The sequence below is a fragment of the Chelonia mydas genome, chromosome 15, assembly GCF_015237465.2.
Source record: "Chelonia mydas isolate rCheMyd1 chromosome 15, rCheMyd1.pri.v2, whole genome shotgun sequence".
NCBI classification, from domain to species: domain Eukaryota; kingdom Metazoa; phylum Chordata; order Testudines; family Cheloniidae; genus Chelonia; species Chelonia mydas.
Window position 1 is genome coordinate 29,653,306 of NC_057856.1, and position 132,119 is coordinate 29,785,424.

Consider the following 132,119-nt stretch of genomic DNA (forward strand, 5'->3'; position numbering starts at 1 on the left):
ACTCTCGGGGGAAATGTTACAGAATCAATGCTCAGCTGCAGCTTCTTCTGCACTGTAGCAATAGTTAAACTCAGCAGGATGGATGCGTGCAGCCGGGAGAGTGAAGTTTGCAGCATCGCTGTCACCTACACACATACACCCCTGATGGACGAGCTGCCTCAGGCTTGGACGAGCAGCCAGATATTCAGGTTCTTCTCCAATCTCTTTGGAGCTGCCAGGGGCTGAGACTCTCGGTGCTGCTTGGATTCAGTGCGGCTGGAGATGGCCTGAAGAGAAACACCTCTCTGGGGGCGTTTCAATAATTCCGAGATGGTTGCAGTCACAGATGAAAGCAGGAAGTTCCCAGGGCACGGAAGTCAATGATAAATAAAAACATAGTAACAGAACTTTTTCATACGCCTAAAATGTTCTGATGCAGTGTAAATCTCGGGGGGCTATTACAGGAGTGGGTGGGTGAGGTTCTGTGGTCTGCAGAGAGAAGGAGGTCAGACCGTATGATCACGATGGTTCTTTCTGGCCTTAAAATCTGTGAGTCTGCAGAAGTTCAGGTCAGTTCTTATTTCATCCAGACTGGTTCACCCATTTCTAACACGGGCATGACATGCACATGCTCGATCTCACACACACACACACACAAAACACTGACTTCCCCTAATCGCCATGCGCATGCTCACACACACACGCCATCTGTGAGCTGCTACGATATGCAAATAACGCAACGGACTTGTGTGAAAAACCTGACTCATGCATCTCATTTGGCTGGCATAATATTTACTAGAAAACAACCGTGCAGCACTTGCTGCTGATTAAATTGGTGAAATCTGGGCTTTTCAGCTGTGTTTAGCCTGAAGTATCTTTGAATTTGCAGCCTGGATTGTCTTGGTAGCACCGCCCATATGCACAGAGCAGGAGTGAGGGGTTCGGAAAGATCCAAAGGTGCAAATGGCCCACACAGAATTTTTCCCTGGTTCTGTCTGATGTTTCGAAATGCGTGATTCCTCTGAAGGACAAAATAAAAGAGAAGAGACAATCTCTACCTGTCCAGCTTGGAGGCTTCTTGTTCCAACAAGTGCTGGTGACCTGGTCTGTGCTATTTTCAGCAGAGAACAAACGTGGACTCAAGTCATAGAATCATAGAATCATAGAATATCAGGGTTGGAAGGGACCTCAGGGGTCATCTAGTCCAACCCCCTGCTCAGAGCAGGACCAATCGTCAACTAAATCATCCCAGCCAGGGCTTTGTCAAGCCTGACCTTAAAAATATCTAAGGAAGGAGATTCCACCACCTCCCTAGGTAACGCATTCCAGTGTTTCACCGCCCTCCTAGTGAAAAAGTTTTTCCTAATATCCAACCTAAACCTCCCCCACTGCAACTTGAGACCATTACTCCTCATTCTGTCATCTGCTACCACTGAGAACAGTCTAGATCCATCCTCTTTGGAACCCCCTTTCAGGTAGTTGAAAGCAGCTATCAAATCCCCCCTCATTCTTCTCTTCCGCAGACTAAACAATCCCAGTTCCCTCAGCCTCTCCTCATAAGTCATGTGTTCCAGTCCCCTAATCATTTTTGTTGCCCTCCGCTGGACTCTTTCCAATTTTTCCACATCCTTCTTCTAGCGTGGGGCCCAAAACTGGACACAGTACTCCAGATGAGGCCTCACCAGTGTCGAATAGAGGGGAACGATCACGTCCCTCGATCTGCTGGCCATGCCCCTACGTATACATCCCAAAATGCCATTGGCCTTCTTGGCAACAAGGGCACGCTGTTGACTCATATCCAGCTTCTCGTCCACTGTAACCCCTAGGTCCTTTTCTGCAGAACTGCTGCCGAGCCATTCGGTCGCTAGTCTGTAGCGGTGCATGGGATTCTTCCGTCCTAAGTGCAGGACTCTGGCACATCTTGTATTGCATTGAATTGCTAAGGGGAGGAAGGGTGGGCTGGCAGTTAAGAATGCAGGACTGGCTGCCAGGAGACATGGGCTTTTGTTTTCTGGGCTCGGCCACTGACTTGCTGTGTGACTACAGGCAAGTCACTAAACCCCTCTGTCCCTTGGGTCTGCCTCTTCTGTTGGTGGCTTTCCCCACTCCCTCATACTCACTGTGCACATCCGCTGAATGCCAAATTCCACTCCTTGACCACGAACAACCACTTCCTGGGGAGCTCACTGCCAGCGTGTGACTTCCATGACCATTGACGTCAGGCCAGAATGGGTCCCCTTGTGCCAGACAAAGGCCTTTCTTATAAAGCCCTGTACTGCTGGAAAGGGAAAACTGGGATTATTTATGCTGGGCTTCAACCGTACCCAGAGATAATATGCCTCTCTAATGTACGCCTGTAATGTGGGCTGCCTTTGCCCCAGGACTTGACTGAAACAGAAATTTGTTTCAGCTGAATAACTCTTCAGAATCTATAAATAAACGGGGGGAAACATACAGAGCAGAGTCCTGCCCTCTTGAATGACTGAAGGGAATTGACCCCCAATTCTGTCCTTAGCCTGGCTGTTGGTCTCACAGCCTCCAAAGTCCTCCTCTCCTGTGTGGAGGGACAGCCAGACGTCGCTGCGCTATGGCAGCGAATAGCACACTGGGGAACGCGCCAGTCAACAGCAGGGACGGGAAAGCCACTGCGTGTAAAACGCAGCATGGACCGCCATGCTGAACTCGAAATCCTGGCCCCATTGCCACCAGCTGGAGATTAACAAGAGTGGAGAAGCTCTTTGCCTTTGACACAGGCCGGTATGTAGGCTTTTACCAACATCCCTCCGTCAGCGCCCCCAGGCCTTGCTCTAGGCTCCACTTGCCAGGGCTCTCGGCGTCTGGGCCTCAGCCAGGACCAGGAGCAGAGTGACTGAAATGTCCCAAAGAGGAGCTGTTCTCATGCACCTCTGCCCCTTCCGAAGCCGGGGTGGGAACCCTCACGGGAACGCCAGGAGCTCAGGTCGTCTGGGACGGCCTGTGCCTCCTGCCCGCCCAAACAAAGGCTTCTGCAGTCTCACTACCGCAGGGTCACCATGGGTGTGCCGTCTTCCTGCTGCTGCATGATTGCCACAGCAGCACTTAGCCGGAAACCTGGGGAAAGGCACAGGGGGGAGGGGCAAAGGGGAGCCCCACAGCTACCTTGTCACGCAGCTGCAAAGTGCCACGAGCATCCACCAATAACTACAGAGCTGCCGGTGCTGTTACAGAAGATTCACAGCGCCCAGAGGCCCCCGTCAGCCTCGGATCCGGAACGGCTTGGGGCTTGTCTTCCTGAGATAATGCAGTTGTGTCAGCGATCAGTGTAGACAGGGAGTATCAGGGTTAACACTGTGTCAGCTGACCGAGGGTAAGCCCTCTTGGCATCCTGGGCCATGCCCGGCTCATCGGGTTAAGTTCAGCATGACTTGTCCCTGTCTACACGGGCTGCAAAGTCATGTTTGACAGCTTGTTACTTAGCACGACTCCTCCAAGTCGTGTTCTAACACAACCCAATTTTCTAGTGAACACGCAGCCTGTGAGGTAGAAGCAGACCCCGCCGCAAGGGCTTACCATCCACTCCATGTATCAGTACTAACTTGGACCCAGTGCTGGTGGCGAATATGGGAGGAAATACTTTTCTTTCAGTGATTGTAGCTGATACCTGGGGGTCAGGAGGTCCAGGTTCTGCCACCGACTCACTCTGTGGCCATAAATGAGTTACCTCCCTGCACCATGCCTCAGTTTCCCCCATGGGGTAACAGTACTGGCCTCCAACACAGGGTGTGATGGGCTTGGCTAACTAATCTGCAGCATGCTCTGAGATGAAGGGCAGAGGAGGAGCAGTATCTCTGCAGGGCCCTCAAGCTGGGGACTTCTGAGGCTTTCAAGAGAAGAATGGACCAAGCCTGACTGCTTGTTCCAATTACTTAGATCTGCAATGACCCCGGAGGGGTTACTCAGGGTTTCCTGTGGGGCAGGCAAGAGCTGGTAAGAACTTAGCAACAGCAGCTTGTCTCTGGGTCAGTGTCTCTGCGATGCAGCAGCAGCAGCCGCAGAAGGGTCCCTGCTTCTCCTCCTCTCTTCACGCTCGGTCGCTATGGTCATCTTGTTTCCTCGCCTAGCTCTCTGTTTGCTTTCGCAGCAGATGTTGGTGTCTCTCCTCTAATGAGCATTTTAACACTGGAATCTCTCTCGCCCCCTCAACTGGCAAGCAAAAAGCTTGACATATACCATCAGCATCAAAGTCACATGCCAAAAACCCCCGACCCCCTTTGCCTTCTGTCAGCCGGCTGCTGCTGCTGGAGATCTGCTCCTCGTGGGTCTGGTAGTATTGGTGTTCTCTGGGGAGATGGGTGTTCTTGGAGTACTCAGGTTGCGCTGATTGGACGGACGTGAAGGCATTTGACTTTTGGGTGCAGTGTCCCCTGGAACATGCTTATTTTCACCTTGTGCCCGTTCTCCAGACAACTCTGAGGACTCAGGAGATCTGACACCAGACAGGAGCGCTCCCTCCACTACCAGGAGATTGTTTTAACCCATGAAGATGAAGGCCTCTCGGTTGTATCTTCACCTAAGCCCACCTCCAAAGACCATCCATCTCCAGCATGTGGCTGGAAGCATTTCTCCTGCAGAAGCTGCCTTTGCAAGGGACTGGAAAGCTCTTTGCATGGAGATGTTTTACGCAGCTGATGGGTTGGAGAAGGAGTTCCATTCTAGGCGCAACAGGTCAGTGACAGAACCCTCCCGCTCATGGGTGAGCACTCGCACTCCAAAGGGACCTCTCGCACGAGTCCCTGCTTGTAGCTCAGACAGGTTCCCCGGTCCAGCCCAGCACAGAGCTGCAGCATCACAGTGAACATGGCTTCCCCCCCTTCAGATGAAAGGTCCCACAGGGGGCAAGGGGACAGCTGAGAAAGGCAGCCTTCGCATGCATATAAAAAGACATAAGTCAGGGCAGAGAAAGGGCCTCAAGATCTGGCCTGTTAATAATAAGGAGAAGGGAGACTGGATGGCTCAACGGGCTGGGAATAGGATACACAGCCTTCCATTTTTGGGTCAACAGGGTCAGTCAAGCCTGGACCATCCCAGGGGTCTTTGGTGTCTATGTGATGAGATGCTGGGCCTCAGCCCCAGTGCCCAGGGGGCCCAAGCGCCCACCACAGTCAGCCCTTAGATTGGCAGAGAGGCCAAGGCCTGGATGGGCCACGGAAACTGGATTCCCCTGTCCCTGCTCCAGTGGGGTCCCTACGCGTCAGGACAGAGCTCTGCAGGGAAGCTTGCCCAGCAGCCATCCCTGTCACTACTGTGCAGAGCATAACGAGAGGGCGTCACACTCCAGGGCTATTCAAAGGGCACCCGCTGACAAGCACTACACACAGGAAGATGACAGATTTGCAATGGGACAGTGAGAGACTCCAGGCCCGATCCTGTGAGGAGCTGAGCACCCGCAACGCCCATTGACTTCAAACCTAGCCACCTGGGGCCTTCCAGCCTATCCTGGTTTCCCCCGGGCTGGAAATGTCACAAGAGGAGCCATTCTCATGGTAGGTCACTAAAGCAAAGAGAGAAACTTTTTTCAGACCATTGATTGAACTTTCCCAGCCCTCTAGGATGGGCTGAGGGCATGGCAAGGTCTTACGTTCTCAGAACACTTTGCCCTTCACTATGGCACACACAGGTGTGTGCAAAACGGCTCTGTTTTCTGGGAAACCCCACACGAAATGAGAGAGATCTCAAAAGGCTTTCCCCAGGGCCAGGGGTGCAACAAGGCAGGAGGGGGGCCAGGCACCCTCCTTGGCCCCTGCCCAGAAGATGGAGGAGCAGCCGGGGCAAATTTAAGTGAGTGCCATTGCAACCTGTCTCCCGGGGTCACAAGGCCACTCAAATACAGGGCAGCTGGGCAGGTAACCTGGGCCCCTCCTTAGCAAACTTCTGGTTGCATCCCTGCCTGGAGCTAGTGAAGCCTGCACTCCAGGAAATACCATAGCAAATCACACATGGCTGTTACAAATCAATCACTAATGCTACTCCTGCAGTTATCTCGAGGCCTCAGCTGAGATCAGATCCCCGGGTGCTGGGCACTGCATAGACACATAGTGAGCGACAGTCCCTGCATCCTTCCATAGAAGAACCAACAAGCTAACTAGACAAGACAGATAAGGTGGGGAAAGAAGGATTACTATCGCTGGGGGGAACTGAGACCCAAAGAGATGCAGTGACTCACCCAAGGACTCTGTGGCAGAGCTGGAATTGACCCGGATCTGTAGCCTCGTCTGGTGTTTTAGCCAAAGACTATCAGTCCAACATCTCTTGGGCCCCACCAGTGAGGTGCTGAGCCCTCCGCTCCCATTGACTTCTATGGGAGCATAAAGTGCTCAGCACCTGGCAGGAGAAACCCAGCCTTAGATCCCACAGCAGTGTAACGGGGTATTTACCAGCTTCACACGCAGCGCCTGTGAGGTTGACTTAGTGCCTGGAGGCACTTTGAGGCCCTCCAGCACGCAGAGCTGTAGCAGCACAAGGCATTATCAATAATAAATCGTCAGAGAAGAAGGTCTCTCTCCATTTCTTTAATGAAAGGATCAGTTTCTCACTGTGCCTGGCCTGCAGGAATCAGCAGCCCAGCCGGTAGCTCCTCATCTGTGACTACCGAAGACAATATTAATTAAAGGGAAGGAGATGGCTGATTGTGACGTGAAGGCACATTCTCTCCCAGCGGGTCCTTCAAGCTTTGTTTGGTGTCTATATTGCCAGTATGTGAGGATTTTGTACAGGGCAAGAAGCAGTGATCCCAAATATCGATGGTGGGACAAATCAATGCTATCTCCTTTTTCCATGCCTATGCGCTCATTGATTTTTGTTGTTGTTGTTACCTCTCTGTTTATGTAATGTCTGAACTTTGCACAACTGAACCATTTAATGTGCAGAAAAGAGCCCTGTTGCCATGAAAACGGACCTCCAAATGACAGCATGAATGCTGAGATATCCCTGTTTTATTGGACCGTACTGAATGTATTTTAACCTTGATAAGTCAATAACTTTTCATACAAAAGGAGCCAAAGCAGATAGGCTTTCAGAGGCTTGAATGCATTTAAACTGGAGAGTAATGGCCTGGTTTTAATCCCCTGGAAATCTCTCTCATTCCAGGGCCAGTCATTTTCAGAGCCGACTGACATTTTGGTCAAAGAATTACAGCACACATTTGTCACAATGAGCGATGAAAATGCTCAGCAGTTTGGATTTCCTGTGCCAGTCAAAAATAATTATATTAAATTAAAGGGATGTTGTCATCTTACATATTGCTGACGAGATTTTGCTCTCAGTTAAATCTAGAGTAACTCCCCTTCCCCAGTGGAATCAAGATCAGAATCTGACCACATGTGTTTAAAACCTTTGGGCTAGATTCCCAACTGGCATAAGGGGGGTTACGCCAGCTGGGGATCTGGCCCATACATTATTTGTGCTAAAGCTGAAGGACTTTTAACAATCTTTGTCTTTCACCATTGATGGAAGCTTCTTGCTTGTTTTTGCAATTTACTTAGCTTGAACATTGAAATTAAACTGGTCAGTTTAATTTAACATTTATAGTCAATTTCACTTTGTGGGTCTCATTCATTCGCAGGATAATGTGTGTGGGTTCCCAACATTGCTGGGAAATATTTATGTAAAAAAATAGTTCATTCATTTTTCTTTTTTAATCATGGGAACATTTCTATCTTGTAAAAACATTTGTATTGCATATCTACATTTTAGGCTGAAACTGCTTGACAGACTAATACAGAGTTAAAATGTTCACCTGATTCAAAAGAGACTTCTTCCCCAGCAAACACACTGCAACGCTTCCAAGCGCTAATGAGTGACTCCAGGTAGTTAAGACATTTCTGTGGAAAAATGAGGTTTCCTTTTTTTGTACTGAATATAAAAAGCTCTTTCTATCTGACTTATTAATAGCCTTGATTAAATTATCTTTGAACAATCTATTTCCTATTCACAAACGTATAATAGTTTTTTTCTAATCTCTAGCCTAGACTACAACATAGAAAGGAGATAAACAAGCAATTGCAGATTTATAAAGTTGCACAAGAACCTAGTGAATATGCTAGCAAAAAGAAAGAAAGAAAGAAATGAAACAAATGAATAGTATGAATAGCCCTGCTCAAAGATAATGTATTCAGTATAATGTATTTTCATAGGGAGGATAATATGTGTTATAATTACACAGAGAAATCACTCTCCTGAAAGCATATCTAGCTATTATTTTATTATAATTTCTCAACCTTAACGTTCCCTGGATGGGAACTAGTAAGAGGGAATCTCCAGGGGTTTGGAGATTTGGTTCCTTATAAAAATATGCCCAAAATTTCAGTACCTAAACTATCCTAACTCCCTGAAGTCTGCAAAGATGAATAGGGCTTCATTGAGAAAAAGGAGCTAGAAAGACTGAGAGGACAAGCCAAGGTATTTTGAAACTTCTGCTTCCTGTTCTGACCTATAACAGAAAACTCAGAGTTCCCGTGAAAACAAAAAATAATGGAAAAACTGAGAAAGTCACCTGAACTATTTAGCATCTCCATCAAAGTGCTGCATGAGTTTGGGTAACTGTCTGGGAGTGGGAAGACCTTACTGTATCTGGGTTTGTCTGTACCTGCTTAGAATGCCTTGAACTTATAAGGGATGTGCTAAATCCTCTGTCACTTATTGAAATCAATGACAGCTTGTCCACTGACTTCAGTGAGCCTTAGGATCAGGGCCTAAATCAAGACTGGATGTTTTTCTAAACGATACACTCTAGTTAGGCTGGATGCAGGAATTACTGGCAGAAATTCTTTCACACATGTTATGCATGATGATAAGAGTCCCTTTTGGTCTTAGGGTCTATTCAGTCTATGAAAACGCTGGCCACTTGAGGTGATTGTGCAGCTTCTCCGTGAAAATGTTGCTGGCAAACATCATGGAGCAATGAGTTGGCCCATCGTGAAATGATTAGCCCCATCAAGGCAGACAGCTGTCATTCATTTACTCAAGGCTCTTTGTGCCAGGTCTTTCTTGCTTCTAATATCTGGATTGTCTGTAAGATGAGAGCAGAAGATTTACAGCCTTAGTTCAGACCTTATGTGTTTTACCAGCAAGATGTCAGTAGCATGAAGTTGCATGGGAAAAAGTGTCAAGGGGAGACCCATGCAGATGAGACTATAACATCCTTCTGGGAAAATGGTTGGCTTTGGGGATTGGGAATTGGTTCTAGGGCCTTTTATCTCTATGTAATCAGTCTTACTTCACTGTGAAGAACTCTTTGAAACAATAATTACAGAGAAGAATTATAAAGCATCTAACTGGTCATGCTGTGATGGGGAAAACCAGCATGACATCTGTACAGGAAAATCACGCCTCTCCAATCTACTAGAGTTCTTTGGAATGTTAGCGAACTAGTGGATAATGGAGAGTTAATAGATATAATTTATGCAGACTGTCAAAAGCCTGTGAAGAAGTCCCTCACAAGAGTCTATTAAGGAAACTACGTCTCACCCCCTGACTATGTATTGTCATGGATTAGAAACTGGCTAAAGCACAGAAAACAGAGAGTAGGAATAACTGGACAATGGGAGACTAAAGCTGATGGATGCTGGTTGGATGTGCTGCAGCCATCCCTGTGTTCCAGTTACAAAACCATCTGCTAGAATAGTATAGCAGCTGGCTTGCAACCCCATTGAGCCTAAAGGATGTCCGGAATGGGACCCCCAAGATTCCTGGAGGAGCCCCACAAGTGATGCCTCAGCATCCCCCAAACGCCTTGCCCAGGAGCACCCCTCCCATAAATCCCCTTCCAGGTGATCCCCAGCGGGTCCCCCCTCAAGATCCCATGTGCCTTAGTGTCTCTCCCAGGAGCGTACCAGCAGGGCCGTCCCACGGGACGCCCTGCCCAGCAGCCCCCGTCCCAGAGTGCTGTCAATACAATGGGCCCGGCCCGAAGGCAGGGGTCGCAGCCCCCCTGCGGACTACGACTCCCAGATTGCCCCGCGGCCCCCAGGCAGAGCCCGGGAGGGGGCTAACGGCGCGGTGCATGCCGGGGCCTGTAGTCCTGAAGGGGGGCGGCCCGCGGCCTGGCTGCCTTTGAATTTTGCCGCGAAAAGAACGCGTGGCAGCAGCCCCGCCCCCGCAGGACGCTACAGGGCGTCACCCTGGTAACGGGCCGGGGAGGGGGCGGGGCTCAGCCGCGTGCGGGTGCCGGGCCCCGGCTCCGTCGCTCAGTGTCGCCGGAGCCGCGCGCCGGGCAGGAGGGGGAGCCGCGAGCGGGGCCGCCGGGCCGGGGAGGGGGCGCAGCCGGGCCCGGAGCCGCCGCTGCAGCCCGTGCGTGCGGGGCCCGCCCCGGTGCATGCAGGAGCCGCCGCCGCCGCCGGAGCAGGCTGGGCGAGCGGGGCCGGAGCTGGTGCATCCCCCCGCCGCCGCCGCCGCCCTCCTCCCCGCAGCCCGGGCAGGAGGCGCCGCAGCCGGGGCGTCCCCGGGGCGAGCCGGGGCTGCTTCCTCCTCGGCGCCCGAGCGGGGCTGGAGCTGCCGCGACCCCTCCGGAGCGGGGCCGCGGGCCGGCGGCGCGTCCTCTCCGGCCTCGGCCGCCCGGCGATGAAGGGCTGACGGGGCGCGGAGGCGCCGGAGCTGCCGCTGCCCCCTGGCCGGCCGGTTTGCAGCGAGCGGAGCAGGCTGCGCAGAGGCGGGAGCCGCGCCGGATCCTCGGGCTCTCCCGGGCGGCACACAAAGAAACCCCCTCCCTGCAGAGAGCGCGGGGACCCCCCAGGACCAGCCGCCCCGCTGCTGCGGGGCCCCCAGGATGTAACCCGCCTCGCCCGCCCGTCGCCCTTCGTCTCTGCTCTGGAGGCTGCACGCGAGGGGGGGACCCCGCGACACGACGCCCCTGCACCCGCCGGAGCCACTCGCCCCCGGCTCCCCCCTGCTCCAGCGCAGCCCGCGGTCCGCTGCCCCCGGAATAGCGACCTCCGCCCCGCCGCTGCCCCGGGATGGGCCTTTCGTACCCGGCGTGACGCCCACAGCCCGCCCGGGCCCCGGGCCAGGATTTGCCCTTTCCCCGGGCAGGATTTGGTCGCTGTTGTCCGGGATTTACCCCCCGCCCCCGCCGCCGGTTCATGGCCGCGGGGCTCGCTCCGGCCTGCAGCGTCCTGGAGAGGCGGCGCCCGGCGCAGCGCGGATGGTGAGTCGCGGGCTGGGCGGCGGGGGAAGGCGGCTCCCGCCGGGGTGTCTGCTCGCCGGCCGGGCCGGGATCCGCGCCCCTGCCCCGGTCTCCTCCGCCCGGCTTCTCGCTCCTCTCGCCGACCCCGGCTGCCCTGCCCCGGGCGCCAGGCGGAGCCGGGCTGGGCTGGCTCGGCGTCGGGGGCAGCCGTGTGGCCGCGGTCGGGCCGGCCGGCGCGGAGCTGGCCCCGGCTCCCCGGGGTGTGGGGCCGGCGGGCGGGGAAGGGGGGCCAGCCCCTCCGGGGCAAGGGAGCCCCCGACCCCGCTGCCGGCCGCTGCTCGGGACCGGACGTCGGACAAGTGGGACCCCTGGCTGTGCCGAGCCCGGCCCGGGGGGGCACGCACGACTCCTCTCCATCGCGTGTAGCCTCGGGGCGCCAGCAGCCAGGGTGACCCGATGTCCCGATTTTATAGGGACAGTCCCTATATTGGGAGCTTTTTCTTATATAGGCTCCTATTTCCTCCCCATTCTCTGTTCTGATTTTTCACGCTTGCTGTCTGGTCACCCTGCCACCACCCAAAGCCCCCCAACGCCGCCACCTGCCCCAGCGCTGCTCCGGCTGCTTCCTCCCTGCGGGGTCCTCCCCCGGGGCCCAGGCCATGGCCCGGTCAGCGAGTGCTAACTTGGCGAATAACTCCCCCTGCTCCCGAGTTGAGGCACTGCTGGGCTCTTCGCACCCTGTGCTCCCAGGGCCATGCAGCTGGCACCTGCCACGGCTTCTTCTCACCCAGCTGTGAACTGCCCCAGGGTGTCACCCAGCCCAGGAGCCCTGGCTGTGTGCAGTGCCTGGAAACCCAACTAGGTGTTGACTCTGGGGTGGGGGGGTGAGAGAGAGAGATAGATTCTCCTAAATACCTGCCACTGGCTCAAAGCATGGGACCGGCTTGGATCTGTGGTGGAAGACTCTCCCCGCCCAAGGGGCACATGTGAACCCAGCAATGTCCTCTTCCTGCTACATTCTTTTGTGTGCTTGAGCCGAGCAGCTCTGACTCTGTTAACACAGGCTGGGCCCCTCCTGTTGGGACCTGGGGGATGACCTTCTGGTATTTTTAGCTCTGAAAGGGGCTTCTCAGCTTAATGAGGAGCAGTTGAAAGGTTATGTCCAGTGCTAATAAACCCCAATGACATATTAGGCGACACAAACTGGGACAGCTCAGGCAGACCTGGCAGATTTACCTGCTTAGATTGTTTCAAGGAGAGCTCTGGCGTATTCAGGATTGCTTTCTTTCTCAACAAGCAGCGATTATGTATTTCTTTCCTCTTAATTTAATCTGTCAATTCAGTGATGAAACCAGAATGTTGGGTTTTTTTCTCCTTTTTCTTTTGGCTGAACTACTGGATATGTATTTGATGCAAACAACTCTCTCCTTAAAGGACCGTGTCTCTTTAAGTTTTCCACATGAGACAGAGATGGATAGTTTATTTCCATGTATATTTTATATATATTTCTAGTTTCATCACTGACCCTGATGGTGTGGAACTGGATTCTTACAGGAAAAATAACCCACCTGTTCTTGCTGCTGTTTTTCTGCCTAACATCTGGATCCCTTGGTAGTTGTGGAAACACTTAGGTTGTTGCAAACAGAATTCATGAGAAGGGAAGAAACGTGAAATATTTAATGCCAGCCCCTGTGTTTATCTGAATATCACGAGTAACAAAGAAGGAGAACAAAACACCTGAGAAATCTTCTTCTTTAGAAGCTGTTCTCTCACACTTCTAGCTCTCTCCACTTGGGTATCGACAGACCTGTCTTCAAACCCAACAAATTTCCTGAAATGCATTCAAACTAGCTCTTGGGTAGAGAGAGAATCCCCCATAATATCTCCTATAACTTCAGTGCAGGGAAATTTGAACTGCCAGAAGCAAAGCAGAACAGCCTGCAAGAGTTAAATGGATAACACTGCTGGGCATTTTGTGGCTTCCCGCTGTTTAAGCTGAGGTCAGTTCCTTTCACATGACCAAGGATGATCAGAATATCTTTCCTATCTGGCTGAGCAGAGAACAGAAAGTTAGAGGTGTTCCTAGTGCCAGGTACAAAGAACCTGTAAGAGCATCTAAATCTGGCTTTGAGGAGAGCTGCCAAATAAAGACAATTAAAATGCTAAATATACGATGTTTGAATATTGAGCAGTCCAAGTCAAAGGTCCGATGTCTGATGGCACTTGCTTATCGGGGAATGTTTAGGATGTCCAAAGCAAAATACCCAGGGTTTGCTTCATCACTGTAAATTTAGTTCCAGGGAAGAACAGGAGTGTAATTTTAAAATGGTATCTTGTGTTTGTACTGTGCCAGATGCTTGTAGGGGAGATGATCTGACTGGATCAAATACTCAGGACATTACTGGCTCTTGATGCTTCAAGATGCCGACAGTATTTCGTCTCTTACAGCACTGTGCATGCCTCGTTCCCTTTGTGTGGCTTCTCTGACACTTAACCTGTGTGCCAGTTACCTCTCGTTGCTTGGTTGTCACGACGGCATATTCCTAAGGGTAGAGCACACTCAGCTATAACATGCTTTTGCTCAAGGTGGTGGCAGTGAATGTTTAAAATTCCAAGGTTTGGTTTTGTTCTCTTTCAGCTCGGTAAAAGTGTCCCCGGTTACTGCAGTGGGACGAATGTTGAGCTTAGAGGAAGGATCTAGTGTTCATGGCTTTCCTTGGCTCTAGTGTAGACTTTTTAACTATAGGGCTTGTGTTTTCATTTATTAATAAAGATGTGTGTGTGCTCGCTCTGATTCTGACCAAATTAATCTTGTCACATTTTGAATGAAACCCAGTGAAAGGCATATGTTAGGAAATGTATTTGTAAGTCACATGTCTTAGGCACCTCTCAGGTTCCCATTCTGAGCTTGCACTACTTCAGGTAGTCGTGTAGTGCATTCCTTAGTAAATGGCATGCATAAGTGATACACACAACAAAATTGCAAGTGACTGGTTTAATAGAGGGGTGTATCTTTCTGTCCGCGCAGTGTCAACTCATAATATACATCTGACGTTTTTAAGTGAACTTCTTAAAAGTACATTGCTTGCTAGAGGAAAATGTAACCTGCCAATAGCTTTCACATAACAGGTATGACTGCAAGGGAGAGAAGAGGAACTTGTAATGTTCCTAATAGACATGGCCAATTACTGGAGGAAAACAGGAAATGCAGCAGAAGTGTAACCCATTTATGCACAAGAGGACTTGTCAGATGTACTCGTTAAGGGGAAAGATTGGCTGGGGCATTTGAGTTTGATAAACAGCTTTCCAGTGTGTGGGTTCCCTCACTTAGCTTCTCAATTTAAGAAACTGCAAACATATAAAATAGAACTGATGTGTTAGGGAACATTTGAATCTAGTCTGGGAAATCATTTGCTGACTCTTTTTGGAAGATTCTTAGGTGCTTGGGGTGTGTGTGTGTGTGTCTGAATTAGGTAAGGGTGCTTTGATCCAATTAGCAGGAAAAGCCTTTCTTTTGTCTTTCTGAGTCCCTACTGGTTAAAAGGGGAGGAAGCCAATCTTGGTCTTTAGGAACTTGGCATTCCTTCCTGTTCTTGCATACAGCTTCCTTGCCAGTTTAACAGTTGAGTAAATACCAGTGCAAGTTCTTTTCGCCGTTCAAGCTGCAAGATATGTTCAGTAGAAATAAGACCAATCATTAAACATTTAAACATCTACGTCTCTGAATATTTATCCCAAGGCCAGAGTAAAGAAACCTATGGAATGATGTGATTGGTCAGTTATTCTGAATAGAAACTAGAGTGGTTTTTAATGGCTCACTTTCTTAGCTAGGCGCTGATTTCTTTCCCCCTATCGACCTGCGGAGAACAAAAGGTCCCTGTTAGGAAGCCGTGGAACCCAATTTGTAGCTGCGCTGTGTACTTCGCTTTCTGTGATGTTCTTCAGATATGCTAAAAGAAAAGGAGGACTTGTGGCACCTTAGAGACTAACAATTATTGAGCATAAGCTTTCGTGAGCTACCATCGAATGCATCTGATATGCTGTGGTTCTTTAGAGCTTTCGGAGGGAATCTCTGATTTGGGTGCTCTCTCGTCATGGCTTTCTATGGGTGGGTAAATATCACAATTTGCCATCCGTTCTGAGACTGGGGGTAGGAGTGAGCTATCCCAGGTGTTTGAGGGTGATCCCGAACACTAGGTCTTTGCATCACCCAGTCCTATGCCCAGGGGTGCTGGAACAGTTTATGTCGTGGGGGTGCTTAGAGCCACTGAACCAAACTGTAAACCCTGGATATGATGGAAACCACTTTGAGCCAGGGGCTGCGGCAGCCCCCCCCAGTTCCCGCACCTCTGTCTGTGCCTCATTAATTAAGAACTTCTGCGTACCCATGATGCTGCTCTTTTGGTATCATTGAGTAAACGTAGCGCGTAGCCCTTGTGGAAGGTGCCGGCGCCTGCGGTTCCCCAGTGATCTTCAGCACAGGTGTGGCGTGGTCAGCAGCAGTGCCAGCTTCTCCCTGCATAGCCAGTCAACTTCAAGCCTGACCTGGAGGGGGTGTCCCTCGCGGCCAGCACGGGGAGGTTACTGCTTGCCTTCTCTGCTGGAGAGATGATGTCCCCTGGGCACTGACTGAGACCCAAATGCTTCTCTCACAAGCCACCGAACAGCCTGCCGGCAGCCGCGGTACCTGATCTGAGATGGCCCGGACCCTGTGGCTGATGGGTGCACAGTGACCGTCTCTGCAGTCACCCTGTACTCTTCTGTTTCAAGCAGGGCCAATGTGGGGCGCTTTCTTCACGGGCCTAATGCTCTGGGCCTTTCTGTTGCAGAAGGGGCTGGACTTTGGCAGTCGGCTTGTCTTGGTGCAGCAAGCTGTGGCTGAACTCCTTTGTCAGCGGTGGGTGCAGTGCCAGGCCACCTCACCCTCGCACACCCTGACGCTCGCACGCCCTCTGCTAGTGAGTCCTAGCCAGAGGCACGGCAAACTTGGGTGATCTGACGGTCTGGATAAATGTCCAGTAGGGACCAGCACACGCTTCCCCCAATTCATTCTTTTCCCCCACCTGCTCAAACAGGTGTCTCGAGGGGCGGTTTGAGAGGGTCCCTAGAGCAAGGCGCACTGTCTGAGTCACAGATCCCCGGGAGCACCTCGGACGCAGAGGCAGGTGTATCTCACGCAGCTGTCAGTAAAACGCTGGCCTCTTCGAAAATCCTGTAACTAAACTCCGTGGCCAGATCTCCAAGATAATTCATCATAATACCCGGCTCTTACACCGCACCCTGTGGGAGCTGTGACTGAGCTGGAGCTGTAGGTTGGTGGGGGCGTGGGGGATTCTATTTTTATAGCGCCCAGTCTGAGGGAAAATGCAAGTCCCTGCATATTCCATTTCCTTGTTTCCCCAGTAATGTCAGATATTGCGGTTTGTTTGGCCATTGCTTCCGTTAGTGGGTTTTCCCCTCCCTCATCTTAGTTAGAATTGGGTTTCTAAAAGCTTTGCCGGGCGGGCGAGAGTTGTTTACGGAGTACCAGTCTCGCCAGCACTTTACGGTGAGTAGAATGCATGTGCACTAGTAAAATACACATGCATTGCAAGCACGAGAGATGTGTATCTACAGGGTTGATCTGCAGCTGGGCTGGGATCGGGCTGGCCTTTTTGCTTGTGCCACCCAACTGCCTGGTGGTGGGTATTTGGATTTGCATCCGCAGAAACACGTCTTTCCGAGCAGAGACCATGCTCCCAAAGAGGGAGCCCGTCCTCCTGCAAGTGATTGTGGAAATTGATGTACTTCTGCAGCGCGCATGCATGAGAAAATAAGACATTTCTCCTTTCTCTTCTGCCTGCACATTCCTCAAAACCCTAATATTCATGAAAGGTAATTCAATCAAACCGTGATTCCTATCAGCTAATGCAGCAAAGCTGGCACAGGGTGAGAATGGAAGCCAGGAACACAAAAGCCCTGTTTTATTACCTCCTGCTTGCCTCAGAATTGCTTTTCTCCCTTGAGTGAGCTGGCTAAAGCTGGCTTTATTATGTTAACCTATTTGCGTGTCAAGAGCTATTGTGCCTCTTTTTATCTGTGTTTGTATTTGCTCGGTGCAGGGAAGAAAAGGAGGAGGCGAAAATGGCTGGCTGGTCAGTGCTTTGCACTCTGGGGGCACTGATTGGTTGCTAAGTGATTTGCATCCCCGGTAATCACTTTTATCTCAGAAGGATGTCGTGGATAATTATAAGCCTACTGACATCTTTTGAAATCTGCCTAATGGGTGTTTTAATTTACATGGGGAGAAGGGGCTATTTGCGTTGCTCTGACTACAGGTTGCGTGGGTATATAGTTAAAAAAATTATTTTCCGTGTAAAGTGGAAACGGCTCCCTGGGAATTTAGGACTGGCAAAGCCCCACCCTGCAGAGGAACAGAATGAGCCCAAAAGCTGTGGCCCTCTGGGCACATTGTGACTTACATTTATAGTGAACCTCTGCCTGGAGTGAAAGCGTGGTTGATTCTGTTTCCCACTCAGGGTTGTCTAGTACTGTATGTCCCAGTAACAGCTGACTGGCTTGGCGTGGCCTTGAATCCCCTATCCGATGATCATCACTTTCCATGGATTTTTTCCACTAGGGCTGGGGGAGTGCTTCTCCTTTCAAAAAAAAGAAAAGGAGGACTTGTGGCACCTTAGAGACTAACCAATTTATTTGAGCATGAGCTTTCGTGAGCTACAGCTCGCTTCGTCGGATGCATGTTCACAAATTGAAGCTTTGTGTGTTAGGACCACTCCACTCCATGAACTTCTCTTAATAAATATACAGAGGCAGCAGGGCTTGTAGCAGCGCCATTCTGAGAGATCGCTCGTCCTGAGCTGTGTGGATGCTACACTCCTTTTCTAAACCCCGCCCCGGTATAGCTGCATTGGTGGGAAAGCGAGCATAGATTGTTAGCCTGCGGAGCTGCTCCCTGTGCAGCGAGAACTGACTGAAGATCTGCCACGTGAGGTTAGAACTTGGGTTTGGCTGGCCGGCGCTAAAACATGGAATGCAGCAAACCCATCGACATGAGGCAAACTCACATGGCTAATTGGTCACACATACAGCCTGGCTCCAGCCACCACTGGGTTAGCCAGATACTTCCTTGGAACTCAGACTAATGGATGAGCCGTTGCCTTGTGTAATATCTGCGGGGTGTTGGTTTAGGTAATACGTTCCTTGCATCTTACTCTTCCACCTAGGCTCTCGCTCTCCCATGGCTGCAAGTGTTTGTGGTGATAATGCGTAGCTGCATTTTAGGGGTTCCCAGAGGGAAGCTGGAGACTTTGGAAGCTGAGTTGGAGACACTAGGGGCTTTTGGTACCCGGTGAGGTGCCTTGGGATTGTGGGATGAAAACACTTTGTGAGTGTAGCTCTAAAACAAGCAGGCTGTGAAATAGTTAACAATGTTGACATTTACTTTCTCATTTTTAGGTTTCAGAGTCCATCTCCAACGAGATAAATGGGGCAGTTTGCAGCTCTCGGTTGTTGTTCCAGGCTGTCTGTAGGTTGGGGCAGAGATAGCTGCATCTCTTTACAGTTGGGCCACATTTAAGGGGCTTTCTTTACTGCCCTAAAGGCTGGAACCATCTTTTGGAGGGGGGGGGGGCGGCGGTATCTGCTTCCGTCATGCAGAATACATGGGCCCTGGATAGCGACCTGAGATTTGCATGGCATGGCCTGCAGGCCATATACACATCAGTGTTCTGCAATTCAGCCTTGGCCACCTTCTCCCTTAATATGGACGTATGGCCTGTAGAGAGTACAGGTCCCAGCATGCACAGGGAGCTGGCCACTTGGCATTGAACTCCAGTCCTTCATATTACAGACTAGGTGAGTGCAGTCAGGTTACTTTATGAAGATCATGCGTGGACCCAGCGTTCTGGGCCAGTTGTTAATGCAGTCTTCATTTGGAGAAAGTCTGGACACATCCCCTACTCAGCACATTGGAGAGTGGAGGTCTTCACAGCCCACGTCTGCGCACGACAACCCTGCCATCCAGAAAGGCTGTCTGTCTGCCCGGCCAGGCTTTCATCCTGAGTGCTTGGGTAGAAACGCAGGAATTCTGAAACCCAGAGATTCAGGAAAGCAGCCACGTGCTGCCCTTGGCAAAGGCTCTCCTGCCGATGCTGTTTGCAGTGAGAGCCTTGTTGCATTCTTAGGAGCCCCACGCATTCCTGATGGTGGTCACATGTCGGGTGCCCTTTGGGCTCTGTGTATGTGTGGGGGCGATGCCACAATTCCATGAACTGCATCAACTAAGCCCAACCCAACATCTCAATAAACATGGGAGCTTTAGCCCTAACTTGACCACGGAGAACCATCCCCCGCGGCCTGTTGTTTATGAGCTGACCCTGTGGCCCTGCAGGGCTGACGTGGGTTCATGAAGGATGGCCTACAAAGACCGTTGTAATACCACTGGCTTGGCCAGCAGGGTCGGGGGGAGGAGGGAGTAGTGAACTTTCCTGAGGGTAATTCTTGAATTTGGCATTTGAAGAATGTGGCTGGCACAGAGACCCGTGACCCAGTGCCTAGCCTGCTTCTGCCAACTCTATCTTGACACATAGAGAGGTGGAAACAAAAATCCATGGAAAAATGTGATGCACCTGTTTAATTTGGGTCCCTCAGAGCTAAGCAAGGGTAGATTGAGTTGAGGGGAGTAAGAAGCCAGCAGCGTCCCTGTAGGACAAATTGGGGGACCGTGCACCAGCTCTCTCTCCCTGGTCACGCTTCTAAATTGTTGTGCAAGATGAGCAGGATATTAGTAATGTGGATTTCTTTCCGTCCCAGCCCCCCTTCCCACGTAGCCGTTTTCAGGGTCTGGGTGGGGTGGGGTTTTTGGTGTGTGTTTTTTGCTAGTGAGCAGCATCTATTTATGGCTCACTGTAAACAAACTCCCAATGAAAGAAAGTTAATGACCTGAAACTGACAAGAGCCTGCTGGGAATTTTTATAGCCCCTGGGATTCCTTTTGCTAAAGAGAGAGTCGATCAGCATTTGTAACCCAAAATGGCAAGCCGCACACGCCCAAACCCCTCAGAACAAGCCGCTCCCGAGCAGGAGCTGCGAAGGCACGAGGGCTTAGCGAAGAGCAGCCGCAGCAGGTGAAGCAGCAAAAAGGGGGATTTTAACCGGTTATTGATGGTCTGAATTGAGCTCTTGGCCCACTGATAGATGGAGTGTGGGTGCATGCATGCGTTTCCATGGGGTCCCCCCCACTCCTGGAATCAAGGAATCTTCTATGCTTTTACCATCTGCCTGTTGTAGGTCATTTTTGTCATGCTTCAGGCTAGAACTAAAGCTGGCTTATCATCAGTGGTAACCAAACACTAATAAAGCCTTAATACTCTGCAGTGAAGAGATTTAGCTGTCAGAGATAAATATTCATATTGCTTTCTAATTCAGCTTCCGCTCCGCAACAAGGGAGCGGTGGGGAGGAAAGATGCAAATACTGCTGGGTGTTTTTTAATGTTGGTGATGCTGCTAGCCACTGTAGGTCACCGCTTCTATAGGGCGAGGTCCTGCCTGGGTGTTTGGCCGTCAGTTTTAGACTGCACTGTTGCTAATTGCATGATGTAAATATTCCCGTTAGTGCTATTGAATTACAAGACTGTTCGCATGATGCAGATTGTTCCGTGTGTGTGCCCCTGTACTGTTGTTGATACAGCCGGAAGCAGGGCCACTGAGTTGGGTAATGTTTACTGACCTAGTCTCTTGCTCTGATATCCCCTCACGACCCCCATACACACTGCCTGGATATACGTGCTTGGTTTGATTTCCTGGGTAGAGCTGGCAGTTAAAGCTGACAAATTGAAAGAGGCTTTAAGTGATTCAGGTTAATTATTAGTAGTCAGGGGAATATCAGTTTTTACAGGGATGCCCTTGGCTAGTTTGAAGCATCAAAGCTTCGGTTTTTTCCTCAAGAGGTCTACAAAGCCTGATATAGACCAGGACAGTTTTCCCTTTTAAGAAGACGCTGGCTAAGTTTTAGATCCAGTGCATTGCTCTGCAGTTCAGAAGTGCAGCATTGTATTCGTGCCCGAGAATCCGAAAACAAATATAAACAAAGCGAACTGAAATAGAGCTGCCTATTCCTCTGTCCAAGGTGAGTGAAATAAAATTAAGGAATGGCACGTCAGAAATCCTTCTGGCTTGTAGGGCCATCGTCCAAGTGCTGTGGGGTCAGTTCCAAAAATGAGTTGCCAACAACTTGAGGTTCAGGACCTTCCTGTGAGTCACCCGGAGAACATTCATGCTTTCGCCGTCGCATTTTCCTAGCTTTTTAAAAAATGTTTCTCTTGGGAAACCCACAGAGAAGGGAAACTGATCGTAGAGGGGCAGTCGCAGGTTTGACTTGACGCAAGGTACTGTCAGATGCCCAAAGTAGACTCAGATAAAGGGGCATTATTTTCTGCAGTCTTCGTGATCTTGGGGTTACTTGTAACAATAGAAGTGGGGGAGGGAATTAGAGAAGTGGGGTTTTTTTTATTTTTTTTTTTTAACAATCCTGAATTGTTAAGACCAGGTCAAGGAATCATTTAAGTTGCTGACTTCCATGTAATATGGCATTTGAGTCTGTTTATGTATATTCTTCATTGGCTACCTTTTCTGTCTTTTGTTCTTGATGGTTCACTGCCTCCAGGGCTCTGCAGCCCCATTCTGGCTTCCGAAGTACTGAATCGGAGCGTGCGTGTAATAGAAATACTCCATTAATATCTGTTGTAGTTTTACAATCTTGGAGGGCTTATCTTTTCTTGTGTAATTCCCATTAATGTCAATGGGAATTAAACAGACCAGAATAGATGCATAATATCTAGACAGTCGGCAATGAGTTTCTGAGAGAATAAATCACTGGGGATAGAATGAATAAAGTATACTGGAAAAACACCCTAACCACCTCCCTGTATGTAGATCTGCAGCAATCCAGTAATAGCGTCTGGTCCCAGCCCTGGAAAGACATGTCTATATGTTAATGCTGTCTAATGAGCTGGGTATAAAAGCAACTGCTGAAGTTAATAAAGGAAAATGCTTGTTGAAAAAGTGACAGATCCCCAGCAGAACGCTGCTCTGGGGTCAGGATGTTTTCTTTCTGCCCCTGTTGAGGAGCTATTCTGCACCATAGTTTTGAAAAGGGGCTAAAACTCTGGTTTGGGGTGAATATGGGACTTTCCATATTGATCCTAGGTCTTTTCGAGTGCCCCGTGTATGGTGGTGTACAAACCCAGTCCTTATGGATCTCAGCACGGCTCTTGGGCTGCTACGTCCCAAGGGGAGCCCCGGGGAGAGAAGGTTCTCATGGATTTTGTGTCAGCAGCTTTGTGGCTGTAGCTCTGTCAAAGCAAACAGCTCTGTGGCGGGGGGGGGGCTCCAACCTTCCTGGGCACTCTGGAAAAGAGTGACAGGGTCAGTCAGGTTTTTCTGGATAACAGCACAGCCAAGGTCCGTTGCCTCCGACCCCTGCGGCCTGGCACTCCAAGCACTGGCTGGGTCATAGCGGCAGGGGTCACTCCTGTTGGACAGCCTTTTGCCCCGTGTGGCATTCAGAGAGCAGGGACTGAACCGGTAGCAATGTAACCCTTAGCGCAGCCTCTTCCCTGTGGATGCCCTACAGCAAAGGGGCCCTGCTCTGGGCTGGAAAGAGAAGAGTGCCAAGGACGGCCTAAACGCTGGGTAAGAAGAGAGCCGGCGATCTGGCATCGTGGCTGGGACCCTGTGTGCACTGGGCACTTGGTAACGTCAGTCACCCCAGCTCAGGCCTGCCCTGCCCCGTGGCAAGGGTTCTTCCCGTGTCCCTCCCTGCACCTTGGTTGTACACACGCAGGCTGAAGCCCCGTTGTTACCTAAAGGGCGGGTACAATGTGCCATGACGATGCAAGCTTTCCCGTACCCCAGTGCCTTAGCTCTGAGCTGTAGACTTCCCTCCGCCTACCCCGAAGGTGAGAGGTAGGTCAGTGTTGGCGCTCCCCACGGCTGTGTCTACACTGCCGCTTTCAGAGCGAGAACTTTAGTCGTTCGGGGTGTGAAAAAACACACCCCTGAGCAACACAAGTTTTAGTGCTGAAAAGCGCCAGTATGGACAGCGCTTCATCGCCAGGAGCTTCCAGCAATAAAGCGACCACCCCTCATTTGGGGTGGGTTTTTTTTTTTTAATTGCTGGGAGAGCTCGCCCTGGCGATAAAGCGTGACCTCACTGCCCACGTCACAGGGGTGTAGACAAACCCTAATTGAGCCTGCGCATTGCAATGGGCCCTGGGTCAGAGCTATAAGAGTTCCTGGTGGACAGGAGTTTTCAGCTAAGCTGGCGTGCCCCTCCTGCCTGGCAGCTGCCGTGTAGCAATGAAGGATGCTGCCGGCTGAACGCAAACAGGCAAAAGGCTCCTGCTCCCATTGCTGGTCACCTGGGCCCGTCTGCCCCTGCTTCCTCCGGGGCACAGCCAAGGCTGGAGACCTGCCGCCCCGAGGCCTGTGCCCCTCCCAGCCATGGACTCTGTCTTTCTCAGCGTCTGCCAGGAACACAGATGGACGCAGTAGGTTTTCAACAGCCCTAATGCTGGGGGATATGAAGGATTAAGGTTGGTGACCATTTTTTAACTCAATAAAGGGAGAGACAAGCTGGAGTCTGCAGGCCAGAGATATAATTAGTTCGCAGCAGTGCCACCTTTCTTGATTTAGCTTCAGAGAGCAGAACAGGACAAGGACGTTATACCCAATTAGCAATAACATACAGTCGGAGCTTGAATAGGTGAGATAACAAGCTATTTTTACGACTTTTCTTTACAGACTTTACAAAACAAGGGGGTATCAAGTCTTTATTTCTTTTCCCCGGGGAACAATTATTGGTGATCTAGGAATTTCCAAAGCCAAATGATACATTTGTTAACAAAAACAATAAAAAGCCTAATGGTTAAAATACAGCCGTTGGCAGCCTGGGGATGGAGCGGCGGGTGGCTCCTGCTAACACAGGCCTTCCAGTTCCCGTAACAGGTGTCGCTCAGGGCTGCTCTCCACACTGGCTTTTCCCCACAGGACATGTGAGCTCTGACCTGCTTGTTGGCTGGCTGCATACGGCCCTGTGTAGCTGGAGGTACTCTGCCATAGGAAGAGCCCTGGTTTCCTATTAGAATTGTCTGCCCCAGGGTTGTTCTCCAAAGGCCCAGTGCGTTAGGCTGTCGGCTGAACACCTGCAGGGAATAACTCGTAACCTCAGACAGTGCAGCGCTAGGCTCCAGCTGGGGTATTAGCTGGCAATAGGAAAATTGTTACTTTCTTCTTTGATCTTGAGTTCTGGCTCCCGCAGGAAGTGTTGGGAGTCCCACTGCTCAGTGTTAAGGTTGAAAACTCTGATGGGCCCTTGGGAAAGAATACAGGTGAACGACACCGGAGTGTCTCTTGGTAACTAGATGCGCTTACTAGGTGGAGAGAAGCCATCCCAACTCGGCAGTGTACAGCCACCATGGCAAGTAAGGTCAAACAGGTGTTCTTCAGATGGGGTCTTGCTAAGGCTAAGTAATAATGGTCCAGCATTTGTGGGAAAGGTGCCCCGGGACGTTTGAGATACTGGAACTTGATCAGAGGTTCCCTACTACCCCCAGAGCTCGGGATTGGTGGAACGGGCCAAATGCACTGCGACAGCTGGGCTTAGTAAGCTGGTAAGCAACTCATGAAAAAATGGAGATGTTAAGTGAGCCTTTGTCTTGATGGCCACCAGGGGAAGGATAGCAATTGAGGCTGTGGCTGGAAGGGAGATGGGACTCTCAGAGCATGTATTCATTACCCAGTGACTAAAATAACTCCATGGGGCACCGTAACAGAGCAGTGGGTTAAGAAACTGGTATGGCATGTGCAAAAAGTACACAAGATGGTAGTGGGAAACCTGTGAAGGGCCTAGTCCTGGAGATGTGTGTAGCGTGTCCCAGTGAGCTCCCCACAGGTAAGTCACCAAATCACTTCAAGTGTTGCCTCACTAATAAAAATGTTACTCCAATCGGCTGAGTAGTAAATCTCTGTCCAACAGGTGAGTCACGTGAAGCTGGGCTGGAGGGTAGGCTGTAGGAAAGGGCTCTAGGTCGAAAAGCCATGGCCAATGCGCCTGATGACGCATGTGCATGATCCTCTCCGTTCGTTCTATTGCGTTTTCCTGTTGGCTTCCATAACCAGAACAACGCTGTCCCCGCTGGCCTTTGGTGCCACCACAGAGCAGCGGATGCTCAGGGAGTGACTCGCCCTGTGCAGAGCTAGTGATGGTCAAGGATTTGAGCGGTGCTCCAGCAATGCAGGTCTTTGGAAACAACCACCTGGCTTTCCCAGCGCGGACCGGGGCAGATCCTGTCTGCGGGTTGTTCCGTTTCAGCTGATGCTGAGTAGATGCTCCCGGTGAGGCTGCTGCGTATGAAGAGGTAGGAGGGGAGGGAAGGTAGGTGCTCTGTGCTCTCAACTGCAGCAGACAGCCAGCCCTGTTCCTGAGCTTCTGCCTTTGCCTCAAGTTCCTGGTCAGCGACTTCTGTTGGGGTTCATCCGGGCCTTGACGCTGGCTCTGCTTGTTCCCTTAGCTGCGCCTTCATGCTTCCTGTTGCCACTGCTGCCCTTCCATGCAGCGTGACTTCCTTGCTTGCCCAATTGCACAGGGTCCTCAATGCACAGGTGGGGAGATCTCGAGGGGGAGGGGCATCTCTGCTGTCTTTCCAATCCACCCTTACATCCCTGCATGGACTTGCATACATCTGACTCCATGGCTCATGCCTATTCAGTCCCTCCCATCTTGGCGGGCTCTGTTCTGTCCCTATGCCTTGCACAGCAGGAATCTCTCACTCGTCTTCCTCTGGACTGCAGAGTCGCACATTGTAAGCCCTCCCCTTGGCATATGCTTGGCTTTCTGAAGCCCTTGTGCAATGCATGCTCTGAAGAGACCTTGAAGACTTATGGCCCGCACAGGTCCAGCAGCTGCACTGGGGTGTCTCTCAATAGAATAGCGATGCCACCTAGCTCTTCTGCAGGGCTTTTCATCAGCAGAGCTCACAGCACTTTACAAAGGAGATAAGCGTCATTATCCCTGTTTTACAGATGAGGAAATTGAGGCACAGAGAAGGGAGGTGACTTGCACAAGGCCAGTGGCCAAGCTGGGAATAGAACCTAGGCCTTGAAGACCAAGTCCAGTGCTTTATCCACTAGGAAACGCTGCCTCCCTATATTTGATTGTTTTAAATTATGGCCAGACTCTTGATACCGTACTGTGCTCTCCTGCTACTCAGTACCTTAAATAACATAGTGAACATCTGGTTTCAGTTGGGGCGGGGGGGTGATCACTGTCTTCTCCCAGGCAGCTGTGTTAGACTGGGCAAGGATGGATGTGTGTAGGGAATTATAAGAGCTAGTAGGAGTGTAGCTAATGCAGATCCTCTTTTAGCTCCAGGGGAGCAGGCCAGGTCCTGGTCCACGGAACCAAAGGCCCAGTGGCTGTTTCCACGTGCTGGCTCGGTGCTCTAGCTGGCAACCATGGCCTGTTTGTTACAGAATGAGTTTTCCCCTCTCCAAAATGGTTATTCCTTTTTCAAAGCCATGCCTCGGGCTTTTGGGTGTAAAATGGGATCTTCTCCCCCTCCGGGCTGTATTGGTAACCGGGACTCGGTCTCCCTCTGGATGTGGATGGAATCTGCCTTTGCTTTTTCATCTTCGCTTGTCAGCAGCGCAGGAACAGGACAATCTAATGTCAGATAACTGACAAATCAAGTCATGCAAAGTGGGAGTTTAATTGCAAACAGTTCTTATGGATTGTGCTCACATCTGTGCTGCCATATGCAAAAAAACAAAACAAAATCACCCCTGATCTTTTCTCACCCTAACAAATCCACTTGGAAAGAAACACAGTTGGAGGCTTCAAATCAGGAGCTAGTGAGATCTCTTTTTACGTATTTTTACCTGTCTTTGCAAACCAAATCTCAGCTCTGGGCTGCAGATGCTCAGGGAGCAGGGGGTACGGAGCGGGCTCTGGCTCCATGGCCATGTCTGGCATTCAGTGCAGCTCCGTGCATCGTTTGGGCTGATAGTGAAACGATTTGGTGGAAGGCAGCTTGTTGAGGCTTCATCTCCTGGTGTGTGTGTGTGTGTGTTTGTAGCAGTGCTATTAATGTTACATTAAAAACCGATTCTAGTTAGTCGTGTGGGCAATAAGTTTTATGAGATTGGCGGCCAATAAAACGAGGGATGTGTGTGTGTGCAGTGAATATTTCTTATCTGCTAGGATAAGGATTTATGTCCCATTAACTGGCAAATTGCCCTGTGTCCTCGGCCGGAGGGTTCCCCGGTTCTGCTCTCTGCTGAATGTACTGCCTTGAGTTGCTCTAGGGACATGAGGGGTTTTTGACTCCTAAGCAAGCCCCCTTCCCCATTTGCATCCGAATCTAGGGAGCGGCTTTTGAGGCCTCATCTCTGACTGCCTGGCATGGAGAGCAGGATTCTGGAGTGCCTAGAGGCGTTAACGGTGCTGCTCTGATTCCAAGGCGCGGCTCCTATCTGTCTCCTCCCTAGGCCGAGGAGTTCGAGTGGGGTTGGTTGTGTTGGCAGAAGGAAAGCTCCAGGCTTCTGTGAGAGCAGCAGCATGTTGCTGGTACAGGGAAATCCGAACCCCGTACAGAGCTGGGCTCGGAGGGAGGTCTGTGTCTGCCCACTCTCTTTTCTTTGCGTCCTGGAGAGGCAGCTCCATTGCGTGTGAAGGGAGGCCCCCAGGGCCAGCGCTCTGTCCCAGGGATGGCAGGACATGGCTTTACATTCTATGGTATGCCAGCACCAGGAGCAAAATGCCATGGTGCCCTCATCCTTTCCGAAGGGCACAAGGTTGGGTTCCACCAGTAGCCCCTGTGACTTAATTGTAAGACCTGCTGCTTTTCTCCCTGACTCTTCCCTCTCTGGCTCTCTTGGGTTGCAGTCTGCCTCTGAGAAGCAGCTTCCGCATCCAGGCATGAGGCCCAGCTCATGTTGGGGCTGGCACTGGGAGCTCCCCTGCCCTTGTTCTCTGGGGCACTGAGCAGTGCTCTGTTAGTCACTCACCCAGGAGGCAGCTCCTGACCAGCAGCTGCAGGAGGTGCCCTTTGACTAAGGGGAGCAGTGCAGATGGATTTTGGTGCCCTCTCATTGCTGGGTATCAGGACACCGGTGGCCCTCGTGTTTGAAAATAGCCCTTGCCCTGTGGTGCCTTTCGAGTGCTGCTTGAAACTGAAATGTGACCTTTCCCAGCCAGGCGTCCCAGGCTGGGTGTGAGCACTGGGACTGCGTGTGGCATGGGCCGAGCTGCCCGGTACCATTCGGGGCCCAAGTTACCTTTCTTGAGCTTGCCATAAGGAGCACTTCTAGGGGCATGGCTTCCACTCGTGGCACCCGTGGGCCCACGCTTCGTGCCTGCTGCGACTGTATGGGGCCGTGGTGACCGTGAAAGCCCTCTGTGCTGGGGGCACGCAGGGCATTGTGAGGAGCTGGTGCCGCGCAGGGGGTGGGTGGCCATTGCTGTGCTCTTTGGGCAGCGGGGGGCCCCGTTCAGCAGCGTGGTGCCCGGTAGCTGAGTGTGGGTTGAACAGGCGGCTGAGTTCCAGGGCTGTTCGCGTCCGTCCTGGGCTGTCACAGACATGGCATCCGTCACGGGAGCGCAGGAGCCTGGGGGTCGTTGGAACCAGCCAGGCTGTTTGTTTTGGTTGGCTGGCACGTGGCCGTTACTAATCTAAGCCGCTTTTTCCTTTTAAGGGAAAGGCAAATTGGTGTTCTGTAGCTTCTGTGAGACGCTGCTACTCTGTGACCTACAGTCTTGTCCCCTGCACGGTATCGGCTAGATAACCAGATGTCTGCCATCTCATAGCGCTGTGTTCCCACTTGATATTGCTGATCGATGGCAATTGATTTGCCTCCTGTGTAACCCTGAAGCAGTCAGGACGGCTGAGGGCTTTTTCCGGGCACCGAGAGAGCTCGAGCTTTTCTCTCCTTTCGTTTTTCTTCTAAGGCCTGGTTTCTGGGTCCTCAGGCCTCTGTGCTTCTGCCTCTGCTTAGACTCTACCCCCAAATGCAGGCTTCACCCGCAACATTTGGGACTGTCCTAAAAACTGCGGCTTTCACAGGTTACCCACAATACAAACTGCCTAGTAAAACCTCGGTGCTGAAAGCTTGGGTTTGAGGTAATTCAGCTGTGCTTTTAATAACTGACACCAATCCACCGGCTGGTGATGGGACACTAGATAGTCAGGGCTCCGAGTTACTCCAGAGAATTCTTGCCCAGGTGGCTGGCTGGTGGATCTTGCCCACATGCGCAGGGTCTAACTGATGGCCACATTTGGGTCTGGAAGGAATTTTCCCCCATGTCAGATTGGCAGAGACCCTGTGGGGGAGGGAGTTTGCCTTCCTCTGCAGCATAGGGCACGGGTCGCTGGCAGGTTTGAACTAGTACAAATGGTGGATTCTCTGTAACTTGAAGTCTTTAAACCATGATTTGAGGATGTCAGTAGCTCAGCCAGAGGTCCGGGGTCTGTTACAGGAGTGGATGGGTGAGGTTCAGCGCGCTGCGATGTGCCGGAGCTCAGACCAGATGATCGCGATGGTCCCTTCTGGCCTTGCAGTCTGAGTCTGTGTTCGTGTGGGGTATTTTCTTGTTGCTTTTCACTCCTCTTGCTTAACAAAATCGGAGGGGATCGTCTGGACGTCTCCCCACAGTGTGCCAGCAGGGCGTTGTGTGGGTTTCCAGTTCAGCGCAGCGGGAGGGCTAAATCCACACAGGCCCTGCTCCCCTTGAAATCCAGAGTGGCCCATTTCTATTCCTGTCAGGCCTGGTCCAGTTTGGGGCCAGTATTGTGCTGCTGGGGCTCTTGAAAGGAACTCCGAAATGCAGCTCCTTGGGCGTGACCAGGAATGGGCTGGGCTGGGGTAGAGGCGTTGAGCCTGAAGCTGGTGTTAGCTCGGAGAAGCGAAGGGGGGCTGATCCCTTGGAATGTTCCTGCTCGTCTGTTGCAGAAGAAACGAGCTGTTCACCCCCTAGCCCCGGACGACTGGCACTAATTGTTGCCCTGTGGGCAGAGGAGGCACTGAGTGACTGAGCCATGGGGGCCGTTCCCTGCACCCCCAAGGCTGAGCGTGTTGGCAGGGCTCCTGCTGCCAATGAGGAATGGGGGATGGTGGAGGCCAGCGTAGTCGGTTCCCCTCAGCCGGGGCAGCGTGGCTCCCTTCGCTGCGTTCTTCACCCGTCGCCCTTGCGCTCGGGGGAGAAGGAAGCTGCTGAGTCGACGGCCGGCCGTGTCCTTCTGTGCCTGCAGTGACCGTAGCTGTGCAAGCTGCGGGTACCCGAACGCGGCACCCCTCCTGCACGCCTCACGGGCAGCGCTGCCCCGGCAAGCACAAACCCCTGCTGCTAGCCATCGCTCTAAACCCACCCGAGCGGAGTTCAGTTGTTCGTTGGGGTCTGTAGCTTGGGCGGGGGGTAGCCATCTGTGGGAATGGGAACGATCGCTCCCTTGTCTGTCCCGTCCAGCAGGATCCGGTCAGGGCACGCCGTCCTAGAGCAGCACTCCCAAGGGTTGGGGGGCCACCCAGCGCCTGGCCCGAAGAGCTCTGGGAGAGCTCCCTAGCACACGGTGTGGGATGCTGCTGATCTGTTGTTCAGAGGAGCATGTGTGTCGGGGGTGTTCTGAAGTATGGGCTCTTGGCAAAGAGCTTCCACAGGTGTCACTACCCGGTGGGGGCACTAGCGTAGATCAGCGGCCGTCATGCCAATCATGGCACCCAGAGCACAGTGATGCGGTGGCTGGAATACCAGCGCTGGTCTCCACGTAGCACTCCGGCTGGAGCTGCCAGCAGTGGGTAACCCTTCGGCAGGAAAACACCCTCAGAGGACGAGGACCAGGCCGCTGAGCGGCGTTGCCTCGCTCCCCGCCCTCCCTGTCTAGGTCTTGTGCTGTGCCCATCTCCATGGTGTCTGGGCTGACGCTAAGCTCGCTTGTCTGCTCATGCAGAGTCCGCCAGGGAAGGCCCTCAAGCTCGCTTCCTGCCTGTCCTGAGCGTGGTGGCTGAGGCATTCGGGATGGAATATGCACCCGCAGCTGTAGCTCTCGTGCGGCCAAGGGCTCCAGTCACAAAGGGGCAGGGGGTGGGGGAGAGCACCTGTTCCTGAACCCAGAGGTGCTGGCCTGAATCGACACCCGCACCTTTTTCCCTTCTCTGCACGTCCATCATTGCAGGAAACAAAAATCCCGTGTTCCTCTCCCAGCCACAAGTGGGGGGACCCTGCTGAGGGCTTCACCCAGACCATCCTGCAGAACCCTGTCTCCATCCTTGGAGCTCTGCCTGCTGGGTCACAAGGGGCTGCTCTGCCGGAAAGGAGACCGGTGGGTGGGGCTGTGGGTTAGTGGAGCTGACTCCCCAGCGAAGGAAAACGGCAGCACAGCCGTGCTATTAACGCACCACAATGATCATCAGCTCGCATTGTAATCATTAAGACTATTAGAAGGAAATGTTCGCTTGAAGCTAATGTCAGACTTTGTGTTCTGCTTTGCAAACGCTCACAATTAATGCCAATCAGATTCAGGAATAAGCCAACTTGAAATCATGTCTGTTTCATCTCATTTGTCAGCTGTTGCCATTCTGTGTTGTACATTTTCATACAATTGCTATAAACATAAAAGGGAAACTCCACATTCTTCAGAGGGCTCTTGTATTGTTCTGTGTTCGTTTTAATTACTTTGCATTCAGAGGCTCATCTGGCCTCACCAAATAGCAAGAGAAAGTAGGTCTTTGTAAAACAAATATATAAATCTTGATAGATACCTTATTTTCACATTCAGCAGTTATGTTGGATTATGTACAGCTAAATAAGAAAAGCCTGTTAATTTTCCTTTTGCAAGGAGCTTTTTGTCTCTCTGCTTAGAACTTGGGCTGTTTTCTGCGTGTGTGTTTCCTCTTGAAGGAAATCTCAAAGGGGAGAGAGCGCAGGGTGGGGAAAACTGGAATTTGACCGGATGGTGGTATAATCCCCGGTACAAAAGTACACATCAATTATAAGAATTCCTACTGTAATCTTAGAAATCTATCTTTTCTGCTGAACCAGCTCATTAAAGAATACCATTCATTTCCATCTCCCCGGGTGAGAAGGGTTTAAATCTCTTGAGCTTTGTGCTACAAAATAGACTTAGGGTGATGGACTCTTTTTAAATATTAAAAGAGAGAGTTTATTTTTTTTATTTTTTTTGCAGACTTGCAGCACAGACGAAGCATAACCTAATTAGGCGAGGATGGTGGGGACGGGAGCCGCTGCAGCTTTAGGAGATCACCGCCTTGAATAGCTTCCCCATCTGTCGACTGGTAAATGTATCGCTTTCCTCAATGCACGTCTTTGATTACATGCCGGGGCCCTGCCACCTCCCCTCGTGCTGTGAAAAGAGCCATCTCCCAGAGAGAATGAGGTTTCCTCGGGCCATCCTGGCAAGCCCAAGAGGAGTGAGCCGATGTGAGATAGGCCTTTTGTGTTTGTTCATTGGTCCCAGGGCAAAGGGGAAGGGGGGTGGGTGGGAAAAGGGACATGGGGGAGTCGTGCTGCCCCTAAACTTACAGAGCGGGGTGAAAAATGGGCTTTCCGTTCGCCGAGAGCTCTATTGTATCCAGCAGCGTGGTAAGAAGAGGGCAAAGGATGGGCGCCGACCTAGGGCTGTGGCGAACTCTCCTGTGGAACCGAAAAGACTAGAGAGTTTAGAGCAAAGAGGTGACGTGGAGGCAAGGGTCTGATGTCAGCCGCGGGCTCTGTGTAGGCTGGAGGAGGGTGCTCCCCAGCACAGGCTAGTTCTGATGAAGACGGTGCCAGCCGCTTACAGACGGAAGCGTGTAGGGCAAGGCAAGAGCAGTGAGTGCTCCGCCCGGAAAGAGTAACCTAAGCGTGCTGTCTGCGTTGCTACCGCGGTGTCGTGCTTCTGTGCAGGTGTGCTGGCCGGCTGGGGCGCTTGCCAGGCTGGAGCGCGGGGGTGAATTTGTGGTCTCCGTTAACAAGGTCGGACGTGTGTAGGTTGTGCTGTGTGTGTGCGTATGTGTGTGGCCGCAAAGGCTCTATGCAAACATGTTAATTTGTTTTCTTTCTTCCCTTGCCTTTCAGGATAATTGGTTGCATTTGAAGTCTTTGTGAAAGCCTTTGATTATAGTAATTTCAGCAGTGTGATCTACCCTGGATTCCTTCCTTAGATTCTTTCACCGTTCAAGCCCTTGGGCCTGTAATTACATGAGCCAGTGCAGCTCTGCCTTGGTTTGCAGCGTAGCTGGGAAAGAGCTGGGCTAGTTGCCCTCTGGCTGCTGCCGCCCTGGGTCTGCGCAGGTGAGCGGCGTGTTCCTGGTGTGACGCTTCAGGAGCTCGTGAGATGTGTGGCGTGAGCAGCTCTTGGGCCAAATGCAGGGAGTGTAGATGTAGCAAAGCCAGTCCCGTCTAGGCCTCCCTGTAGAGACCCAGTGGATTAGCAGAGCAGCAGTTTGGCCATCTCTGCGTTCCAGGAGCTTGTCTGAGCTCTGCCGAGCCCCCGTCGCTCTTGGAGCCACCTTTGATGGTGGGAGCAGAGGGGCTAAGGGTATTCGTGCTACTGAAATGCAACTCAGCACGAAGTCCTGCGAGTCCTGTGAAGAAGAGCCATGCAGGCTGAAATGCATGCAGGACAGCTGGGACTGGGGATTACTGCACACACCGTGGAAAGGGAGGTAGTGCGCGCTGTGTGTGTGTGTAACTGGGTTAGCGTCTCGCTCAGGGTGGGGGCATTCAGGACTGGAAGCCTGGCTGGAGCAGTTAGCATTTCCTATGGCTGTCTGAACAGCCAGGTTTTGTGTCTCCTGATGGGTGTGGCCTGAACCTGAGCGGCCAGTGCAGGCTGGCACTTGGAATCCCCAGTGCTGTGACCCTTCCCTGCTGCTTGGCAAAATGCCTCTGTGTTGGCCGGCTCCCCGCCCTGAGCCTTCGTTCCTGTGTGGCAGTGTCAGGGTCCCAGTGCAGCGGGGAAAACCCACCTCCCCCGGGAGAGGAGGAGCAGCAGCAGTGCAGGGTCAGGCAGGTCCTTGGGGAAGCGGTTGAGATTTCAGGCTGCCTGGCTGGCCCTCGAGAAGCGAAGCCCCCAGGGGCGCAGTGCCACCTTGAAAACTCTTCCCCTTGATCTCCTATAAGCGTGCGGCAGCCAGAGCTGCGCGCAGGATTGAAGCACAGCGTAATTGTGTCCGACAAGCGTGATTTCTTTTCAAAGTGATGGCGGTGCAGCTTTTTGAAAGGCGGCATTCCTCCCGCGCGCCCTGATCCTACGCAACTTAGCGAGTGTAAAAGCAAGGGGAAATCTGTCGATTTTAAACACTGCCCGCCCCGCATGGTCGGAGCCTGCGCCGTCGGGAGCCTCTGTTACCGACGCGCGCTGGCCCTGTGCGTCCGTTGGCTCCTTCCTGTTCCTGCCCCAAAATGAAACCACCCAAGTCGGCGCTTGACCTTTTGCTAGCGTGTCTGCTGCCTTGGCTGGGGTCTGACATTTTGTTCCTGGTCCCACCTAATGACCTTCTGCTCGGAGATGTGTGCGCACGCGCCACTTCCAATTACAGACACCCCAGTCAGCCTCTTTCAGCTGCTTTTCACCTAGCTCCGTCTCGCGGCGAGCTGCGCCCTCCTCCTCCTCCTCCCTCGAGGATGACTTTGTAAATCGAAGCAGACAGCATCCCGGCAGTGTTTGTGTCTCTTTATGAGCTGGCAAGAGATAAGCCCTCCTAATCTAGCCCCCGGCAGCACGTGGCTGCTCTCGGTGTCACCTTGGGCCTCATGTTAATTTTAAGTGGAGAGCCACTAACGAACTGCCCCCAGACCTGTCCACGCCAGGCAGCCGCTTCCGAATCGGGCACTGAAGAGGCAGCGAGGCTGGCCAGGAGTTGGTGCTGCAATGACTTGTCCTGCCGGGGGAGGGTTACGTGGCAGCTCCGTTGCACGTTAGCTCTTCCCTCCTGGTGATCGCTGGGCAAGGAGAGCCGCATCTGGGGGCTGTGGTGCCGGGAGCTGGATTGAAGCAGGCACCCGACTCCTGAGGCCTCCTGCTCACGTTGGGAATGGAAGTCACACAATCCTTGGATTTATGTCAAGATCGGTTGGGGGTAAGGGGAAGCAAACCCCTGAAGTGTAGGGGCCTGCATGAAATGGTTTGCTCAGGGTTTTATGCTGTGCCCATCCCCGTATCTGAGCCCCGATAGCTATTCTAAGGTAGGCATGGCTGTACTGGGTCAGACCAGGGCCCACCTACTCCAGTATCTGGTCTCTGACAGTGGCCAGTGCAGGCTAATAGTGTCATGGGCTGAGCTCCCCCATTTAAAATGTCAAGATTCTCTGGAGCCACCAGTTCCAATCAAGGCAGGTGTGACTTGTCCTTTCCTGCTTCCAACCACTCTGTCATGCCGCTTTGCCTTTGGGCTCAGACCTTCTCACATTAAACACAATTCGCCGACTCCGCTTTACTCCAGCTCCACCCCAACAATGGCAGAAAGTCCCATCTACACCGCATGCCCTTTAAAGAGCCCTTATCCCTGTTTGGTGAGTGAATGTTGGCCCCAGCGTCCTTTCTCCTCTGTCTCCTGTGTGCTGATTGGCTGTTGCTTTTCTCCCCAGAGGTGGCTGCATTTCACTGGTGCTGTTTGTGACGCACTTTGTGGATCCTTCAGCCTGGGTTGTCCTATATAAATGCAAGATGGTGATTGTTAGATACATTCAGCTCGTGTTAAACAAGACGCCTCTCTCAACAAACGTTTCCCTGATCAATAGGCTGCGGAGGGGCTTAATTTATAATTCCTCTTGTAATTTTTCCTTCAGATGTCTGACTCTCTCTTGTGAGAAGTCAGCGTGTCATTGCACAGTTATAGCAACGGGCTCTATTCCATTAGAATGGCAGCACGTTTCTCTCTGCTAGGTATTTATAGAGGGTCATTCAACAGAGCGTCTAGGGTGTGTGCCCCATACCCAGTTGCTAATTCAGGTCTGTGAATCTGCCTTGATTGTTTTCCCGGTGATCTTGCTTTATATCAGTTTGGGTGTTTGAGGCTGGGGATGGGAGTGATATTCCAGGAATCTGAGGTTACTGTAGGAGCAAAAATCTTCTACCTGCCTACCTGAAATCAACATCTCATGTTCAGAATATCTCCTCTTGTAATTTCCAGGCTGGGGGAGAGGGGCTGCCAAGGGGAGTAGAGCTGTGCCCTTCCCCCATGAGTGACGTGGGACTAAAGAAATATGGGCATGCTATTTCCTGCCCATTCTACTGGACATCGGTGGTGCATTTTTGCCTGTAATGAAGTAGTAATTGTAGCTCATCAGTACAGCGAGGCCTGGAGGCATTGTTATTGGATTCAGTGCAGTGCGCTGATTTCTCAAGTCTCAGAAGTAATGTTGCCTCTATTTTTCATGTTGCACTTTTCTCTGATAAATGCCTGGCCATTCCACCTGGGGGTTGCATCTGCATACCCTGCTCCGGCTGCCAAAGTGAAGGCGGTGACCCCGTTCCATGAGCTTACAGCAAATCCGCCAAAGGAATGGAAATGGCCCCGTAAAATGGCTCTGAAGTAAAGGACGACGTGTAGTCACTTTTAAAAAGGGGTTTTACCAACTCCAGGAATTGCTAGATCTGTGTTCTTGCAGTGGCTTTAAAACAAAAAAGTATCTTCCTTGAGCATTTTGCAATAAAAAGAAACCAAAATGTGGCTCTTGGATTTAAAGATTCCACTGCAGTGCTGTAAACGCACCGTACGTGAGTGCGTGGCTTTTTTGTTTAGCTAATACCCCTTTCCAAAGCAACATAAACCGAAAAGCCACTCTAATTCCAGGAGAAAAGTCAACCTAGGGAGTTATATACCAGTCTAACTATAGCGATAGGATTCACACCTCCGCTTACACCCATATAACTTGCCGGTGTGACAAGCCCTGAGGGAAGTACAAAAATCCAAGTGTTTCAGTGATGAAAAGTTTGGCTCCAAACCCCAGTGCCCAGCATGGGCCTGCGGTGACTCAAATCGGACTCAACAGCCGGTTTTCTGTGGAGCCCCGAGAGCACTGCGCTCCTGTGCCTCATCGTACAATGCAGAACTGGGGTCTTCGATGGACAAGATCCTCCTCCTAGTCAAAGGTGTCGCTAGTAACCGAGCTAAGGAATTTTCTTCCAGATTTTCTTTTAGTCTCTCTCTTGACCCGGTTATTCAGCTCTGGTTCTTTTGCCGTCCAAGTCGGCAGCCATTACGAAGGCATCCGAGGCATGTTGGTTTCGAGGATCATTATTAACCTGTTAGAGCGCTCTTCCTGCTCACAGCTAAAATAGATCTTTAATCTCTGCCCAAAATAGCTCATTTGATGGGAGGCCTCCTTAAAGCTGACACACAAATTTCACCAGGCTGCCCCAGCCCCCACCTCGGTGCCTGCAAATGCTCAGTAGCACTTGGGTTGTTTTTTTAATTCTGTTATGTACACATCAGATACCTTATTTCTTCCATCAGATCATTTGTAACAGTCACTAGGCAATTTACTCCCATTCTCTGATTCAATTTACTCTTTGTGCTGTCACAGCCATTTTTCTATGCAGGGTGAATTTTTAAAGTCCTCGTCCCTTCTTTTGTGGCCTCATTGAGAAGCAAAAGAGTTTGGGTTTGTTTTTAAAACAGGCACTTTTCGAAGCAGAGTTGGAAGGGAAAACATTTGGTCGGAGGCAGAGGATCAGGACAGAATCAGTGGCGTGGTGATTGCTGAGCAGTGCCTTAAAGGGATGCTCTTGGGAGATTTAAAAAAGAAATGGCTCAAATCCTGGAAGATTTTCTGTGGAAATTCCCGCGGGTGTCAGTTTGTTTTAGCAAAGCCCTTATCATTTGTGGGTGAGTGGGAAACCCGAGCCTGGTACTAACAGCCCTGCAGCTTTCTTGGAATTGAAAGAATATCTAACATTGACTCCATCCCTTTTTTGTTGCCGATGCTGCTTGTTTTACTTCCTTTGTCCCTCTCAGGTTGGACAGCGAAATTAGACTGGTGAGTTTCACTTCCTAGACTTCACTCCCCCTCTTGATCCTCTTGCCTTTATTTGTAGCTGATGATGAGTGGGGAATGGTGAAGAAATAGCAAACCTGGGCTTTGATGGCTTCCCTGCCAGGTGGTTTGGTTCTGATGGGGATGTGCAAAGTTCAGCAGCCTCTTAACTATCTGCTGACAGATGTTAGAAGAACTTCAAAACCTGGCCCCCAAACGAGGCGAGTAGGGTCTGTGCAGCCAGCACGACTAGGCACTGGCTCAGCACTTCAGCTTTTGCTGTAAACTGTGGCTTGTTTTGTGTCTGGTGTTGGCCCAAGCCAGGGGGTGCCGTATGGCAGGCTGCGTTTCAGAACAAGGTTGTTAAATGGCGTTTGAGTGTAAGACCCCCAGAGGCAGGAAATAGGTAATAACCAGGCTTTGAAGATCACAGGGGCTGAAGCTGTCGCATTGGCCTTTTCAGCTGGTGTATTGTGGTGCTAAAGCTAGTCTGGCTTTTCTCTCGCGGGGCTGTCCGGGAGGCTGTTGTTCTTAGGTGGGGAGTGCTGGTGAGAGCTAACAAGCTGATACGGCGCATGTATTCCCACCACTCCTCTCCCCAGCTGCCAAGCTCCGTGCACTGCAGATTGCCAAAGGCCTTTCTGTGGGCTGAGTACAGGCAACAGGCATTCCTGGGGCTAGGCCCTTTGGGGTCGTGTTCTGGGAATTCCAGTCGGACTCGCAGTATTCTCCACATTCTGGGGCGCAGGCTCCGGTGCCGACACTGAGTGCTTGCAGCTCCGACACCACCCGACTTGGCACGATGCAGCGTAGCGGGCTCTCTTCTGGAACAGGCCTGGGCCAAAATAGCAGTTTGGGCTTGAGGTGCTTTGAGAGGGGCATGGGGAGCTCGCTGGGTGCGACAGGCCCGGGTCGGGGTCCATTGGCAGAAGCACGGGCCAAGCCTGAGGTGCCACGACAGGTGTGTGGGGAGCCATGGTCAGGACAACTGGCCCAGGGTCGGGGGAAAGTGGGGGGCGTGAGCGCCCACCTTGGTCACTAGCGGTTCTCTTTGTGCCCCTTTCTGTGAGCTGTTCTCCTAATCTGTCGTTCTTCAAGGGCCCATGCTCCTGGAAGGCTGTACGCATGTGACACGGCTGCATCATCCCGGGCGAGGTACCAGCCCAGGGTGACATCTCCTTGGGTTAGCTCCTCCTCTTCCACGCACGGGGCAGACGACCTGCAGGTGCTGGCATCCTGGGTGGTATCCCGTCTGCCTGGGCATGGGTCTGGGGAATGAGGCTGTGCTGAGAAACCTGCAAGGCCCAGCACTGGGGGAGGCGGGCGGGAGAGTGTAGCTTTTGCAATTACCCTGGACTCTTCTGCCTTTTAAGTCGAGTTGACATATGAATAGTTTCAAAGTCAGCCCAAGGCCGTGTTAAGGAGGTCATGGTGGAGCCGAACTTCCACTTTATTGCTATCTTAATTAAAAGAACCATTCCAGAAGGACAAAGGATAAGCCACCAAGCTGTGCTCATTGCTTTGCTGCTCTTTTAATTGAAGAATCGGTCCAGCAGGGACCTGCTTTGGGGTTTTGTCAGGTTTTTTTTAGACGGGTGTTTTGCATAAAATAACATCCCCCAGCTCCCTGGGTTTTAGAGCTGTGAAACTCCTGGCTTGTGTGGCAACCTTGGGTAGTTTGTCTTATTGCCATGGTGTTAAAAGGCAACGGAGAGAGGAGTGGGGAGATGGCAGCCAAATGTTACCTCGCTATATAAAGGCCCGCTGGGAACGCCATAAAAGGGAGTGGGTTTGATGCCCACTGGGGGCCTGCCTTGCAGGAGGTGACGTTCCCCCTGCGAGAGGGAGAAGGACCCAGCGCTTATAGGACGCCCATACGTACACTTCTTCCTGAGCACCAAGGCAGAGCTTGGTGACCACCGGTTCCTTCTACTGCAGCCAAACCTCGGCCAGCTGGGTGAATGAACACAGTGTTAGCTCCCTGTCCCCACCTGCAGCAGGGAGGAGGGAAGAGCCCCAGGCTGGCTGTCCCCGGAGATGACGTGAGTGCTGACCCATGGGAGAACTAGTGATGGAAGTATCAGGCTTCCATGCCAAGCATTGCTTTGGATTCGGTCTCTGCTAGGAAACGGGCCCGTCGCCCTGCACCGTGGTAGCAGCAGAGACTAGTGCAGATGGGCCCTTGCGTCTTGCTGTCTCTACTACAGCTCCCCACGCTGCTCTCACTGGCTTCTCCGTTCCTGGGGTTGCCTCGCCAAGGCCTTCCAGCCGGAGTGGGGACTGCCGGCACGATGGCCGCAGGGACCGCGCCCCGCAGAACAGAGGTGCCATTGCGGCCCGGGCGGGGCGTGGGGTTAGGCAGCACCATCTTGGTGCGGTGGTTGCGCCCTGCTGGCATTGCCTTGGCACAGCTGCGCACACACATAGCTGCCGAGATTGTGGGACCAGGGCCTTAGGTACGAACAGGTGTGCAGTAAAGGGCTGTCCTGTGTTCGCCTCTCCCCCCAGGAGTCACCGGTGTCTCTTCATAGACTAGTTTCCAGTTGGCTGGGGGCAGGGCTGTTTGCTCCCCCATCTTCCCCGCGGTATTTGGGATTGAACACTGTCTGCCCGCTGAGCAATTCCCCTCTCCCTCTCCAAATTGGCAGTATGCGGGGCAGGTCAGTCACCCGCTCTATGGGGCGGATGTTTTTTTCCTCTGGCCAGTGGGTCTGCAGTGTTGGTGGGTGGGGCAGTGGGGAGGATCAGCTGGTTCCCTTCTAAGGATCAACGCTTTGGTTTCCATCCAAACCTCCCCAGCTGTAATAAAAGAAGGAGCAGTACGGGCCAGGGATTGAGCTGGGTTCCTTCAGGAGAGGCAGCCCAAGTTGGTCTTATTTTTAGCTGGCATGAACCTGGGAAAATGACTGTCCTTGCAATGCACTTGCTGCCTTTTCCTGGGGACCTTTAACCAGGTTATCCGGGCCGCTGGGCCTCCAGTTGACTAGTTGAGCCTGCTTCTGTTATGCAAATCGTCCTTTAAAGACCAAGCAAGAGAGGAGCTGGGGCAGAATCTGGCAGTATGCAAATCCACCTAGCCATTACCAGGCGCTTTCATTTCTTATTCCTGTCTCTGTCATGGTGCGGGGGACGGGGAGGGGGGGCTGGGGGGCTGGGAGCTGGGTGAAGGGCAGAAGAACTCCTCACCAGCTGGCCCAAAAATGTAAAGAAACCAGCTAAATAATAAGCAGGAAAATAATCACTTTTAGCATCATTCTCCATTACGACCTCCAGTTTTAATCAGAGGCGTCTGTGTTGCTTTAAGAGCTATGGGTTTTAAAGATCACAAGAGGGGTTAGAGAAAATTACCCTTGACTCTTACATGCTAATGTAATCTCTAACCAGATCTTCAGTACTGCAGCTAAAATTGCTTTTTAGATTAACATTTAATTATTAACAGGGCTCTCTGGAAGGCCTGGGGCTTGTGTGTGCGAGAGGGGGGAGAGCAGGGAGCTGGCGGCGAATGTATTAGACAGGCCTGATGGAGACATTTGCAAGCCGAGAGGGGAAGGTCGCCGCGTGGCCGATGGTAACGCGCCGTGCTTTATTGCAGCCCTCGGCAAGGTGTCGTCAAACTTTCTTTTTGATTTTATCTTATATTTCCCATAATTTACCGAGGGGTGACCTTTCCCATGTTAACTCATTCCGGGACCAAACTGTCAGCTTTGCTAATTGACTAGCCTGCCCTTCTTTCGCTCCCCTCCCTCCCCTTCCCTGCCGAGGTTGAGCATAAATTACCTGGTAACTTCCAGCACAGAATATTTTTGAGAGAGGCTGCTCAGGAAGCCAGGCTTTCTTCACCGCCATCCCCGGCACTGCCAGCGTGTCTGTCCGTAGAGCGGGGCTGCTCTGAGTTAGAGACAAGAGAGGGGTCTGCGTGCAGGCCTGGGAGCCTGGACACGCAGTGACTCTTGAAGAGGGCTTTCAGTCACTCGCTCAACCGCTCTGTGACTCGGTTTTCCCTTCTGTAGAATGGCGATAACGCGTTTCTGGGCTTTACTGCGATACAAAGTGACCCCCATTGTGCTAGGTGTCACACAAAAGCAATTTGCCCATGCCGCCTAGGGAGGGGATTTGGAGGCGGTTAGAAGGAGCTCTGTTCTGACATAGTGTATCTGGGGAATGCCACCTTTCAGTTCCTCTCAAAGTTGTTCTTCTACCTGATAGAACTGAGCTCTCTGGGCCCTAACCCCTGGCGTCCCCTCTCTGATCCATTGTCTGGAGCAAGGCTACCTCCGTAATATCCTTGCCTTTCAGCAGTGCCTTTCATTGCCCCAGGGCTGCTTGGGGCAAGGTGGAGCGTTGCTCTGGAGCCTACCGTCCCCGGCTGCAGGCCGCCCTGTGCGCGCGCAGAGTGGATGCAGACTGCAGGGTCTGGGCTCAGATGTCATGCCCCACGGTCCCCTGCTGGCTTCTGGGCCACCGGGATGAGATCCGGCCACCGGACTCTGCCGCTGCTTTGGTACAGAGGCAGGCACCGCAACGCCGGCGGGGCGCGCTCAGCTTGGGGAGCGGGTGGTGGGCAGGAAGTGCTGGCGTGGCGACGGAGGCGGCTGTACGTGCCAGAACGTTGGTTTTCCCCGCTGGGCTCATTACGGGGACGACAAATGGAGTTTGGCCGGCTCAGCCTTCGCTAGGGGAGCGCAGCTCTGCCAGCCAGCCAGCCGCAATTGCTGCCCTGACGCTTGGCCGCAGGAGGAGCCTCTGCAAGCCAAAAGCGCGGCTCTGGCCTCCCCCCGCTGCCTTTCTCCTGCTGGGGGCGCCCCATCCACCGGCTGGCAGAGGTGGCCAGAGACAAGCTGTGGGTCTCTCCCACCTTCCCCCTTCTCGGATCATGTAACAGTGCGGTAAGGGTCATGCTGGCCCCTCTCCGTGGGACTGGGCTAGGCAGCCGCCTCCCGCTAAGCACAGAGCGTCTGAGCCTGCTGCTGGGAACATGGCTCTTGGGGCCGAGCTTTGGAGCCAGGCAGGCTCCGCCCTGGCGTACAGCCAGCGGCTTGGCACTGAGGTCCTGCCAGCGGGCAGGCTCCCTGCCTTCCATTGGGCAGGGGAGGGATGGCTGGGAGGAAGGCCAGGGCAAGAGACGGCTGGCTGGGTAGAACGTCACCGCTCTCTGTGGCTGCAACGGCTGGTTTCTGCCGCCGCGGCCTCAGCTACCGGCCTGATTAAAGTGCTCGAAGATGTACGTTAATTATGGAAAAGCAATTAGAGTAACAAACACGGCTTTGAGGAGGTGGCTTGGGCGTGGCACCTTTCCTGATGCTGGCCCACGTGTGAAGGGGGCGGCACCAAACAGGGCAAGGCCATGAGGCAATGCCACTTGACTCTCTCCGTGTTCACGCACTGCTCCTGGCCGCTTCAGCGCCATTGCCACGGTGGGGTAAGCTGGACGGCCCTCAGGCTGCCGTGGGCACTGCCCACTGGAGCTCGAGTGACCGCTGGGACTGGCAAACTGACTGCACGTTTCCCTCCCCTGTTTGAAACCCAGACCTTGGAACTCTGGTTATTCTCTGTATTACCGTCGCCTCGAAAGGTCTCCGTTGAGAGCCAGGCCCCACTGTGCCAGGCACTGCACCCGGAAGAGCCCACAGTCTAACGGCCCCGGCGGAGGTTGGCAAGGGAAACCGAGCCACAGAGAGTGCTGCCCCTGAGCCACCCGTCGAGTGTGCACGTGAACCGGACAGTAAGTAGAAGTGAATCGGAGGGCTCGGATTTCGTTATCCAAGCTGGGACCAACACAGGAAAGAAACCACTAAAACTCCCCCCCGTGGCGAAAAGTAACCTGAGGTACGGCCGTTCTTGCCACTCTGCCAACCACAGTGGCTGCTGCTACTCTAGGGAAGGAGTCGCGCTTGCGTAAAACAGTCTCTGAACTGAACGTGTCTCTTGAATGTTCTGGGCCTGGCTTGAATCAGCCAGAGCCGGCTGGTCGATGGGGGAGGCTTTGGTGCAGCGCCTCGCTGTCGGGATAGTCGAGGCCTGTCTGTATCTTTACTAGCACCCTCCTGCAGTTTCACAGGATGCTGCCAAGAGCTCTCGGGTTTCATTTCCTCACCTTGCTAGGACTCGGTTTCACTTTCGCATTCTTGCAGGTGAGCCCGATACCGTTGTGCTTACGGGTTCATAATAATGCAGGGCCAAGCTTGGGAGTTATTTAAAACAGATATTTTTCCATCCGTTCCTGAAAATATTTCTCTTCCTCTCGGTTTTGTAACCGCTCCTTTGATCTCTCCCAGTTCCAAGAATTCCCTTCTTTTCTGGTTCTTATCCCACCCCATCCCTGTGTTACCGGAACCCCTTCGCTGATCTCGGCCACAATGCCTTCGACTCACCGACACTGTACTAGACCCCTGCCAGCCCCACGCCCCCGTTAGACACTGGTGGTCTGGATGGCGTGCCAGGCGAACTCCAGCTGGGGCTGCCTCTGGGGTGAGGCTGCTCATGTGGCAGGAGGGGGCAGTGCCATCGCTAGGTCCTTTCTGTCCTGCAAAGCTGAGTCATCCGGGTGCTGTTCCACGCCCGTCACTGTGCTGGGCAGCAGCTGGAGTGTTCGCTGAAATCGGGGAGGGGGGTGAGGTTGGGGGAACATGCTTGTTCTCACCTGTAGCCTCCTCCAGAATGGGCCACCTTGGAACGATCTGTGCTTCCCTCCCCTCCCCCCCAGCTTTATTAGCGTCTCAGCAAGGATGGCACAAATGACAAATGGGAGCCGGCCTTGCTGCAAAGATCCCCCATTCTCTTTGGAACAAGAGGCCTGCTTCTAAAATCCCGTTTAGTCATTGTGCTCCCGAGGCGAGCGGCACAAACTCAATTCAGCCTTAGACTTTGAAAGTTCCTATTTTCTCCCCCTTGTCACATTTTCTTTTATCTAAATCCTTGCCTATGAAAGCCTCTATCGACAGCTGCGCTGGCCTTATCTCGCAGAAGGGACCTTCGCTGAGGCTCTTGGAGGAGATAAGAAGGTCTTATCAGCCTCTGATGTCAGAGAAGGTGCCAAAGCGTTCTGTCATTGGAGCTTTAGACATACGGTATTTTTTTATTAAAGTCACAAAGACCTTGGGCTTATAAATAGTCTGATTTAGAGATAGGGCTTCAAAATTAGCAGGCCCTGGAAAAAGTGTGTGGAATGGAGTTAATAAAGGAGGGGAGTGCCCCAGCCAAACATCCAGGGCAGCTTTCCAGAGCAGTCAATATAGAACAGAGACCCTGCTTTTAGCTGAGGACGCTGTGTTTGCCTCTGGCAGGCTGGGCCCAGGAGGAAGATCCAGGCTCTCCTGGGATCGGGAGGAGGACGTTTAAAGACGCAGCTTGCCTTTTGCTTTCTGCTGCACCCGTCCTGAACGGAATCCACCGACAGCTCAGCTCCACTCTCGCCATTTCTTCCTGGTGCGACTCCTGGAGAGTGATGTGGAGAGAAACGTGAATTGTCTCGATTGCTGGGCCAGTTCTGGCGCTGGAGCAGCCTTGCTGCATCGCGGAGATACACTGTGAAATGCCCAGGTCAGGAGGGCGCTGTTGCCTGCTGCCTAGCCAGGAGGGGCCCAGCCTGGGCTGGGAATGAAGGGGCGCTTTAGGAGCTCCTCAGTCACAAGGTGTGTTACAGCTGGGAAGAGCCAGGCTACTGTTAGGGGAATCCAGACTGAGCCGTGCCGTGCTTTCGTCCCCACTCCTTATCCGTTAGTCTCTTCTTCCTTCCTTCCTTCCTTCCTTCCTTCCTCACATGTTCTCCCTCTTTTACTCCAAAGCAGGCTGGTGCTGGGTGGGAAGTGATCCAACCTCATGCTCCAGGGTCTTGGCTAATTGCTGCAGGGGTCAGGAAGGGACACGTGCGCACAGGGAGCCAGGCGGAGGGCCTCTGCTTTCTGCTGAAGTGTCGGGTATTGTCCTCCATCAGCGGCAGGATAGCAGCAGCGATTGATCCCTGTTCCCAAGGGGAATGGCTGTGCCTGTGCTTTAAGCTTTATCCGTGATGGACGAGGATCATTCAAGGCCCTGGCCTAAATGAAGCCCAGCAGGAGTGGTTCGAGTCAAACGGGGGAAAGGGCCCACTTCTTTGGTTCTCCCAGGGCAGCCACCTGCAGTAGCAGGAAGCCAGACGGTCTCCAAGACTGCTTATCCCCCCAGAAACCCTGCAGCTCCCAACATCTGTGAGCCTGCACTGAGTGCCGCATGCTGATTCCTCCCCCCCCACCCCCCGGTCACCCGCACGGGGCCCCTTAGGCCTTGTCTCTACAGGGGATTTGCCCCTGTTACCACCAGCTGCAGCTCCATCCGTGCAAACCCCTCATGTGCACAGGGCTCTTTGCACCTGCTTGGAAGCAGCCCCAGCGCAGATCCCAGCTTGCGGGAGCCGTACTGGTGTGCACGAAGGGCTGAAAGCGGTAGTGTAGACCGGGCCTTCGTCTTGCATTGGTCCTTCTCCACCAGCCTGTCCCCTCCCCAGAATTAGGGGATGGTTGGGCTCCCAGTGCGGAGAGGGTTAAAATCTCCAGGTCCCCCGCCCCTGCCAGCCTCCCCCCGGGTAGGGATGGGGAAGGAGCCCTTTTGTCAGTAATGAAGAGTGACGTGACCTTTCCCAATGCAACTTGTCAGAGTGATTCCCGGCACGGGGGCGGGGATCTGCACTGACAGCACCTGCTAATGCAGCCTCTGCTCTTCATGCCCTTCTTTGCTAGGGGAAACCCCCTTCCTCGGGATGGGTGGGCCTTGTGACTCCAAACAGGATGAGAAGAGCAGCCTTGTGGGCTCTGCTGTGGGAAGGAGGAGGCCCTCCCCCCAGAGAGTGCAGTAGAGGAGAATGGCAGTCCCCTCCCAGGGAACGGTAGGTGCCTCACTCAGCCCAGAGGGGGATGCTGCTCAGACGCTCCGTGGGCTTTCATTCCTGCCCTGCGGAACATCTAGGCAAGAGCAGACACCTGCTATCGGGAGGGCTATGCCTGCCTCTCCGGCTGCAAGGTTAATACAAAAGACCAGGGAAGGTCCCTCTGTGAGGTCTAGGAGCAGCTATGCCAGAACCTCCCTCCGCAGCTGCTCAGAGCTTTCTAAAGCAGCAGCAGGGTAATCCTGCCAGGATTGCTCAGCTTTGAATACTGGGGTGGAGCTGACCGGCGTCTGGCCAGTTTCATGCTACTGCTGGCTAAACCTGTGAGTTCTGGAGCAGACCGTGTGCAGGCTGGAGGACCGGCACTGAAAGGAGTCCCACTGGAAAGTTATCTTGGCAGTGGTAAGGACTAGATCATTTAGTGATAGCTTAAATGAAGGGGTTTGATCCCATCCCTCACCAGGGAAAGGTTCCCCTCTGTCAGTGGCCGGTAGCCAAGTGGCTGTTTCAAGCACTGAGAACACATTTCTGTGCATCCATGCCTCCCAGTTTGCAGCACGCACGAAACCCCTGCAGATCTCCCACTCGCACCCCAGCTCCTCGGAGCGTGTTCAGCAGAGGCCTTCCAGATTCGGGGCAGGTTAGCAAAAGTGCGGAGTGTCATCTTTCTTGTGGCGAAAGAGCCAGAACAGCTTGAACTAAATCGGATCGTGCTGACTGGAATTAGTTCAAATGCAGATGGAGCTAACTAAGCTAGTGGTAAGCATTGGAACAGCCCAGTGTCCAATTCCTGTCAGCTGATGCAAGGGCTTTTCTGAAAAGCATTAACGAAATGCCATCGAGTGGACAGATGCCTATTGTGCGGTGGGGCCATCTCCGCCCTCTCACATACAGGGTGCATTATCTGGGCCTGGCTCCCAGCACAATTATTATGCAGGGCTGTACAAATCTGCAGGACCCGTGTCCTGCTGGGTGAGGCCATGGCAGCCCTTTCAGCCCGCAGGGCACGAGCTGTGGGGGAAGGGAGAAGGTCCAGCCCTCCGACCTTGCTGCACGTTTGAACCAATGGCCAAGCGGTGCACGAGTCTCTATTACCCAGTATTGACGCCCAAGCCGCCAGCCCTCCGCTCCTCTGTGTCCAGGTCATGGCCAGGCCTTACCCCAGTGAGGGTTGCTCCGAGCATAGGTGCTGACTTCTGGGTGCTCTGCACCCACCAGAAGCTCCCCTCCCCGCTCCCCTCCCCACTCCCCCAGCTCACCTCCGCTCCTCCTCTGAGTGGGCCACGTCCCCACTTCTCCCCCTAGCTCCTAGCACTTGCTGCTGTGAAACAGCTGTTTTGTGGCGGCAAGCACTGGGAGGGAATGGGGAGGAGGGTGACCACGGCACGCTCCGGGAAGAGGCAGGGATTTCGGGAAGGAGTCCAATAGGGGCAGGAGGGGGCAGAGTTGGGGCGGGGACTTTGGGGAAGGGGTTGGAATGGGGGTGGGGTGAAGGCGTGGGCTGGCCGACACTTGCTTGTGCTAGTTCCCCCCCCCCCCCCCCCGCCATCCTGGCGCAGCCCCGCTGCCTTCAGAGCCGTTCTCCTGCCGCGTCCTCAGGCAGCTCTCCAGGGTGCAGAGCGCCCACGTTGACGGTGTCGTGTTTGGTCTCCATCCCAGCAGCCTCCAGGGGCCATGCTGCCCTGCTCCGCAGGCCCCTCGCTGGTTGACGCATTGCTGTGGTGATGGCCTTTACCTGGGCGGCGGCCCTGGGGTGTGAGTTCTCGCGGGGCACTGCACTGATGCAGGTCTGGAGAGCAGCAGGGCCAGCTGGTTCCTGGTCGCCATAACCTGCTGTGGGGCTGAGTTCTCCCAGCCGACAGGCTGCACGGGAGAGGCCTGAGGCTGGGTTGAGGCCGGTGCTGTCTGGACCGTGTGTCCAGTCCTAATAAAGCCCAGGCTCTGCCCTAGGCCTGGGCTGAAACTGACCTTTGAAGTCACTGGAGTGCTTCGTTTCTTGGGCTTCCTGTAGGTCACCCGTTGCAATGCAGCCCCTGTCGCTGGTGTGACACATGGGGGTAGAGACACTGTTTGTTTGTTTTCCCTCTGTTAGACTCTGGGCTGGTGAGTAGAGGCGTGGGGTGATGAGGTCTCGTGTGTGCAGTAGCAGAGTTGTCCGGCCTCTGGACAGTTCTGTTCTTCCGGGCTCTAAGAACTGGCCCCTTCCATTCAGTGGGAATCCAGAGAAGCTGCCCGTGGCATAAAGCCCTCGAAACAGAGATTTGGGTGGGAGGAAACGGGAGGAGTTCAGCCCTCAGTGGAAAGGCTCAAATGCCAATCCTGGGATCAGACCTCATGAGGGTTGAGTCCTGAGCTCTATGTGCATTTGCTTGTCCACAGTGTGTGTCCAAGACCAAGAACTGCACGCTCAAGAAAGTGTCTGGGCCTCTGGCTTCACTGCCTGAAGAATCAGCTTAGCAGCTTGGCCTCTAGATTTTGGTCCTGCTTCAGGATGCACTGCGAGGGGCGAGGCCCCCAGGGGGTGGGGGGAGGCGTCTCTCTCCTTGGTAAGCAAATCCCCCGGTCAAACACTGGGACAGCCTGGGGTTCCACGAAGTTCCAGATGTGCCGCTTATAGGGACGCGAAGGCGCCTGATCTCCGCTGCCAGAGTCTTCAGTCCTCCTCCAGCAGGTTCACCCCCCACTCCTGTGCTAGATACCCCAGGCCCGCTGTGAGCCGGGGGGAGGTGGCGGGGCTGGCTCCCCCAGCCGCGTTAGTATGCGCAGGGAACTATAGCAGAAAATCTCATTTGATAATTAGCGTAGCAGCCGGGGCTGCTTTATGTCAAAAGCCGCAGCTTTTTTGCCTTAAAAAAGAGAGCGCGAGAGATAAATCCCTTTCATTTCAGCAGATGCAGTTAACTTGCCCCCTTAAGGCTGATGGGAGCAGTGCTCATTAATACTGCATTAAAGGGGATGGCACTGATTGATGGCCCGTCACAAACTGGGTGAGGCTTTCCCAAGCCAGGGCACCGGAGGGGAGAGGCCTCACCCCAGGGGCCAGGGTACGTTCACCAGGTCGTAGGTTAAACTGCAGCACGGGCAGGGTGTGATCCGCAGGAAGGATGGCCAAGCCACTGGTCTGGGACCCAGGTGACCGGGGTGTGATTCCACACGCTCTGTGAGACCTTGGGCGCGTCACTGAATCTCTCTCTACCGTGGGGTAGTGACAGCTCACAGTGGGGGGGAGAGGTTAGCTCTTTGTGAGGGGCTGTGGTACTGGGGCCCAAACCCGGGATCACAGACGCCCTAGGGGAGAGGGAACAAGGAGATGGAAGGAGACAAGGTGACATTGGGCTGGTGGCCAAGACGTTGTCCTTAGCAGTGAGATCTATTGGCCTGGCTCAGCTCCCGGAGAAGGGGGAGATGCCCCATTCCTTGGGGAGCTCGCCATTCAGCTGACCTGGAGAGTAGACTGCAGGGGTCTGATCTCGATGTGCCTTTCCAGGGAGCTGGTCTGGGGAACGTGGCCAACGCTGCCGGACTGGTGGAGGCCAGTGCAGCTTTGAGAAGCCCTCGGGGAATAATCTGGACTGCGGGTGGGGGTTTCCCTTCGCCGATTTGCCTCCCCGTTAGAAGTGTGAGGTCCTGTGCAAGAGCTGCCACGTCCCAGCAGGAGGCCCCAATGGGACTTCTTTCCAAATAAACAGCGGGAAACTGGTCTGGCCAAGGAGGTGCAGGGCGGCAGCCGGTGCTGCCCGGGGAGGAGAGCTGTCAAGGAGAGGCATGAGCCCCAAGTGCTGCTGGGCTGGGAAGGGTTAAAGGGTGACAAGACAAAGACACTTAAGGACAGAAGGGCTGGTGGAATCATTAGCACTGGGGGATGAGCATCTCAAGCTGGGAGCCTCAGACGTTATTAAATGTGCCCATTAATATGGGGCGAAGCTTAGCTTAGCTGTCTAAAAATTGTCTCTGCTAAGAGCTGTGTGACACTGGGTGACTGGGGCAAAATTGTGATCTGAATTAATCGGTGGCTTTATTTAGTCTGGCATGTGGCTTCTTCGTCTCTCCAGGCCCTGCCACGCTACTGCTCCAGCTGTGCCAGGGCTGCCATCGTTGCAGTACAGTCAGGTTGCTTTGGCCCTTCGAGGTCTAGGGGGGGCATGTCACTGGCTGAGAAGGGAATGGCCGCGCTCGCAGGCAGGTAGCACGCAGCGGAGTTCAGATTGCTGCAGGCCCAGCCTGAAGAGATTTAGGGGGAGACCTTGCAAGTTTCCAGGGGAGAGGCTGCTATTGCATCCTGGCTTGGAAAGTGCCTTAATCATTTGTTATGGTGCCTTTGAGTAGGGCCAAGGGATGCCCCTTCTGAGGTTTGCTCTCAGCCCTTGTGTGAAAAACAATCAGGCCATGTTGGTCACCTGGACTGGGAGCCTGCAGGGAGAATGCTGCTTGCTTGCAGCTAATTACAGAAGTAGCAATTAGCTGCTTCCTGTAGGTCCCAGGGAAGGACAGCAAGTGTCTCATCTCAGCCCCATGTGCTACAGCAAAATAGGTGGTCAGCATTATCAGCACATGGGCCAGGACCCGGTGGAGAGCAGGGCTGCAATTCAGATGTCCCGGCTTTGTCGGCAGCCTTTCCGGGAAAATCCCCGGGTGCTACTCCAGCCAGTACTGGCAGCTCCATGTTGCGTGGTGGTCCCTCTGGACGTGATGCCCTAACAGCGACTCTGCTGCCACTCAGATGAGACCTAAAACCCAGGCTCTGACCCACTCAGTCATTTATGATCATGTGTCAGCTTCACCAGAGGCAGGGTATCAGTCCAGGTGTCCAGCCCAAATCTCCATCATTACATTTTTGCCTCCCTAAATTCCCACCTGCCAGTTTCACTTGGAGACAGGATTCTTCTTCACTTCCTGATTTCAACTGTGTGTAGTGCTGCTGTGAAACAGCTGCTGTGTTCCACGCCAGAGATGGCTGCGTTCCACTGATGGGTGAAATTATTTCTGCTTGTAAAGTGCTTTGGGATGCAAGGGCCAATATGAATGTAAAGCATCGTTATTGCTTAAAAACTTTAGGGCTGCTTCACTTGTCCTTTTTTTACTTACAGTAGCTCCTGCTCATGTTAACATGATCTGGTTGTGACGATCCACTGCTTCCCATATGCCAGTGTCACCCTGAGGTGTGCACATCCCCTTCAGGCCGCCCCCTTGACCCATTCTCCTAAAGGGACAGCGTCCAACAAGAACATTCTGCTCTGTCCAGGTTCTTCTCCTGCCCTCCTCACTGCAGCATCCAGTCGTGCATTAAATGACGTGACCAGCATCGGTCGCGTGCGGTTCGTCCTTTCTCCTTCCCTCTCCCCAAGGAGAAGTGGAGTGGGAGTTGCCCTGTGATTTCATGTTGGATATGCGTTGGGCTCGATGTCTGTATTAGCCAAGCCAGGCAGAAGACATGCCCCTGGCACTTGGAGTAGAAGGTGGAGAGGCTTGTGCTGACGCTTAGATCTGGGGGCATTTGGTTCAGTCTCGGGCCGGCTCTGGAGAAAGCTCTCGCTCCTGCCCAGACAAGCTGTACCCTTGCGGTGGGTGGCTGCCTTCGGCCTGAGGAGCAGAGCTTTCCTTCTCGCTCTTGGCCGGAAGCTTTAGGTACCTTTTATGTGTCCTGAGCCCAAGCTCTTGAGCGCCTCGAAGATCCAAGTCAAAGCCTTGAGCTTCCCATTGTATTCCATGGGGTCAAACTTTGTTACTCGGAGCATGGCAGACGGCTAGCACGGGAAGATGGCTTTCCCCTCTGCTTTTGTTTCCTTTGTGCATCTGACAGCATTTTTTGCTCTTTCTCCTGCGTTGCATTGGGCCTGGCGCCAGCCGGCTCCCCTCTGCCGACTTCTCCCCTCAACCCTGGAGCATCAAGAGCCTGCCGCTGAGACATGGTCCCTGATCAGCAGGGAGTCTCCAAGGACAGCTGTGCTCGGGTCGCCTTTGCAAAGGTGCAAGCGCAGGGTACGTGGGGGAGGAAGGGAGCCAGCTCCCCCACCCCCACCGGCTCCCTTGGGTGAATTGTGGGGGAAGGACAAGGAGAGAATTACAATAGGTGACGCCAGGCCAGCAGAGGTGTGGGGATTAGCGCAGCGCCGTGGGGGAGAGAGGGCCCTTTGTGTGGGGGAGGAGTGATATGCTTTTGCTAATCAACCAGATGGTGGCTTCTTTGCGGCAGCCCTGAAGGCTCAGTGGAGACCCGGCTAGGTGGGGTTTGCAGTTAGGGTTAGCTGTCAGTCAGCGTGGGCCAGACCCAGGTAAGTTGGATACCTACACTAAACCAGGCAGGGTCAATGCCTTCCTCTTCCCACTGGCTCGGTGCGTCCGTCCCTGCAGGGGCAGTCGGTTCACTCTGCCCATCTCTGCAGCAAACCCCACGCTCCCCCAGCCGAGTCACCACCTGCCCTGTATTGCTCAGCGTCTGACGGGCTCCTGCAGGCCGGGAATGCGCGTGGCACTTGGGCTGGGCCTGTGGTGCGGGCGCTCACTCTGGAGGCACTGTGAACATTTCAAGGATGGGGAGATGGGCAGGTCTCCAGGAGGGAGGGGTGCTGAGCGTGGCCTGCCATGATCTCGGGCTAGGGTCCTTGCACAGTGAGCGTTGCAGCTCAGACACCTCTGCCTGCACAGAGGTTTTCTGCTGGATGGCTAGGGCTGTTCTAATCTGCTTAAAGCTCTCCCTTTGGTACCCGTCTGTTCTACCTTCCCAAGGCTCATAGTCCTCCCCTTAACCTCTGCTCACCTACATGCACGCACAACACTTAACGGTGGCGGTTTATCACGCTGCCCTGGGACAGCTCTCCCTTCTGGCTCCCACTGAAGAGGCTCAGCCTGTTGCCATTGTCAGGCGCTTTCCTTTACCAACAAAGCAGGATCCTTCCTGGGGGGAACACCCCGGTGCTGTGGTTTACTGGGATGCCCAGGGCAGTTAGCCGGGAGCTATTGCCACAGCTCCTGCTTTGATCGATTGTCCTCCCGGCTTTTACCAAACTTCAGAGAGTGGTGGTGGAGTTCGTGCGCGCGTGAGCGAGCGATCTGAAACCTTGCTCCTAGCAGGGCTGTGTAATGAACCCCCAGTCCCGGCGGAGAAATGCGAACTAGCGAACAGTCAAGTGCATTCAGTCTCTGAATAAGAAGCACTTCATTCTCTTTTCAAACTGTATAATTTCTGCCTGATTGTAATGGCATATTTTAAAATTACCAGAAATCAAAGCCAGAAAATGGATACTGCTGCTTTTACTGTGAGCTGCATTAACAAGGGATACGTAATGTATGAAATAAAAACACTCCCTTTTTTTTTTTAAGACAGTAATAGGAGAAAATTGGTTTTGAAACTGAATAAAAGTCCCTTTCAGAGGAAATCATTTCTTTTAGGGTACCTTTGCTGAAAGGAAAATAGTGAATAATGAAAGGTGGTTACATGATTGTCTTTCATTTAAAGAGCGGCTAGGACAGATGGAATCTCAGCAAAATACAAGATTGGAATAATTGCGTGGTAACAAGGCGCTTGTTGTGAAATTAGTATCTTAAGAAAGTCGTGAAAAGGCTTTTACTCATGAATACTTCATTATTAGTAGAAAACAGCCCAATTTGGGTTCTCCAGACACCTGTTCAGCATGAAATAACTTCTTCCCGTTCCCCCGCCCCACCTGTCTCTGAAAAGAGTATCGCGTGTGTTGAACTTTTCAGCCCAACCAGTTCTGGGGGAGGGAGACTGGGAAGCTGAAATTGGCTCTAGAGTCTTGGAGGACTGTTCTCAAAGGCAGATCAATGCCATCTCTGAAATACTGGCTCGCTCTGACCAACCTGCTGGGCTTTCTGAAGCACCTGCGGGATTGACTTTCCCTCCAGGCACCGGGCCTGGCATCGGGGTGAGCCTGGAGGCTCCTAATGACACGCACTAGATTAATCATAAATAGCAACAGAGGGATGTTGCTGCTGCTGAACTCCTCATCCATCATCGCTGGATGGTCCCTCCCTGCGGGTCGCCTTTCACCATAGGGAGAGATCCCATTTATTGCCCCCTCCTTTGTGCAGACTTTTGGGACTGCACATCGTGAGGGCAGTTAGGTGCAAGGAGGGCCCCAGGCTGACTCCCCGGGGACGCGTGGGAAGCCAGCACAGGGGAACGTCCCCCCCAAGGCGATGTTACCCAATGCTGATCAAAGCCTGAGTGGGGACCTTCAGATTGTCCCACGGCTGGCTATGGTGCCGTGCTAGGAGCCCTTCCCAAGCCAGTATTAGCGAGGCCGGGGAGCACATGGGAGGTGTTATGCCTGTTGTATGCAGCAGCGTGGGGAGGTCTGGAGGGCTCCGGAGGATCACGCAGTAAATGGAAGCACCCTCTGCTGCTAGTCCTGGCTCCGACTGCAACGTGCTTAGAGCAGGGAGTGGGGCTCTGTCCCGTGAGCTGCATTTGGGCTGGCAACCTGGATGGGGTTAGGGTGTGATCTGTGATCTCTGTTAGGGTCAGTAGCAATCCCCCCTGCTCCAATCTGCCTCCATCCTGCTGCTGCTGGAGAGGAGGGCAGTGGGTTTTCCCATCTGGGGAGGTAGCGGTTTGAAAGAAGGCTGGGCACGTGGGATTTTGGCAGCCGGTTTCCTTGCCTGCCGGTTTTGCATCTTTAGCTCTCTGTCATCTCTGGGCACCAAGCTTGGTTGTGATGAGCTGTTCGGGCTTAGAATCATAGAATAACAGAGTTGGAAGGGACCTCTGGAGGCCATCTAGTCCAACCCCCTGCCCAGAGCAGGACCAATCCCAACTAAATCAAGGCTTCAGCCTAAGGCGCCCAGTTCAGCCTTGCTAAGGACGGGCTGACCAAGCAGCTGGCAAAACAGTGCTGTCCTCTGTGCACAAGTGGGAACCTGGGGCAGCAGTGCTGAGCATCCCTTCCCAGCCTGCGGGACTAGCCAACCAGCCCCTCGGCCTGGGCTGTCTGTGACCCTCCCTGAGGGGAGCCGGAGCTGGCTGGATTAGCTGGCCGTAGGCCAGAGCACGGCTGCACTTGAAGGTTTTGCTTCAGTGATGCAACAGGTGGTGTTTTCCCTTCCCCATGTCACTGCCTTGCTCCAGAGGTGGGGCCGGTTCTGAAGGACGAATCTGAGGGCGCATGTCCCTGAGAACCAGCTCCCACCTTATCATCAGCCCCATCTGCCTCTGCCCTCTGCTGGGAGTTACGCAGGGTACTCTGCAGCCTGCCTTCCCACAGGGGGAGAGACCGCTTCTGGGAGGAGGAGGGGGAGACAGGGAGCAAGCAATCCCGGTGTGTTCAAGATCGTTTGTCAGTTCAGAGATGAAAGCAAGCGGTTTCCAAGACCGTCTGTCCAGTGTGCTCAGGAAAAAGCTATTTCTATAATTGCTCAGACACAACCGTTAGCCAGTGCACTGCAGTCAAAGCAGAGTGAGCGGCTATTCCAGCTTTAGCCGCCGAGAGGGGGAAAGTGTCTACATGGGGGGTGGGGAGTGGGAGGAGGGAAATCCTTGGTGATGTGGGAACTGCATGGACAGAGGGTGCAGGTCTGGTCCCAGCAGAGGAAGGTCTGCCCTTTGTATCCCAGCTGGATGGGTGCTTCCCTCGATAGGAGGTTGGTTGGGGCTTGCCTAGCTGGCCTGGGAGCCCCCTCAGCGCAGGCAGCTCCAGGAGTGACCTGGGAGACATCAAGGTGCAATAGCAGGTATTTAGGAGCCATTTCCTGGGTCAGCAGACTCCCTGTTCAGCCAGGGCGCACTCCATGTTGTGTGTGTTCGGTCCTTGGGTATCTTTGTGAGCAGACGCCCCAGGAATAAAACGGACAGGTTGGAAAAGCCCTGAGGGCAGTTCAGGGGTGGTGTTAGTTATTACTTGGGAGTGAGTTCGGTGAGTGCAGCCTGCTCTGGGGATCCTTCGAGCATCTCCAGGCAAGCGTCCCCACACGCTGCCTTTCCGGATAGGTCTCAGCTCCAGCCCCTCTGGGGGAATGGGGAGTTGAGTATCTCTGGGTCATTCATTCCTGGCCATCTCCACTGATGCCACTAGCCAAGGGGGGCCAGCTGTGGTGATGGTCCAAGGCATGTCCATAGCTGTCTGCTGGGAAATGGACCCTGCAGCTCGTTTCACGTCGGCCTTCAAGCAGCCATCAAAGGGCGATGCATTTCTGGCACTGCTAGTCCGGGCTGCCCTAGGAGCAGTGACCCACCATTTAAAGGCTCCAATCCCCTGGCCTCGTGCTGTGTCCTCGAGAGAAGTACATTCACGTAAGCAGGTGCACCGTCGCTAGCACGTCCGGCCTGCAGCCCAGTCGTGTCTGGTGTGATGTGCGTGCAGCCAGGTCACAGCACCAGGGTCGTGGCCTGAGGTTGTGTTGTCACGACAAGACACTGGCCTGACTGTTCTGTGGTGTGGCAGGGCACAGGGGCAGGCCTGCTAAATTGGACAGCCTGTAATTATGCAGGCTATGTGTATGGACAAGTGTGGATAGCAGGGCGTGTGCAATGCAAATAACATGTATGTGGCATGTATGTAACTCCCGTGTGTTCAGTCTATTTGTTCCTCACGCTGCAGCAGAATCCAAGAGCCGAAGACGAAATAATGGGAACAAATGCTGTGAAAATGAGAGCAACTTGCCGATCTGCCCTAATTTGCTCCTGCCTGTTCTGTTAGGTAGGGGAGATCTGCCAGGTTGTCAGGCATTTCTTTCCCCTTGCTCTCAGGCAACTCAGTGGGTCAGGCTGTGCCTGGAATATTTTACTGAGCTTCGCTCTGACTGCTGCTAACTTCATTCCCGGCAGCTGAATGCAATCCTGGATCCAGGCCGCGAAGAGAAATCCGCTCTTTGGCTGCTCCATCCTGAGTTGGGGGAGAGTTGAGAAGCTTGTGACAGCGTTGCATCTGAATGCACGGTGCCCTCTGTGTCACGTCAAACCCCAGCCCGGATGACTCTGCTGCCTTAACCAAAAGGCATTTTTGCAGCTGAGAAAAGTCACAGTGTGACTCTGCTGGGTGTCTCCGTTTTGGGGGGCCCAGCTTCAGAAACATGGGCCCTGATTTTCCATAGGTGCTAGGGAGACCTGGGAATCCAGGACCTGAGCTTGGAACCTGGCTAGCTGTCTGTGGCTTGCGTTGGAGGGAACCAACACCCCAGATGTTCAGAAATTGCAGATCATGTCTGCTAATAGGATCTGGGTGATGGAGCAGATTTCTCCTAGTGGCACCGGTGGAGCCCTCCATCTGCAGGTCCCATGTATGTGCTGTGCTTGGGAGCAGCATGGGTTTGGGCTCCCTGCTTGACCAGCTGGCAGGTCTCCCTGAGTGGCGCTCGGGTCTGAGCACTGGACGGGTAGAAGGTTCTGGGCAGGATCTGTCCTGGAGTCCTTTGTATGCTCTGAGCCGTACGGAAAAGGAGCACAGAGGAACTTGCCATAAAACTAACCTGGGCCAAGCTTCGAGAACTCAGTGAAGAGACCAGTTTGTACTAGTCGGGGCGGGGAGCGGGAGGGATGAGACCGTAATTCCCTCTCTGATATTGGTCATTAACAAATTCGTAGCACTCAGTCCCTCGGAAAAGGAACTCTACTGGACGGACAGACGTGATGTGGGCAGAGGGTTAACTTTATTGCAGAGCACTGGGGGATTCGGGGGGAGGTTGTTTATGTGGGTGTCTTTCTCAGATCTTTCTCGGGTGCCTGCCCCTGGGGTCTGAGCCCTGCGCTCGAATGGCAGGGAGCGGCCGAGGTCCGTGGTTTGGGGTTCCCTCGCTTGATAAGTGCACATTGCAGGAGGCCCAGGCTGGGATTTGTGGACGCCTCTCGTCTTGTCTCAGGCACCCTCCTCCTTGGCTGCCGTCTGTTTTGGAGGCCCGTAGGGAGGTAGCGGGAAGTCACGGACAGCGGCAGCGTTCTTACCCATTCTGATCTCACTAATGGCGTGTCATTCTCCTTCATCTCAGCTCGGCTCGCACATCCTGCTGGCATGTGATGAAGTGACCAAGCCCTGATGGGCCTTCCCCTCCCCCTGTGTGATTATTGGCTGCTTTGGAAATAATGAAAAGGGGACTTGTTCTTCTGTGTCCATCCCTGGGGTTCCCCAGCATTAGAACTATCTAGAGTGAGTTACAGGCCATTTTGTGTCTGTCAGCAAAGCCGGCCGGGGGGCAGAGTCGTGAGCTCTCCCCCACCCAAGGCGGCAAGTGGGGGCCGTGTGTGCAGGAGTTTCCGGTGCCGCGTCCCGCTGTTAGCACTGTCGACCTGGCTGGTCAGAATGAGCATCTGCTTCCCACTCAAAGACACCATGGGATTCCTCTGGGGACACATGTTCTGAGCCTACAGCAAGGGTCTCTGGCAGCAGCCCTGGCATTAAACACCATTGCTCAGGTGAGCATCGGGGCCTGGGCCATGGAAACCCACCACAGACTGGTCCGTGAGCGGTTTCCCCTGGCATGCGCAGACCAAGGATTTCTGTGGCTCGGGGACAGAATTCCCTAGTAGCTTCGTCAGGAGACAGCGAATGGGGTCTCCTGGGTTCTGGTCCCAACACAGACTTGCTGTGTGTCCACTTCCCCCTCTCTGCACCCCACATTCCTTATCTGTAAATTGCACCCTATTGCACTCTCCTTCCCCGCCCCGGGGCCCTTAGTAGGGTGGCCAACTTTGCAGAAAACTGAACACCCTTGCCCTGCCCCTTCTCTGAGACCCTGCCCCCGCTCACTCCATCCCCCCCACCTTTGCTCATTTGCTCATTTTCACCATGCTGGGGCAGGGGATTGGGGTGCAAGAGGGGGTGAGGGCTCTGGCTGGGTGTGCGGGCTCCAGGGTAGGGCCAGAAATAAGGGATTCAGGTTATGGGACGGGGCTCCAGGCTCAAGCAAGGGGTAAGGCCTGCGGCTGGGGGTGGAGGGTCTGGAGTGGGAGTGGGGATGAGGGGTTTGGGGTGCAGGTGGGGGCTCACGGTTGGGGCAGGGAGTTCGGGGTGCGGGAGGGGGCTTATGGCTGGGGCAGGGGGTTGGGGCACAGGAGGTGGTGCGGGCTCCAGGCGGCACTTATCTCAGGAGGCTCCCGGAAGTGGCTGGCGTGTCCGGGATCTGCGCGAAGCCAGGGCACGCAGGGAGCCTGCCTTAGCCCCGCTGCACCACTGACCGGACCTTTAACAGCTCAGTTAGTGGTGCTGACCGGAGCTGCCAGGGTCCCTTTTCGACCAGGCATTCCAGTCAAAAACCGGACACCTGGCAACCCTAGCACTGTGACTTGTGTGGGTGGGAGGGACTAGAGACCAGCAGAGTGGGGCGGGGATTGTTAATCACTTTTATTTTATTACAAGTTACCTCGTAAGCGCATCAGGGTGTAGATGGTATTTGTCTGTACAGCAGCTGCATGCTTTGGATGCTGTCTGAGTCTCTGGAGCAGTGGGCTGGGATAGCTTGCACTGACCAGTTGGTGTTCTGTGCTGACCTGCAGGGAGAGCTGGGTTAGGTCCTGGTTCTGGATCCTTGCTCTGTGTAAACAGGAAATGCCATGAACAGGATTCATACTTAGAAGAGCGAGAGTGAAACTGGGAAAACAGAAAGCATGCACTCCATGACCCTCTTGAAGAAGACATTGCATATGGGGGTAGGGGATTTGCGCACACACCACTCCCACCTGTTGGAGGGGAAAGTGGTGATCTGCTCTGGGGGTATCTGTACGTGCACAGTATACAAAATAACCCAATGCATGTAAAGCCGGTTGAATCTTCTTCCCTGTAGCCTTGCCTGCCTCTTTCCTGGCCAGTGGCGCTCCCTGCCTGCCGAGAGCGCCCTCCGTGAGGTCTGGGTTGGGGCGGGTAAGAACTGTCCCCTCTCTGCCTGGAATAGCTGAGATAGGGCAGACTTTCCCTGACAAAGCGTTGGGCCATGCGATGTCTCGGCTGTGACATCCAGCCGTCCATCCATTTCAGCCAGCGAGAGCAATGGATCAGAACTTGTGGCTCTGAAGGACAGAGCCTGCAGCCTGCTTTTCTTATGCTTCAAGTCAACCTCTACTTACCCCGTCTGTGAAGGAAAGCTCAGTCCAGGAGTCGCTCGAGGCAGTGAGAGTACATCAGGAGGAATTAGTTCTAATTTATGCCTTCCACCTAGGCTCCTGAAGGATATACAATTAGCTCCAAATGTGCAAATTGTTGTTGGGGATGACTTTGGCCTGACCCCTCTGACTTTAGTCAACTAGCTTTCGAGGCCAGCCTGAGCTCTGGTGGCAGACGCCAGGACTCGAGTGGTTCTTAAGAGGGGCTTTTCCCAATATCCCCTGGAAATGGAGGGTTTGATCTCGGTTGGGATCTTAATGGCCAGCTGGCAGAGGAAGTAATCGAATGCTTTATGATTTGCTGCGAGGAGATGGTGTCCATCAATCCAGTGAACAATCAAGCGGCCTGTCTCCCGCTGTCAGACATTGGCATCGGCACGTTGCAGTGGGCTGTTCTGAGTATGTAGGCTGCATCCTCTGAGGCAGAATAGGAACAAACTGAAACCCTTTTCTCTTTGGGGTCCCTCCTTGGGACCCACTTTGGCCAGGCCATCTGGGAGGAACTGGCTCGCTAATCATGGTTAGATTGAGGGGCAGATGGGAGCGGCTCATTGATTTATATTTTAAGAATCTCTGTATGTATCGCTCCCCTCCCTTCGCCCTTTATCTGGGATAGCAAGTTCTTTGGGAGAGGAGCTCTCGCTGCCTTTCTGGGTGGAGAGCATGGTCATAATAGCTAGATGCTGATAACTGCACTGCACTGCACTGCCCTGCGTGACCCTGGCTCCTGGAGACAGCCGTGCCGAATCAGCTCAGGAGGCTGGATAATGAATGGGCAGGACGGGTTAGAGGTGTTAGTGAGTGGTCTGGGGCGCGCACACGTTGCCCTTCGCCCTCTCTGTGTGATGTCAGCGTGTCTCTCAGCAGACTGGGGGCTCCCTCGCTGATGGGGTTTGGTCTGTTCACCCGGAGTCTGTCCTCAGGCTGCTAAAGGAACTCCGAACACACAGCCCTGCCTCAGCCAGCCTCGGGTGTCGCTGCAAAGGAGACGTGTGCTAACATCAAGGTAGTTTGCTCGGAATAACCACCAGGCTGTAAAGACCTAGTGCGGGCACGGCGCAGGTAGCTTTCTACCTCCATGTAGCTAGCCAACTCGACACTATGTCCCCCCACAACTCACCTAGCTACATCAAGATAAAAACTGCAGAGCTTTGTCTCCACTAGGGCTTTGCATGTAGCTAGTTACCTCGCGCTAGATATAATCACACCTGGTTTGCAGTGAAGACAGCCCAGGACTGTTGTAACCTGCAGAGCCTTCTGGAGCTGCCCTTGCAAATGCCCCGCTTTACACTGGTCTTAAACTCTACAAGCGTGAAAGTCACGTGGCTGTGTCTTGTGCTGCCCTGCTGTGGGGGTGTCACCTGTGGAGCTGGAGTGGAAACAGTTGGAAAGAAGCAAACATTTTTGGGGGTAGAGAGGATTTTGGGGCAACAGAGGGTATGAAAAACAAGTTTTTTCAGTCTTAAACTACAAATTGTTCAGGTTTTGATTTTCTGTTGGAGAAAACTTAGACTGGGATAAATTTCCGTGGTGTATAAGAAAGGTCGTCTCCCATCCCGCGTTAACAGGAAATGTTTAAACCAGCCATAGCCACTGGGCTCATGACAAACATTGCTTCTAATGCACGTAGACCCAGCATTGCCCACCCATCAAGCGCTCTCTAACTCACAGGCTGGCTTTCCTGGCCACGTGCAGTGTTCACGAGAGAGAGAGAGAGAGGGGCTGCGAGACGTTCAGCTGCCAGGGCCGATCCCGTTTGCTTATTGACGCCTTCCCTTTCTGTCCGTTTGCAGCGTGAGGGTCTCCAGTCGTGACTCCAGCAGCGCTTGCCAACGCTTGGACCATGTTGGCCTGTCTCCAGAGAACCCAGAACCCGCCAGCCCAGCACCTCGCATGTCCAAACAAGACCCTGGAGCCGCGGAAGTGTAAGTGCCTGTCGGGAATTTGCGAGGGAGACAGCGTACGCTGTGCGCTGAGAGGGAGCTTCCTGTACTGATCTCCCCAGTTCATTTCCTGACATCAGGTTATTCATTGACCTTCAAACCTCCCTTGGCTCTGTCGGGCTTCGTGCTTGGAAAGCAAGAACCGGTTGTCCCTTGAGCTGTCTTTTCCAAGTGCCCTGTCGCATGGTGCGCCCTGTCGCAGGTTAGCCCTGAGCTCTGCCTTGCGCCTCTCCTGTTATGGGAGACCGAAGACAGCCCGTGTCCAGTTCCCTTCCTCCCTGATAGAAAGCATTTGCCTTCTTGCTGCTTTGACGCTTCTTGTCTCATTGAAAAAGACATTTCTTTAATGGATAATTAACAAGAACAAGAAAAGCCAGAGAGGGGAGCGGGGAAAGGAAGGAGACACAATCAGCGAATTAAATTGGGTTGCTTTGGCTGATCAGTCAAACTTCAGAAAATTTTGCAGCCCCATCTCCAAAGCGCCATGGCAAACATCTGCTCTGAAGCCTCCTTAAAATATCTCTAACCCTGCCTTCCCCCTCCCTCTCCTATAATGACTTTTCCCAGGTTTGCTGTAGCTCGACTGTTCCTGATGAGCTGGCCTTTCAGATACGCTGTAAACTAGTTACATTAAAATGGGTTCCAAAAGGTCACTCCGGTAAAGCACCTGTCTCGAGCAGCCTTTGTCTCTCAATCCAAACCACGATTAAATGTATATTTAATGAGCCTGCTTTCGGCAGGCAGGTTTGACCTCTCCGGCTGGGAAAGACACATTAAGATTCTCAAGTGATGAATGTGTGTTTTAAAGAGGGGAGTGGATATTTTTCTACTGGTCTCGGTTGGATTTTTAAGCGTTCCGGGCTGAAGACAAATCAACTACTAAAGCTCCGCTTTTTACCGTGTGACAGCCCCAAGGTATTTGGTTAATGATCTGTATTTACCTGGAGACGTATTTTCCCCTACCTGTGCACCCCAGCACAATCAAACCAGTCTGCTGAGTTTTTCTTTTTAAGTAGAGGAGGACGGGGTCTGAAGTGATCAGATGTTTTTTCTAAAAGATACAGTCAAGTTCAACAACCACTATTGGACTTGAAGCAGGAATTAGTTCAGGGAAACGCCCATGTTAAGGCTAGATGACACACTGGGCCCACGTGGCCTTCAAAATCTACAAACTTGTTTGTGTTTTCTGAAGGCACCTTTCTTTTCAGTTCATGTTGGTCTCTGAGTTCTCCTGTGCCCCAGGGGAAGAACCCACCCAGTGTTTCCATTAGAGTCCAGTGGAGAAAGACGCAAGGGGCTCTCCCCACTGAGCATTCAGCTGCTCCCTCTGCCAAAACGGGAAGGTTGCCACCCCTGAAACATGGGAGCCTCTCCTCTCTCGCAGGGCTCTGTCTTGCAGTCCACTGTTGGGTCAGTGTGCAGAGCGAACTGAGCGTGTGGTTGTGTGTGTAGACGCTTGCTCAGAGCTTATAGTGTTGCTCAGGTCTTTTTCTTACTAGCCTCTGGAAAGAAATTGAGTGTTGCTGTTGTAAAATTATTCCTCTTCGGTTGTGCCTGGATAACGAGCTACCTTTCTTCTGGGCCAGCCGAGCCCTGAGCCAGGCTCAGGGAAATGTGCGCGCAGGGCTTCGGGGAAGGGAACCTCTGACTGCCGTGGGAATCAGCGCTGGGGGCGGGCCCAGGGAGCTGAGGATGGCTTGTCATTCTCCCATATTAATTGGCAGCAGGCGTGTCTGCAAGCTGTCTTGTTTGTGAGGGATTCTGAACCATAGAGGCTGATCCTGGGAAACTCACCAGCCCTGTCTAGTGCTGCACTCAGTAAAAGGAGGGGGAAAGTTTGGAAAGACCATCACCTTCTTCCTCCTCCCATTCAGGACAGAGGGGGCGCAAGGAATCCCGATCCTCTTCAATGGATCAATTAGTGCACAATCTACTTCGGGTGCTGGCAGGTTCACGAGCAAGGGGTGGGTTCTTACTGTGTTCTGCCTTGTGGATGCTCAGGCTGCGGGAGGAGTCCTTGTCTGAAATGTGTCTAAATTACCAGGGAGCTTTGGAAGTGGGGGAGTTAATAGGCCTTTGTGCACCCAGCCCTGTGTGAGATGTTACCCGTGTTGTGGAATGAGTGAAGTCCCGTGGTGTCTGAAACCAGCTGCCCTGCTGTTAGTGCGCTGAGTGGCAAGGGTTTTCCATGTAGCCAGTGGAATAACAGAGCGAGCTAAGCGTTCGTGTCGGGGAGAGAGCGGGATCAGGTGAATCGGTGCAGAGGCTGGCTGCCCAACTTCCGATCCATGCCACAGCTGAATGGGACCTTCCCTGGCTCCCAGGGCTGTGATTGGGCCTGATGCTCTGTGAGCCTAAGCCTCCCTTGAGCATGTGCAGCGCCGGTGTGAGCGCTGTGAGGGAGACCCGGAGCGATGGCTCCAAGGGGTCCTGCCCTCATGTAGAACAGGTGCAGGCATCCCCAGTGTGCGAACGGGAGAGACCCTCGGCAGGACAGAGCGGCGTGCAGCCTCCGTGCACATCCAGTCCTTGGCCCCTCTGCCGAGACTGCCCCTGGGGGCCAGTAGCTCTGGCACCTGAGAGGTCTATACAGCAACCAATTGCCATGCGGCCGATCCTGGCTGATTGGCTCAAAGGCAACCAACAGGATTTTGCAAATTCAATGGGAGAGGGGCCGTTCTGTGTGTCTTTTGACAGCCGTGGTTTCGTTTGAATTATTTAAGGCATTTCCTACCGGGCTGGTAACCGTCGGTGTGATGCCCAGTGAGCAGAGGAGCAGCAGCAGGGTACGTTGCCGTTCCCAGAAGCGAGTATCCCAGCACTCTCCGGACGCTAGGGCTAGCTTGGGCTGCTGAGCCGCCGGGCCGTGTGCGGGTTCAGCTCTGGCCTCTCCGGGGGAAATCCTGGCAGAGGGTGCCGCGTGCTCTGCTGGCCGACGCCACGGAGCAAGGCCCCTGCACGGTGGCTGGTGCCCCAGGGTGCTAGGAGGGAGAGTCAGTGCAGGGACAGCGTTTGTGCCTGATAACGGCATGGTGGGAGGCTCTTGACAGCCTCTGCTCTCCTGGGGCAGCCATGCCTGGCGCACCCGTTTGTCGCTTGGCTTGTAGCATTTTTTTGTGGGAGAGGCCTCGCTTGCCCCTTTCTCTCACTGCTGCTATCTTTATTCAGCCGGTTTCTCCTCCTCCTGCCCCCTAGTGCCTCCCCCAAGTCCGAGGGGTGGGTAAGAAGAGATCCACGGGCCACTCATTCGCTTTATGCCACTTTCATTCGCTTTATGCGACTTTGTCCTCTCTCGGCAACAGTCTCCTGCTAGCCCACTACCCCACAGTGCATTTGCTGCCTCCGCCCACCTGCCAGCCAGGTCACCGTAATCAAAGTGTAGCTGACCATATGTTTCCGCTCGTTATGGGAAAATGCAGCCCGCCTCTTTCTCTCAGCCGCCTGCTCGTTCCGATTAAATTGTAGGTGACATCCAGGGCCAGGCATCTGGTTTTGAGTATAATTTTCCCCTCCTTAGTTATTACACCTGTGGCAAGCGGGGAGGGGAAGCCGCCATACACCCTGTGATGCAGAATGAAAGGCGAGCCCGGACCCTGTGCAGCGTGGGGCAGATGAGCTTCCTACTAAACGCCTGCTTAGGTAATCGAAAAAGATAGCATTCTCTTCCAACAAGCCACAATTTAGAAGTGCCTCTGATTGCTTAATTTGCTCCTGAGTATCCCAGTAATTATCTTTATGGGTCTTATTTCTGTCCTCTGGCACTGTTTCTGTCGATATTAAATGAGTCTGGCGCTCGGCATGGTGGCCGCCTGGCCTGGCACCACTGTGAAATCCTATTCTCCTGCCTGCGCCTCTGATTAATGTTTGTATTAATTTCACGTAAAAGGTGAGCTGCCTAATTTCCCCGCCTGCGCCGGGAGCTGTGCGAGTCGCTGCCGTTTCTGGACCCGGTGCCCTGCCCTCCCAGGTGTGGCCCCACCCTAGGGTTTCCCTTCCTCTCTCTCGCTAGTTAATTGCTTTTCCTCCCTTTACACCTTTTCCCCATGGCGTCTGGAAAGCGACCTTTGCACCCGCGCTCCGTGAGTTGCTTATTTGGTATGGGAGGGCGGTGGGGGGCCTCAGTGGGGTCCCCACGGCTGGGGCTGCTCTGAAATGCTATACCTCAGCAGCGCTGTCGTGTGCGGAGGTGAGCCCGTCGGCCCCGAATCAGCGCAATGGCTTTGACTGCCCCTCGGCCTGTGGCAGGTGCTGGTGAGGAGGGGGTGGAGGAGGGCTCAGAGCTGTGTGCATAGCGGAGAAGTGGGATGCCTGGAAGCTCTTCCCTTTGCCGGCTTCTTTGTCTCATAAGGGTGATTTATTTTCTTCTCCTTCAGAACTGGGGGGCTGACTTTGGTGGGGGTCCCAGCAGGCAGCTCCAGCACCGGGGGAAAGGAGATAAAACAAGCAAGAGGCAGAGGTGTGGGGTGTGGTTCTCTAGGCCTGGTTTTGGGGGGTGGGATTGGGGTGGAAGGGAGAACCACATTCCCCCAAAGTGCTCTTTAGGTCTCTCCACCTCTTCCCTCTCATGGGGATGGCAGTGCCAGGGGGACTGCGCTGGGCACCCTCAGCCGCAGGGCAGCCCACCCTGACCCAGCTGGCGTCCGTCTGGGGCGGCAGCTCCGCTGTGCTGGTGGGGAGGTTCTTTGGTTCAGCCGTCTGCCTGCTTGTCCCCAGTGTGCCTCGGAGCTGAGGCCCCTTGAAGAGAGGCTCCGTGGCCTGCTTCCCAAAGCGTCCTCGGGGGGATAGCATGGTTGGGTTGGGAGCTGGGGACTCTCTACCCCGGTGTGAATGTCTGAAAAGAAGAGAATTGCTGTGGGGGGAAATCCACTTCCAGTTCCCCCAGGACCAGAATAAGCCGGAAGTGTCTGCGTGGAAGGGTTCTGCTTCCCAGTGCCTTAAGGGCAGCGGGCGAAGGGATCATGGGGCCTCGTGGGGCACCCTGGAGCTGGACTGGAGCATCTCGTGTGAGGCTTTCTGGCCTTTTGTTTCACCCACTGGGTGGCCTGTGTGGGTGCCATCTCAGGGCCCCTTGCTTCCCCAGGGAGGGGTGCTGTTTAGTTTGGCCAAGCCAAGCCTGCTGCTGGTGACGTTGGGTGTAAATCTGCCCAGACCGCATGCAGGGTCTTACTGGAGCGGGTGGTTCTGAGTGTTGAGGTACGGTTGGGCTGAGGTGAAGCCGGAGAGACTGGGGCTGGGGAACCGAGCAGGGCGTCTCCAGCCAGAGGGGTCCTTTCCTACAGAGGAGAGAAGAGTGTCTTCTCCAGACCCACGCCACATCCACTGCGAGATCCTTCATGGAACTTCTTGGGCCTTTGGCCTGATTCTCATCTGAGTCTCCAAGACCCAGCAATGCCTGCTCTTGCACCCCTCCGGGAGGGAGCCGGAGCTGGATGAGGGGCCCCAGCCCGTGCCAGGAGCAGGGCAGGGCCCGTAGCGGGGAAGGCTGCTGGCTAGTTGAAGGCATCTGTGCTCTATTTTGCCGTCCTGAGTCCGGACTGGACAGTTTCAGACTCTCCACTGCACCAAGGCTGCTAGCAGGAGGCCAAACCATTTTTCTCAATCTTGGAAAAGCCACCCAGAGATTCTGGAAAAACAAACAGTCCAGCAAGTTCTGAAACCTCTTGTCCCACCGCTACCCAGACACGTTGGAGGTTACCAGGGCACCTGAGCCACATTTGCCTAGACAGCCTTTGTTCCCGCATCCAAGGTAGCCAGAGCATCATGAAGCTAAAGTTACCTGGGAATCTGCTTCATGGAAGCCTTCAAAAATGCCCACCTGCTATTTCTGTTGCAGTAGCACCTACTGGCCCTGACCGATATCTGGGCCACATTGGGCTAGATGCTGTACAAACACGTGGTGAGAGGCAGTCCCTGCTCCCAAGAGCCAGCAGTCCGCAGAAAGAGGGCACGCTAAACAAAGGTCACCCAAGTCTCTTGAGTCCTAGGCCAGAGTCCTGTCCACTAGGCCATGCTGCCTCTTGTTACACATCTCTGTCGTCTGCTCCTTAGAATCCCCCAGCCTAGGGGCTTCAAGGCCTGGTGCCACAAGTCTAAAGTCTTTGTTCCACCAGTAATCACAAACTTCACTGAGCTGTAAATAAGGACCTTGTCTGTGGCTGGAGTTTCTCCCTTTCTGAAGATAAGAGCATTCCACTCACCCACATTCGTTTCGTTGTCCCCCCAGGACGCTATCGAATTTGTGGGCGAACAGCTCCAGTGTGCCTCCCCCCGCAGAGACCTATCCCTGGCGGGTCGTTCTAGGCCTTGTGTCTGCTGTGTGCGTCTGTGTTCCCGAGGCAAGAAGATGTTGCTGTTTGCAGTTTAACTCTGACAAATATCCCCTGCCCTCCATGTGCTATCCCAGTGCTGGCTTGGAGAACTTGAATGGACCCTCACTACAGTCAGCTCCTCTAAGGAGTGCCTTGTCTGTACAGACCGGACCCACATTCCAGCCCTGTGCTCCTGGAAGCGTTTGATCTCCTCCTTACCAATGGGCACTTGGTTCCCAGAGAGGGGAAGGCAAGGTACCCTTGTGGGGACAGCACAGCCCATCTCTGCTGTGTGAAGAGATGCGTTTCATTACAGCTTCTTCATTGCTAGGGCTCCCCAGCAAGGCTGTCATGCATGCCGCAGAGCACTGCGGGACGTCCTGCAGCCTTGGGGGATGTCGGCTGTGATGCAGCTGCCGCAGGCATCATTCTCCAGCTAGGCTTTTAACCAATAATAGCTCTTAAAGCCAGCGAGTTAGGCTGTCGCCCGCCCATCCCTGCCTCCCTCTGTACCCTCAGGGCCACTTATTGCCATCTCTAAGTGTTTCCTGTCCGATTTATCGAGCCGCTCGGCCAGGCCCTTGGCGTTGTGGTTTCAAGCTCCGCTCCCTGGGTGAGCGAGGAGGAGGAGGCTGTTTGCTTTCGGCTGAGGAAAATTCCTGCGTGGACACCCAGCTTTTGGGCAGATGGTCAAGAGGGAAGGGAGGGGTCCAGCACAGTGAGCCAATGCCTTGGCCGTCCATACCTTCCGCCTCTCCCTTTCCGGGCCTTCTCGCAGAGGAGCAGGGATGCGCTGCAAAAGGCGGCATCCTCGGGAAAATATCACATCCAATTAACTTCAGCACGCTGGGCCCCTTTGATTTTACTCTCCTTGCGTTACAGGAACTCTGAGCTTTATTTAAATTATAAATCAAATAATACCCCTCTCAGCTTGGCCAAGCCCTGCGCTTCTCTTGCTCTCTGCACTGATGTAGCAATGGCTTATATTTAATTAAATGTCACTTGATATGTGCCTTCCGTTAGACACCGGTGCATCTGCCGCTAGGCCGGGGCTGTTAGTGCATCTGCGGTGGTGTGAGCAGGAAGCGCTCGTCTGTAATTGGTTGGGATCGATATTTAGCTCAGCGTTATGGAGCGCTTCCTGAGCCAGGCGCTTGCTTTCTATTTAAAAAAATAATTAAAAACCGATTCTCAGGGGCGCCTGAACTGTAGCAAGTGGCGGGGCTGGACAGCTCAGGAGGCTGGTAAATAGTACCAGAGCCTCCGATTTCTAGGTTGCTGGTTCAGTTCCGGCCCGGGTCAATAAGGATTGCCCGTTGTTCGTATCGGACGGCTGTCTCTTGGGCTGTGGGAAATGAGCTTGTGGTCTCAGTCCATTACTTAGTAAACAGATCACAAAAGCCAGCAAGAAGTGAGAGGCTCCCACATCCTATTGAGGCTGCCTGAGTAATTTTAGGTTTCAGAGTAGCAGCCGTGTTAGTCTGTATCCGCAAAAAGAAAAGGAGGACTTGTGATGCATCCGATGAAGTGAGCTGTAGCTCACGAAAGCTTATGCTCAGATAAATTTGTTAGTCTCTAAGGTGCCACAAGTCCTCCTTTTCTTTTTGAGTAATTTTAGAAGCGGCTGAATGCAGTTTCCAAACTGGAGCTGGGCCAGGATTTTGGGGCCAACAGCTCTGCTCCTGGACAGCGCGCCAGATCAGAAAGACAGTAACGCTATCAACACGGAGCCCCTTCGCAGCGCGGCTGGGGCCCTCATCCAGCACTGATGCAATGGGCAGAGCCCCCAACGCAGCTCCCTGCAGCAGGGGACTCCGAGGAGAGGCCTCTGCCTGCCATCAACATTTTAGGGAGCACAGGTCATCCTCTGCTGCGGCGTCCCCGCCCGCCCCCTTTGGAAGTCACTCTTGGTCGGTTGCTCGGATTGACTATTGCATTTGTGGTTTTTCTGAGGGTATGCAGCCTGTGGCCATAGCCCGGACATTCGCTTCCATCGGGAGTGGGTGACTGTGAAGGTAATTAGTCAAGCAACAGGTTTGACAAGGGGGAATTTACAGTTGTCGCTCTCCAAATGCTGTGGCCGGAGGAGAGCAGCCAACCTGAGGAAGGAGGAACTGAGGCTAACTTGCTATGATAGACAATCTGGCCTTTGGTAGCTTAGACCATTTATCAAATGTCTTTAGGTGCCTAAAGATGCAGAACGGCACTAGGGGCCTATGATGCTTTTGAAAATGCCACTAGGTACCTATCTGCATCGTTCATGTAATACATCACAGCAGCCCCAGGTGGAGCTGATCACAGAGCAGCTCTGGCGGCCCAGGAAAGGAGCCTGCCTATTTCCCTGTGCAGTCCAACTCCGTTTCGGATTCCAGCTGCCTGCGTCAGACTGGGCTTCACCTTGTAGCTGGGGCACTTACCTCGCTTTCAAGGTGACTTTAACCTTTGCACCGAGGACGAGCAAAGAAGAGTTCCCACCTGCTTGTCCACTGGCCTCCATTCTGGCTCGCTAGGTGCAATTGCTGCTCCAGGGCCTCACAGAGGTTTCCGTTTGTCTCCCCGTTGTCTCGGCACGGGCGTCTGGGCCCCGCTGTGTGTGCACAGCAGCAGGTAGAGCTGCGGCAGGCGTTTGGCTTTGAGAGACCGTTTGGCCGCTCCATGCAGCCACATCTTTCACAGCCAACGTTTTCTCAACAGAGCGAGTTTCATTCCCGCCCCCACACCCCGCCCGCCCTGTCGTGGTCTCGTCTCTTTCTTTTGATGGCTGCTTCATGCCAGGGCTCGGTGCAGGCTGGGGGCTGCCGGCAGAGCACTCTGTGCTGACAGAGGTGCTGTACCCGGAGAGAGAGAGCCGGCGTTGATAAGGCTGTTCAGACATTTCAGTGCATGCCTGTTTCTGACACTACTTCCTTTGTACAGCTACTCAAGCATTTTGGTTGCTTATCAGACCCAGGTTTTCAGTCTGCCTTCTGAAGTCCTTAGCTCAGCTTTTGATGCCACTTCTGAAGTCTTTGTTGTTCCTGCCCATGGTATGAAGCCAGGAACCCCTGGCGTTTGGAGCGCTTGCTGTCCTGGCATCAGCCCAAAGAGCAGAACTGCCAGCCCCGAAGGAAGGCAGGCGAAGGACATGTGTTCAGAGTGGACACGGGGATCTTAGGGTGGGCGTTTTAGGGAACGCTGACTTAAAAGAGAAGTTGAGTGAAGGAATTAAAGAACCTGTTTCTGCCAGGATTTGTTCCACTAGCGCTTTTCTCGATCAGCTTATTTGCGGGGGCTGTGACAGCTGAAGCCTTAGCTAGTAATTCCCACTTGCACTATTACTGCAGGGGAGGTGAAGGTCTGGGTGACATTGGTCAGAAAGGTCATTTTCATCAGTGGCAGCAGATTGTGTATTCCAGATTAGGTACATATTGGAAGGGCTGGGGGGAGGGTCCATTCTGTTAGCTGTTTTTTTGTTTTTTTTTGGTTCTGTGCTGCATGTTTCATGCGTAAAATACAGCCTTGACCAGTCCCGTGTGGAGAGACTCTCCTCAGATTGCCAGAGATTTAGTGCCACTCTGGGGGGGTAATTCCTGTGCCTATTTGAATTGCTCCTTTTATTGGCTGATAAATATTTTTTAATTTACACACTGCTGTCTAAAATTAAAGCTGCACCATGGAAAATATTGATTATGGATTGACCAGATGGGCCCCTTTGCCAGGTCACTTTTTGCTGCCGAGCAAATTAGCTGTATTCAAACCTGAGGGCTTTCAGTTTGGGAAGATGCTGACTGCTAAAAGAAGTGGCATAGGCTGCTAATTTGCAGAGAGAGAACCAACCTGGAGAACCTACTGTATTGTTACCCATAGGTAATATTGCGCCCACATGCACCTCCAAGGACAGAATGGGGCCCACAGCTCCCCTGACATTGAGAATGTTAATGCTAAATAGGCTTTTTCAAAGTGTGAGCACTTACATTGGTTCCCAGCTTTGCTTTTTTGTTTTTTTTAATTAAATGAAAACTCTTTCTTTGCTTGCTTGCCAGCCCAGTAGAACCTCTGATCATGTCCTATTTTTAATCACACGGCCTCTCCGCAGCGATTGAACTGCAGCTGGTCTGACCGCTGAACTGGGAGCCAGGAGATCTAATAGGGGAAGACCCTTTGGGCAGCTCATTTAACTCTCGGCCTCCATTTCCCCCAGTCTGTAAAATGAGGATATAAAATGCTCCCCTCCCAGAGGTGCTATGTGGGTTAATGAGTTAATGGTGTGCAAAGTGTTCTGAAGATGTAAAGCACTAGATAAGTGCGAAGTCTTGTCAGGTTCGTGGCTAGCAGGTTCCCCTGCGTGTGCTGCTGGGTGGAAGGGGTGGAGGAAGAGTGAGCTAGGCAGAAACTAAAACAAATGAGTAGCTCCAAGCATTGGCGCGGCAGAGAAGTCTTCAGAGTGTGATGCTCCGTGTCCTTGCTTTGAACAAACTGCATCAAAGGTTTGTGGAATAAACCCACCTGTTCCCAGCACATCAAGTGCTTTGCTGAGCTGTGTTTTATTTTTTTCACAGGTGCTTGTTAGGAAGATGAGATAACAAGTGCTGTTTGTTTACCAAAGCCTGCCAAGGAACAAAGGGGTTTGGCTGCTAACATAAAACGCCGCCTTTTACAGTAAACACTGTTTTAGCATGATTGGATTTCACGCCTGGCCCAGTAGATCCTGCGCTCCTCTTCTAGCAGGCTGGGGGCCTGTGCATCATTACTCCCCTGGGGCGAGCCGGGGGGGGGGGGGGGAATCTTGCATTTCGTTACCTTCTGAAGGATGCTGTGCATTAGTTTGCTGTGGAGGGCGCAAGAGCTGGGTTTTAAAAGGTTACACCGCCCTGTACAGAGCTCTGAATGCAGCTCTGAGTGTGTTATTAAAATGCTAAGGAGAGCCATCATCTTGGGCTCTGTTGGAGGATTCTGGCAGTTTACACTTATTCTAATTTGCAGGAACTAGCATTTTGGAGGGGAAGGGGACTACATGTGAAACCCCCAAAACAGTAACAAAATGAGGCAGAGGATCGTACTGGTCGGCCGATGTGTGTTTTAAAATGAAGACAGAAGGTGCTTTGCCCCGCGTGCATGTCTGTCTCCCACCAGAGCTACACTCCGCGTTACTCAGTAGGGGAATGTGTCCTAGTGGAGAGAGCATGCAGAGCTCTCAGTTTAAGGTGTGCATAGGCTCTTACACAGGGTGGGTTTCAACCTGCAGATTTGCAGCTTCCCTGTCAAACTTTCTACCAAGTGCAGTACAAGATAAGGACCTTGAAAGTGAGTGCATTGCAAATTAAAGGATGGCGGGTGGGAGGGGGTGGTGTGAATTGAACCAGGAGGATACAGCTGCTGCTTCACTTCCTGTCCCAAGCTATTGCAGTATTCGCATCCCCAAGCAGTCAAAAACCCTGATTCAGAGCCCAAAAAACATGAGACTTAATACAAACCCCACTTATTTTATTTGCTTTTTGGTTTTTGAGCCTTTGGGGCCATGTTTCCAGTTTTCAGGGCCAATTTTACAAAGCTGAAAACAATTCCGAGCCAAATCACCTAGAAGAAAGAATTTAATCCGGAAAATGTGGATGCTAATTAGGAACTTTGTAGGAGCATTTTACTGGATGCCCACAAAGCCACACCTGAGAGAAAGGACTGCACTGGTTTAAAAAACAAACAAGCCTGGGTTAGAGAGGCAGTGAAAGCAGCTATAATTTTTTAAAAATACATAAATTAGAAATGGAAAAAAGGAAGCTGATTGTGATTAAATATAAAATTAAAAGCTAGAAATTGTATAAATTGATACGGGACGCAAAAGAACACAAGGAGAACTCTATAGCAGAGTTGAGGGCAATAAGAAGGGATTCTATCAGTAACTCAGCCAGAGGTTAGGGGTCTATTACAGGAGTGGGTGGGTGAGATTCTGTGGCTTGCAACGTGCAACAGGTCAGACCCGATGATCATGATGGTCCCTTCTGGCCTTAAAATTTATGAGTAAACTCTAACAATGATATTAGTCCATTATTAAATGGAAATGGTAGAATTGTCAATAATAATGCAGAAGCGTTAGAGTACTAGAGGGTCAATAAATATTTCTGTTCTGTATTTGCGGGAAAGCCAGAATCATATGATGATGAAGAAATACTTACTATTCCTAAAGTAACTAAGGAGGATGTTAAACAGCAGCTCCTAAACTTGGACAGCTTTAAATCAGCAGGTCCAGAAAACTTGCATCTAGGAGTTTTAAAAGAGCTGGCCAAGTAGTTCTTTGACCATTAATGTTGATTTTCAACAAGTATTGGAACACTGAGGAAGTTCCAGAGGCCTGGAAGAAAGCTATTGTTCCAGTATTTTAAAAAGGGTAAATGGAATGACCCTGATAATTATAGGCCTGTCAACCTGCCATCAAACTCAGGCCAAATAATGGCTGAGAAGGGACTCAGTTAACAAAGAATTAAAAGTTAGTTAATGCCAATCAGCATGCGTTTATAGAAAATAGATGTCTAACTAGATATCATTTTTGGACGAGATTAGAAGTTTGGTTGATAAAGGTAATAATGTCGAGGTAATAGACTTCTGTAAGGCATGTATTTTGGCACTGCACATTTTGATTAAGAAAGAAGAACAATAAAAAATCACATTAAAAACTGGCTGACTGAAAGGTCTCAAAATGTAACTGTAAACAGGAAATCGTCTTCAAGCAGCTGCGTTTCTCGGGGGGTCCAGCAGGGATCGGTTCCTGGCCCTATGCTGTTTAACGTTTTTGTCAATGCCCTGGAAGAAAACCTAGTCATCCCTGCTGACATTTATGGATGATACAAAGATTGGGGGAGTGGTGAATAATGCAGGGGACAGGTCACGGATACAGAGCGATTTGGATTGCTTGGAAAGCTGGGCGTGAGCTAAGAGTATGCATTTTAATACAGCCAAATGTAAATATATACATCTAGGATTAAAGAATGCTGGCCATGCTTACAGGATGGGGGACTCTATCCTGGGAAGCAGTGACTCTGAAAAAGACTTGGGGGTTGTGGTGGATAACCAGCTGAATGTGAGCTCCTAGTATGAGTTGGTGACCAAAAAGGCTAGTGCGAACCTTGGACGTATAAACAGGGGAATCTGAAGTAGGAGTAGGAAGGTTATGTCCAGTTCTGGGGTCTACAATTCAAGAAGTATGTTGAAAACTTGGAGAGGGTTCAGTAAAGAGCCAGAAGAACGATTGATGGAGATCAATCTACTTAGTTAACAAAGAGAAGGTGAATGGGTGACTTGATTACAGGCTGTATTTACCTGTATGGGGAACAGAAAATTGATGTGACAGGGTTCTGATGGACTGAGGTCTGGCAAGATCCAATGATTGGAAGTTGAAGCTGGACAAATGCAGAGGAGAAATATGGTGCAAATTTTTAACGGTTGGAGCAATTTGCCTAGGACTCTGGTGGATTTTCCATTACTGAACATTTTAAAATCAGGATGGACGTTTTTCTAAAAGATATGCCCTAGTTCAATCACAGCTATTGGGCATGAAGCAGGAATTAATTTAGAGAAGTCCTATGGCCTGTGCTGTACAGGAAGGCAAACTAGATGATCACTGTGGTTCCTACTGATCTTAAAATCTCTGAATTTTTTTTCTCCACAACTAGGAGGGTTAAAAAAGTGACTTTCTTAAAAACAAAAGCTGAAAGTCTCAAATAATCACAAGACTCCAGGAGCTGGTGCCTTAAGAAAAACCATTAAATAAAACCATGAGTAATGATAACTGCAGCTGTGTAGCATTGTTGTGGGTGTGGGGTGTTAAGTAGTTGCAGCTGGAGCAATGATGGTTTCTAGTTCAGAGAGAACTTTGGGATCCTTGCTAGAGAAAAGGCTCTGTGTAAAGGAGAGAAAAGGAGGAGAGCACTTGTATTACTAGTTATCCTGTCTTCTATCTGCAGTTTCCTAATTCACCATTTGTGATGCCAGTAATTTCTGGTAAGAGCAGAGCGCTCTGTGAGCATGAGACGGAGGAAGTCTAGAAGTCAGCAGGAAGAGGATAGCCTAGGGCTTCATACAGGAGTGATTAAAGCATGAAAATTCTGTAGAACCTAGAAATTTAGACTGTGTTCCCTCCTCATCCCCTGGATGCTGCAGTGTTTGCTCTGACACTCACCAGTGGAAACTCTCCTACGAGTGATAAAACTGTTTAATTGCATATGGGATAAAAACACATTTAATGGCTTCTCATTACACACTTCTACTTATTCCAAGGGCATTTTCATTAAAGGAGCTGCAGCAAAGCTCCGCTTTTGTACACCCAAATAAAATATCATTTTAATTTCATGAAGGGTTACACAAGAGTGAAATAAGATTAATTCTTTCATTTTCGGCTTCTGCGAGGGATCCGTTAGTGCTACCTCTATATATTTATATACGTGCCGTAAAGAGGAGTCAATTAACTGCCTTGCCCAAAATGTGCTGTTGACATGCTCTGTCTTTGCCAGGAAATGCTGCAAAAACACTATTTGATTGGCCACGTGTGCCTGTGTGAGATGAACGGATAAGGGACACCAGCACAGCACATCGAGCTAGGCCCTACGGTGCAGGAGGCCCATTCGGCTGGTGGGGATGGACCCTCAGAGTCCACTTAGCTCAAACCCTCCAAGTTGGGTGAAGTTTGCTTCTGGATCCAAACTTTGCAGCTCAGGTCCCTGCTTGATATGTCCCTGATGTAGGGCCCAGGCATCAGGCTTTGGTGTCTAAATCCATATTATGGTCCCGAAAATGGGTATTTGATGTGAAATCTGAGAACAGGGCCCTCTGGAGCTTTGTGCACGAGGAGGCACTTGACACCTCTCCAGGCCTTGCTTACTCCCCTGCCTGGAGATTTAGGCAGAAAGGGCTGAGGCCGGTGCTGCCAGGGCCTGGGCTTCCCTCTCTGCAGGTCCTGCAGCCCTGACAGTCGCACGAGGGGCAAAGGCAGATGTGCCTGAGTCCCTCGAGTGAGCATCCGGGCCATGGGACCTGCACAGAGGGAAACACAGGTGTGGGGCCAGCCGGCTGCCCGACACAGTAGCTTCTGCTTTTGAAGCATGGGCCTGGCCGGCCATGGAAGTAGAGGAGAGGGGGTTTTATGGCATTCTCTCCCTACATTGGCAGCCTGCCCTGGTTCTGTGTCAGCGTCTGTCTGTCTGGATTTCTGGAGCTGCCCTGTATTTGCGGGAGGGGAACCCGTTGGAGCCCCAGCATGGTCGTTGGGTGTTGAAGGCCAACCTCGCTGCTCCGCTGGGGCTTTTCACAGCAGTTACGCTCCCCGGGGGGTCGTGGGAGCTGGTGGGTCGGGCTGCACAGTGTGCAGATAGTGAGCAGCTGGCCCCCACCAGCCCGGGCCGCAGCCACAGGGCTAGCGGGAGCAGGCCAATAAAATCTCCTTTTATGTGGATGCTGAACAAGGTGCCTGACCCCATTTGCCTCCCCGGTTACATGCCTGTGGTCTGTAAAACAGCCCATTATCCCTGCCCCACTCTGCCTTGCTTTCTAATTACCTCAAGCAGCCCGCTCCAGACACCACTCTGGTGCGCTTTGCTGGACGGACAGAGAGCGGCGGCCGGCGGCCGCTGTTCTACAGGGGCTGGGTGCTGAGGCCAGAGCGGGCGCTTGGAGCAGGGAGCTGAGGGATATTTGGGTGAAATCCAGGCCCTGCTGCCAACACTGGCGAAACTGCCATGGACCTCGATGGAGCCAGGATTCCACCCTTTGCATTTAACGCCCACCCCAGCTAGAGGCTTGGCCCCGCGGGGTGGGGCTCACCACACTGGCCTTTCCTTCGTGGTTGTCTGTCTTGGGGAGAGAGCTTTTTGGCAGCCCTGTGACCTCCCCCTCGCCCCAGGGAGGGGTCCTTGCTAACTGCAACGCCCACCCGGCTGCGGGGGAGGACGTCCTGCCAGATGGGATCTGGGAACCTGAGCGGATGGCCGCCCTGAGCAAGCGCCAGGCTCTTCCCCGCCCAGTGCAAGTGGCAGGGCCTGGGGAGAGCCGCCTCTTTTCCCCCCCCCCCCCACCTCAGCAGCTCCAGGGCCCGGGGAGAGGGGCCTCCCCCCACCGCAGCCCTGGGCAGCCCTTGATAGGCGGCTGCGCGGCTTAGAGGGAACTTAGGGCCCCCCGAGTTGGGGTGCAGACAGCAGCCCTCTCTACCGAGGCCGGCAGCTTCCTCTGTCCAGCAGGAGAGACCTGAAGGGACCCCCAAACCCAGACCTGGAGAGACCCTCGGCAGGAGTTGGTGCGGGGGGGTTAGTTCTCCAGGCGTAACCGATCTTTGGCCAACACGAAGGCCGGTCCATGCTGGCGGATGTGGATGCCTGTCAGCTAGACAATGACCTGCAGCCCATGGTACCCTGGACGATCTCACCTCCCCCCCGGTGCCCTGGCTTCTCAGCGCCCAGGCCCATCAGCGAAGGGGCTCAGAGTTGAAACTGCTACGGTTCAACCCCCAGTTTTCGCTCCAACGGGGGCGGATGTTACTCTGGGGCCAGCCCAGAGGCTCCCGGGAGCGCTGCAGAGGGAGGTGAAGCCGGGGGGCAGGGGTCAGAGTCCACGGGCCTGCTGGTCTCTCACCGACGCTGGGGGAAATCAGACGCTCCACGGAAGGGGATGCAGACTGGTCTGAAATGGGTGTGAGTGCGGAAGCGGGGCCTGGTCTAGTGCTGCACCCCTCTCTTTGAGGGGAAAGACCCTGAGACTCCATGCAGCCTGTATACCAGCCCTGACCTCCCCCCACGCCCTAGGACTCGGGCGGGCTGGGGGGAGTAGGGGGCTGGTATCCCATCTGGCAGCCTGCTCCTCTGCCTGGAGCTCCCGTCGCTCTTGTTGATCTTAACACTCCAGACGCGCTGTGAAGTTAATTTGTGTAAATCTCCGAGCGAGCGAAATCCCCCTCGTGGCGCTGGGCACTTTGTTCTCCGCCCAGGCATCCTAATGAGTTTTGACAACGTTTGCTGGTGTGCCAGTCGTGTCTCCTGTTTGTGCTGAGCCCGGGCCTTGGGGGTGGGGGTGTGTGTGTGTGTGTGTACTGGGTGCTGCTCTGCTCCCTCTGGCCTGGCCACTGCTCCCTGCACCGGGGCGTCTCTTCTGGCCGCAGCTCTGCCTTGCTTGTGCCCTGCCCTGGGACAGCTGAGGGGCTACTCCTCTCCTCTCCCTCCTTCTCCCCCTCCATATTGCTTTTCTGCTCCTTTTGCTTTGAAATAGACCTGGGGGTGACCCAGCCCTAACGAGAGGGAGCAGAGCAGGCAAGGGGAGGGAGCCCTGCAGACATGAGGGAGTGTGAGCGTCTCTTAGCACAGATTAAATATTTAAAATCAGGAGCAGATTGGCGAGCCGGGTGTGGTGCTGAAGCCTGAATGCTCACAGTGATCTGATGTCTCCCTCATCTCAGCACAGCAGGGGCGCCCGCCCTGCCACGCTCCTCTCCTGTGGACTTCTTGGGGGACTAAGGAGACAAATTTGTCAGGCCAGGCCGGCTGGCCCCAGAGTTTGGGTGGAACGGCTCTCAGGGTGATGGTCTGGTCATCTCCTAAACTCCTCCCACACCAGGGATAGCAAAACCAATTCTCTGAAATCCTGGTGCCCGTAACTAAAAAATACATGGAAAATCTTTAATGCTGTAAATTTCCAGTCTTTGCACTGCACCCTGCTGAACTGTGCATTTGTCTTCTGTGTGTCCAGGTAGTTGTACGGTGTATGATTATTTAGATTGCATTGTAACTGCGTGTGAGGATTGCTATTGTGCAGAACGGGCTGCAAAGGAGACACAATCCGTGCCCTTAAGATCATAAAATCTAAAGGGAACTCTACAACCCTGGATAGGCGTGTTTGCTTGTTCGGTGCCCTAAATGTGCATCTGGTCATTGTAAGCATGGGATTTTGGCCCAGCTCGGAGAGGTCCCATTAGTTTATTCTTCTTTATGCTATGGCAGCACCTAGAGGCCCCAGTTGAATTTAGGGCCCCCTCCAGAGAGTTCGAGAGGCTTAGTCAATGATGCTGTGCTGACTTTCCACCAGCATAGAATCTGGCCCCAGATTTCTATTTGAACTGAGTGAATGCCACATAAAACTTGGGGCAAGTAATCATGCCAGTTTAAAACTCTGCTCCACCCCCTGGGACAGTGCCTGGTGGAAGGTGTGGTCCAGAAGGACAGGGTTTAAGTATTTCTGCACTTCCCGAAGTCTGATTACCTATTCCCTCTCTTTGAGAGATTCAAACCCTTAGGAGCGGGGCTTGAAGAAGCTCCTGATCTGTATGAATTCTGCTCATGCAGTCAGGGGTCGTGAGGCATTGTGACCAATCACTACTAGCCAGGACAGCTTGAATTGTGAACAGCAAGTACTGAATATGCACAGTGATTAAAAAACAAAACAAAATCATGTCAGTGTGACTAGGGAGTATGTTGCGGGGAGATGGCGAACAGCTGTCTGTGTGCAGGATTGAACCCAGAAACATTATATGCACTTTACAATGGAGTAATAGCATCAGTGCACAATAGCTAAAGTGTAAATATACCAAGAACAAAGAGCAAAGGCTGCGTATTCCAGGCATCATTACATGGATGCAGTATTGTTTAGTATTTAGAGCAGGAAACTGTCAGTCTGGATCCTGGGATCTGTTCCCAACTGTGCCATTGACTTGCTGTGTGAACTTCATTTGGAAAGTCCTACCCCCTTTTGTAATCAGTGGGAGATTGGCCATTGACTTTGGCGGGGCCAGGATTTCATCCTAAAATTCGTAACCTCCGTCACACACACCCGTTGTCCTTATTTAGCAGCACACGCTCCTGTATTTTAGCAAAAGGCTTGGTCTCTTTTGAGTGCTGCCTCTCGAAATTGCTCTGAGTTCAGATTCCTCTCCCTGGTTTTCTCACCAAACCTCCCTTGTTACTGATTCCAGACACTGATGAGCCTGCCCCATTCCTTTCTTTCCTCCTCTCTCCAGTGCTGAACTCAGGGAGCCAGGAGGCTCAACAAATGTGCACAAAACCCTTTGAGATCCTCCGAGGCTCCTTTCTATTATTACGATTTAGCACACGCCAAACCCTCTGCATTCAATGAACATTATTTCAGTTGCAAAGTCAAACCCTCAAGTCAGAAAATGCAGAAAGTTTCCCCGTGTAACCTTGATTCAGGCCCTTGTGCCTGTGCCTTACAGTAGAGTATTTAATTGAACCACATGAGTCGACAGCAGGGTGGGACCTTTAGATCTACAGCCCAGACATTGTATTGCTTGAGCTAATGGAGTAACTGCAGCAGTAGTAGGCTGTTATCCTCTTTTGCGAGCCAGCCGCTAAAGGGGGATGAGACGTGCACTTTGGGTTCCATGGCATTTGCTGACAGCAGAGGAATGCTGGGACTCAGGAATGCTGGGTTCACTTCGGGGTTCGGAAGGGGAGTGTTTTCTAGTGGTTACAGATCGGGCCCTACCAAATTCTCGGCCATGAAAAACAGGTCGCGGACCGTGAAATCTGGGCTTTTGGGGGCTTTTACCTTATACTATACAGATTTCACAGGGGAGACCAGTGTTTCTCAAATAGGGGGTTCTGACCCAAAAGGGAGTTGCAGGAGAGTTGCAAGGTTTTTTAGGGGGTTGTGGTATTGCCACCCTTACTTCTGCGCTGCCTTCAGAGCTGGGTGGAGAGCGGCGGCTGCTGGCCAGGAGCCCAGCTGTGAAGGCAGCGCCCCGCCTGCAGCAGCGCGGAAGTAAGGGTAGCAGTGCCACAACCCCCCTCCCCCCAAAAAAATCTTGACCCCACCCCCAATTAATTACAACATGGTGAAATTTCAGATTTAAGTAGCTGAAATCATGAAATTTATGAATTTTAAAAGTGACCAAAATGGACCATGAATTTGGTAGGGCCCTAGTTATAGACCCTTGTGCCACCAGTTCCCTTCTTTGCCTGTCTACCCTGCTTTTTTCCCCTCTTGCTAACTGCCCACCCTACCTGAGTCTGTCCCTGATTCCCCTTCCCCTGTCCTGTACCCCATGCCCTCCTGCATTCCAGTCAGGTGGCTGCCTCCTTATCCACATCTAAAACACAGGCAGCGAGGAGGGAAGGTGTTGTGAGTACATGTGACAGTTTCCCTGTTCTCCACTCTGGTGCCTTGAACCCCCAGCAGCCTGCCCCTGCAGCAGGGAGGAGCAGTTTCAGGGAAGGGCCTATTCAGTGCACTCTGTGCGGGTTGAGCATGCTCTGTGCAGATGGGATCTTTGGATAATTTAGGTGCCAGCATCTCACAAATCTTTACTGAGCATGTGCAAACAACAATGTTCAGAAGCCTATATAATTCAGCCAAATTTGTGTAGCTTTTCGTGGGGAGAGCAAAAGGCACGTTCGTGATGTCAGGGGAGCTCCCCTGACAAATTTAAAGTCCCTGTTCCAAAAGTGTGGAAGCGATAGAGCTTCTCAATGAAACAGTTGTAGGATGTTTTTGACATGGACAAATCAATATAGGTTTCCTTAATCTTCATCTCGGAAATGGCTGAACCATTTTTCCTTAAACTTTCCAGAAAAATTGAGCTGGAGGCAGGCTCCTGGCATGGAAAATTTCAGCCCAAACAGTTAAAGTTTAGCAAAGTCATAGGCGCCAACTTCGTGGGTGCTCCTGGTGCTCAGCACCCCCTGGCGGCCCCAACAATCAGCTCCTCCTGCTTCCTCCCAGTGCCTTCTGCCCGCCGCGGATCAGCTGTTCAATGGTTTGCAGGAGGCACTAGTGGGGAGGAGAGGAGTGAGGGCAGGGTGCGCTCGGGGACAGGAAGAGGCGGAGTGGGGGTGGGAAGAGATGGGGTGGGGGCGTGGCCTTGGAGGAAGGGGTGGGGCGGGGCCTGGGGCAGAGAAAGGATTGAGCAGACCCCAGGGAAATTAGAAAGTCGATGCCTGAGGGCCAAGTTATAAGCAACTGAAAACAGGGTCTTGTAAGGGGAAGTGTCAGGCAACCTTAAATATTGATGTCACTGCCAGCCTGTGAGTATTTTGATTGTACAGTAATATTAAGAGGCCAACTTTTAAAGTCAGGTGCATTCTTTGGAAGGTGTAAGCATTTTTAGAGTCGCGTACCTTGGAGAACATATTGCATAAACCAGCTAGAATTTCCCGGGGTGCCTGGAATATGGCTGGCTGTGGTTGGTCTCTCCGGAGTCGAACCCAGCCCCAGCAGCAGAGGAGATGGCTGTGCTGTGTTTCTTTGAGGATAAATAGTTTTTTGCTTGCAAGGCCGTGAAGGGAAAGTGCCTCCCCCATGCTCCTCTCCCAGCCTCACCCCCCCCCCCCCATCCTGCAGTGTTTATTTTTCATTTACTCTCTGTAAGTGGCGCTGTGCGCAGAGCTCAGTGCTAATACCTCCGAGAGGAGACAAATAGAAAGTGACACTTGTGTGTGTGTAGAATGGTATTTGTGGTGACGCTTTGACTGCAGATAATAAAGTGCTCGCCCTGGGGTGATCCAATCCAGCAAACGCCTCAGAAAAGCCTCTCGCTTCTTCAGTGCAGAGAATAAAGGGGAGAAAAAGGCCCGTCTGAAATGACATGTCAGCCTAAAAAGAGAACGTGTTAATGGATGAGTATGTTGGGATGGTAAACCCTCTGCTCTTCTCTTTGTGCTTTGTCATGAAGGTTGTTGTCTTTGCACATTAAGGATGCTGGGTTTTCGCTGTCCGAGGCTTTCCGCCTGGGTTTGTTCTGATGGATTTCTCCGGCTGTTGTGGTTGGTTGAATTCAAGACCTTGAAGTGAATGTGCATTTTTCCCTGACTCCTCGAGCCGACCTGCACTGAGATGCTTTTGTTCTAGTTCGCTTCATCATTTTTTGTGGCCTGGGGGATGGTGTTTAATTTCCTTGCTGATCTGAACATTGGGGACCACCAGTAATCCATTGCAGTAACGTGTGGTACTTGTAGTAAGTCACCTAAGTAGTTTTCTTCTTTGCTGCAGACACTCCTCAGAGCTGGTCATTTTGAACCCGCTCTGAGGGAGTCACAACCATGCGTGGTCAGTTCGTCGTTTCAAGGCCATTTTGCTGAGCTCCACCACAGAGGGGTCCGGGAAAGGGTCCAACATTACGGGATTTCAGCTAGATTTTGTGACTGCGGCAGCAGCAATTCAAAAACCACTTTTCAGTGTCACGGTTTTCTAAAATATTGTGTTGTAAATTGGCTGTAGACTCCCCCCCCCCCCCCCCCAACCCCCGAGATACAACAAATCCCAGTAATCCTTGATAAAAACTGAATATGAAATGTTACGAGCTAGAGTCGGTTGTGCGTATCTATATTATATATAGCAACCTGCAGGTGATAGTGTGGTACGACTCCCCGTCTGTGCCAATCCACAGATGATACGAGTTGTTACATCCCTCAGCTACACAGACTTTGAGCTCACGCTGTAGTAGCTCATGCTTTAGGTCTGGAGGTCCCTGGTTCAATCCCTGGTGTGTCAGCCAAGATGGCAGCCGCCACAGAGGCACATACAGACTCACTGCATCTGTTTGCGTGATACCCAGGGCGTAAAGCGCTGCAGTTATTAAAGCAGCGTATTCATTGCAACCCATTTTATGAAGTGACTTTCACGGTGCTTGTGACCTCTGCTCCGCTCATCCCAGTGACGCCGCTTCCATAGTAACACAGGTACTTCAAAGGGGCTGAAAAGAAGAGTGAGCCCGACAGAAAACGAGCATAGGTGGCATACAACAACAACCTGTCTATCGAGGAAGTGGTGAGGTAGTGAGTGCCCGAGGGCTGGCAGCCAGGGCTCCTGGGTTCTGTTCCTGGCTCTTCCACTGGTTTGCTGCATGACGTTGAGCAAGTCACTTCCCATCTCCAGGCCAGTTTCCTCATCTGTAAAATGGGCTTACTGGCATTTACTCACCATTGTAAAGCGCTTGGAGGCCCTTGCGTGGAAGGAGCTGTACAAGTGCAATGTATTCACTGAATACTCTTTGCTCCTTTCGGGAAGGGGAGGAGGGGGCTTCGTGTGCTGCATCGCTCCTATGCGATTAATGTGACCATCCGAAGCTCATGACCACGAACGCTTCTATAGCAATGCAGCAGGGAGCTGGTGTTTATCTCCAGGTGAAAGTACCGCTGCATCCTAATCCCCTCCTGACCCCCCCACCTTTCCTCCCCCAGCATTCGCATGTTGTCTGCCTGGATTCAATGTCCCTCTGCGCGGGGAGTAGGGCTGAGATTTTCAAAGCCTCCTGCACAAATGGGGAACCCAGTTCCCATTAATTGTAGTGGGACTTGGGCATGCCGATCTCTCAGGCAGCTTTCGAACTCTCAGCCCATATATGTTCTGTGCTGTTCCTAGCTCTCGCTGGGTGCGGTACTGAAAGGGGAATAATAGAAGAGAATGCCATAGGTCAATTTTTCCCATCTCTCTTTATGGGCCCAATACAGTTTGCTATTACTTTAATAGGAGCTATTGGTTGCTCATCACTTTTCAAAGATTAAGCCACTTACTGGTCTATGCTAGAAAAGCTACAGCAGTCTAACTATGCTGGTCAGGGCATCATTTTTTTACCAATATAGTTATATCAGTATAAACCTTAACGTTGACTCAGATATACGGACATTAGCTTATTTTGTTTCCTGAACCAGATTAAGCTATACCAGTATAAGCACTTTTATCCCAGTATAATTGTCCCCTCACGGTTGGTTGGATTGCTGGGGGTTTTTTTGTTTTGTTTTGGCCACTATCATAATGCCACTATAGTTAAAGGCAAAGCTTTCTAATATAGACAAGCCCTTAGGTGCCTATATATGGAATTGGAACCTAACTTCAGGGACCCTTTTAAAAACAAAAAGGGGGGAGGGGGAGTTTGCCCATCTTTATTTATTTATTTTAAAGGTTTCTGCAAGCTAAGTATTCCAAATCTGTTCCTTATATGTAGGGCACAGAAATGGGGATTGTTGATTGGATTGTTCTAATAGATTGACGATGAAAATCCGCTCCTTACTGGTGAATACAGAACTTTCTCTGGCCAGGGAAAGGGCTGGATCCATCCGTTTTTGCAAGATTTAAAATTTCAATTTAAAAAAAAAACGTTTCTAGTTATGATAGGAAGGAAGGAAACCTTCCCAGTATCCCTCTGTGCGGGACTAGCTGCCTGAGTCTGCAGACAAACACCTCAAGTACCTTCCCTGCTGTCCAGGGCTCTCCCATAGTGATGGTAACTGGACTCTGGTCCATTTCATGACCTAACCTATGCAGGGTTGTGCACTGCCCATCACTGGAGTGAGTACCTGTGGGCCTCTTTCTGGCCGCTGCTATTCCAAGCCTGTGGGCATCAGCGAAACAGCTACAAATCTGGTCAGTTTCTCAGTTCTGCCCCTTGGGAGGCAGCCAGCAATAGCAGAGGCAGGCAGTGGAGTGAGATAAGAGGGTGACCCAGAAAACAATACCAGCAAATTGTTTCCTCTCCGTATCAGGAAGCTCTGGGATGGGGGACAGAGAAAGGGCCTTCTTCTTTCATGCAGACTGGGGCATCCTGTTTATCAGGCCCCTGTCAGCCAGAGGCTGATGCTGATGACAGGGTCCCCAAGGAAGATTCAGGGACATCACCCTGGCAGGAAGCAGCACCGTGCCCCTCCTTGGAAGATGGGAATTGGGTCTGCTCCTTGCAGTTGCTCGCTGAGACTCACTAGGGTCTCCCCTTCCCCTCTCTTAACAGACCGGCCTCAGGCTTGTAAGTGTCTGATTCAAAGGTCCCAAGTCACGCAGCTAGCGTTAGCGCTGGAGCCCGGACAGGCCAGTGTTTGGCGCTGTACCTCGGGGCTGGTCCTCGGCCCCCCTGCCTGAGATGCCCTTAGCAACAGGATGATACGTGCTTGGAGACCGCCACAATGACTTTGGTCTGTGCTACAGATCAGAGAGATAGTAGCCAGGCAATGGGAGCCTGCTCTCTCTATCAGATCTGCTTTGGAGGAGTGAGCTGGTGGGGGGAGGGGAGCATGGGGGGAGGCAACTGGGTTGCTATTATCCCTTAATAACCACCATTGGCATACTGATCACTGCGGTATCGATCAGCTGCGGGTTCTCAATGCCTGCTGCTTTTAATATCTGCCTCCATCCTATATAAAGGCCTCTTATAAACCCTTCCCTCCTCCTCAAATTAAAATCCTCCTTAATTACTGCCCTCTTGCCCCTGCATCTTACTGAGGCCTGGTGCATCCTGCGGGGGGATGGAGTGAAGCCCAGCGCTGGACACATGATAGCTTTATTGTAACGTTTGCTGGATGGAAAGCAGAGGATAGTGGGCACCCTGGTCAGATGCCTTCCTCTGACGCTGGATGACTGGTGATTCCCCGCTGCAGCTTTCATGCTCCTGCTCAGCCAGAGCAATAAAACGTGGGAGCAGGCAACATGCCCACGGTCTGCTGGAAGGGCCTGTTCCCCAAAGGGGGTTATTGACCATATTGGCTGCTTCTGCAGATCTGGATGCACAAGAGGAATCTGCTCAAACCACCTCCCCAAACGTACTTTTTTGAGATTTGGGGAAAAAAATATTTTTTGCATTTCCTGCTTTTGCCTAGGTGCACTGAACCCCTGCACCAGCATGGGGCATGCTGGCCCACTGCTGACTGTCCCACTGTACGAGCAAATCTCAGCTGGAAGCAGCTGTCCCTGCAGAATCTGAGCTTCCATTTAAAATAAACACACAAATTAAATGTCTCTGTCCCTATGGCTGCCAATGAAGCTTTCTGAGTTGCAGCCAGGTGCAGAACGGTCTGCAGACAGCCTGAAACCAGGGCTTATTTCAGTAGGCCGTTGACTCTGAACCCTAATGATGATCCCATTGTTAACTAATTCTCTACTGACGGTTTCAGCAGAAAGAGGGAGTGGTATGACCTGGGTCAGAGCAGCGTCTGGCTCATCAAGGGACTGCTCCAGGAACAGAGAGTAAAGCATGGAGGTTATGGTAGAGTTGAGTAGTACTATGCTCTGCGAGTGGTACCGGTGGAGTAAGCGTGATAGACCTGGGTGAGTGGCCTGATCCAGAGTGCAGGCTGTAGCAGCTGGGGGCACTTGGCCCCCCTCAGGACCGAGCTCATAGTTATTCCAGAGTGTGTGTGACGCTAGCTTTGCAGCATCCCCCTGTTCCTTTCTGAGCTGGCTCCTCTCCTCTTAACCCCTTGCTCAAACTCCACTTAAAAAGGAAAGTGGGACAATTGGTAAGTGGGCTGGGCTTCAGAAAGCTGCCGGTGGCCTGTCTGTGCAGAGAGAGGAGGGAAAGCATGCACTCGGCACCTGCCAGCCGCACAGGCTCGGGAAGCGGGGTGGAGGATGTTTGGAAAAAGGAACCTGCCCCCCTGACCCAGAAGAGACAGGAACCCACGACTGTGGGCTCCCCAGACGCTCCATCCTGCCGTCTCTCGGTGCTCTCGCTCATGCCCTGGGAGGTGGTTACCAGCGAGTTGACAGTGCACTACTTTGCACCGCTCACCCCGAGCTCGAGCCGGGAGGCGAAGGGACGATATGCAGAGCGGAAATGAACAGTTTGTTGCTCCTGCCTGAGCAAAGAGGGTGGGTTAAATACCGCACAGTGTCGTCGGCAGGGAGAGATGCACAGCAGAGGAGCTGAAAAATCTATCCTGGGGTTAGGATTGTCCTGGGGTTAGGGCAGTGGACTCGCACTCCAGAGTTCTGGGTTCATTCCTTGGCTCAGCCATAGATTCCCTGTGTGACCTTGGCAAGCCCCTTAATCCGTCAGAGCTTCAGTTCCCCTTTGTCCAGCATCTTTCTTGAGAGTATAAACTCTCCAGAGCAGGGTCTGCCTCTGCCTGTGTGTTGTCTCAGCCCCCAGCACAGTGGGGCCTGGGCTGGGTTGGGACTTCTAGGAAACAACCATAATGCAACTGGCAACTGATAGGTGTGAATGGGCAGCATGTGTCGTACTGATCCCCTGCTGCTCCGCCACCCGGCACGAGGATCAGTTGCGTTTAGGGTTTTAGACTGCAGCCTGTCACCATGGTATCGGAGCTCCTTCCATGCAGAATCAAAGGCAACAGTGTAGTCTCCAGTGGGCTTCCCGGAGGGTGACTCTCCCTGTCTCAGAGTCAGAACTCTGGTTTTGTGCTTGTTTGGTGGGCTGGTTTCGGTGAACGAGGGTGCTGGCGGGCCTGGGAAAACCAATGGGGTTTCACCAAGGCGGGTGTTTAGGTAGACGAGGGTGTTCATATTGGGGGAGGGGGTTGTTCTTGCAATAGTGGAAAAGCTTTTCCAAAGAGGCTAAAGACCAACAGACGCTGGGTCTGCCCAGTCTCCTCTGGGCGTTCGTTCTGTAGCTGGATCCCTTCGATACAGATTACCTTGGCCTCAGCCCTCACACACTTCGTTGTGTGCTTGGTGAGCTGCACTAGCTCTGCTGGTCACATTGGTTACTTCTTTCCTTTTAAAATAAATAAATTAAATAAATAGAGCCGTGTTTATAGATGCAGGAAGCTGGGACTGATTCAGGGCCCAGGTAGCGTATAACTATCTCCAGCTTTGCCTTCTGGAGTGTTATCAAGATTCACCCCCAAAGATTATGATTTCATTTGTCACAAAATATTTTTGCCTGTTAGATGTATGAAAATAAGATTTGTCCCATTTTATCTGCAGAGGAGTGAAGAAATCGGGGGAGGGACACGTCTTTTCATAGGCCGGGAGCTAATCTCGCCGTCCCCCAGCAGGCAGCGCGCCCCGGGTTAACTGGTTTGAATGCTGGAGGTCCCAGGTGTGTCCCGGTAGAGCACATCTGCTGTGCTGCTGAAAGTTCGGGTCCCCCCAGGCAGAGAGTACCTGTTGGATGTGCCCCGAATATTCGGCAGCCCGCTAGACGAGTGCTGGAACGCTTACCTGAATGTTCAGGTGTGTTCTTCTGATGTTCCACTGAAATCCGTGCCCTCCCCATCCCTGGTGATGGGGAAAGGGGGCTCTGGGAGGGATGTTCCTGAGTAGCCCATGAGTATCACCACTCTGGGCGATGGAGTGCAGAGAGAATGATGAGACCTTTGATTTTCAGCGACACACATGCTCCCCATATGTACTCCGGTTGGATTCTGGTTGGCCAGTGCCGTTAGTTGTATGTATTCCCTGGACGCTTGTGCCCTGCAGAGCCATCCACCTGCTCTGGCCCTTGGCTCATTCTTGCCACAATTGACTGGCACATCGGGCTGAGTGCTCTCTCTCCTGCATAGGTTCCCACTCAGGCCTAGGCCTGTCCCTGACTGGATTTCAACTCCGCAGCAACCCCCTGAAGCAGGAGCCTTTCCCGAGCTCCATGCTATCCCTGGAGAGCTGAGCCAAACAGCTGCAAATGGAAGTAACCGGAGACCAGACAAAAGCAACGTCTAGGGCTTGGGGCCATTTTCTAGCCAAGCTGCTATTTAAATTTACTACCCCCCATCACGTAAACTTCCAGCTCAAACGCTGACGTCTTCCCCTGAGCGCAGAAGCCCCTGATTCCTGGCATACAGCGGCCAGGACCCTCCAGGTTACGATTTCCTCCCTTTGTTCTATAAGCGATGCTCCCAGGGCAGCGCCGACACCCACACATGCCTGCCTAAGCTCCCCAGCAGCCCAACCTGGGGAGCGGAGGCGTGAACTAGCCCAGCCCCAGAGCGGCTGTGTTATCTCTTCCATCTCACTCAGCCGAGGACAGGAACCAGCTCTCGGAGGCTTGTGGCTTGTCGTATCCTTTCTATGTATCAGTGCCAGCGAGCCCAGCGTCCACGGCATACAGCACCTGTGACTTCGTGGCCCACATTTAAAGCCATACATTGGCTCTGTGCTCGCCCTCTCCCTCGCCTGGATGCTGGGGGGGGTCCGAGGCCCTCGGGACGCGCTCCCCTTTTCTGGGAGGCAAACGGAGACGATCCCAGGCTGGGTCGGGGCGGCTGGAGCCTGCTGCCGTCTCACTTCATTACAAATGCTAGTTTGATCCTGCAGCTGTTTGAAATGAGCAGAGACCGATTGTCAGAGCCCAGATGCTGCTGTTCCTTTCCTGTCACTAAGCTCCTGGGTGTTGAATTGTTTGACTGACTGACAGCTGAGCAGCCTGGACAGGTCTGTTATTTCAATTGAGGCCTAGGCCCTGTGGGCCTGCAATTTAGGTCTCTGTTATTAACCCTGCCTTGTTCTCCACTTTGTAACTGCCTTCCTGCATTTCAAAGTGTACAGTGAAAATCAGGGTTAATTAGGGGCCTGGCAGCTGGGCTTTTCCAGGGTCTATTGTGTCTCTGAGCATAACCGGAACTGTGTTTGCCGTGCTGCCGGGTTTAATTGGTAACTGTTGTGAGTTTGGGCTGGCTGGCTCCTGCATTATACAAGCTCAGGTATTGTCCGCCTTCCAATTAGTGCTGGGTTCTTCTTCCCCCTCAATAAGGGTGTTTTTGTTTAGCACATCACGCTCCCCCCGCCCCCCATGCAATAGGTTATTATAAACCTCTCTGCTTAGGGCTGGGAACCGTGGGGCTCAAATGCACCTCTCGTCCGGGAGCATGCGGCTCATCTGGGTTAGCGTCACAGCCAGAATTTGGTAATTCTGGCCGCAGAATGAGCGTGTTAATTATTCCCTTTGGTCATCCCTCAGATCTGAGGGTTTGCCCTCAGGGGAAGGTGGTGGTGTGTTTTGGGGAGGGGTGGTTGCCCCAATGCTCTTTATAGTTTCTTAATTAACTAAACCCCCCCCCCCCCCCCAGTGTCTACCCCTAAAGGGTGGTAATGCTTCACCCCTCATGTTTGTATTGCAGTGGTGGAGACCCCTGCTGTGCTAGGCACTGTTCGTACATACAGCGGGAGCCAGTCCCAGCCCCGAAGAGCTTACAGTCTAACTAGACAAGGTGCGCAGAGGGCAGCAGGAAGGACTATAATCATGCGTTGCTATATTTGATGTTTTCTTTAAAGCCCTAGCTCCTGGAGTCATGTTGTTCCTTACGTGTGTAGCTCTCATGGCTGCGGAGAAAAGTTTGAAAACGTGACCCCCGAGGCTCAGAACCAAAAGACCCCACCTTGATTTTAAAATCTCCTGATTTTTAAGCCAGTATCATGCTTTTTTCTGGCTTGGCTTGTGATTTTTGAATGCTCGGGATTGGCAGCACTGCAGCATGCAAGCGTAAGGTGGGGACCTGAGGCACAAAGCGTTAAAGTAATTTGCCCAACGTTAACTTGTGTAATTTCTCTTTAAAGGTTTGCACACGTACCAGCTCAGTGCACTTCCAGAATTCTGCCAATAAGAGAACATGTCCCAGGGCAGGGCCTGGGGGAGAACACTGGGTGGTTACTGGTAACTTTAAACATTATTTAATCGTTTTGGGAGGCTTTCACAGCTTGCAAACCATCTGGGCTTTTTAAGGAAGCTTTTGCTGATTGCCGACTCAGATTAAAGAGCCAGGTCTTGTCTCCTGTCCCCTGGTCCGACTGTATGTTTGCGGCCTCTTTGTCGCCTCAGATCCGTGCCCTTTCTCTTTAGGGATCCAGCCTTCAGCAGGGGGCCAGAATAGCTCTGAGCTCTAGGGGATCTTGTCTGAAAAGCCCTCATTGCATTTCTGGGCTCGGTATCTGCCTGTGGCTACCAAATGTTACTTGCCGTCAGAGCCAGACATTTTGAAATGACTGCACTGCTCAGAACAGAATTGGGCTGAAGTGCCCCCAATCCATAAACTAAGATTTATTTTATATTGCAATATTCTTGGGTCCAGAGTTAAATCTGTATCTTGAACTGTTTGGTGGCCAATTTGCTAAAGTAAAAAGTTGTTTAGCTGGAGGCGTAATCTTATAAGCCTATGCTGCCCATTATAATGGCTTCTCATTTCTGCCTAGCTTTCCAATAATGCTTTGAGCAGAAGCTTGCAGTAATATAAAAAGCCATAGGATTATTACTGCGGGCAATGCGTTTTCCATTTACAGTAATAAAATACTGAAGAAACAAAACAATTTAAAATTCCAATAAAATTCAAAACAAATCTTTGGCTGCTGAGCAGATTCAATTATTTAGTTGATATTGAGTGCGGCCTAGAAAAATAGAACAGGTCAGGGGAGGAGGGGAGAAATCCAAAGCTGATTCTTCAGCATTGTTATCCACTCAAAAACAAGCCGGCGGGGAGAGATTACCCACAGAGAGCCAGAGTTTTGTAAGGGGGAAGCCATTGTTGATGTGTGCTAAGGGAGGCCGGGAAGTGCGTTTTATAGGGTTGCCAACCCTCCGGGATTGGCTGGGAGTCTCCTGGAATCGGCCTTGATCTCTCAGAGGCTACTGAAACCAATCTGGGATATTTCAGATGAAGATGGCGGATGCTTGCGCAACGAACTGACCCCAGTTGAGGGGATAAAGGGGAAGAAAAAGAAGATTGGAGCCTGTTCTACCCCAGAAACTTTGATTTTTCCCTCTTCTTATGAACGCTGGTTTATTGTTGCAGAGTCGTTCATGAGCACTGGGATAGTCCCCATAGTTTGTTCTGTACAGTCATTAAACTTAAGATTGTATTGTATTTGCACCCGATGCCAAGGAAAGATAGGAAGAATAGATAGAGGCCAGTATGGCTCCATCAGGGGCTCTTTAATGACCTCAAAACCGCAAAGGAATCTTACAGAAGGTGGAAACGTGGACAGATTGCTGAAAGGAGCACAAAAGAACAACACAAGCATGTAGGGACAAAACCAGAAAGGCTAAGGCACAAAATGAGTTATGCCTAGCAAGGGACATAAAAGGCAGTGAGAAGAGGTTCTTTAAATGCCAGAGAAAGACCAAGATAAATGTAGAACCTCTACTTACCAGGGAAGGAGACCTAATGAGTGATGACGTCAAGGAAGCTGAGGTGTCTAATGCCTGTTTTGCTTCAGTCTTCATTTAAAAAGTTAAATGGTGACCAGATACTCAACACAATTAATATTAGCAACAAAGGGAAAGGAACACAAGCCAAAATAGGGAAAGAACAGGTTAAAGAATATTTAGATACGTTAGGACTATTCAAGTCTCCAGGGCCTGATGAAATTCGTCTTAGGATGTTTAAGGACCAACTGAAGCTATCTCGGAACCTTTAGCAATTATTACTGAGAACTCCTGGAGGGTGGGTGAGGTCCCAGAGGGCTGGACAGGGGCAAACATGTCTTTGAAAAGGGAAACAAAAAGGACCCAGGGAATGATAGACTGGTCAGCTTAACTTCCATACCTGCCATGATACTGAAACAAATTATTAAACAATCAATTTGTAAGCACCTAGAGGATAATGGGGTTATAAGGAATAGCCAGCAAGGATTTGTCAAGAACAAATCACACCAGACCAACCTAATTTCTTTCTTTGACAGGGTTACTGGCCTAGCGGATAGGGGGGAATCAGTAGGCATGCTGTACCTTGATTTTAGTAAGGCTTTTGACATTCTCATAAGCAAACGAGGGAAATGTGCTCTAGGTGAAATTACTATAAGGTGGATGCACAACTGGCTGAAAGACCATACCCAAAGAGTAATTATCAGTGGTTCACTGTCAAAACGGGAAGGCATATCTAATGGGGTCCCGCAGGGGTCAGTCCTTGTTCCTGTACTAGTCAATAATTTCATTAATGACCTGGGTAATAGAATGCAGAATATGCTTATAAAATTTGCAGATGACACCAAGGTGGGAGGGGTTGCAAGCACTTTGGAGGACAGGGTGAAAACTCAAAATGACCTCAACAAATTGGAGAATTGGTCTGAATTTAACAAGATGAAATTCAGTAAATACAAGGGTAAAGTGCTTCATTTAGGAAGGAAAAACCAAGTGCACCATGGGGATTAACTAACTGGCTAGGTGGTAATACTGCTGAAAAAGATGTGGAGGTTATAGTGGATCACAAATTGAAAGAGTCAATGTGATGCAGTTGCAAAAAAGGCTAATATTCTGGGGAGTATTAACAGGAGTGTCGTATGTAAGCCCTGGGAGGTCATTGTCCTGCTCTCCTTGGCACTGGTGAGGCCTAGCTGGAGCACTGTGTCCAGTTCTGGGGGCCGCACTTAAAAAAGATCTGGACAAAGTGGAGAGAGTCCAGAGGGGAGCAACAAAAATGATCAAAGGTTTAGAAACCCTGACCTGTGAGGGAAGGTTACGCAAACTGGGCCTGGTTAGTCTTGAGAAAAGAAGATGGGACGGGGACCTGAGAATAGTCTTCAAATATGTTCAGGGCTGTTATAAAGAGGTCTGTGATCAGTTGTTTTCCATGTCCACTGAAGGGAGGACAAGACATAATGAGCTTAATCTGCAGCAAGGGAGATTGAGATTAGATGATAGGTAAAATTTTCTAACTATAAGGTTTGTTAACCTCTGGAATCCCCATCACTGGAGGTTTTTAAAAACATGTCCAGCAAACACCTGTCAGGCTTGCTTTAGGTTTTCTTGACCCTGCCTCAGCATAGGGAGCTGGACTTGATGACCTCTCAAGGTCCCTTCCAGCCCTACATTTCTATGATTAATGAGCACTGGGAGTGCATCCACTGGTTTGTTGTTGTAGGGTTGCTGTTGGGAGTTGGATTGCTGGCATTGTTTTGTTCGAGGAGAAAGAGCTTTACGTGATTTGTTTTTCAGAGCAAGCCTTGCCCACAAACGCATGAACGCAACCCCCCACACACAGGTGCGCGTGCACGCACACATGGAATTACACGGGTTCACTCACACACACAAACACAGCCAGAATTACATGGGTTCTGCAGACTGATATAAGAAGGGAGGTCTGATTTGGGGCTTTTCCAGTGCTGATAGTGATCTGGGACAGAGACACTGCCATTTGATTGTGTCGTTCAAGAAATTTGCAGTATCTTCTCTTCCGTCTACGAGTGCCGATGTCAGAATATGACATAAGACACGGACGCATACTGGGCCAAGCTTGTACCCAGGCTTGTTTGACTTTTCATGCACTAACTTTCTGTGTGTGTGTGTGTGAATTTAGTGCTGGTGAAAGCCAGGGGCTGCCGGGGCTGTCTGCAGGCAGGCCCAGTACACGGAGGTTGTGCTTTCATGACACTGCTGGAGCTCCAGGATGCCCTCCTTGCAGAGTGGAGTTACTCTGGATTGACAGCATTTAGCTGACTGAGGATCTAGCCCTGCGGTGCATTGTTCCATGACAGATTAACTTTTAAACAGAACAGATTCTCTGTCTTCCCTGCTGACCTGGCCCCATAAGGAAACCTAGTTTGCGGCATATTCTGTGAGCTGAGATGGGGGCTTACTGTAATGTCTTTGACAGTTCAAGTTTCAGAGGAGGGGAAGAAATGCTGGCGACCGGCTGAGTGTCAGGCAAGCTGTCTGTACGTGACGGGTGATGGCGGTGATTTGGGAGAGTTTGCATCTCACAGTAATTACAGCCCGTTAGAAAGCAGTAATTATTCCAGAGAGGGGGAGCCGCTTACCAGTGGAGCGCAAGAACACGCCAGGAACCTCTTGGAAATTGGTAGCTCTATAATTTTCCCAGTGGGGGTTTGGTGCGTCACCCTGATATGTGACAACACACTGAATTTGTGACTTGTCATAGCCAACCCAGCTGGTGTGTAGAAGGGCGACAAAGTAGGGCTCTTTCTTCTCTCCTTAAATGAGCTTTTAGTGAAGCCTTTTTGTGCCTTCCAGGACACCATCCTTATGTGCCTTGAAAGCCTTTCCTTGTTCCCTCTGTATATTGTGTCGTCCTTATTCTTTTTACTTTTCTATGAAGTGCTTCCAGGGGGCAGCTGCAGGTGCCGGGGGGCAGCTGCAGGTGCCGGGGGGCAGCTGCAGGTGCCGGGGGGCAGCTGCAGGTGCCGGGGGGCAGAGAGAAGCCCATGCCATGCTGGTGCCAGGAGCCTGCTGTAATCTCTCCGCCCTGCGTGGGACCTGCAGCCCCTCCTCTCGGGACTCCTGGACATGAGCGCACCAAGGATATTCACGCCTGAAGCCTCTTTGTGCTTCCTGGCACCGTGAGGAAGGCCCTGCCTTCGCATCCTTGTGAGCGCTGTGCAGGGCTGATCCCTGATGGGACGCCCTGGCCAAACCTCGCACAGAGAGCCTCCGGCAATGCTCACGTGCTCGTTTCCTCTGTATCCCTCGAGCCCAGGTGTGTCTCACTGAGCCCATGCAGAGCCGCACAGCGATGCCTGCGGCTGGGCTATACAGCATCCACATGCTGCATGACAGCTCCCCCGTCATCCTTTGCCCCTGAGAACTGCTGTTCCCTGGCTGCATGCTCTGCTGCCTTTGTGGGGAGAGACTTGGGGCTTGTCTGCGTGGGGAAATGCACCGGTATAATCGACCATAGGGGTTCTGCCGGCAGAATGCCCACGTGGACACTGTTATCCAGAGAGCCACACAGGATTTGTGCCGCTATAACGAGAGCGGTATAGCTGCGCTGGTAAATTTGCCTGCTTTGACTCTGTGTGAGGCAGGGACAGCAGCAAACTTCAGCTGCCCCACCTGTCCAGGCTGAGATCCAAAGGGATCTTCCCCCACCGAGTCTGTCTGCTGCCTGGCAGCCCACCCAAGGAAGCGCTTCTCTCAGAGCCGATCCCTGCAGGGCAGCCCCTGTTCTGAGAGCTCTGCTGTGGACCCGTGCTGCAAACACCGTCGTGCTTTTGCTCCTGCCTGCTTTAAATTAGCAAATGCCCATTGGCTCAGGGGTCCATCCACCGAGGGCCACGGTGGAGTCGTGCGGCCGGGGAAAACCCGCTCTCTCTTATAACTGGCCTCGCTGCCGGGTCGCCAGGAGCATGGAGTATGCCTGGGCCTGTGGCAAGCCTAGCCTCTGCTTAGCCGCCGTCGGTGCGTCACTCAGGCACCGTCTCCATCCTTCCTCCCGTGAGATGGATGGCGCTTTCTCCCTTGCTCCATGGAACGCTTTCATTAGGGATTCTGCAAGTGTCACCAGCTAATTAGTGGCATGTTAATTGAGTATTCACAATGCTGCCACCTCCAAGGACAGCGGTGCCGTCTTGAAGGGGAATGCAGATGTGTGTCTTTCATCCCGCCTGTCTGTCGGGAGGATTACAGCGGCTACAGGATGCATGGCTCAGATTGGCGGTGGCTTGGCAGGGGATTTGGGCCACCCGAGAGATCCCGGCATTCAAGTTGGCCAGTTGGAAAGTTCTCCACAATTGGCCTGGCCTGGACATTGGTCACTGGTGGGCCCAGCTCTGTGCTTGTTCCGAGGGCACTGCCCACCCATCCTAGCATGAGCTGAACTCCAATAATGGGCACTGCAGGGGTGCCTGCAGGCATACGCACACAGCGATTGGGCCCACGCACTGCCATGCCAGGCCTGTGATAGCCAGATATGGCATTGCCCATCTGCGCCAGTGGGAGCCTGGGTAGGCAAATTCAGTGCATCGTCCTTTGAAAGTGAGGCTCTTTGCGTCATGACCACGTGTTGGGAATCGAGCCCCAAGCAGCCGTTGAGTTAGTGCCCAGAATGTCACTTCCACTCTTGGAAGAGGCACATGGGTCTTGGCTCTGTTGTCTTCGTGCTCCGGTTGCCGTCCGAGGCTAGCAGCATGGCACAGCCGCCTACGTTCCGTGAGGAGAAGCTGGTGTGGGGAATATTGACTGAGCCAGACCCTCAAGCAAATCATGCAGGGCTCCCAGACTGGATGAAATGCATCCAGCGCTTCTCCCAGGCCAGGTGCAGTCTTTAGAACTGGATTAAAGTGCATGGGGGTTTGTGGACTCCTCATTTGCAGCCGGGAGGCTGTAGTCTCGGTCACATCCTCTCTTGAAATCAGCACTGATCACCAAGTGGCCCCTGGTGGGTTACCGACCTCGTCCCCAGGCACACATCCTTTCCTTATGTCTGTGAGACTGAGCTAAGGCCCCAATCCCCTGCCCTGGATGTGATGTGGGATGCTGCGTGACAGAGCTGCAAACAAGATGCTCTGAGCCACACCCCAGCCATTAGCCGCCTCTGCTGTAAAGCCTCCAGCCTGAGGGCAGTGGGGGAGAGAGCTCCCCTCCCAGCCGCAGCCTAGACCCACGGTGCTGGATGGATGGCATGCTCGCATTCGGCGTGCTCAAGCAGTGCCTGATCTCAGCTTCCAGCTTTATTTAATGGTGATTTCAAACGAAACACTCCCGAAAGCCCGGGGACCTGAGTCAGCGGCTGGGGGATTGTGCAAGTCTAGACCCTGCACACAGAACCAGCTCCTCCTGAGCCCTGGAACCATTCTATTCTTTAAACACAGTAATAATAATGAGTCCTCTTTCTAAAGTCTAGGTGTAAAGAACGGAGGCGGGGGGGAGACTGATAAGTTTGGGGGGTGAGGGGGGCTCATTAGAACTGGCTCCAGTAAAAGCTCCTGCTCTTCCTGTCCTGGCGATTGCAGACTGACAGCCTTGGCACCTTCTGTAAAGTGGAGATCCGGCTCCCTCTGGCCTGCACTGCTCTTCAGCTCCCCTGGCCCAGCAAAGCAGCTTCTTGCCAGAGCAGACTGGCTTCCCTGCAGCCCGCAGAGCGTTGGAGCTGGCTGGGTGCAGGAGCATTGGAATTCGCCAGTTTCTTGCTGGAGCGTGGCTAGAAAGGCCGATGGAGTGTGGCTTTTCTCAGGCAGATCCAGAGCAGAGGCTGCCATGCATTGTCTGTGTCACATGGCTTTGAATCCATTACTGTGGCACTGGAGACAGCCCTTCCCTGGCTGGCACTCCACCTGCCGCGCCGCACCGGGAGGGCAGATCTCACAGGGCCATGTCAAGACAGTTTGGAGTGGGAGGTGCCTGGTAGCAGCATCCTCCTGAGGGTTGCCTTCTAAAATGGGATCGAAGCAGAGCGTATGTTCCTGTCGGGACGCGGAGGATGCAGAAATTTCACGTAGGGTTATTATCTGTTTGTTACAATAATCGCTTGAGACCAACTCAGAACAGGGTGCCATTGTGGTCGGCGCTTTGCGTACAAAGTGCACACAGTCTAAATAGACTGGACAGGCCAGGGGGAGAGGAGCATCGTGGAACATGCAAACAGAGGGACCAGTGTGAGGGCAGCAGATGGCAGGTTGTAGCCACCAATTTTTACTTCTTGGGTGAGTTTTTTTGTGATGGAGACACATGGGGGGTGCAGGGCAAGGGGAAAGGTTAGGTTTTAGGCCTTTGAATTTTCCGCATGGTTTTACTTTGATTTCTCTTTATACACTTTTAATAGGAAGTCTTTGGAATTGGGGCCGTGGCTAAAACATGTCCCTGGCTGCCTGGATTGTCACTATCAGCAGATAGCTTTAAACAAACATTGTCTATATACACAAAACTTGGGGTGGCAAGGTGGAAGTGTGTGTATATATGTTAAGCGTATATATAATATACATTTGTATGTAAATGTATTACATATTTCTGTGTGTATAATATATATGTATAATATATACACACACACACACACAAAATGTTGTTGTATATGCATATGTGTGTATATATGTATGATATACTTCTGTGTGTATATGGGTGCATATACATATTATATATAATACTACATGCACAAAGAACTGTGTTAAAAATGAAGGTTGTAAAGTCAAGCACTCAGAAGCTAAGGAATGCCATAGTTAAGGTTGCCTTTGTCACCTTAATTTAGTCCTCTAGTGCATACATGTTATGATACAGTCTTTAATTACATGATCACATACTATTTTTCCACAAGACCCTGATTCAGTCAGTGCACAGGATGGACAGTACGCACTTAATGCATTATTTTGATTTCTCCTCATTGTTCTTATAATAGGAATTGCCAGGCTACCTTACTAGGCAGTACTACCAGCCCTGCTACAATAGAGAGAGTGAGTGTGTGTGTGTCTGTGTGTCTGTGTTTTCTCCTCTCCCGTGCTAGTACTGAAGGCCTTTTACTTTTCCTAGTACTGAAGGACATTTAAAAAATTACCCCTTTTGCTATACATTGTTTTCCTTTGCAATTCCTTTCCCTTAGCCACAGAGACCAGATTGGCCTCTCCCACAGGTGGCATGCTGTGTTGCATTCGTGGCACTGCAGGGATGTTTCAATGTAAAGGAAGAAACATGCTCCCACCAACAATCTTACGCAGCCTTGTGAAAACTTCCCCATCCCTGTCCAGTGAAATTCACCCTTGTGCTGAAGATCAGTACAAGGCCCCTGGGGCAAGTAGAACTTAAGTGATGCCTCAGCCTCATGCCGAGCCTCAGCACAGGGGTGAATTTCACCCATTCAGCTTTGTTAAAACCTTCTGTCTTGAGAGGGGACGTGTTGGCCTGGCTCCCTGGCCTGGTGTGTTCGGCAAGGAAAGCCCGCTGCAAGTGGTCATTTTCCCAAGCAAGGGTGCTGGCAGGAAGGCTTGATTCCTTCTTTCTCTTGAGCAGGGCTCGGATCGGGTGCATTGAATCTATAGGGGCGGGGCAGAATACGTCCATTCTTGTTGTCTGAATACGAACCACTGGTGTTTGGAGCTTACATCTCCGATGGAGAGATGTCAAACTGTCGGTAATATTCATCCCACATAGGAGCAGCAGGGAAGTGGACTGGGCAAGCCCTCGGTTCTCCCCAGCCCAATCCCGGTTTATCTCAGCTCCCTCACTCTCTTGATTTGGAACCGGGTTGCTGCACACGTTCTGCAGGAAGGCATCCACTGATCCGGAGTGTCTTTCTCAGATCTCCCAGCAGCTTCATTTAATCCTGCTCGAAGGGCCTCATTTTAATTGCCTTAATAGATTTGTTAATAACAATGTCTATTTAAGACACCTGTAAAAAGCCCATAACATTAACTTAATGGGAGAAATGGCCGGTGATCTCTTCCATTCTGCCTTTTGAATTACTGATACAGAGGCTTAATGGAAGAACAATGAACAGGCAAGGAAATCGGCGTGCACGTGTGGGTCTGCACGCAGCTGGCTTTACACTAAGGGTCTAGGGATCTGAATGCCACAAATTCATCTTCAGCACCAGCTCAGGTTATTGTGTCTCACACGCAGCAGGAGCCAGAGGAGCTGAAGCTAAACCAAGAGGCCAGTTTCTGGCTCTTTGTAGGTGCTGGCTGAGATGGGCCCTTTTGGAAAAACTCATGCAGCTTTAAAAAACCAAAACCTCCCAGCCCTCATTACTGCTGCTGTAAGAGACAGAAAAAAACCCATGTCACAATCTCCGAGGCAGCAGGGCATGTGCCCTCCACGTGTGACATAGACCAAGTGTCTAATGGCACCAAGAGCAGAGGACCCACTGCTGCCCTCCCTCTGCACATGGAACTCGCTTCCCCACGGAGGTGCCGAGGGAATTCCAGAACAGCATAGGGCCCAACCGCTCATTATATTGTTGACTTCAAGAGCGGGATTTGTCTTTTGCAAGCAAGCAATAAGCCAAGGGAGGCCAAACTGCAGCCCGTCCAATGTAGCAGACGCCAGATAGTCAGCGGCATGTGGCCCCTTGACAGCACCTGCAATCCCAGGGACTGCAGGGAGGTCGCACAGCATGGGAGATGGTGCAGAGTGCAGCCCAGGGTGCATACATTGGAGCAAACAGCAGCTGCCTTCCTCTTACGCACAAAGGGGCATTTCGCGGACGATCTCAGCCTGCCATGCCATGCAATCATCGGGCCTGAGCTGGACCCTGTTGATGTCAGTGGTAATAATCCAAGCAATTTGAATATGAATCCAAGCAATCTCAGTATTCTGGGACCTGTAGTCTCTGTAGGACCTATCACCTTCCGCTCCACCAGCTAAGATGGACTCTTTGCACGGGAATATTTTTTGCTACGAGGCAGCTAGAGCAGAAACCCCATGTCTTTGTAGGGGGACCCAGATGCTGATCAGGTGGCCACAGAGTTGTATGTGTTTCTCAGCAATGAGACGCCAGTTGCAGGATTTTAGCTGACTCGAAGGGTTCATTTAAGCAGGGGTCAGCCGGTGCGTGGAATCCAGCATTCCTTCAACTCTCTCATGCCAGGGAGCTCTCCATTTCAGAGAGTCATCGGGTTAGAAGGGTCTGCAAAGGTCATCCAGTCTAAACTATCCCCCCTGCCAATATGCAGGATTTGTTGGGCCTAAATCATCCAAGACAGATGGCTCCAGCCTCCTTTTGAAAACTTCCAGTGAAGAAACTTCAGCCTCCCAAGGCAGGCTGCTCCATTGGCCGGCTGTTCTGACCGTAGGAAGTTTTTCCTGAAATTTAATCTTGATTTGCTGTGCTGTCATTTGAAGACATTGGGGGCAATGGAGCAACTCCACCAGCTGAACAGCGGGTGAGATTCCACTGCTTGTTACCCGCAGTCTCTTCCTAGCACCAGGCTCTCTGCGGGTTCTGATCCATATAAAAGGGGGCTTTCGCCAGTCGCTGGAATACTAATTGTCTGTCATTTCCGCCTGGCAGAGGGATGGCTGACCCCAGAATTTCAGATTGTCTAGATAGGCGCAAATTAGCTAAAATTAAAGGTGACGTTTAATACAATGGTGAATTCTGAACAGTTTACAATTAACTTGGGTTTTGCACAGTGAGCTTATTCGGTAATGATTGTTCTCCCGCAAGCAGGGAGCGGGTGGCTGGAGGGTTGGTTTAGATGCTGGGTGGTATTTATGTGGCGTGTGTAATTCATACTCCCTGCAGCTTGCTCTGCGGCACATCGCTTGGTCCGATCTCTTGCTCCATCAGTTCTGCTGTACCAGCTCCATTTGGAGCTTTTCCTCCATCACTCATGGACTCTTGCACAAAGATTGAAGCCTTCCACGCACAGCTTAACAGCCTGCCCCCCCCCCCCCCCCCCCCCAGGATATGGGGCACTCCTCTACATGCCCTGGACTGGCTGGTGTTAACAAGATAAATCAGCTCTGTTTTATTTGGGGAGGCAGGGGGGCTGGGCGTCAGGCAGCCTTTGGGAACAAACTTGATCAATCCCAGGACCTGCGGCAGGAATCTAGGTATCCAGGCCTTGCCCTCTGACCTCAGCGATTGACCTTCCCCAAGGCAGCAATCTGTGTATCACGACAGTAGCTCTCTGAGTCTAAGAGCCGTAGCACTGCAGAGATGGGCTCACAAGCGGAGAGCTTAGACCGCTGTCCTAATTCTGCTCCCAGTGCTGTCAGCCTCTCCGTTCCCCACAGTGTCCTTCGGCCACACAGCAGCAGGGGCCGCTCCTCTGTCCTGCATTGCTGGGCATACCTTGTGGCACAGGGAGAGTTCTTGCATGAAGGGCCTGTTTATGTCCCCACCTCCATTATCCGCCTCAGGAGGTGAGGGTGCACCCGTCCCAGCCCCTAATGAAGGTTGGGACAGTCGTGTACTTCCCTGCCTCATCCACTGGGTTAAAGGGCCTTTCCTCTCGTTAGCCAGCTCACTTTTCCCATACCTGCCAGCGGGCCCTGCTGCTGCTGGAGGGAACGGAGCTGCAAGGACACTTCCCAGTCATGTAGAACGATTTCCCCATCTTCATAAAGTATGTGTGAAATGCTTATACGCTGTCTTTTTCCGTGCCATTACTTCTACTGGAATTGAGTGTGTGCAATTGCATTTTGAGCCCAATGCATCCTCCGCTCTGCCTGCCCCACACAGCCAGAACCCCAGTGGCTGGACTATCTCCTGTGATTTGGATAGTCCAGGGGAGACATTACAGTGCTGCACAGGGACCGGTTTTCTAGCGCCTTCATTATATGGTGGTGTGCGCATTCCAAAAAAGACTCCCCGTGGCTTTAAAAAAAAAAGGGTTTCTCAGCATGCTCGGAAAACAGATTTTGTGAAACCATGTCCTCCTGGCTAATGTCTCTATTACGTGGGATTGCTGTTCCACTTCCACCAAACTGCTCAGCCTCGTTTTTAAGAGTATTTTAATAGTCCTTTGCTCTGCAGTTTGTACAATTACCAGCGACAGTTAAAGGAAAACCATGTCCTGGAGCAGGTGACGTGGCCCAGTGCCCTGCGTGCCGGGATGGGACGAAACGTGGACAACGTGTGTGTTTGTCATTGAAAAGCAAGGTCCTGTCTTGGCCAGGCTGTTAGTGACATCCGAGCAGTGATGGCTGACCCGCTCAGAACCTCGGCACTGGCCGTGGACCCGCCTCTGCACCTCTTGCATCTGCAAAAGCGTGTTGGACATCTCACCAGAGCCATGTTTCCTGAGACATTTTCGCCCTTCCGGTTCTGAAGAGAAACTCAGAATTGTGGGGGAGAGTTTTGTGTTTTGAGGCTTTCAGAAAGGTCCACTTTGAGTTTGACTTCAAGGTTTCCTGGAGGGCTGGGTCCATGGCCCCTACTAACCCTGTGTCCAGCCTCCTTCCCACCAGACCCAGACCCTGGTCTGATCACTGTGGAATGCTGGGACCGTTAGATGGGACATCAGCAACTCTTAGTCTGGGCTTTGAACTCAGTCTCTCATTTCTATTATTAACCCACCACTGCAGCAGGTGGGAAGCTGGCAATGAGTCTCCTGGGCTCCTGGGGTGTGTCACACCCTCCCCCACCAACTGCAGCCACTTTGAAACGTCTAAATAACAGACGTGTTGTGTCTGCTACATCTCCTGGTTAATTCCTGGGGAGAAGAGGCCATGGGATCTTTCAGACTGCTGGTGAGCTGAGCCATGTGCATTAGGTGTGGGGTCCCTGGAAGGCTTGCATTGCCCATGTGACGTGTTGAAGATCTTGCAGCTCAGAGTTTAGCTCCAATGTCTTCCTCTTTCGCCCACTGATGGCGCTGTCGCTCCTCTGGCTGGTCTCTGCGCCCCACCTGGAGTCATTGGAACACGATAGTTAAGCTGCTGGTAATGATGATTTGATTCTTCTGGCAACCCCCAGGGAACCTCCTGCTGGCTTGTAAATCTGCCTTTGCTTGTGGGAGACTGGTAGAAGGCTGCCCTGCTCTAGGCGGGCCCCAGAAGATTCTCCATGCGGCGAGAATCGAGTGGTCCTGCAGGGCAATGTGTTTTGCTTCTACCTGAATCTCATGGGAACCGCGGTGAGGCTGAGGGTCAAATTCAGGCTCGGTGCGAGCTAGTGCTGCAGAGGTGTGAATATGGTCCCTGGGTCTCCAGGATATGAGTATTGTGTATTTATATTAGAGTAGCACCTCGGGGCCCCCTTGCACTGGGCTCTGTATGTGCACACAGTAAGAGCCAGCCCTGCCCCCGAGAGCTTGCCAGCCTGAGTAGACAATACAGACGGAAGGGGAGGGAAAAGAGGCGCTTTGTCTGACTTGCTCAAGGTCACCCGGCAGATCAGTGGCAGAGCCAGGTCTCCGTACTCCCGGCCCAGTACCCTCTCCTCTAGGCCGCGCTGCCTCTCCTAAAACGAACCCTGCTTTCCCTGCGGAATCGAAGAGCTCCACCTGTGGCTGAAACAGCCTTTGTGCCTCATGCCGGCACTGAAAGACCTAGTGTAAACGTGCTAATGGTGAAGGGGAGCAGCTGGACGTCCCTGCAGGGCCAGCCGCCTCGCGTATACCACCCAGCATAGCGCCCCCTGAACTGAGGGTGACGACAAGGGAGTTCCGTCTCCGGGGCCCATTCGGTCCTTGACCCCTCTGCTGAAATAGACCAAAAACCTCTGCAGTACCACAGTGGCTTGTGTGACATTGACACCGGTTCCTCTAGGGGCGGGTCTAACTGAGACCCCCTCCCCGTCGCCACCTGGCCATCACATGGTAGTGAGTTGGGGTCTCATTCAGCCACTACCAACCTGGGTCAGCTTCAAGGGGAGTAGAGACCCGGCATGCCTCAGGTGCGTCCTGTCAGGAGTCGGGTATCTGCTCCAGAGCCTGGTAATTCTCACCTGTCTCAGCCCAATGCCCGAGAGGAAACTTCCCTTTCGCAATATAATGATGGAAAAAGCTTGCCCCAAGGCCGGAGGTTGCTGTTTTGTGAAACTCACTCAGAGGTCAGAGCTGTGGTTGGATTGACCCTTGTGTCTCACAGGAGAAGGCCGGCAGCTACCTAAGCCTGAAAAGGTTTAGTTTATGAATGACTCAGTAGCAACCATCGTTTTCTGCCTTCTTGTGTGTGTGGAGATTTTAAACACCTAATTTATTCCATCTATTAGATAGATTTTGTAGATTTAATCATTTTCACAGTTGGTGGCTCATTGGATACTCAAGATAAACTCCAAATGAAAGTATAATGGGTACGACAAATGAGTTTTCACACCAGAATGGCAGAAACTTGCTTGGGAAAGAGTTTGAGAGGAACAAAAATATATACATATATAATTTTTTTTCCTGCAGTGGCTTTTGCTGACTATAGTAGGTTACCACAGTTAATTTCACCAGTTTTGTTCATCTGTAAAATTGCATAAAAGTGACATTTTTGTGCTCATTATAGGAAGTGCTGATTTATAGCTAGTAAATGGAATGCTTTTCCATTTTTGGTGAGGTTCTCGTAGCAGCGCAAAGCACCCATGAAATTGCTTGTATAATGTAGTTTAAATCCAATCTCAGAGAAAGATCCCCCCGTTGGGTAAAGTGACATTTCCATTCTCCACACTGAGTTTATTTTAGGCCACTTAGAAGTGACTTTATAAGAGAAAGGGGGCAGGTTTGCGCTGTGACCTCATTTCTGCCAGGCTGAGGTACAAAGAGCACTCAACGGGGATTGCTTGCGAGAAGCTCCCTGAAGCCTGCTGCTGGGTGTTGGGTTTGTGCAAGTTGTTTCTAAAAATTGACCCAGAACAACTTTCAAGTGAGGAGCCTCAAATTGTCCAAGAAGAAGAGATGATTGACTGTGAAATGATCAGGCAGTAAGATGAGCAGAGGGGAGAGAATGCGTTCCCGAAAAACTGAATAATACCTCACTAGTCAGGTGCAGTGGGGGACTGCCAGAGGACAGGAGAGAGGGGCACAGGCATGAATATGTGCAGTTAACATGCAGGGGTGGAAACAGCTGCCTCCCAGTCCAGGGGAACCTTGTTTATCTGCCTGTCATGGGCAGTTCTGCTATACTCAGCATGCTGGGCTCTAGATGCCAGATGCAACTGGGGCATGATCCCCCAGTACGCTATCATTTACTGCCCCCCTTATCCAACCTCCACGTTTCCTGGTTACGTCCCCATGGGCCACTTGTATTTCCTCTGGAGTCCACATTCTGCCCTGGTACAGGGGGCTGCAGCTGTACCCAAGCCAATTCAGGGCCATGAAGATGGCTATAGGGAAGTACAGGGCAAAGCCCCCAGCTGCTGGGCTGGGAAATTCGGGCTGTGCGTGTCTTCTCCCTTCGGAGGCAGGAGCCTTTGCTACTGGGGTGCTGCTATTGGCAGGAGCCATCAGACCCCGACCCCCCCCCCCCGAAAACACAAGGCCCCGAATGGTTGGTTGGTTGGTTGGTTGGGGAGGGGATCAGGGACCCTGTTAATCTGAGATCTCTGTCCTTGGCAGCCTCATTGGGTCGGCCTTGTGAGATGTTGGGCAGCTCCTGGGTCTAGTGCGGCCCTGGGGGTCACAGTGCGTTCTCCTTCCCATGCGGGGAGCAACAAGGGCCCCTGCTGTGGGCCCAAGGCCTGTTCATCGCCCCGCTCTCCGTTCAGATGCAGCTTGTCCCTGTGGAGTGCACCATCGTGTTTCCAGCTGCTGGTGGCTTGGAAGCTGCCAGACTGGCTGATGGCACACCTGCGGCTGGGTCACCCATGCCAAAGAGGTGCTCCTGGCTGAGGGCCACACGGGCAGCTTGCCAGCTGCCTGAACAAGGCCCCAGTGCAGCGGAAAGGCTGCGGGTAGCCATGGCCCCCAACCTGCAGCGCAGAGGAATGACCGCTCCCAGCAGTGCCCCATTTATATGCCTCAGTGCACTGAGGAATGCAGTGCCCCATTTATATCTGGTGGCTGCATGGCCTGTCACAAGATGATGGCATCTGTGGGCTGCGTTAGGCCACTCCAGGTAGGGTGCGGCAAGAAGCCTAGTGAATGCAGCTGAGTCTGGGGCGAGGGGGCTTGTCATGGAGGCGCCCGCCTTTACTTCCCCTGTTGCTGACTAAGCAGCAGGCTCTGCCCTTCCGGCGCTTTCTGTTGTCACCCCACTTCCTCACCTCCCCTTAGCCTCCTCCCAGCCCAGCCGCCCGAGAGGGACACGGCTTCCTTTGAGGTTTCACTCAATCAAGAGCCTGATGAGGAGAACCCCCGGCCCCCAGCACGGTCTCCACTCCCAGAGCTCCTCGGAAATGCAGTCGGCTCCAAGATTGAGAGAATTTCTCTTTGTTTCTCTCCAGAGCAGCTTCCCCTTACTGCTCGCGGGAACGGAGCCGGCCCCAGAGAGCCGGTTCAGAGGGGCCAGCAGTGCCCCGTCAGCCTAGAGCTGCTCACACGTCTTCCGCCTATTTGCCACATGACTAGCTTAATGGCTGTAATCTTGTCTTCCCCAGCTTTATGGCCCTAGCCCAAGTGGATGGCAGATAACAGATCCCCAATCAAATTGCAGCTTTGCCTTGTTAACTTACTTTGAAAATGTCCATTTTCCCATTTGGATTCATCTCTTCCGTGCTGGGAAGGAGAAGGGAGGAGCTGCTGGCTCTGGGGGCTGCATAGTGCCTGGCCGGGCTGATTCTGGGTCCCCAGGCCGACCCTCTGCTGTGGGGGGGAGGGGATTTCTGCACGCTCCCATGCTCTGCACTTTAGCTCCTGCATTTCTGGGCTGGCAGGACCGACGCCCAGCTCGGGATGGCTCCATGACCAAGGCATCGCCCCTGGGCGGGAACTGGGCACATGAATCTGCTCTCGCAGCTCCTGCCTGAGTGATCCATGCTGTAGAGATGCTGTTGGGGGAAGCTACTGGTGCAGGAGGGTCTCTGGGGTATGTGGGTGGGGAGAAGGGGGGTGAGACATTGGGGGACATTTGGGGGGGCAGGTGAGTGTATATAGAGGGTGGGATTGTGGGGAATGACATGGGGCTGTTAAAGTATGAACGTGTGTGTCTGTGTGGCGAGGAGTCTGGGCGCTGTGTGCGAGGATTAGTGTGTGTGTGTCAGGAAGTGTAGGTTTGGCTGTTGGTGTGTGCGTGCATGGGCAACTGTTACTGTGCACACGTGGCAGAGGGGATGTGTGAGCACGCACATTGCAGGGGGGTTGTGTGTGTGAGCACGCACATGATGGGGTGTGTGCATCTGGCAGGTTGTGTGTGTGTGAGCGTGTGTGTGTGCACACGTTGTGGGGGCAGTTTGTGTGTGCGCATCTATGTGGCGGGGGTGCGCATTGCAGGGGGGCTGTGGGTGTGCATGTGGGGGGGTGTCATGCATGTTGCAGGGGAGGGGAGTTGTGCGTGCCTATGTGGCCGGGTGTGTGTGCACACGTTGCGGGGAGGAGGTTGTGTGTGGGGGGGTGTATGTGATGGTGTGTGCATGCACATGGCAGGGGGGTTGTGTGTGTGTGTGTGTGTGCGCGCACCAATGTGGTGGTGGGTGTGTGTGCACATGTTGCGGGGGGGATTGTGTGTGTGTGCGCACCCGCAGGGTGGGGCGGGGTGTGCATGTGGTGAGGTGTGTGAATGTGGCAAGGTGTGTATATGTGCGCACACATTGCAGGGAGGTTGTGTGTGTGTGTGTGTGTGTGTGCGCGCCCATGTCATGGGGTGTGTGCATGCACGTGGCGGGGGCATGCGCAGAGAGGCGAGGGCTCTCTCTGAGGTGCCCTGGGCTCAGTGCTGATGCTCCCTCGAGCAGCTTGGACGGTTTGGGTGCCCTGGAAATTATTCTGTGCTCCCCATTCCTGACGGTGCAGAGTGAGCAATTCCCATGGCAGCGGCGGCGCGGTCGAACTCCAGTCCTGAGCACAAGCCTGGCTGGCTCCCGGTCCTGGTGCAGAGGCTGGGCACGTTCTGGCAGCTCCTGCGGATTTCATTCGCGATGCCGTGCTCTGTAAAGGAGTAACAGCGCAGTACTTCCCATAACATACTCTGCGGGGTTTCCGGCAGCAGCGCCAGGCCAGCCGCATTAAACCGGTGACGTGCCGCTCACCCGTGCACCAGAAGTGTGGTAAACGGGGTGGGTGGCTGCTCTCCAGCCCCGCTTGTTGACGTGACGGCCAGAAACTGCAGAGGGCTGGATGGTCCAGCCGGTGCCAGCAGCCGACACTTACCGGGTGTGGGGAGGAGGCTAGCTGGCTGTTGGGGCAGGCTGCATGGCCAACAGTTGTGCCCGCAGGAGGCTGGCATGGCGTTTTGCCATGGGTACCGATGGCCCCGTCAGTGTCGGTATGTTAACCAGCAGGATGCCGAAATGAAGGATTCCCTTGTAAGTACTTCTGCGTGCTCTCTAGCTCCCAAACCGTTTTCCAAACAGCAATTAACGAGGCACCTCGCAGCCCCTGTGAGACCTGGCGGCAGGTCCTCGTTTCACCGGGGGCTCACTGATAGGAGAGGTGACTTGCCCAGGGAGCCAACATTAGGAGCAGGATGAGTCTGAGCGTCTGGTCCCTGGCTCTAACCACTAGTCGTGCCCTGTCCCTGAGCTGGGAATGGAACCCAGGAGTCTGAGCTGCCAGGGCCTTGTGCCAGCCATTGCTGCCGGGGCCTCTCGCCACGTGCGTTTTAGTGCCGTTCCTGGCCGAGTCTAATGCTCTGCCCTCGTTTGTGTCTCGCAGGTGAAACGGCGGCCTCCATGCATTCCCCACGCTACCCCAGCCCAGCCGAACTGGACGCCTATGCACAGAAAGTCGCCAACAACCCCCTAACGATCAAGATCTTTCCCACCAACATCAGGGTCCCCCAGCACAAGCACCTTAACCGGACGGTCAATGGGTACGACACGACAGGGCAGCGCTACAGCCCCTACCCCGTGCATTCCAGCGGCTACCAGGGCCTCCTGGCCATCGTAAAGGCCTCCAGCAAAAGCATCGTGAAGAACTCGGAGGGCAAGCGGACTAAGATGTCTCCAGCGCAGGTGGCCATTGCCCCCTACCCAGTGTCAAGCACTTTAGCGCCAGGCCTCTCGTGCGCCGGGCACTTGAATTATCACAGTACTCAGAAGCAGCTCGACGCTCCGGTCCCCCCAAACGTGACCGTAGCTACGTCCGTGATCCCGCTTGCAGGCCGGAACCTGACCCTGCAGCAGTCCAACTTGCCCTCTATCCAGAGCATCATCTACCAGATCAATCAGCAGTGCCAGGCCCAGGGCTCCCAGCAGGCCTGCCAAGGGGTAGTGGTGACCAACCCCAGCCCCGCCAAGCACGGCGCGGCCAGTGGCTTCGCTAGCATGGCGACGGCGGGTGCTGCCGTGGCCTATGCCGGTGCCGTCCTGCCCGACTGCCGCAAAGGGGCAGAACTCGCCATAAGCTCCAACCCGGCCATGACCGTCGGCCCCAAGGCCGGCCTCTACCCGGATGGCATGGATTACCTTCTCTGGCAGCAGAAACAGCAGCAGCTCCGAATGTACAGCGGGGGCAGCGGAGGGGGGGGCGCTGTCAGCAAGTCCCCGGAGACATGTGCGGGGGTCTCACGCCCCTACACCCTGGCGGGCGCGGTGGAGAAGGTCAGCTCCTCCCCTTTGAACTGTGTGGGCATGCACGGCAACTTCTCGGTGGGCCAGTATTTTGCCCCCCCTTGGAACAGCATCTTGGTCACCCCCAACAGCGACTGTTACAACCCCCAGGAGCTCGCCAACGGGCACCGCGAGCTCGGAGTGCCCCCCTCCGATGGCCTGTCCAGCAAAACGCTCTGCAATACCTCCATCCTTAGCAGCAGCCTCCAGTCGCTGGAGTATCTCATCAACGACATCCACCCGCCATGCATCAAAGAGCAGATGCTGGGCAAGGGCTACGAGACAGTGTCTGTGCCAAGACTCTTGGACCATCAACACGCCCACATTCGCCTGCCCGTCTACAGATAAGAGCCTGACGCTGCTTTCCAAACAAAGGGCCACGGTGGGAACTTGACTGGTATCCATTCTCCTCTCCGGTACCGCCAGGGTCTGTGGCAAAACAAAGCGAGGGCTGGGGAGGGGGGGGTTGGTTAACGAAAGGGGCTGGGGGCCCCAAAGACGCTGGAATTAATTGGGGTCGTTGAACTGGATACACCTGAAACCCGCTGGAAGCCACGGACGAAGGAATGCTTGTTTCTAGAGCTCTGAAATGGTCGTTTCATTTCCACGAATGTGAACAGGGAATTGCTACAAGTTGCTGCTATCCAGGGAGAGACGGTTTCGCTCTGTGCGCGTGTGTGTGCGTGTGTGTGCGCGCGTGTGCGAGTGCGTGTCTGTGTGCGTGCGCCAGGCGGATCTGCATGTGGGAGAACCCCCAATTCTATCCTGCGCTGAGTCCCCAGGAAAGTTTTAAGTAAAAGAAGAGCTCCAATCCCCGATAATTCCATGCCATTGCAGCTTGGTCATGACCAGAAAGAGCTAATGCCTAATTTCTAGTTTAAGTCCATAACTTGCACTGCTTTGAGTAAAGCTAATAATTGGGGACAGTCTGGAGGCTATTTAAGAAAAAGAAAAACACTTGAAAACTTGAACAGATTTTTTTTTTTTAGTTAAATATACTGTACATTTATGTGTTGGCTGCTACAGAGTCTCTTCCTCCGCTCCCTCCCCCGCCCGCCCCCATTGCTTGGGCCTAGTCTGTTACTTTCATTAAACCATACGTTTTTGATGCTTTCTCAGTGGAAAGGTTTCATTGCCCAGTTGCCCACGCGGTGGGGGGGGAGAGCCGCATTAAGCTAAGGAGCCAGGGACCTGGGTGAGCAAAAAGGGCACGAAGTTAAGGATATTTTACCCTCCTCATTGTTCTTGCGGTTTTCCAAGCGTTTCCCTCGCCCCCGTGGTAACAAGAGTCTAAGAGGGCAGAAGCAAAATGTGACTTACCTCGGACTGATCCGAGGCAGGGCCCCTGTTCTAATTTGTAAAAGAATCCACACCCGCTTAACAAACCCACCCTCACCCCATCCCCAAATACAAGAGCTTGTGATCTCCCTCCATCGCTCTCAAACCAGCTGAGCAGTCACGAATCCGCCTGGGCACAAATGTAAAGCTAGCTGAGCACCCACAAGCAATTTCTTCTTTATTATCAGGAGATGAATGGGGAGCCATTATGGTGTCTCCAGGCTCTGGGCAGTAAGCTCAGAGGAATGGTCTGCCTCTCCCCCCCCCGCACCCCCTCCGCCGTCCTCACCCCACCCTCTGCCCAGGTCCCATCACAGGAACATTCTGAATTCTAAGATTTCCAAGGTTGTGGTTTTTTTGGTTTTTTGTTTTTTTTTTTGTTTTTTTTTTTTACTGTCAATTATACCTTTGTTCTGTTGTAGAGGCAACTTGCAGGTGAAGAGAAGTAGAATCACATTTAATGCATCTAGCCATTGTACCAGGTTGTAATTTGCATACTTTATTTTCTTTTTTAAACAGTTCAAAAATGTTCATTATGGTCTGTTATTCAGTATGTGTAATTGTGTTTAATAGATTTATTCATTTTTAAAAAAGCGGTTCTACATTACAGAAAATTCAAAGTTTTTTGATGTTTAAAGGAAAAAAAAAAAAAACCCACCCCAACGAAACCCAATGTGATTGTGCTCAGAAAAGAGGTGTACTGTATCCTTAAAAGGCCTGTTCAAGCACTAAGTGCATTTACAAATCTCTGAGAATGTTTTTTTATACTAAAATTGACCATTATATTCTACTGTGAGAAGTGCTGTCTGCACTATATTGTTTTAAAAATGAGAGAAAACGGAAAAAAAACAAAACAAAACCCACAAGCTGTGTGTCCGAATGTTGTTTTCCCAAAGTAAAACCAGGATATCATCGGCTGTGTGCTCTGGATTTTGTTCGCTGGCTGCGGCTTCTCCTGGATCATTTCAGCCCATCTGCAGGGGTGGGGGCAGGAATGGCGAAGGCGGAGAGCGTCAACGAAGGTTCCCGGGCACCCACCCCACTGCGTGCTCAGGATTTTGGCACTCGCGGCAAGTAAGACAAGCAATTTCCTGACTCTTGGCGGGGGCGGGCATGAGAACAATCTGCAGCCAGCAGGGTGGGTCTTGGGCAGTGTGAAACTAGCCTTTTACTGATTATTACCTGACCCTTCAGGCTTGGCCGGACGGTTGCATTGGGTCCAGTTACTGCCCTGCTGTGTCCTAACCAGCTGATAACACTGTTTGGTTAGGCCTATGCTGACCGGCCTCACGCCTAAGGGAGTCATACTGAGTCTGGGTCTTTCCAAAGTTAGGACAACTGGCTGGAACTGTAGGGATGTCAGCTCCCAGGTCCATTCGCATATTCCCTCTAGCGCATTGTCTGTTTGGTGACCTGCTTCCCCTCCCAGTGCCAGTGAGTGTTTGGACTGTTATATCTTTAATTCACACCCCGCTCCATTCCCCTCTCACAGGGCAGCATGTGCGTTACTGACAGGGCTTTACACAATGCAAGAACATAGAAAGACAGGCCCCTGGGCCACTATGCTTAGGGCCAATTCTCCTGTTGGGTCAGCAGAATCAATCCCTCCCTTTGTGCATGTCTGTGCCCCTAAAAGATGGAAGGTACCTGCTCCTGCCGTCCGCTCCCCCAGCTTTAAGCAGAGCAGGTGCTCGCTCTCGATTTTCTGTATTGGAATTTTCAGGCCAAGATGTATCTTGCTCATAACCGCCGTCCCCCTGCAGAATTCCATATCAGATGCAGTGCCACCTGGATAACTATCAATCATTTCAACTTGCCCTAGGAATTCCCCTGGAACCGAGACATAAAAACTGTCAAAGCCAGGATGGTGGTGCTGGGAACTGCGGCTTTTAGAAGAAAAGGCAAAGAGAAACAAAGAGAAGGGCAAGGAGGTGCCAGGATATATAGTGCTACACCATGGTCTGTTGTCAGTCACCTGCGTCTCAAGTGGTGGGTTGCAGGCTTAGCTGGAGGAGCGGAACAGGCTGGTGGCTGGGGGTTTTCAGCTATGGGACAGAGCCGGGTTAAGAGAGCTTGTCCTTGGTGCTGCCCAGGCACCAGGGTGGGAGAACAGTGCCCACTGCGGCTTGTCCTTGGGACGTATTCGCTCTGGGCTGTCCCCACAAAGGGAAGCGCTGCATTGTACCCTTTCGTGGGTGTGGAGGCGATGGTCCAAGAGGTCTTTTCCATGAAGGCCGCTCAGATTTTTAGGGTGCTTGGGCACCAAAGAAATGTCTGTAAATAAATGTCTAATGCTGGTGAGCCATTAATCCAGCCTCGGTTCCAGCATCTGTGTCTCACCCAAACCAGTGCATTAAACCAAACTGGGATACACCCCCCAACCCCACATACGTATATTGCACTTAATGTTTTTCCTGCCGCTTGCTGCCAGACACCTGGCTTTCTTGCAAAGCACGTGCGCCTAGCAAGATGCTGAAACGTGGTGCTCTCTGAGCCCAGCTAACGGGGGCGGTGTGGAAGGGAGAGCTGTGCTGGACAGCTCACGCTACAGGGGAGGGAGGGAAGAAGGGAGCACACCTTGGACTATGGTTTATCAAAAACAAATTGCTCTCCCGGAGGCTTGGATTTCTTGCGCAAGTTCTTTGGCTGAAGCTGCCTTTGGCTTCCCCAGCAGCGTGCCTGGGTTGTTGGAGCTGATGGGGTGGGGACGGGTTTGGCAAAGGCGGGTTTGGCTGAACACAGCCTGAGCAGTGAGGTTTGCAGGCCCCTGTGCGGCTCCTGGCATGTGGTTAATGAGGGGAATGGCTGGGAGGGCGGGGACCAGCTGCCTGGGCTGGTCTGAAATGGAAATCTCCCTGGGGTTCTGTTCAAGGCCCCTGCATGACATCTAGCTGCAGAGGCAGCCGGGCTGGGGCAATCCTCGCTTGCCCTGAAGACCTCAACTGGCTCCATGGGGGCCCTGGGCCCTGGCAAGGCTCTGAAGGCTATAAACTGTCCTGCCCAGCGTGCCATGTGCTCTCCCCACCCTGCCCTGGAGCAGTAGTGTATACAAACTGCCCCAGCTGAGAAATCAGCCCTGCGTTTTTCCTCCCCTTTTCCAGGCAAAGCCCCCTGGTTTTCGCGTCACCTCTCTCAGGGGAATGTTCTCACCTCTTTAGGGGGCTGTGGGGGGCAAAGGGCTTTGTGTGAAAGGAAGGCAGGCTCCACTCTATTTGTGAATCCACTGTCTCTGCTAACTCCACTCAGTTCCACCTACGGTGACCCTCTCCACTCTGACCCTCTCTGCTCTGGCAGCGGCAGCAGATTCCTGGCCTAAACAATGAGCCGCTTGCATTAGGATAATAGTATTAAATTCCAAATAGATTTCAACTCCGGGCTGCTATCACTCAGCCCCTTGTCTCCCTCAGCTGTGGAGACAGTGCGACATATGGTGTTCCATTATCTGAGCCTACGGCCTAGCAAAAAGGCTTTAATGCTTAAACAAACAGGGAGGCGGCCTTCGAAGGCTCTGCGTGTTCACTTGAGGATAGCATTTGATCACAAATCTGAAAGGAATTTTGTTTTCACTTGCTCACCCCGCAGTGCTCAGCCCCGCAGAAAGAGGTGGCTTTGTTCTTCCTGTCGCCCAATAACGGGAAAGAAATAGCCTAATAACAATGCTGATTGTGCCAAATGGTTGGATGTTTATGCATTGAGCCCGGCTCCCATTCAAGGGCAAAAATTCAGCACGGAGGCCTAGGAAGGATTTGTTTGTAATTCTGCACAATACACAGAGGAAATCCTGGAAAAATATGGGTTGGTTCCATATTTCACATCTTGTTACTGCTATTTTGTTAACCAAATGAGATTTGGCCTAGCGGAGAGGGGGCTTAGCAAACAGGGCTGCTGTGTATTTGAGGATACAGTTCGGTCGGGGAGGGGGAGCTGTGTTTTCATCGCAGAGCATGAGATAATTTCCAGCGCCGTGAGCTCAGCCCTTGTGACTCCAGTGCTGCCTTCGCTTGATCTCGGGGAAAATGGTTCTTGCCTGATCCCTACTTTGCATTTTGCCAAACTGCCTCCATTTGTTTCTCCCTGGCGCATGCGGCAGGGAGGAGGGAGCCTCAGGACACACGGTTTGATTCCCTCTGCTGGTGGAAAGCTGCTTCTAAAACCAACTAATAACAAACCCCCTGGCCTAGCAGGTTCCTCGAAAGCAGCTGGGTGTAACCTGGGAGGAGAGCAGCAGCAAGGAGCTGAGCAGGAGTTTAAATCACATCTGCCCAACCACAGATGCAATAACCAGTAACGGGTGGACTATTGCAGTGCTCAGCCTGGTCCTAGTGCTCTTGAGAGCATTGAATGCTGTCGCCCTTCAATAGCTGCGTGCATGGGGGGGTTCGGAAGCTTCCCCCAGATTCCAGGGCTGTTTGCAGTGAGGTTTGAGGGCCCCAGCCAGTGGCCACCTGGGACAGACTGAGAGCAGGAGACCTGCCGAAGCCGCCTGGGGATGGTCAGTGGAAATAAGACCCTGGCCTCAGGGAACCGCCAGCTTCCTCACATGCGCTGGAGGCAAGCTCCTGTCAAACCAGGAAGCACCCAAGAAGGCATCCGAGGCGTCCCTTGCTTAGCGAGGCCTCTGGCTGTTTGGAATAGCGCCCCCAGACCCCTATGGGTCCCTGCCCGCAGCACCAGCCAGCTGCTCTCCCAGGGCTGCCCATTCTTGTCTTGATATCAGTGTTTCAAGGGCATCTTGGAGAGCGGCTAATCCTGGAGGGGCGGAGGCAGCAGGCCAGATTCGTTCCTCTCTCCAGCACTGCTGGGGGGCATCAGATCGGCTTCTTCCTGTCGGCTTCCATCTGCTGATTTTGACTGGCAAAACGCTCCCCTCCCGCTGCACCCAGGGGACGCTGTGCTGCTGAGGAGCTTCCTGCCCGCCACGTAAGCCAGCCACGCTGCAGTCCTTGGCCCTGTGGCATTTGCTGATCTCCCTGGCCCCAGTTCTAGCCTGGCTGTACATAAGAATGGCCACACTGGGTCAGACCAAAGGTCCATCTAGCCCGGTATCCTGCCTTCCCACAGTGGCCAAGGCCAGGTGCCCCAGAGGGAATGAACAGAACAGGGAATCATTGAGTGATCCATCCCTTGTCGTCCATGCCCAACATCTGGCAAACAGAGGTGAGGGACACTCAGCATGATGTTTCATCCCTGCCCAATCCTCTAGCAAAGGAAATCAGCAGGACTACTCACATGAGTAAAGTTACACAGGTATGTCAGCATCGACAGGGTTTGCAGCCTCCCAGCATTCGAGAAAGTTGATTTAGCTTTTGCCTCTCAGGGTTACATGATCAGCGGCAAATGTGATCTATGTATGAAGCATGCATAGATGAGCGTGTTACAGAAATGCATTCATCATCAGAGCTGGATGGAAAGCAGAACAGCGGAGAGTAACGTGCTTGTATTCCAGTCCAGTATTGATTTATTCAGAACACGTGGAGAGCGATATTGCACCACAGTTCTGCTTTGCTGGTTTGTCTCAAGGAAACCTCTCTGTGTTTGGTTCCAGCCGCTGAAGAACTGGAATTCACACGCTCCTAAACCAGCAAACGCCCGCCCCCTCCCTCCTGAAACGCCCCAGCCGAGTTAGATCCGGGGTGGATGGGTTCCTGGCAGCCAGTGAGTACAGCAGGTTGGGAAAAAGCTGATCAGGTTCAGTTCAGTCAAATGAAATTAAAAAATCGCATGAGCCTTTTAAGAATATGGCTCTTTCTGCCATGTCAAACGTTAATAGCCCGTGAGGCCAGTGTCACGTGCTCGCGCTCGCTTTCTCTTTGGGTAGCGCCAGGTAATTGAATTAGTCTAACAGGAGCTAGTGGGGGTAGCTGTGATGTGATCATAGCGGAAATACTGCTGCTGTGAGACCCAATCCTGTACCGGAATCAATTCAGCCTTCTCTGTGCTAGGGACTTTTTGCAAGAAGTCTCCCGCTGTTTCTAGCACCAGTTCACCTGCATTAGTGACCCCAGGAGCTGCAGCTTAGACAGGCCGCTCATGTGTCCTCTCACCCTCCTCTGAGCAGGTCTAATCAATCCAGTGCTTAAACCAGCAGCTGCAGCCTGCCCACGCTGGGACCCATGACATTGCTTAGCCTGGTGGAGCTCAATAACGGTTGTAGAGGAGGCTCTGTTGAATGCATTGATGACTGAGCACGTTCAGTATCGTGCTGGATCCAGGTTCCAGTGATGAGCACAGCACAGGGATTTAGTGCTGAGATAAATCCACCCATTTGCATTAATTTCCCACCTTGAGTTTGTTTTTAAAAGCCTGTTTCCTGTCTTATTGCAGGGGTTGGGTTTGGTTGTTTTGAAGGAAGCTCCAAGAACTCCAGAGCCTGATTATTTTTTGTTTTCACTGAAATTGCTGCAGCCTTTGGACTAACTCTTCTCAAACCTTCCTACAATTCCTTCTTCCCATTTGACTGCTCTGTCTCGGAGTCTGAAATACGTGCATCTCTGCCGCTGCCGTTGTTGTAAACGGGTCTGAAGCAGAGCAACCCTTTGCGTGTTGTCAGTCTCGATGTGGTGTAGCTCTTTAATTTAGCCTTCCATAATTGTTCGACTTGTAACAAATAAAACTGACCCCATCTCTCAGGCCACGTCTACGCTTACGAGCTTCCAGCAGCACTGCTGCATCGATAGAACGGTGCCGCGGTAAGAGCGCTCGTGGAGCCGCGCTGTGCCGACGGGAGACAGCTCTGCTGTCAACATAATAAAACAAGCTCACCGAGCGGTGGGAGAGTGTCTCCCACCGACACACGAGCACTTATGCCGGCAAAGCTTTTTGTCGCTCCGAAGTGTGGAAAAACCACCCTCCTGCGTGACATACGTTTTGCTGACATAAGTGCTAGTGTAGACAAGGCCTGAGTCTGCATCTTTGCATCTGTCTCCTTCCTTTCACCCAGACAAGAGGCTGTTCTGAGTTGTATCACCTGTGTCCCTTTGACACTCCCAGAGAACTTTCCATCAGAGCATCTCTAGACACTTCACTCAGAAGTTCCCCAGTTAAAACCCTCAAAGGGAAACCGTGAAATCAGAATCATGCATAGAAAAATATTCTTTGCCTGTGTTGTTAACCCTTTGCACAATCGATGCTATCTGATTGCATTTCCCCTTCGACTGGTCAGTTTCGTTATAGTACCATAGCATCTAGCCACCCCAGTCATGGATCAGGACCCCAGCTTGCTAGGCACAGTGTGTAAACACAGAACAATGGCCTGGCCTCAGGCACTAATGCCAGGTTTCCAGCAGTGTGGGGAGATAGTCAAATGATGAAAGAGGTGCCTTGTCTGCCCCTTTTGCAGGCACTCTGCTGTCTCCTGGTTGCCTGAAGGGATTGGAGAGCGTTCCTTCCAGAATGGTAAACCAGTGACATTTGTCTTATTTGTTCCCTTACCATAACTGCAAACAACATGTTTCTCCTGATATTTATTGCATGCTAGGAGGGGAGCTCTCTGTCACATGCAGTGTAACTAGCAGGACAGCCAATCAAGGGAACAAAGAGAAATTGGGACACAGAGGTTAATGCTACTTGGGGAAAGGGACCGAAATTGCCTGCCTGGCACGTTAAAATTAAACTGTCGGGAGGAAAATCTTGCGTGCGTGTGTATGTGTGAGCGTGCGTGTGAGAGAGCGCGTGTGTGTGTGTGTGTGTGTGTGAGAGAGAGACAGCGAGCACTCTGGCTGCTGGAATAGGGTTGTTGTCTTGGAGCTGAACACCTCACACCCTGGTGACATGGGTTTCCACGGCAATGCCGTTTGTGTGCCCTGCCGGATACCGTTAGCACGGTGGAGCGATCGTTCTCCTTTCAGGGCATATTGCTTTTATCCTGCTGCCTGATCCGCGTCACTAGAACGATGCTGAAATGAGCATGGCTCATCCTTACGAGCGTGTCGCTGCCTACAGAGAGGGAAATGGGAATCTCTCAGCCTGTGGACAGATTGAAACCTAAGGGTGTACAATACAGCCTGGGCCATGATTTACCACACACCAGAGTGAGCAAATCTCACCTTCCCTCTGCTAAAGGGGCTGACTGGCCCGCTCAGTGAAGTAAGGAGCACACGCTATAGTGAGAGAGATTTTGGTTTCATTTTGTATGCTTCATTTTCCTCTTGATGAATTATGTGAGATGTGCCGGGGACTGGGGAGAATGGTTTTCACACAATGCAGAGCACATAGGTGTCCTCACACCTCTTTTGGCCTCCTGGGCGAGTTACTTGCTGTTCAGTAAATACGACGCACTGTCATGAAACCAAATGTCCCCCGCTTCCCAGAGAGTGATTCAGATTTTAACCAAAAAAAAAAAAAAGAGAGAGAGAGATTTGCATTATGCAAGTAATGCAACTGTGCGTTGGACAGCCAGGCTTCTCTGGAACCAGCTCCCTGCCCCAACACACCACATGGTGGGTGGGTTGTGCTTGCAAAGCATGCAGTTAGCATGGACCCATTTCACACTGTGCTATGTTCAAGTGCATTAGAGAATGTTTTGTACTTGCCAGGAGAGGCCATGTGGAGCAGTTAGTCCCCAACACACTGGTGCACGCTAGCATTTACACGCCTTTTGTGCAAACAAAAGCATCATGGAGAGAAGCCCCAGGTGAGCCTCAGACCCCAGAGTCCTGCTCCTAGTTTTTCCCTGCTCAAACCACTAGATTAGGTCCCCGTATTTTAAAAAAAGTAAACACACCATGCAGTGAGCACCAGGAGAATTTCACTGTTTCAGATTAGTAATAGAGGTCACTCAACATGTGCCAAAAGGTTACAAATATTCTTATCAAAACTGAAATGAGCGATCTGGCTTTATCTCCTGCCCAGCAAGCTTTAGGCTGCCTGATCTCCCAAGCATGGCTGGAATGGACAGAAAACAATTTTCTACAAGTCCTCTGAAATATTATTGCCAGGTGACACCTGATTTACTGTTAATCTCGTAAGAACAGCATCTGACCCTGGTTGCCTCTTTCCTTTTCTTGGGTCTCATTTCTGAAGGACATAGCAGGGAGAGGTGGATGTGGGAGTAATGAATACAATTGAAAGAGGCAAATTGGTGATCCATGTATGATAAAGCTATCCACTGACCCCATAAATCAAGCCGGGCCTATATTTCATCCCTCAGAGACAGAACTGAGGGACTTAAGAAACCAGAGCTTTCCCAGCTTCTCTCAACCCTGATGACTCAGGAGGAGAAAAGTTCTGATCGTGCACCATGTGCCCAGAGAAATCTAAGACCAATGCTGCAATCCAGCAGCTTCTTTGAATTGGACCAAATGGGTGACGTTGCATCAAGTGCTTGATTATTGGTGATTCAAGGTGGCCGGGCAGCGCGCGCTGACCTCTGGGGAGGATCCAGCCTGGTGAGAGCTCAGTGAGACATATCAACTGAAGTTTAGACAAGTGAGCAGGGAGACCATCTTGGCCACTGATTGGGTGAGACCTGCCAGAGGTGAAAATCTACCTCCCACCAGTGCTAAAACCTGGAGTTAATTTCTCTGGCAAAAATGCCCTTGGACTTGCCTGCAGGACAATACGAATGAGAGGGTCCAAGCTGCTGAATTTGAGACAATACTGTGAGTGTTCGGATAGCATGGTGATGGGCTCCAAGGACCCGGAGAGAGGAGTGAGTGGTGAACAGTGTCAGAGCAAAGAACACAGGAGCTAACCTCTGCTCCCATTACCAGTGGGCATTGCTTAGAGATTGCCCCACACCTGCGCATTGCCTCTCAAATACTCAGCTCCCCAGGAGCGGGGGAGAGGCTGCAGTCGGGGCTCATCTGCTCATTGGCAAAGCCAAGAGATGGACTTGGAAGAAACTCTGGAGAAGAGGCTGTTTCTCTGCTTTGGTTGGATCCTGCACCCTGGCAGAGGAGACGCGGAAGGATGGAGGAATGGATGGCAGCCGCGCTGCTGCGACTGTTCTCACCGATGCAGGGGGAGCAGCTGTATTGCCCAGACTCTGTGATTCGGTGCCTCTCCACGTCCGACAGAAGGCCCTGAAGAAAGGTGGGGGTGCAGGCAGCAAGGGCAGAGTTGCTGCAGGAAGGTAAGGACGCAGGTGTGTAAGGGGGGCTGGCATTCGATGGTGTAATGATGGCAGTGTAATGCTATGCACAGCTTGGGGAAGGCAGCTAGGCTGGATGGAGTCGAGCAGGGAGGGGGAAGCTAGACTGGGCTACTTCACCTGTGTTTATAGTCCCTGTTACTTGGTTCTGCCGGGCCAGCACTGGGCTGGGCTCTGGAACCACCAGCCCAGAGGGGTTAGATCGCATGACTGGGGGGGGAAGCCAGGCACTGGGGTTCCAGATCTTGGGACCAATGGCGCTTTCTTTGAAAGAGTGAAACCATTTCAGCACCTCCCCCTGAGCCCTGGGGGCCAGCCCCAGGCCAAGCTCAGTGACCAGCCACAGGCTGAACTCAGGGCGAGATCGGAGGGTCCAAGGGCCTGAGCCGTGGCCTGGCGGAAAGGCCCCCATTGACTCAGCGGGCATGGGATCAGCCCCCAGGGCTTCATTATGCGGGCTTGGTTTGTAACGAGCCGTTTGAGAAGGGCTGCCACGACCCCTTCCCGAGACGCCCTCTGCACGAGATGGGCAGCAGCCTCTGGAAACGCTAGCAGAGGAGAGGCCCAGTCAGGCATGGGGAGCCGTACCCGAGCGAAGCGTACCAGTGCCCGGGAGACATGGGCCCACTAGGAAAGCGCGTGCTGGGCCGCCCAGCCTGAATTCCCTCGCTCCGCTCTATCCCCTCCAGATTTCCGTGGGGCAACTCGGTGCTGGAGCAGAGCCGGGAGCGAGCAGGGTTCCCTAGGCCACCAGCTCTGCCACAATTGGTGCCGCTCTGAACAAAGGTCTCCCAGCCGGGCCCGTTCCTCACACCACCCTTCATTCCGGGATTAGCCTTCCACTGCCCTGCCTGTGACACTCCTGCGACGACCACTCAGCTAGAGAGACTCCTTTCCCTCCGCGGGGCAGCTGTGCCGCTTGAGCCCCCCCCCCCCCCACACACACACCCCCAGGAGGCTCCAGGTGCATTCACCGGCTTCCCCAGCAGGCAAATCTCCACTGGCATCGACAGCTGGTAAAGCACCATGGGGCGCTGGCTCCTAAGGCCTGTCAGGGGAGCAGCTTGTGAGGCGGGAAAGCTGGGTGCTGCCAGCTTCCCATGCTGGCTGGAGGATGCGGTTGTCGTTCCCCAGTCTCCTGACCCCTTGTTTGCCTGCAGGATGAGAAGAAATGTCGGCCTGCTCGGACCTGGCCTTGGCAGCACCCGACGCTTTGTTTCTTTTCTCCCTGGAGTTCTGCTCCTCTTCCACCGCCCTGGCCGTTAATGAGCCGTATTAAACCACAGCGGCTGACGGGGAGCAGCCGGCCCAGCAAAATGGATAGCAGCCACTGCCCTTCATGGGAATTTAGAGCAGCGAGCGTGCAGAGAGATCCAGCCTCCGTTATATTAAAGGGAAGTGGAGGAGCCAGGCACTGTGCTGGTGAAAGGAACCAAGGCTAGAACAGTGGAGTCTTCAGCGGATCTGGGCAACTTCTCATTTGAAAATTCTCCTGGCAAAGCAAGTCAAACGGCGAACCCAGCTCTACACGCTGCTAGCAGGACTCAGGTTTGAGTCACGTGGGAATCAGTAATGCGACCTGCCCATCTAGATGAGTGCTTTGAACCGGACTTGGGTCAGTCTCCAGGGCGCTCGGTCCAGCCCCTCACGTCAATAGTAAATTCACATCGAATGGGCTAGAGCCGCAACTGGTGTGAATCAGTGTTACCCCATTGACTCCAGTAGAGTTACGCCTGACTGACACCAGCTGGGGATCTGGCCCTTTTGACTCCAACAGACTCTACGACCAGTTTGCACCACCTCAGGGTTTCCCCCACTGACACCAGGGGAGCTATGGATGATATACTCCTGCTGGGATCCCGTCTCCTAGGCAGCCTGGGCGGGTGCAAGGACCAGGCTTTGCTGCAGAACTACGGCCTGATGGTCTCATTCCTCACCCACATCCAGCTGGAGCGCAGCTTCTCAGTGGTGCATGCAGGATTCGCATGAATGACAGGCCGTAGCGATCGCAGTGCGATTTATTGGCATACGTGGGCACTAAAGCCCTTTCTGGCTGCCCTGCGGAGAAATTCTCATTAGGCTTTCATTTGATCTCTAAGGCCAAACATGAAGAGAATGAAGCTTCCTCCCTCTGAGAATGGAAATCCCCTGTGCGTGGAAAGAAGACCTGGATTCCAGTGGCTCAGTTCAGATCGCAGGGGAACTCCACTGCGTGGTGTCATCTTTGACTGGGGATGTGAGCCAGTTATCCTGTGTTGCAGTGTTGCTCCGGCCCAGTCCGATTTTCCAGTCCCTGCTTTGTATGTGCTGGCGTTAAATAGCTGCACAGTCTCAGCATGGTTCAGCTTTTAGACTAAAGGGTGTTGTTAGTAACACGGGGGAGGAGACAACTTAAGAATATAGGAGTCTTCAAAACAATGTCCCTTGAGATGGTTCTTGGGCAGGCTCTCTCCCAGCAGGGTTCTGACAAGAGTGCATGTGAGCGCACCCACATATCCCCATGCTCTGGGTCTCTATCCCCAGCTTTGTGTGTCCCCCTTTCCACCCAATCCACAGAGGTGAGTATGGATCCATTACAAGCCCTAGTTACAGAGCCTGCTCTTCAGCTTAAGCTGTAGAGATTGTTTCCCGCTGTAGACGTTGCAATTGCAATCACTGATGGCAGCTGTACCCTTGTAGCCTGTGTTGTCATTTCCACCTGTGCAGATGCAAATGGCTACCCACGTCCTCGGCAATGGAGAATCTGCCTGTCTCCCCAGAACACAAACTTTCCCTTCCTCGGCAGCTCGCTGTTGCCTGGCACCTGGTCACTGCCTGACAGACAGCTCCAGCTTCGTGACATTTCTAAATACTTCACATATTTCAAGTTGACAAGGCAGAAGAACAATGAAATCAAACTGCACTTGTGGCCACGGAGTGTCCGATCTTGTTTGCGGGTATGTAAATCTCTGGCTCTCTTCCCCTTGGTGCTAACGGCGGGTGCTGTTCTTAGTGGCTGGGCTGACGCGATGCCGTCCGGCTCAGAGATGCCTGCGTGGAAGGCTCTCAAAGAACCGCTTACGTTATTCTGTCCTGAACTAACCACACGGGCCTCTCGCAGTCTGTCCAGCTGCCACGTGGGCAGGAGAAGGACCGTGTGATTTCTGGAGCTCTCGTTGGAAGCCTGCGCGCTAGAGGGAGAACACGAGGCCACAAGGCAGGTGAGAGCGAGAAGAAGACACGCATGAGAGTCTTTCGTTCAGCCGGCAGAGAGATGATATCCATGCATCTCCCCAGCCTGGCCGCTGCAGGGGAGCATATGGTTGCAGAAGAGCAAGGAAGCCCCATCCCGCTCCGCGTCGGCACCGTGCTGCCTGAGCGTTAGAGAAAGAGCATGGGAGGATGGTGAGTACTAACCTCCTTTCACAGATGGGAAAACTGAAACCCAGGGAGGTTAAGCAACTTCACCAAGGCACAGTGGACAGTGTCAGAGCCAGGAGAAGAGCCCAGGGGTTCCTGGCTCCCAGCCCCCTGCTAAAACACTGTGCAGGGAGGTGCATTCCCTGCCCATCCATAGTGATAGCATGCCCAGTGCAGAGTGGTGAGGAGAGGTTGGCAGCGCATGTTGCTGACCCTGGATCCCAGGAGGTGTCTACACCAGCCTTTTGTCCCTCACACCCCCTCCCACTGCTGGTGCAGCCCTACTGTGACAGCAGCGGGGAGAGCCCTAGTGTAGACAGGGCACCAGCAAGCACCTTTTTCTGAAGACCTGCTCTGGGCACGGGGTAGGGCACCAGTAGCTGCCTGGGTCCTGTCTGTGCTGTTGCTAACCCAGGTGGAGTTGCACCGAGGCTGGAGGATTTTAGAGGGCGAAGGCTAGCGCCAACCCAGGCTAGGAGTTTGAGCCCCGGGAGCCCTGGCACTTCGCGGACTGGGAAGGAATGAGGTTAGCCCCTGGAGCTGCTCTCTCACTCCCACTCACTGCCCACTCCATGGGGCATTCTTCCCAGCTCTTCAATTTCCCATTTTCTCCAGCCCCTCCAGGAAATCTGCAACCCAGCCGGAGTTGACAGATCTCAGGCCTCCAGCTGCTCAGGATCCTGCCTGCCAGACTGGGGAGATGTGCTTACAGAATCTCTCTGCAGTGTGCTCCTGTCCCTTGTTGGAGCAGATCCTGGGGAAAGCAAATGTTGGCTTCCTTTGTCACTTTTCTGGAAAGCTCTGTCATTCTGAATGGCCGTGCAGGCCCCATCCCGCTCTCCTGATCTCCGCCGCTCGGCAGCAGACAGAAAAGGCTGCATCTCTGTTTGGTCTCTCTCCGGCTGTGCTCTCCGAAGGGGTGTCAGTTACAGGAAGTGGGATCAGCGGCTGCTCTCAGAAACACGGCACCATACACCGATCTGGACACCAGCTGCTCCGTGTTCAGAGGGCAGCCCCAGCGCGGGAGAAGTTGCTTTGAGTCTGATACAGGCTGAGCTTTATCTGCCATCACTGCGAACTGGCTCTGAGGGCACCTTGGTTTACCCTGCCCATTCCCAGATGTTACCAGCGTCCATGACCACGGTGACTGGTCCAGATCGGAGCACGCTAGGCGGGCACTCTCTAGAGCAGTTTTGTTTCCGGGATTATGGTTTTTTAATGCTGAGCGCTCTCCGATAGGCACTTGGGACAGAGAGAGCAGGGAAGGAGGGAAAAGCAGTGAAAGAAGAAGAGCCAGTAAATTATTTGAAGGGAACTTGCTGATCAAAAGCTGGCCTGATAATTAGCACATTTTCACGGTACTTATGAAGGGTTTTTTTTTTTAGTATTATGCAAAGCATTAATCAAAGATTGTACATTAATAACCAGCCTGTATACACACTGTATCTCATCTGCTTAATGATCCACATGGATCATATGCAAAGGGGCTGGCCATACTCCATTTCATCTCCACTACAAACTGACTGAGGTCAGGGCATTTTGTCGTGTGAACGAGCACACACGTGTGGCACTGCCCACAACTTCTGCTAAGGAACCTGGCCTGGTTTCCACCCTGCCGTACGCCTGGGCCTTGCCTACTGACTTCCTGGGAGTCAGACCTGCTTTGGCCGGGGCTGACTTTGGACACCCAGTTCCAAACTGACTGCAGCTTGAAGTGTCCTGACCAGGACTTTGGAGAGATCAGGCCCCAGGGAATCCACCCCAGGATTTACAGAGCCCCACGTATCGGGGAGCAGGACTGGGGCGCTGTTGGCGCTGTGTGAATGCCCACGCAGCGCAGACATCATCAATAGGGCTGGTGGCGAAGTGCCGCGTTATGGGGGTTCAGAGTGCCCTGCTGGACGGAGCTCCTAGGAACTGGGACCCAATGTGGCGGAGTGATGTGGGATGAAAGAGACCTGTTCCCCTGCCATGTTCCAAAGAGCAAGGGACACCCGCACTGCACCCTCGCACACAGGGACTGTCAGCCACTCGTGTGATTTCCTGCTAGCCAGGAAGCACAGGGCAGCTACGCCCCAGTCAGCACAGAAAGCCTTGCAAGCGCCAGCAGGGTGCGCTTCGTGTTCCTAAAGCGAGGTGCTGGGTGAGCTTTGTCCTGCGGTGTCGGGTCTGGGGACAGCAGAGCCAGCATGCAGGGAGCAAGCCAGGAGCGAGCGGGAAAGCTACACCCTGTTTAGACTCCAGCAGGGAAAGGGGTCAGAATGGGGCTCGACTTTGGCACTGTGCTGGCCTCAGCGGCAGCTTTCAGGGGCCCTGCTTTGTTCAGCCTGCAGGACATGGAGAGACCCTGGGGTTCTCCCTGCCTCGTTAGCTAAATGCAGCCTGCTGACGACATGTCTAGGTTCTCTTCCTGTCTCTGCCACTTGCTGGCTCTGTGGCCTTGAACAAGTCAGTTACCTTCTCTGTGCCTCAGTTTCCCCATCTCTGAAAAGGGGATCATTACACTTCCCCACCTTTGAGATAGAGGGGTGGCGATAACTGTGCTGGGGAAGCTGTTCTGCTTGGCTACCTACCTTCCACTGACCCTCCCTGCGTAAGGTCCCCGGTGGAGCCGCTGGCTCCCCGTGCTGCAGGGTGCCGGGGCTGCTCTGTCTGATGCTGCCCTGCATAATCTCTGTGCACAGAGAGGATTGAAAGAAGACAAAAAAAATTGACTTTCAGTCAAAAGAGAGATCTGAGCTCCTCCTGAGCCAGCCCGGACACTGCAGCAAGCACCACAAGGCAGATCTATCTGTATGAACAGGCTGCATTGACTGCAGACTTTCACCTCCACCAAAGAGTCCCTAAATTCTACATCCCTGCGTCCTGGTGTTTCATTCCTTGAGCGGGGTCCTTCTCCCCGCTGGAGCAGACTTTGCAGCGAGCCCCTCTCTGCAGAGAGGAATCCCTTTGGCCAGGATTGGAGGATGATTACAATTAATATTGCTAGCTTGCATCTGGCATCTGCATAGCGCCATTCATCCCAAAGGATTACAGGGTGCTTTCCATAGAGCAATCATGTCACCCACCACTGAAATACAGCCATCTATGGAGTGGAGCATGGCAGCTCCCCTAGAGCTTAGGGGTAGGAAAGCTCCCATTCCCGTCTCCCAGCAGCCAGCACTGGATTTTCTCCAGTCTCCCCTCTAGGGCTTCATCCAATTTCAGCAGAGAGAGGAGTGAACCAACCCCCTTCTGTCCCCCCAACTTCGGCTAAGTTTCTATCTAGATGCAGACACATGTGGGTCTAGATGCTGTTGCAGCCAGCCATCCTCTAAAGCCTGGCTCTGACCCCAGACCTGAGCTCTGCAGCTTGGGCCTGTCGCGAGCTGTAAATCTCCCATGTGATGCAGCTGCTGCTCTTTCCTTTGGGAGGATGAGATTAACGCAGCTTTCTCTGGCAGGTGGTGACTGTGGTGTCCCCCTGGCCAGCCCCAGGGCTTGGTTTCTGGAAGGGGAGGAGGAGGAGGTGAGCTGGGTTGGGAGGGCAAAGCTCCGGCTTCAGAGGAAACAGCAGTGAAGAGAGAGAGGGTTGAAGAGAAATGCGAGTAGCTCTTGAAGATGTGTGGGGTGAAGA

General features: G+C 52.6%; 1 protein-coding gene across 6 annotated transcripts; it reads left to right on the forward strand.

The window, feature by feature from the left end:
- The first annotated feature begins 10,206 nt into the window (after positions 1–10,206).
- FAM222A (family with sequence similarity 222 member A) lies at positions 10,207–115,926 on the forward strand. Of its 6 annotated transcripts, XM_037879002.2 has the most exons (5): positions 10,209–11,158; positions 32,373–32,481; positions 33,263–33,478; positions 62,868–62,999; positions 112,781–115,926. In XM_037879002.2, exons 4-5 carry the CDS (start codon positions 62,918–62,920, stop codon positions 114,022–114,024), a joined length of 1,326 nt encoding a protein of 441 aa, XP_037734930.1. In that variant the 5' UTR covers positions 10,209–11,158; positions 32,373–32,481; positions 33,263–33,478; positions 62,868–62,917; the 3' UTR covers positions 114,025–115,926. The 6 variants fall into 6 exon arrangements, with proteins under 6 accessions (XP_043385460.1, XP_043385459.1, XP_037734930.1 ...); XM_037879001.2 differs by lacking the exon at positions 33,263–33,478; XM_043529525.1 differs by lacking the exons at positions 33,263–33,478; positions 62,868–62,999 and having other exon boundaries at positions 10,207–11,158.
- The last annotated feature ends 16,193 nt before the right edge of the window (positions 115,927–132,119 follow it).

Coding starts and splice junctions, on each gene's coding strand:
- FAM222A (XM_037879002.2), top strand. CDS start 62,918: ATGTTGGCCTGTCTCCAGAGAACCCAGAACCCGCCAGCCCAGCACCTC. Junction 63,000..112,780: donor GACCCTGGAGCCGCGGAAGT/GTAAGTGCCTGT, acceptor TGTGTCTCGCAG/GTGAAACGGCGGCCTCCATG.